This window comes from Pinus tabuliformis, chromosome 3_1 (genome assembly GCF_031772625.1).
Source record: "Pinus tabuliformis cultivar Carrire ecotype Pingquan chromosome 3_1, CPIR1, whole genome shotgun sequence".
Classification (NCBI taxonomy): Eukaryota; Viridiplantae; Streptophyta; class Pinopsida; order Pinales; family Pinaceae; genus Pinus; species Pinus tabuliformis.
Genome location: NC_142301.1, coordinates 645,098,954 through 645,243,132, shown reverse-complemented (window position 1 = coordinate 645,243,132; position 144,179 = coordinate 645,098,954). Strand labels below are relative to the sequence as shown.

The 144,179-nt window shown below is 37.3% G+C and overlaps 1 protein-coding gene across 1 annotated transcript; it reads right to left on the bottom strand.

Moving 5' to 3' along the window:
* Positions 1–115,201: 115,201 nt before the first annotated feature.
* LOC149188724 (uncharacterized) lies at positions 115,202–117,953 on the bottom strand. Its single transcript, XM_089411693.1, has 5 exons — positions 117,357–117,953; positions 117,133–117,247; positions 116,547–116,993; positions 115,963–116,038; positions 115,202–115,690 (listed from the first exon to the last, which is right to left on the bottom strand). Exons 3-5 carry the CDS (start codon positions 116,982–116,984, stop codon positions 115,554–115,556), a joined length of 651 nt encoding a protein of 216 aa, XP_089267819.1. The 5' UTR covers positions 116,985–116,993; positions 117,133–117,247; positions 117,357–117,953; the 3' UTR covers positions 115,202–115,553.
* Between the last annotated feature and the right edge of the window lie 26,226 nt (positions 117,954–144,179).

Below are 144,179 nucleotides of genomic sequence, written 5' to 3'. Positions count from 1 at the left end.
GCAGATGCACTCTCAAGAAAGGATGAGGATGTGGAAGCATTGTTGTGTGCCATTTCTATTATCCAACCAGATTGGATAAACGAAGCAAAGGAGGAATGGAAGAATGACGAAGAAGTGTGGGCACTTATTCGAAAGCTACAACAAGATTCCAGTACTTCTGATACATTTAGCTGGAAAAATGATTCGTTATGGTACAAAGATCGCTTATACCTCTGTAAGAATTCCCAGCTAAAACAAAAGATTCTTATGGAATTGCACACTTCTCCCTTAGGAGGGCACTCAGGATTTTTAAAAACTTACCACAGGGTTAAGAAGGAATTTTTTTGGGATGGCCTTAAATCAGATATTCAAAAGTTTGTGGCGGAATGTTTGGTTTGCCAACAAAATAAAGTTGAAACAATTAAGACACCGGGTCTATTACAACCTTTATCCATTCCAAGCCAACGTTGGGAGGAGGTTTCAATGGATTTTATCACAGGTTTACCCAAGTCTGAGGGAAAGAGTGTCATCATGGTGGTAGTTGACAGACTTACCAAGTATGCACACTTTTGTGCATTATCACATCCATTTAAAGCCAGTACAGTTTCTACTGCATTTATGGAAACAATTCAAAAGCTACATGGAAACCCAAAGATTATTGTAAGTGACAGAGATCCCATTTTCACTGGAAATTTTTGGACAGAATTATTTTCTTGTCTTGGTACTCAGTTAGCTCATAGCTCATCTTATCATCCTCAATCTGATGGGCAAACTGAGATAGTAAACAAATGTTTGGAAGGATATCTTCGTTGCTTTGTATCTGATAAACAGACACAATGGGTCAAATGGTTGCCTCTGGCTGAATGGTGGTATAACACTTCCTTCCATACAGCAACAAAAATGACCCCATTTATGGCACTTTATGGGTATCAACCACCATCAATCACATCATATTTAAGAGAAAATTCTAAGGTTCAAGCAGTGGAACATCACATCGAACATCAACAACAAGTCCTCCAACTCTTAAAGGATAACCTCGTGTTGGCACAAAATAGAATGAAACAACAGGCAGATCAACATCGCAGTGAAAGAAGTTTTGATGTAGGTGATTGGGTATTCCTACGGCTACAACCATATAAGCAAATGTCCCTAAAGCAAGCTAAGAAGGATAATAAATTATCACCAAAGTATTATGGTCCGTACAAGGTGTTGGAAAAGATTGGTACTATGGCATACAAATTGGAGCTTCCTGCAGCTTCTCGATTGCACCCAGTTTTCCATGTTTCATGTTTAAAGAAGGTTATAGGCGACAAGCTCCCAGTTCAAACAATATTGCCAGAACTTGACGAGGAAGGAAAAATTATATTGGAACCGGAAGCAGTCACAGAAACAAGAACTCGACAGCTACGAAATCGATCAATTTCAGAGTATCTTATCAAGTGGAAGAACTTATCCGCTGAAGATTCCACATGGGAGGATGAGAATTTTATGCAGAAGTATCCAGAACTACTCAAGCGTTGAGGACAACACTTTTTTGAAGGAGAGGGGCATGTTGGGTCCCTATAATACTAGTGATTACCCCATTACTATTGTAGTTATACCCCTTATTTATATTGTTGTGCCCCTATTACCCCCATATTGTTATTTCTGTGCCCCATAGAATCCCTCTATTGTTATTTTTGTGGCTTTATATTATTATTGTTAGGTCGGCTGGATTATATTGTGACTCCTTAGACTCCTATATATAGAAAGGAGGTTTTGTCATTTGTATCATCCAAGAATTGTTCATTTATGTAATGTAAAGGAGGTTGCCCCCTCGAAGAGGCTGAATTCTAAGGTGTTGATCTATCTTTTCTATCTTTTCTTGAGCTGGTTTCATAACAAATTACTCCAATTTTCAAATCTAAAAGTAATGAGATATAAAAAAAAAAAATATAATTATCCAATCTGGATCATACCTCCCCTTTTAGGAAGACTTTTGGCCCCCAAATTCTTTACTAAACGAGGTGGGGAAAATTTTCCTCTACCTTCTCCTTCAGTACCATTTTTCTTTACATGGAAATTGTCCTTTCAACTCAATATCTCAAAGGTCATGTTTCCCCTGTCTTAAAGTTATGGACCTCTTCTACAAAATTTTGTTTACTACCAATTGTTCCTAAGAATCTGGTGTTAATTCCCCTATGGAATGTAGGGCCTACCCGTCCTCCTGATTCAACATGGAAGGTTCATAAAGTTTGAGAGTATCTACATTAACTACTAAGTAAATGCACATGTATGGGGGTATACTAAGTTTGTAGGCATTATCTCCCACCTTTCCTAATATCTTTAAAGGACCATCTTGTGGAGCCTTGATCTTCTTACCAAGAGCCTATAGTCATTCTTGTTCAAATTTAACCATAATTTGTCTCCTAATGTTAATAACTTCTTTGGTTTGTGTTGATCATGCATGGCCTTATATTTTTCTTGTGATTGTTGAGTCCCAAACCTGCATCTTCCCTATACACCTTTTTAGCCATTTTTTCCAGTTACTTGAATCACCAAGCTGTCAAATCATTGCATATTAGTTTAAAAAGAGCATATAAAATGGTTTCCTAACTATGTCTTGTGACTTCTGTTTGATCTAGATTTTTGCTCAGTCAGCTGCGGAATCTTGTCAGTTTCCGCAGCCAGCTCAACTTTCCGCAGCCTTTTTGTCGAATTCTATGTTACAGGTGTCTACTGGAGAATCCGGCCACATGGGTAAGCTACAAATGATGTGGACATGGAACGTCTCCCCTTGGTTCAGCCGAATCACTCACAAAAGGCCATGGTCAAGGACAGTCAAAGCGGTGGTCAACCTAAGAGTTTTTCGGTGGCAGGACTCTGTTCTTCACCACGTGAAGACTTGCGTGGAAAATTCCTCAATCTCAGGAGGTGTGCTAACACCTGTGGACTGTTTCGTGAACCAAATCTAACAGCCACCACTCCTTGGATTTAATTGTCATGGCTACCATATTGCTAGATTTCCGGACGTGGTTATTCACGTGTCTGTTTAGCAGCATAGAATTTAGGAAGTAGTTGTACCATCCATAGTTATAAATAACGCATTATCACACGCATATTAGTTAGCTTTTTATATGTAATTTTGACTATTTTACGAGCCCACTGTGCCGTGACTCTATCTTTATGTTATGACTGCATTTTAATACATGAGAAGACAATGTTTTTAAGTTCAATTTGTGACTGATTGCTGATTGGCCAAGGTTACAGAGGGCCCCTGTACACCAAGGTTCTGTAATTACTATATAATTTCATGCTTTCTTCCTTTATGTTATTGATGCCATAATCGTTTGCTTGTATATATTACACAGTTTTTGGTATTCATGATAGTTGCTGTCCATAGTTCCTTTTATGCTTTCTAATGACTGTTAACTGATCATTGTTTTTCTTTCAGGTTCTAGTAGACAGACCGGGCAATTGCACATAGCTTTTTAATGACTAATGACATGAAATCATCTTGTCCTTCTGCTGATTTATTTTCTTAGTTCTAATTCCAGCACTGTTATTTCTTTCAGTTTTGTTTTGCTCATTTACTTTTATGCAATTTAGATATCAGATTACTCAATTTGTTTATGATTACCTCCTATAGCCAGAGCGAGTTGAATGGTGAGGGGTCAGAATATGAGTTGATGTAATATGATTTAGTTTACTTTTCTGCAAGTTAGTGATTAGATTACTCATGTCATTTTCAGTTACCTCCTATAGCCAGAGTGAGTCGAATGGTGAGGGATTGAAGTATGGATGCGTAGTTTGATCTTAGTTTCATTTTATGCAATTCAGATATCAAATTACTCAATTTTTTTATGGTTACCTCCTATAGCCGGAGCGAGTTGAATGGTGAGGGGTTAGAATATGAGATGATGTAATATGATTTAGTTTACTTTGCTTACAGTTTTTGAATTGCTTTGAGTTCAGTTTTTTCCTTTTTTTTACAGTAGCAAGGATACTGGGCTTCATTTTCACTAGCTCACTGTTTGGTACATTTTTATTTTCTCTTAGGAATTGATTTCATCACTGCAAGTTTTGAAACCTTCTTGAGAATTTTGAAGTTTGGAAATTATTTTAGAGGTCACCATTGCCTTGAACACTTATATCCATATTTGACTTTTGCCATGTCACATTAGGAATTAACAAAAGACAAACCCAAAAACAAACCAAAAATCAAAAACGACAAAGAAGTAAGAAATCGGTTATCTTCCATATATAGTTCACTTCACTTCAAAAGTTTACGACTCCCAGATTGACAATTTATATAGAAATTTAGGACACACTAAATTGACCAAACATTTTGGTGCCGTTGCTGGGGAAGTGAAACTAGGTAGCCAATTTCAAAAAAAAAAAAAACAAGAAAATTTCAAGGAAGGTAAAAATTGATAACTTCTCAAAGTATGCTCTCCTCTTGCACCTAGTGTGATCTGGAGGATCAGAAAAGAGAGTTATTGGTTCAATAATTTCTTGATTATGGTCTCTTCTTGCACCTAGAGTGATCTGGAAGATCAGAAAGAGAATTATTAGCCTGACTTGAAGGAAAAAATAAAAAAAATGACATGCATAGTGCAAGAGATTCTAGGGGAAGGTTTATAGCTAGGGCCAAGAGTTCGATTTTTACAACTCCATCTACTTCAAGGTATAGACAAGATACACCTCCATCATCTCCAACTCACACTCCTAGCCTTAGGATTCCTGGAATTCAAGAGGCAGTAGCTGAATTAGGAGACTCTCCCACACTATCCACCAAATCTGAGATAGGAAAAGACCCTTTCTTTACTTCTACATGAATACACATTGTAATTGAGGAAGTAGAATCACCTGAAGAAGAAGAGGGAGGAATTCCTCCTCGTTCGCCATTAGTAGAAGAACCAAGGACTCTATAATCTCTTAGGAAACTATCATGACAGAGGAAGTAGTAAACAGATTTGAAGGAGGTAGAGGTAGAGGAGGAGGAAACAATGGAGGAGGTAGAGGTAACAATGGGGGAAATAGGGATGGAGATAACTCATTTGGATTTCCTATAGTTGATGAGGAATCTCGAACAACAATGAAAAACATCTCACCATCTATCCTCCCAAACTTTTATGGGTTTCGAAGTGAGGATCGTGAAACATTTCTATTTGAGTTTGAAGTTGTGTGCCAAACTTATGATTATATGGAAGACTCTCAAAAACCCAAATTCTTTCCTTCAACATTGAAGGGAGCTGTTTTAAAATGGTTCATGGGATTAGTCACTCAATCTATTAGGACTTGGAATGATATGAAACAAACATTTTTGGATAGATACCTAGACTATTGTATGCCCACCAATCACAAGGATGAGGTATTCAAAATGGTGCAAAAAGAAGATGAAAACTTGGAGGATTTACTTGAAAGATTTCAATACAACCTAAAAACAGAAAAAATTAATAACTTAGATGAGGAAACCTTGAAAGCCATTCTATTAAAAGCCATTAAAGATGAATGGATAGATATTTTGAACATGATGGGAAAAGGAGATATATCTCAACTTCCACTTCATGATATAGTAGAGCTATGTGTCCATCTCTCAAGGGGAAAATCTAAAACTGGAAAAGGACCTAGAGATCCTTCTCTCATTAGAGCAAACAAATCTACAACTGGATCAGTAAGTAGGGCTGAGATTGGCAACATGCTTGATGAGTTCAAAACTGATATTTTAGGGAGTCTTAGTGAGCAACTAGACACCCTTAAGATACAAAACAAGCATAAAGCAGAAGCTGAAGCTTTAGCCATCTTTTGTCCAAAATGTAGGAAGAAACATGCTCTAAGGGAATGCCCCTTGGATGCAAAAGTTGTAGAAACATGCGTGATTTGTTCAGAATGCTATGAGACCAAGGATTGTCCTTCAATTCCTGTGCTCAAAGCTGTCTTTCAAGAAGACCCAAATTCAATTGAGTCTCTCTGTTTTGTTTCAAGGATACCTTGGCAGGGGCAACAAAATCAAGGGTTTAACAACCCCATGAACTTTCAGCCCCCACCAAATTGGAATCCTTGGTCCCAACCTCAAAATCCATTTCAATCATGGGTACAAGGTATGCAAAATCCTTATGGGAGATTTGCTCAATTTTATCAATATCCTCCATCTTTTCAAAACCAACAAGCTCCACAACTTTCATTGCCATTTCCACAACAACAAAAACCTTCTCAACAGAATCCAAATTCCCAACTCTTTCTTCCATTCCAACAAAAGACAAATCAACTACCTTCCCAGCCATTGCCAAATCCCAATAATAAAAACCCTCAAAATTCTTACATGGTAGAAGGACAAAAATTTCCTACCTATATGATTGTTACTCTCAATGATGTACAACTCAGATCTGGTAGAGTTTTAGACAGGCCTTCTATAGATCCTCAAAAGCAAAGCATTTCTAAGGAAGATTCTCTTGAAGCCAATAAAGGTTCTGAAGCATCGCTTCAAAACCAAAGCACTAAAAAAGAAAAAGAAAAAGAGTCAACCCCCACAACTCCTATAGTTGAGCAACTTGCATCTTCATCCACACCTCCTTTTCCTGAAAGATTACAAATTGACAAAGGGGTGGAAAAACAAATCTTGTTGCCTAACTATGATTTCCTAGATGAATTAAAGAATGTTTGTATCAAGATTCCCTTGCTACTAGCCATTAGAGAGATTCCTATTCTAGCAAAGACAATAAAGGAGTTGAGTCTCAAAAGACCAGGAAGGAAACCAGGAGATAGAAGACATTTATTAGAAGGAGATAGATCAAAATTTGAAGTCATCTCCAAGTTGCCTATTCCAAATTGTCAAAAAGATGTTAGAAGTTTTCTGGGATTTACTGGGTACTATAGAAGATTTATAGAAAACTTCAACTTTTATGGTGTATTAGAAGACATTTTGGTCTCCTTAGATTCTTGGGAATATCCAGTAGATTTCATGATTTTAACTCCCAAGAGTAATCTAGGACGGCACCCACACATCTTAGGAAGACCTTGGCTAGCCACAGTTGATGCTTTTATCAGTTGTAGATCCGGGGATATGTATATTTCTGATGGTAATTCAAAAAAGAAATTCAATCTGTATCCTCCAGCAAAAGCAATTACAGAAGTAGGAGATAATGAATGGGTCGATGATGAGGACACTATACAACCTGTCTTTACCATTTCTGAAATCAGTGAAGATAGTCAAATTCTGAACACATTAGAAAACTTTGAAACATCTTCAGAATATTACCACACACAATTTCAGTTAGATTCTGACATTGAGTATCTATCATCTACAAAAATGTCTCTTTACTCTATGGAAGAGTTTGGTAGCTCTGCCATTGAGATCTTTCCGGGTAAAACATTGAATATAAACAAAAACTTGGAAAAATCACAACAGGGAGAGCTAACCAAAATCTTGAAAAAACATTCTACTTCATTTGCATGGGAGTATACTGATATGAAAGGTATTGACCCTAAGACTTGCATTCATCACATATAAATCGAGGAAAACAGTAGACCAATCAGACAACCTCAGAGAAGGATGAATCCAAACCTTAGGGAGATAGTGAAAGAAGAGCTCCAAAAACTACTCAATGTAAACTTCATTTATCCAATTTCAGATAGCCGATGGGTTTCTCCTTTGGTTATAGTACCTAAAAAGAATGGTAAATGGAGGATATGCATTGATTACAGGGAATTCAATAAAGCAACTTTGAAGGATCACTTTCCTTTACCCTTTATCGATCAAGTATTAGATACTCTAGCAAGCAAAAAGTACTTTTCATTTTTGGATGGTTTTAGTGGCTATAATCAAATTTAGGTAGCACCTGAAGATCAAGATAAGACCACATTTACCTGTACATGGGAAACTTTTTCTTACCGAGTGCTTCCTTTTGGATTATGTAATGCACCTGCAACATTTCAAAGGGCAGTACTAGGAATCTTTTCTAATCTAATCCATGGTTGTGTAGAGGTTTATATGGATGATTTTACAGTTTATGGTGATTCATTTGAAGAGGCATTAGAGAATTTGGAAAAAGCCCTTATAAGATGTAAATAAACAAACCTTTCATTGAGTCATGAAAAATGCTTTATGATGTTTACTGAAGGTATTGTTTTGGGACATCATATTTCAGGGGATGGGATTAAAGTTGATAGATCAAAAGTTGAAGTCATCTCCAAGTTGCTTATTCCAAATTGTCAAAAAGATGTTAGAAGTTTTCTGGGATTTACTGGGTACTATAGAAGATTTATAGAAAACTTCACCAAAATAGCATCTCCACTCTTCAAATTACTTACAAAAGATTGTGAATTCAAATGGGATCCTGATTGTCAATCAACATTTGAAACTTTGAAAACAAGAATATCTGAAGCACCCATTTTGAGAGGACCAAATTGGAAACTTCCTTTCCATATTTCTACAGATGCTTCGGATACAGCTCTAGGAGCTGCGTTGGGTCAAAAGGATTTAGTTCCTTATGCCATTTCCTATACCAGTAAAAATTTGACTCCCACTGAGTTGAACTATACTGTGACTGAGAAAGAGTTCTTAGCTGTTGTTCATGCAATCAATAAGTTTAGACATTATATAACAGGCTATGAAACTTTTGTCCATACTTATCATTATGCGATTAGATATTTAATGAACAAACCTATGACTAATGGCAGAGTTACAAGATGGCTCTTAATTTTATAGGAATTCAATATTATTGTGTTGGATAGACCAGGGAAACAAAATACAGTATTTGATTTCTTGTCTAGGATCCAAAATACTAACGAAGATTCTCCTATAGAGGATAAGTTTCCAGATGGATATTTATTTGCAGTAACTACTAAGACTCCTTGGTATGCAGATATTGCTAACTATTTGGTTACAGGGAAGCTACCTCCACATCTATTTCCTAGTGAAAAAAGAAGAATTATTCAGGAGAGTTCAAAATATTCATGGATTTCTAACGAATTGTTTAAAACAGGGCCAGATTGTGTGATCAGAAGATGTGTTCAGGAATATGAAATGCCTGACATCCTTAAGGCATGTCATGACGAACCATGCGGTGGACACTTTGCTGACAAAAGGACGGCCTATAAAATCCTTTATTTAGGGTATTATTGGCCTTCCCTCTTCAAAGATACAAAAGAATATGTCAGAAGGTGTGACAGCTGCCAAAGAGTAGGGAAACCGACTCTTTCAAATGAAATGCCATTACAACCACAGGTACTCATCGAACCCTATGAAAAATGGGCTTTATATTTCATTGGACCAATTAATCCACCATCTAAACAGAAGAAGTATATATTGGTATGCACTGATTATGTCACTAAATGGGTAGAAGCCAAAGCATTACTTTCTGCTACTGAAAATTCAGTTGTTAATTTTCTTTATGAGGATATTTTTACTCGCTTTGGTGTCCCAAGAGAAATTGTGACAGATCAGGGAAGTCAATTTACATCCAGCATGATGGAGAAGCTGATGGAAGAATACAAAATCAAGCACAGAAAATATACTCCTTACCATCCGCAAGCAAATGGCCAAGTGGAGTCTACAAACAAAGTTATTGAAAGCATCATCACCAAAATTGTTCATCTATATAGAAGAGATTGGGTAGAAAGGCTTCCTGAAGCCTTATGGGCCTATAGAACTACATGGAGGAATACAACAGGACATTCTCCCTATGAACTTGTTTATCGGAAAGAAGTCCTTCTCCCCATTGAGTTTCAAGTCAAAACTTTCAAGATGGCAGTTCAGTTGGGGATGGATCTATCAGAAGCCCAAAAGCACAGAATGGAGCAGCTGAATGAGCTAGATGAGATCAGACAAGAAGCAATCCTAAGAACTGATCTAGTTCAACATCAAAGAGCTAAGTGGCATGGCAGATACATCAAAGAGAAAAAGTTTCAAGAGGGAGATTGGGCATTACTATTTGATTCCAAGTTTAAAGACTTCAAAGGTAAATTTCAGACCCATTGGCTTGGGCCATATGAGATTGACAAAGTATTTGACAATGGAGCGGTAAGAATCAAGACCATTGATGAATTTCAAACTCCTCTTATTGTGAATGGCCACAGATTGAAAATTTATCATATTCCACTCTCAAAAGAGGAATTTGTCAAAATGTTTCAAGAGAATTCTGCAATAAGGCTGGTGAAGAAGAATCCTTCTTCCCCACCAGCCTAACCTTTGTTTCTTTTAGTTAAAAAAAAAAATTAAAATTGTATAAGCCTGAAAACCAATCACTGATTGGCAATCTTATACATAAAATGTAGAGTGAAAATCAGGGACACCTTACACACTATATTTTCCAAAAAAAAATCTCTCCTTCTTTCCCATTTTCACTTCACTTCATTTCCATCCCACTCCATCTCCATTTCATTTTCATTTCACTTCACTCCACTTCATCTCACTCCATCTCATCTATTTCATCAATAAATGTCTCTTTCATGACCATTTCCATTCAATTAGTTATTATCTAACTATCACTATTCAGCCAAGTGGGTGTTGTGTTAGTTTCCGCAGCTAGAATCAGTTTCCGTAGCCAGAAGCAGTTTCCGCAGCCACCACTCTATTTTTCAAATTTACAGTCAGAATGTTAGTGAAATAATCATGAAAATGCAGCTGTGACTGAGCATATGCTATGAAGACATGGAGCATCTACAGACATCAATAAGGAGCGGTTGATTAAAGGCTAATGGACAACAAATGACAAGGATTCCAAGGTATGAGAAATTTTTTTTTTCAAATAGCAATCAAAGGCACAATTTTGCATAGTTATTAAACCTTAAAGCTCCACTATGTGTAATGATTATCAAGATAGCTCCATTACCCATTACCATTCCATGAAATTATTCCATAAACCATGCATTTATTCCCTAAACGGTCTCATGATTAATCTTCGGGTTTAACTCATAGATGACTACACTTTCATACTCCACTTGTAATCATGAGATGTGACCTATTGCATTACGGCTCCTCTCCACCGCATTTTTCGCAGCCATTCTATAAACGTGTAACATCTCGTACGCAACCGTTCAATTCAAAATTCTGACTTCACTTCACCACCCTGCCATTTTAGTTAAAGCCACGGCTACATTACCACCTCGTTCACATACGTCTCCACTCCATTTTGTGAACTCACCTCAGCTGCTCATCCTCTGTTTCTGCTTACAGTTCCTAAACACTCTCGTTACCTGTATCCATCTTCCAATTGCAGCCACTATTTTTTTTCCATAAACCCTGCAACCTAACCATCTTACCTCTGCTAAACCCTCACACGCAGTTGAATTTCAGTTGAATTTCAAAATAGAGGAAAGGATGGGACGATTATTAAGGGCAAAACCGTAAGGACCTAAGTACTTAGAAGGTTACCCTCAAGTAAAAGATTTTCTAAAGAAATCAAAATGGCTACGCTTCATTCAAAAATTTAAGGGCCATAATAAGGAGGTAACAAAAGCCTTTTCACGGTCTTTCAATGGCCAGATGGTGGAAATTGGAGACCTAAAGTTCACGGTCACTGAAGCATCAAAAGCAGCTGCCACGTACCTACCCTAGGAAGGTGAGCATTGGTTAAAAAAAAAAAGTGTGGACGAGCAGGCATGGAGAATCATATTACGTAACTGTTGATGCCTCGAAAATCGTTGCAACAACATAGGGGAAACCACCCCGTCCGGACCTTGATACAGCTCCTTTTCCGTTTGGAATAGTGGCTCCGACTGGGGATAATGGGACCAGTTTCCCAAAAATTATAGGTAGACGGGATGGATGAATGGCTTATAGAATATGCTGGCGATAAACGAATAACTAAAACTATCAATAAAATATAATAACTATAATCTATCCCGGGAACTTATCGATTTTCTAAAGCGTAGCGTTTGATGGTCTGTGCTTTTAAGACAGGCATATATATGACTCCATCTCTAAAACGTAGATATTAAATCATTCAAGACTGTTGTGCATAAATAGTTACGCAAAGCGATAATAGCGAAATTACTACACTTCATGATTTATATCATTGTTACATGCATGATTAAAGAAAAAGGCATATCACAATACATCCAGTAGTGGAATGAGATAGAGATTTGCTGTTACAGCACATACATGTATTCAACAATAGCAAGAATAATTACACAACAATTCATACAAAAGGAATGAATACAGATACAGATAATAGTACCATATACGCTGATTAACACTCCCGTATATCAATCGCTATGTCACAGTTCTTCCTTCAACTCAGAAAACATCCCCAACAAAAGACAGTAGTGCACAATTTGCATAAAGAAACTTCCTTGTCAAATTGAGAACGATTGGTCGAGTTTCATAAAAGAATATAGGCTGAAGCACAATAGTGCAAACTTCAGTCTTTAAGTCTATTACAAAATTTTACGACCCTTTCCAAAACAATGAAAGGGCCTATAAATACTAAGCTAATCTAAATATCTAATAAACAGAAATCCTACATAGTTGGTATCAATGAATATTGATCCTATTTCTTGGAGCGATCTGGCAACCGGCGGCAATGATTCATCAGGTAGGCTCCTTGCCTTTAAACCTGAGCTGACTTATCGCCAGCATTGGCTCTACTTCAGGCGGTTTGTTGAGGCGCGAACTGAGCTGAGCAGCGTATGTGGCATCTTGAATATCGGGAATTATACACCCGAGTGCATCAGTTAAACACTTGAGGGCAGACCTTTGTGTGTGTGGCTTGATAAAAAAGAGCCAATATGCATCGAAAGTCAAAGTATTAACCCCAGTGATTAATCTTCCCTTCTCCTCTAAGTCAGGATAACTTGTTTGCTCAATCACATTTGTTGTTGTTATTCTTCCAAGTGTACATTGGGAGATCATATTTGCCAGGTAGAGGGTGTTGTTGACTAGATCAATCATATTGCTTGCAGTGGATTTACATCTTGAAGCCGCCCTTTCTGCTTTCATCATTTGAGTATGCCATTCTGTAAAGAGTATGTCCTTATACGTTTCTTGGATTCTAGGCAACTTCGCTGCTTTTCCCACATCCGAATCTTGCCAGTCAAGATATCCACTTATGAGCTCATCAGCCTGGTCCAACTCATTCCTAGCCTTATCTACTTGCTGATTAATGGATGTAGTTAGCTCGCACAATGGTTCTGCCTCAGTGAGTTGATTACACAGGAGTCTAATCTGTGATATTAAAGAATTGTTTATTTGTGATGCCTCTGTTTTGAACTCCTCCACCTTTTGGGTGCCTTTTATGACTTCGAGCCGTGACGATAATTGAGCTATTTGCTCGTCCTTCGTTTTTATCATCAGCTCATTTGCTGTCCTCAACTGTGCCAATGCCTCCGATAACTCCTTTTGTTTCTGGATCGTGCTTTGGTCGATCCTCTGCCTTCTTGCAATTGCTGGGTTAACTGATCATTCATTTGTTGTTGTACCAGCAACTGCTCCTCTGCTTGCGCTGCACTCTGTTTTGCCTCGGTCACCTCTGCCTGTAATGCAAAAATATCTTGGTCCTTAGTCTTCAATAGAAGACTTACCTCTGATGCCTTGTCAATAGTTGCTGCAGAATAGGCACCTGCATACTATGACAGCTTTTTTAGGTCATTGGAGGGGTCCAATTCCTCCTTCCATACTACATTACCCGTGACTGTTTGTTCTGGAAAGGTAGAAGGTTGATCAATCCTTTGTCTTTTCCTTGATCGCTTCACAACTGCTCTATGCCGTGGGCTGTAGAAAACGTCCAAGGGAGGAATATCTTCCACTTGGAGGACAATTTTATCGGAAGGGTCTTTAGGAATTACCTCAACATCCTGGGAAATGGGTGGGCCGCTGGTTCCACTTAGAACCTGAGGAGAAGTGATGTCCTACGTATCATTTGTCTTAGAAGTGTCCCCATCTTTTGAACATTCCAATCCACTGATGATGGAATGAAATTGCTGCCATTCTTGAAATAGTTTGGGGTCTATGGTAGTGTCTACATTGACATCGGTGGTTTGCTTCTGCTTCTCTTTTTCCTTCTCTTCCTTCTATTGTTCTTCTTGTTCCCTTTTCTGCCTATCTGCCAGTTCTTTTTTCTGTTTCTCTTCTTGTTCCCTCTTCTGTTGTTCCTCTACCTCTTTCTTTTGCCTTTCCACTTGTTCTTTTCTCTTCATTTCTGCCTGTTGCTTCTTCTGATTTTCCTCCTGTTGTTTCTTTTGATCTTTCGTTATAACAGGAGGCTGGCTTGACTGTTGCCGACCAGACTCGCTTGAAGATGTCGCTGGGGTTGTTGCCAGTAAATCTAGAGGCAGAGTTTGCAACCTCTGCTCCCTAAGTTTATTGAACTCAGTTACCCCTTGATCATTATATTTTAATCGAGCAAGTTCTCTAGCTTGACCTATTGTTTCGTTCGAAACAAATAGGTCGTCAAACCAATCTTCTTGATGGTCAAATTTGGTTAATTTGGCTTGTTCTAATGCAGCATAGGCGTGTTTGCTTGGATCATATAGCCTATTCGGGATAGTGGCCAGGGTTAAAGACTGCATCTTTGTGGCTTCTTTTTCTGCGTGTTTGAGACCATGCAGAGTATATACACCAATTCTCAAGGGAAAAGAGGGCCAGCCCCTCTTCTTTTCTTTCTTGAGAGTCTGTGTAGTACTCTCTGCCATAATTTGATAGGATACTTCTCTTGCTAGCAGTTTATCTGGAATATACAAAGGGAGAACATGTGGATTGGCTTGGCTACCAAAAACTCTAATGTAGGTAAATCTTTCTTCTCCAAACCAACTTGCTACCATCGGCAAATCAAAGGAAGCTAGGTAGGAGATCCTGGGAATGGGCTTATCAAAAATAGAATAATGAATGGGAACCATAAAGCCATTGCAGATTTGATACAAATGGTCCTTGTAAGAGGATTTCCACAATTTCTGGTGGTATATATGAATGGGTGAGGGGTCTTGGGCAGTCCACCTCCAACCAAGGACGGGAAACTCAGAATTAAAGCATAACGTATCTAAAATGTATGCACTGTAATAAAACGGGGGAATTTTCCTTTCAGTAACAACAGAACCTTTTCTAAAATCACGAACAGCTACGGCTAACTTATTAGAGAGAATAGTAGCCCAATCCATAATTATGTTGTTTACTGCTGCTTCCATCAGAGGAACCATCTCTATGGTAAAATTAGCAGAGTCATGTAATCCCCATAGCCTACACATCATTATCCCCGCATAACAATAGGGAGAAGCCAAAGAATCGACTGAGTACTTACTGGAAGACTCGTGCTTGTGTTTGGCTGGATTCTGCCTCCAATCTCGTATGGGTTCGGATTCTACTTCATTATCAGCTGCAAATTTCTCTAGGAACATCTTGTTATAGACTTTCTCTGGCTCAGGAAAATGATACATTTGCCTTAGATGTTCTGGCTTGAACGATCCAAAAATCCTCCCATCTCTGGTGCAAAGAGTTCTGTCGAGGATTGGAATTTCCTCAATTGCCCATCGCACGACGTCTGTGTAGGGGAGAATCTGTTCTCTGGCTGCTATCCTGTGAAGGAAAGAGTCGGCTAAGTCTTTGAGAGTGGACTCAGACTTGCAAGTAGGATCCGCAGTAGCTTCTGTCACTGCCTTCTCTGGTTGTTCGGCTTCAATCAAATTATATGTGCCTTGCCATGTAGCTCTAGTAAGGCCCATGCATGTAGTATCCGATATTAAGCCCTTCTTTTTATCTGTGGCATCTTGTCCTGCAACTGATGAAGCAGCGGAACCCGCGGTTTTCTTAGATTTCTTTCCCATCATGCTCAGGCTTCTGTTAGAAGATGAATCCTGCACAAAGGCAAGAAAAACCGTAACATAGAAATATAATGATGAGGACTCATGGTGGGAAAGATATATCAATTGAAGCGTGCTGAGAGATTAATTCTCAAAAATGGTTGCGGATCCAATCAATGGGCAGATATTGCAGATATATTAAATGGCCATTTAAGGCCTGCTACTCCTTAAATGCTTATTAAACCATTATCCAGTTGAATGAATCCCTTAAGCGTGCAATAGATATTTTGGCGGTTGAGCGTAGGTGATCATTAATCGAAGGGGCAAAACTTTAAATATGAATACATCACCTTATCCCTCCATTTAACAGCTTTTTCGAAATCCGCGCTTTATTGATCGGAAATCAATAACACTTTAGATCTTCAAGCTATACCTTTTGAAATTCCGATCGCCGATAGCGATATCGCATCGCATGTGGAGAATGGGCGTTATATAATCATAAGCATAGGATCCTCCGAACACCGATTGCAACGTCGCATCGGATTAGCGCGAAGAAATATGATAAGGTGCATTTAGAGTGAATTGCCGATTTCCCGATCGCCGATATCGCATCGCATCGGGGGTAAGACCTAAGCGCCTTATTAATATTTCTTATGTCATTGCGATATGCGATCTTGCAATCGCTTTATCGCAATGACAAAGATTTGCCTTATTTCTTTTTTAGGGTCTTTTCAAAAAGGGTTTTATGAAATGAATTCATTTGATTATCAGACCTCTTTTGAATAATAAAAGAATTGATACCAATTAAATTTTGAAGGGACCCATTTCATACGTTAATATTTATAAGTAAAGATGATATGAAATTGGGGGTTGTTGTAGAGCACAACATTTGGCAATTCGCTGGAAGAACCAGTTATCTCTTTCAAAAATAGAAACATTTAAACTTTTTCAACAATAGAGTTTCAATCAATTGGGAAATTTCTAATATAACTAGATTTCTATATATTCTGAGAAAAAGAAATTGTTTTGTTGACTTCCTCTTTTTTAAGAAAATAAAAACATTCTAAGCTTTAAAATAGGCCTTCATTGGTTTAAGATGATAAAAATAAAATACCTTTCCAAATCAGCTTTTATAGTAAACTCATCTTTCATAGGTAGAGCCTCTGCTACCAGCAAACATCTATAGTTTCGACAGGGATACCTTTTAACCATGTGATTGTCCGTTGTCCCATCCAATTAAGAGTGTGATTAACAGAATGAATTCAAAATATTTTTTCATATTTTGTATTTCATTTCCTTTTTTCTTATTTGTCATTGAGAAGATAAAAAGCCATTGTCCTGGTTTGGTGGCCAGCTGTTGACAATGCCACTCACTGATAGTAGTCTAACTGAACAAGCTGGCTCGTGATGAGACCCCTTGTCTTGTAATTTCAAGCCATTACCCTGTTTTGGTTTGCAGTATTGGTAATGTCAGATAAACTATTTCTCTATGAACATGGTAAGCAGGCTTGTGATAAGACCTCTTATCTTTAATATCTTATATTTTAGAATTACACTCTGAGTAATCATAAACTTTAGTGAATGGGGTGAACAATCTTCTTCTTAAGGGTAATGGATGACAGAGTAAGAGTTGAAGATGTTGAGATTGGATTGATTCCTATCTTAGTATGGATAACCTTTAGAGACCAATTAAAAAACAGAAAATGGTTTACAATATTTCTATGCTTTGAGAGGAGTTGACAAAATTTGAATTGTGATTTCAGAATACAAAGATATCTAATTTCCTAGAAATTATCCTTTTTGGTTAGAAGTTCTATCATTTTAAAAGAAAATGTTGATTCTCGTTTTATTGGGACAACTTTTCAAACACAGCAAAAGGTCAATGGGAGACATCTCACAACCTTATTTCCTAAAATCCTACAAACTATAAAATCCTACTGAAATGAAAGGAGAAGGGGTTACCTCCTCAGTGAAAGAATTTCTTCAAGACAAGGCCATTAACAGGGAGAGAATCTCTCAAACCTGATAAATCTTGCAATATAAAGGTTGAATGGCCTATCTTCTCACAGATCTGAAATGGTCCAAGCCACAACTTCTGGAACTTGGAGTGTTTACCCTTGTCTTCATGGGCTTTGTCCCATTTCAGAACTAAATCACCGACTTGGAATTGTTTTGAACCGGATGAGGCTGAATCAAAAGCTGCTTTGATGACTTGTTGATGTTTGGCATGGATAACCTTGGCTTTTTCTCTTTCCTCTTCTAATTTTAGGATCTGGTCATGTCTAAACTGAATAGAAGAGGAAGGAGTTTCCTCAATAAACTGCACTAGGGCTAAAGAAGGAAGAACAAGATTTGTGGGTAAGATTGCTTCTTTTCCATAGACAAGATTAAATGGAGAAGTTCAAATAGAAGCTTTTTGTGTTATCCTATCAGCCCATAATGCAAACACTAAGGATTTGTGCCAATTCCTCTGATTTTGTTCGATAGTTCGCTTAATGATTTTAATCAGATTCTTATTAGTAGATTCTGCTAAACCATTTCCTTGGGGATAATAATTAGCGGAATATTTTAACTTAAATCCTCTTTTAATAGCGAAATCAAACATAGCATTTCCTGAAAAGTAAGATGCATTATCAAAAACAAGAACATTTGGGACACCAAACCTGGTAATAATGAACTGATCTATGAATTCAATGATTGCTTCAGAATTTGCTATCTTTAAAGGGATTGCCTCAACCCACTTTGTAAAGTAATCAGTAGTAGTAAGGATATGTTTATGCTGTTTGGAAGATGCTGGAGTAATCTCCCCAATGATATCCAATCCCCATTGCTCAAATGGCTGCTCAATGTTGATTGGTTGCAGAGGGAAGGCTGGTTTACGTTGTCTTCCGCTAGCAGTTTGACAATTTAGACATTTCCTTACGTACTCGTGAGCATCTTTAAACAAAGTAGGCCAATAGTAACCAGCATGAATAATTTTGTGAGCTGTTGTGTCAGCTCCGAAATGTCCTCCTGCTGGTCCGTCATGTAGCTCCTGCAAAACCTTTTGAGCTTCAGGTTTTTCAAGGAATCTTAAGAAGATAGAATCATAATTTTGTCTAAAAAGCACGTCATCAATGATTGTAAAATTCTTCGCTTTTAATCTAATGGCCCTTTTGTTTTTGTAAGACAAATTCGGAGGTGCATAACCATTCTTTAGATAAAAGATTAAATCAGCATATTGAGATCCAGAATCAGTAACACTTATCTGATTAATTTCTTGAGTTTGATCTGTATCGGTTGATTCTGGGATGTTGGATGCTCCTGCCAATATCCTGCAAAAACCTTGGCCCCTAACAATCTTTTCTGGCTTAATTTCTAAGTCATACTCTTGAAGCGCTATGACCCAATTTGCCCTTTTTTCACCCAGCTCTTTTTGGATTAATAGTTGCCTAACTGCCAGGAAAGGAACTATTATTTTCGTATGGGTTTTTAAAAGAAAGGGTCTATAATGTTTGACCACTTTAAATACAGCAAAGGCTTGTTTTTCTACATCAGAGTAACTTAATTCGGCACCCTGAAGATTTGAGCTGAAGAATGATATGGGTGCTTCTTCATTGTGAGCATTTGGCTGCGTGAGAACTGCAGCATAAGACACATCGGATGCAATGGTATACAATGTAAAATGATTAGAAAAATTTGGAGTATTCAAGGCTGGGGCATTGATTATTGATTGCTTGATAACATAAAAAGCTTGCTTTTCTTCTGATCCCCACTTGAAGACTGAATTCTTCTTGATCATTGTCTGAAGTGGTAATACAATTTGAGAAAAATCTGAAACAAATCGTTTAACAAAATTAATCTGGCCTAAAAATGACTGCATCGACTTTTTATTGTGTGGGAAAGGGATTTCAGAAATTTCCTTGATCCGATCAGGATCGATATAAATGCCATCTTTGGATACAATAAAGCCTAAGAGTTTTCCTTGATCAAGAGCAAAGAAAGACTTTTTTGGGTTCAGAGAAATACCATATCTTTTGCATTGCTGAAAGATTTGATTTAAGTCATGCAAATGATTATATCTCTTCTTAGAATATACAGTAATATCGTCTAAATAGACAACTACTGTTCGATTAATCAACCCTCTAAAGGCTATATCCATAGCTCTCTGGAATGTCGCTCCTGCATTTATAAGTCCAAAAGGCATTTTCTGATATGCATATGTTCCCCATTTTGTTCTGAATGTGGTTTTGAGTTGGTCATCAGGATGAACCAGAACTTGGTTATATCCTGAGAATCCATCAAGAAAGGACATGAATTCAGAGCCTGCTACTGATTGGAGGATTTGCTCCATAGTAGGTAATGGGAAGTTATCTTTCAAGCTTGCTTTATTCAGGTTCCTGAAATCAATACAAATTCGAATGTCGCCATTTTTCTTTCTGACTGGCACCATATTAGAGACCCAGTTTGAGTGTCGGACCAGAAAAATAATCTTGGCTTTCAAGAGCTTGTTAAGCTCCGACTTTATCTGGCTCTCCAAATTTGGATGTATTTTTCTTAACTTTTGCTGAATCGGTTTCTGATCAGGAAGCATAGGAATGGTATGCTGGATAATAGATGTATCATATGTCTTCAAATCATCATACTTCCAAGCAAAGACCTGTTTGTTTTTTCTGAACAGTTTAATAAATGCTTCCTTTTCTTCCAAGGAAAGTCCTAATCCTAAATTGATGTTTTGAGGAGCATGGTCAGTACCTAGATTTATCAATTCAAACCTAAGGGTAGAACTTTGAAGCTTTGCATTAATTACAGGTTTAAACCTGTCTTTGATATCATAAAGATCTTCGAGCTTTACCACTGGTTTAGGAATTGAATTTTCTTGAGGTGTTTCTTTCATCTGTAGATCATGGTCATTTTCCTCAATAATTTGATTGTCATAGGACTTTTCGGAAGTTAGAAATTGCAAGATGTCTTCATCATGGTTAAATACTCTCCAATTAGTGACATTGTCGGGAATTGAAGGCCTAAAAAGTAATTCTACGGAAAATCTATCAAGGCTGTAGTCTTCAGAAGGTAGAAGCTTAGAAGCTACATTGGCTAGTAGGTCGGCTGCCGAGTTTTGCGACCTAGGGATGGAAGAAATGTTAAATGCTGAAAAGTGTGAGGTAAGATCCTGTACTAGCGATTGATAATGCTTGAGGTGACTTGAAAGACAATGAATTGCATTCCTCACCTGTTTGACAATGATTTCCGAATCGCCGAATACTTTTAGATATTGCACTTTGAGGCCGATTGCTTTATATAATCCCTAGACTAAAGCTTCATATTCGGCTGTGTTGTTAGTGCAGTCAAATTCTAACCTACAAGACAGCATTGTCTTTTCTCCTTGTGGACTAACCAAAATGCAACCTACTCCTGAGCCCTCGCTGGACTTAGAGCCATCAAAATATAAAGACCAAAATGAAGGAGTATTAACAAAAATATTTACATTTTCCTCAGCATCATTAAAACATCTGGACTTATCAGTTTGTGAAAAAATTTCAATCTGAGATGTAAAATGATTAACTGAAAAAGGAGATGGTTGGGCAACAAAGTTGCCAAAGAATGACTCTGATGAATAGTTCCCCAAAATGTTGTTGTTGAACGCTACAGGTTGGTTTTCTTGCTCAAATTCAGTAACTGTGTGGGTCATATGCTTCTCTCGATCGATCCTTATTTGATTTGGCTTTCCCTTGTAGGGAAGCCACATATGTGACCAATCTGTGGAAATATACCCATGCAGTTTTTCAGACCAATCTCTGCTCAAAATTAAACCGTAGAATTCAGGTATGTCAGCAATTAAGATATCAATCCTCTGTACAATCCTGGGATCGGCAGACAACCTGATAGTTACGGAATTAATTTCTCCCACAACCTGTACTTTGGTCCTGTCCAACTGTACAATATGAATAGCAGACTTCTGGGGTTCAATGTTCAGTTTAGAGCAAACTGAAGCTGGCATTATGTTGGATGATGCCCCTGAATCAATTAGACAGTTGTGCAGGTTTCTGTTATAAATCTCATAGGTCAGCAGGAAGGGTGGAGTATGAGAATTCAATCTATCTCCAATTAGAACTGAATCGGTAGCTTCAACCATACCTGAAGGAGGTTGGCCTGAATCATTGGCAACTCTTGCACTGGGAAGGGGAGTAGAGGGAACAGCATTCAATTCTTTAAGAAGTAATTTTTGCTGATGCTTTAATTTACTAAGCTCAAACATAGTTATGTTTGCCTTAGTTTTCTTCATGTCATCAACAATGTTATATTCCATTGAATCGAATACTACTAATGTTTTGGATGTTGAAGGAGAATTAGAAGTTGAAGGCTGGTTTTGGGGAACTACTACAGGCGACTTATTTGGGGGAAGTTTTTCCTTCGTTGTGGTAGCACCTGCACTCCTTTTCTTTGAAGTTGCCTGGGCAGGTTCAGGAGTACTTTTACTTCTTGTAGTAACTGGAAAGGCTTCTTCTTCATTCTCAGTATCAGAGTTTGGTAGTATAAAATCCCACATTCCGTGGCATTCAGCTACTTCTTCTTCATCATCGGTTTGTGAGGTTGTTTCCTCTTCCTCTTCTTCTTGCTCTGAATCTGCGTTAGATATAACATTGGGTGGCTTTGTTTCATTTTTCTTAAAATTCCTAAATGGTCTTTTGTTTGAGGTTTCGACCACCTGCTTCTTTATTTCAACCATTTCGTTAGATAACGTTTTAAGGACTTTTTGTAAACCCTCCATGTCGTACGGGTCCTTTGGGGTTTTCTTCTTGGAATCCTCTTTAAATGAGACTTTTTTAGCTTTTCTATCTTCTAAAGCAGCTTTCTTCTCTAGAGCATTGATGCGCTTTTCCACAGCAAGTGCTTCTCTCATGTTTTCAGCTAAGGTAGGTTTCCCGGCCCTGTCTACAAAAATGGCTATGTTGGCAGGTAGAGCGTAATATACCATTCGCTTCGAATTTGTTCACTTGGTTTGGAAGCGGTAGGGATTTTATTCAGGAGTTTATTAAATCTGGCATTAAACTCTTTTATTGGTTCCCTATGCCCTATTCTCAGATTGGAGAGGTCGTTTATTAAAGTAGCTAAGGACCTATCATCTCCATATTTGGTAAGAAACTGCTCTTGGCATGTGTTCCAACTAGTAATTGAACCAGAGGGTAAGGAAAAATACCAGGATCCTGCTGATCCTTGTAAGGTGTAGGGGAAGAGTCTTACAACAACATCTTGTTCTGTCACTCCTTTTAAGTTAACTGCTAACATAAAATTATTAATGTGTTCTTCAGCCTGGGTCTCGTCATCTGGGTTAAATTTAGGCAGCCATTTTTCAGGAGCATCTGGTAGATCATGCAATGGTGCAGGCATGTTGACTGCACCTGGCCTAGTCCATGGGTCTGCCATTATAATAGCGACAGTGGTTGATACTACCGTTGGAATTCCAGATTTATGGGAAGGGATTAATGAGGAGGAGTGAACAGGTTGGGATGTTGAGGCTTCTAATCCCTGGTGAACGACATTTTGTAATGGGGGAGTGGATGGTTGACTTCGCAGAGGGGAAGATGCAATGGAGGTCGTGGATGAAAGCTCTTCACTATCAGATCCTTCAGTAATTTTCTTCGCCTTTTTCCTTTTGGGTAAAGGGAACTCAGTGGGTTCAATACCGAGTTTCTCGCTCTGAAGTCTGGTGAGAGGATGAGTTAGATTGAACTATGAAGTCGCACTGCTTTCTGATACCTCAGATTTCTGTGGTGAAATCGAGAAGCTCTGAAGTTTATGGATTAGAGACTGGACTTCAGGTGATTCAAGACTTAATTGTTCTGGGGTATGATGGGTTTGAGCAGTGGTAGTTGATCCCCCTTCTCACTGTTTGGATACCGGCGAACCAGTATGCAAATGGGAAGATCGAGGGGATTCGGAGCGAGAATTACTCTTGGAATGGCTTATAGGTTTTGGCTTATATGCCATTCACAGTTGATGGCCCACCTTCTAGCGCCAATTATGTTGATGCCTCGAAAATCGCTGCAACAACATAGGGGAAACCACCCGGTCCGGACCTTGATACAACTCCTTTTCCGTTTGGAATAGTGGCTCCGAATGGGGATAATGGGACCAGTTTCCCAAAAATTATAGGTAGACGGGATGGATGAATGGCTTATAGAATATGCTGGCGATAAACGAATAACTAAAACGATCAATAAAATATAATAACTATAATCTATCCCGGGAACTTATCGATTTTCTAAAGCGTAGCGTTTGATGGTTTGTGCTTTTAAGACAGGCATATAGATGACTCCATCTCTAAAACGTAGATATTAAATAATTCAAGACTGTTGTGCATAAATAGTTACGCAAAGCGATAATAGCGAAATTACTACACTTCATTATTTATATCATTGTTACATGCATGATTAAAGAAAAAGGCATATCGCAATACATCCAATAGTGGAATGAGATAGAGATTTGTTGTTACAGCACATACATGTATTCAACAATAGCAAGAATAATTACACAACAATTCATACAAAAGGAATGAATACAGATACAGATAATAGTACCATATATGCTGATTAACACTCCCGTATATCAATCGCTATGTCACAGTTCTTCCTTCAACTCAGAAAACATCCCCAACAAAAGACAGTAGTGCGCAATTTGCATAAAGAAACTTCCTTGTCAAATTGAGAACGATTGGTCGAGTTTCATAAAAGAATATAGGCTGAAGCACAATAGTCCAAACTTCAGTCTTTAAGTCTATTACAAAATTTTACGACCCTTTCCAAAACAATGAAAGGGTCTACAAATACTAAGCTAAACTAAATATCTAATAAATAGAAATCCTACATAATTGGTATCAATGAATATTGATCCTATTTCTTGGAGCGATCTAGCAATCGGCGGCAATGATTCATCAGGTAGGCTCCTTGCCTTTAAACCTGAGCTGACTTATCACCAGCATTGGCTCTACTTCAGGCGGTTTGTTGAGGCGCGAACTGAGCTGAGCAGCGTATGTGGCATCTTGAATATCGAGAATTATACACCCGAGTGCATCAGTTAAACACTTGAGGGCAGACCTTTGTGTGTGTGGCTTGATCAGAAAGAGCCAATATGCATCGAAAGTCAGAGTATTAACCCCAGCGATTAATCTTCCCTTCTCCTCTAAGTCAGGATAACTTGTTTGCTCAATCACATTTGCTGTTGTTATTCTTCCAGGTGTACATTGGGAGATCATATTTGCCAGGTAGAGGGTGTTGTTGACTAGATCAATCATATTGCTTGCAGTGGATTTACATCTTGAAGCCGCCCTTTCTGCTTTCATCATTTGAGTATGCCATTCTGTAAAGAGTATGTCCTTATATGTTTCTTGGATTCTAGGCAACTTCGCTGCTTTTCCCACATCCGAATCTTGCCAGTCAAGATATCCACTTATGAGCTCATCGGCCTGGTCCAACTCATTCCTGGCCTTATCTACTTGCTGATTAATGGATGTAGTTAGCTCGCACAATGGTTCTGCCTCAGTGAGTTGATTACACAGGAGTCTAATCTGTGATATTAAAGCATTGTTTATTTGCGATGCCTCTGCTCTGAACTCCTCCACCTTTTGGGTGCCTTTTATGACTTCGAGCCGTGACGATAATTGAGCTATTTGCTCGTCCTTCGTTTTTATCATCAGCTCATTTGTTGTCCTCAACTGTGCAAATGCCTCCGATAACTCCTTTTGTTTCTGGATCGTGCTTTGGTCGATCCTCTGCCTTTCTTCTTGCAATTGCTGGGTTAACTGATCATTCATTTGTTGTTGTACCAGCAACTGCTCCTCTGCTTGCGCTGCCCTCTGTTTTGCCTCGGTCACCCCTGCCTGTAATGCAAAAATATCTTGGTCCTTAGTCTTCAATAGAAGACTTACCTCCGATGCCTTGTCGATAGTTGCTGCAGAATAGGCACCTGCATACTGTGACAGCTTTGTTAGGTCATCGGAGGGGTCGAATTCCTCCTTCCATACTACATTACCCGTGACTGTTTGTTCTGGAAAGGTAGAAGGTTGATCAATCCTTTGTCTTTTCCTTGATCGCTTCACAACTGCTCTATGCCGTGGGCTGTAGAAAACGTCCAAAGGGAGGAATATCTTCCACTTGGAGGACAATTTTATCGGAAGGGTCTTTAGGAATTACCTCAACATCCTGGGAAATGGGTGGGCCGCTGGTTCCACTTAGAACCTGAGGAGAAGTGATGTCCTGCGTATCATTTGTCTTAGAAGTGTCCCCATCTTTTGAACATTCCAATCCACTGATGATGGAATGAAATTGTTGCCATTCTTGAAATAGTTTTGGGTCTATGGTAGTGTCTACATTGACATCGGTGGTTTGCTTCTGCTGCTCTTTTTCCTGCTCTTTCTTCTGTTGTTCTTCTTGTTCCCTTTTCCGCCTATCTGCCAGTTCTTTTTTCTGTTTCTCTTCTTGTTCCCTCTTCTGCTGTTCCTCTACCTCTTTCTTTTTCCTTTCCACTTTTTCTTTTCTCTGCATTTCTGCCTGTTGCTTCTTCTGATTTTCCTCCTGTTGTTTCTTTTGATCTTTTGTTATAACAGGAGGCTGGCTTGACTGTTGCCGACCAGACTCGCTTGAAGACGTCGCTGGGGTTGTTGCCAGTAAATCTAGAGGCAGAGTTTGCAACCTCTGCTCCCTAAGTTTATTGAACTCAGTTACCCCTTGATCATTATATTTTAATCGAGCAAGTTCTCTAGCTTGACCTATTGTTTCGTTCGAAACAAATAGGTCGTCAAACCAATCTTCTTGATGGTCAAATTTGGTTAATTTGGCCTGTTCTAATGCAGCATAGGCGTGTTTGCTTGGATCATATAGCCTATTTGGGATAGTGGCCAGGGTTAAAGACTGCATCTTTGTGGCTTCTTTTTCTGCGTGTTTGAGATCATGCAGAGTATATACACCAATTCTTAAGGGAAAAGAGGGCCAGCTCCTCTTCTTTTCTTTCTTGAGAGTCTGTGTAGTACTCTCCGCCATAATTTGATAGGAGACTTCTCTTGCTAGCAGTTTATCTGGAATATACAAAGGGAGAACATGTGGATTGGCTTGGCTACCAAAAACTCTAATGTAGGTAAATCTTTCTTCTCCAAACCAACTTGCTACCGTCGGCAAATCAAAGGAAGCTAGGTAGGAGATCCTGGGAATGGGCTTATCAAAAATAGAATAATGAATGGGAACCATAAAGCCATTGCAGATTTGATACAAATGGTCCTTGTAAGAGGATTTCCACAATTTCTGGTGGTATATATGAATGGGTGAGGGGTCTTGGGCAGTCCACCTCCGACCAAGGACGGGAAACTTAGAATTAAAGCATAACGTATCTAAAATGTATGCACTGTAATAAAACGGGGGAATTTTCCTTTCAGTAACAACGGAACCTTTTCTAAAATCATGAACAGCTACGGCTAACTTATCAGAGAGAATAGTAGCCCAATCCATAATTATGTTGTTTACTGCTGCTTCCATCAGAGGAACCATCTCTATGGTAAAATTAGCAGAGTCATGTAATCCCCATAGCCTACACATCATTATCCCCGCATAACAATAGGGAGAAGCCAAAGAATCGACTGAGTACTTACCGGAAGACTCCTACTTGTGTTTGGCTGGATTCCGCCTCCAATCCCGGATGGGTTCGGATTCTACTTCATTATCAGCTGCAAATTTCTCCAGGAACGTCTTGTTATAAAATTTCTCTGGCTCAGGAAAATGATACATTTGCCTTAGATGTTCTGGCTTGAACGATCCAAAAATCCTCCCATCTCTGGTGCAAAGAGTTCTGTCGAGGATTGGAATTCCCTCAATTGCCCATCGCACGACGTCTGTGTAGGGGAGAATCTGTTCTCTGGCTGCTATCCTGTTCAGGAAAGAGTCGGCTAAGTCTTTGAGAGTGGACTCAGACTTGCGAGTAGGATCCGCAGTAGCTTTTGTCACTGCCTTCTCTGGTTGTTCGGCTTCAATCAAATTATATGTGCCTTGCCATGTAGCTCTAGTAAGGCCCGTGCATGTAGTATCCGATATTAAGCCCTTCTTTTTATCTGTGGTAGCTTGTCCTGCAACTGATGAAGCAGCGGAACCCGCGGTCTTCTTAGATTTCTTTCCCATCATGCTCAGGCTTCTGTTAGAAGATGAATCCTGCACAAAGGCAAGAAAAACCGTAACATAGAAATATAATGATGAGGACTCATGGTGGGAAAGATATATCAATTGAAGCGTGCTGAGAGATTAATTCTCAAAAATGGCTGCGGATCCAATCAATGGGCAGATATTGCAGATATATTAAATGGCCGTTTAAGGCCTGCTACTCCTTAAATGCTTATTACACCATTATCCGGTTGAATGACTCCCTTAAGCGTGCAATAGATATTTTGGCGGTTGAGCGCAGGTGATCGTTAATCGAAGGGGCAAAACTTTAAATATGAATACATCACCTTATCCCTCCATTTAACGGCTTTTTCGAAATCCGCGCTTTATTGATCGGAAATCAATAACACTTTAGATCTTCAAGCTATACCTTTTGAAATTCCGATCGCCGATAGCGATATCGCATCGCATGGGGAGAATGGGCGTTATATAATCATAAGCATAGGATCCTCCGAACGCCGATTGCGACGTCGCATCGGATTAGCGCGAATAAATATGATAAGGTGCATTTAGAGTGAATTGCCGATTTCCCGATCGTCGATATCGCATCGCATCGGGGGTAAGACCTAAGCGCCTTATTAATATTTCTTATGTCATTGCGATATGCGATCTTGCGATTGCTTTATCGCAATGACAAAGATTTGCCTTATTTCTTTTTTAGGGTATTTTCAAAAAGGGTTTTATGAAATGAATTCATTTGATTATCGGACCTCTTTTGAATAATAAAAGAATTGATACCAATTAAATTTTGAAGGGACCCATTTCATACGTTAATATTTATAAGTAAAGATGATATGAAATGGGTGGTTGCTGTAGAGCACAACAGTAACCCAGGTATGGACATTACTGTATTTACAAAAGGAATTCCTATTCATGCATTAAAAGAAGAATGGGTCAGCTTACTGTTAATCATTCAAAAGTTTATCACTTGCGAAGGATGCTTTGGAGCAATGTACATGTATCATGCTAGTTTATTAATGAACTTCTTAGAGAATCAAACCCTTAATCTGCCTTATTTCTTATTGCTGAGCTTGAAAAAGATGAGAAACACAGTCCAAAAGAACATAGGAGACATAGAACCTCATTTATATCATCATGGACTTGTAAGGATTCTCATTGAAGGCCAACTGAAGAAAAACAAAGATACCTGGGAACGGTTCTTAATAAGAAATTACTTTCAAGAGCCATCTGAGGCACCTGAAAGCAGCACACCAAAGACACCAAGAAGGAGTAGGAGAAAAGAAAAGAGTGTCGCAATCCAAGACTCTCCCATTAGCAAAACTAAAGAAGTTGGTCAAAAAGAAAAGGAGGAAAGAATTAACGACAGAAAACAGAGGAAACTGAAAGGAAAAAGGAACATAGAAGGTGTCTACTAATCACCAGAGCCATCTATAGAGGAAGACTATCAAACATTGTCTGAGAGACTAGTGCATCTTCAAAAACAAGCTGCTACAGCCAAGAAGAAAGAAAAAGGAAAACAGAGCATGGAAGAAGGGAGTACTAGCCCACAGTATTTAAGAAGAAGCAGCAGGCTTAGAGGAAAGTGGAGGAAAACACAAGTAAAAGGACCCCACTTCATCGACTTGGGTGGGGAAACACCCGAGAAACCTCCAGCTGGCCATAGTCCACCTCATGCTCAGCCAAATATTGAAACCAGTCCTCCAGATGTTGATGTAAGTCCTTCTCAGCCAAAATTAGAAAGTAGTCCTCCTCCTCAACAAGACTTTGAAGTCAGTCCAAGGAAAACACCCGAAATATATCCAAGTCAGTGGGAGGTGTATGATTACCTCGAATCCTTAGAAAAGATAGCTGCAGGCCCGAGCACATCGTCCACTCTACCCCACATAACACAAGATGCACAAGTCCAATCATTAAAACAAGAAGTGTTTGAACTAGAGGTTCTAAACAGGCACATTAAACAAGAAAATGAAGCATTAAAGGAGCAGAGCAAAGTGGACAAAATCATTCATGATAATACTATGCTACATTTGGGACTATGGCAGAAGAAGAACAAGAAACTAAAGAAAAAGTGCAGAAAGTTGAGCAGGGAATTAATCAATCTCAAATTCATATGTTTGATAAGGAAACTCGGGATGGTGGTAGCACCAAGAAAGAAGAGAAGAGGAATGGATGTACTAGCAGAGGCTTCAAAACATATGGACTAAAGGGGAATGACTAAAATTTTGGTTGCATGAGGACATGCAACACCTTCACAGTGGGGGTATGTTGAGTCCCAAACCTGCATCTTCCCTATACACCTTTTTAGCCTTTTTTTTTCCAGTTACCTAAACCACCAAGCTATCAAATCATTGCATATTAGTTTAAAAAGAGCATATTAAATGGTTTCCTAAATATGTCTTGTGACTGTTGTTTGATCTAGATTTTTGCTTAGTCAGCTGCGGAATCTTGTTAGTTTCCGCAGCCAGCTCAACTTTTCGCAGCCTTTTTGTTGAATTCTATGTTACAGGTGTCTACTGGAGAATCCAGCCACATGGGCAAGCTGCAAATGATGTGGACATGGAACGTGTCCCCTTGGTTCAGCTGAATCACTCACGAAAGACCATGGTCAAGGACAGTCAAAGTGGTGGTCAACCTAAGAGTTTTTCGGCGGCAGGACTCCGTTTTTCACCACGTGAGGACTTGCGTGGCAAATTCCTCAATCTCAGCAGGTGTACTAACACCTGTGGACTGTTCCGTGAACCAAATTTAATAGCCACCACTCCTTGGATTTAATTGTCATGGCTACCATATTGCTAGATTTCTAGACGTGGTTATTCACATGTCTGTTTAGCAGCGCAAAATTTAGGAAGTAGTCGTATCATCGGTTATAAATAACGCGTTATGACACGCATATTAGTTAGCTTTTTATATGTAATTTTGACTGTTTTACGAGCCCACTGTGCCGTGACTCTATCTTCATGTTATGACTGCATTTTAATACATGAGAAGACAGTGTTTTTAAGTTCAATTTGTGACTAATTGTTGATTGGCCGAGGTTGCAGAGGGCCCCTGTACACCAAGGTTCTATAATTACTGTATAATTTCATGCTTTCTTCCTTTATGTTATTGATGCCATAATTGTTTGCTTGTATATATTACACAGTTTTTGGTATTCATGATAGTTGTTGTCCAAAGTTTCTTTTATGCTTTCTAATGGCTGTTAACTGATCAGTGTTTTTCTTTCAGGTTCTAGTAGATAGCCTGGGCAATTGCACATAGCTTTTTAATGACTAATGACATGAAATCATCTTGTCCTTCTGCTGATTTATTTTCTTAGTTCTAATTCTAGCACTATTATTTCTTTCAGTTTTGTTTTGCTCATTTACTTTTATGCAATTTAGATATCAGATTACTCAATTTGTTTACGATTACCTCCTATAGCCAGAGCAAGTCAAATGGTGAGGGGTCAGAATATGAGTTGATGTAATATGATTTAGTTTACTTTTCTGCAAGTTAGTGATTAGATTACTCATGTCATTTTCAGTTACCTCCTATAGCCAGAGCGAGTCGAATGGTGAGGGATTGAAGTATGAATGCGTAGTTTGATCTTAGTTTCATTTTATGCAATTTAGATATCAGATTACTCAATTTGTTTATGATTACCTCCTATAGCCAGAGCGAGTCGAATGGTGAGGGGTCAGAATATGAGTTGATGTAATATGATTTAGTTTACTTTGCTTACAGTTTTTGAATTGCTTTGAGTTCAGTTTTTTTCTTTTTTTTACAGCAGCAAGGATACTGGGCTTCATTGTCACTAGCTCACTGTTTGGTACATTTTTATTTTCTCTTAGGAATTGATTTCATCACTGCAAGTTTTAAAACCTTTTTGAGAATTTTGAAGTTTGTAAATTATTCTAGAGGTCACCATTGCCTTGAACACTTATATCCATACTTGACTTTTTCCATCTCACATTAGGAATTAACATAAGACAAACCCAAAAACAAACCAAAAATCAAAAACAACAAAGAAGTAAGAAATCGGTTATCTTGCATATATAGTGCACTTCACTTCAGCAGTTTACGACTCCCGGATGGACAATTTATATAGCAATTTAGGACACACTAAATTGACCAAACAGTGACCTCTTCAACATTATTTATACTTACATATGGATCTACCTACTCTTCTTAACAATATTTTCTTCTCTTAATGAATCTCATGTGAGGTCCTCACTCACTCCTCCTTATTGCCTATATACAACATCCAAGGGTGAAGGTGGCAAATTTTCAAAGAAAGTTTCAAAATTGGTCTTACTAGTATAAATTTGGACTATTCTCTTATAAGAGTGTTTTATATACATATTAGATTTTCATCCTAGGTATTACGATGCATCTGATTATGTGCTACACCAAATTCTTGTTGACTACATCTATATGCCCATCTATTTGTAGATGGAAGTATGTTGACTTCTTCAACTTCATGACCATCCTCTCCCACATTTTATTCCAAAATGCATTTATAAATATGGTGTCCCTATCTGAAATGATTCTCCTTGGTATCCCGAAAGCATCCCAAAGTGGACTTAAACTCGTTCAAAGAAAATATTTTTCTACTTCTTTCCCTTTTTTGGTATTTTTATAGAACATGAGATTGCACATCTTTCTGAACCTATCAACTACCCAAAACAGGTAGTCATATCCCTTCTTAGCTGTTGGTAAACCTTTCAAAAAATCCATGGAATTGTTTTTCCATGGATGAGTGGGTACAAGAAAGGAATGCTATAGACAATACTTCCTATTATTATGATTTTCGGTACAACAAAGTATACATTCTTTAATGCATTAAACTACATCTTATTTCATTCTCAGATAGTATGCATACCTCTATAATTTGGAAGTTGTATTCCTATTACCAAAATTCCTTACAACCTTGGAGGTGTGAGCTTCTGTGATAAGATACAGTTGCTCACCTTTAGGAACACAAAAATTTTCCAACATATAGAGTAACTTATTTTGTAAATGATATTCATATTTTTGTTACTATATTCTACATGAATCTATCCTTATTATTCCAAAAAAAACCTCCTAGAAGTCTTCTCCTTCTATGTAGGCCTGTCTAGATGCATCATGGGTGAAAGGCTCTATGGGCATCATAGTTCCGAAAGATATAATTTTTAATGTGGGTGGTCTTGAAGGCATGTTTTAGAACCTATTTGTGTTTCCCTTCTTCTACTTTATAACCAAATGAAAATTTTGTAAGAACCCTATCCACTTGTAGTGCTTAGTATATTATAGATTACCTTCGGTCTATAGATATTGTAGGGATTAGTTATTTTTATGGATAATGGTCTCCTTTCCCATCAGACAATGTTTCCACTTTTTGATAACTTGTATTAGCGCATAATATCCTCACAATGGGTAGTATAGTTGAGAATTTCCTCATGAATTACTTCAAAATAATAGCATACATGCCTTTCTCATTACATCAAGATCACATACCCACTTGTATATGTCTCCACTACGAAGGGGTATTGCAAGTTTGGTAATGTGAGAGATGTTGGTTAACTATTTTTTCTTTTTAGCACATCAAAATCATTCTATTGATTCTTCCCCCACTAGAAACTCCTTTTGCTCACTATTATGGAATGAGTGGTGAATATACTGCTAAAATGAAGTTATGAACTTCCACAACTATCGTGCTACCCCATATATGAAATTGGTGCTTCCATCTCTAGTGGGTGTCTAAGAAGGCTTGGGGGTTAGTTCCTTCTCTAAGTTGGTGCTTGCATAAACCCAAGGAGTTGCAAGTTGGTGCTTGTAAAAAATCCATGAATTTGGTGCTTCATATGGTGCTTCTGGTAGGCTTATCAAGTGTGTGCAAAAGGAGGGAGTTGGTGCTTCCTACTAGTGGGTGCTAGAAAACAATCAAAGGGAGTTGGTGCTTCCTGTGAGTGGTGGCTCACAAACAAATTGATGTAATATATTAGGTGCTCTTATTTTTACATCAATAACAACAACAAGCTTTGGTGGTTTTTTTCCGAAAGGATTTCCATGTAAAACCTTTGTGTCTCATGTGTTTGCTGCTCATGATGTGTATGCTTGTGTTGGTTGATATGACTGTTGTTGTGGTTTGTTAATGGTTTCTCTCATATAATGGATGTCAAATTTTAATGAGTAAACATAAATTGGAATAAAATTTAAAATTAGCCTTAGTATTGATTCACCCCCCCCCTCTTAGTATTAACAGTGTTTCTAACATTTCTAAATACAGAGGCTCCAAATGAAAGAGTATAACCTTCCCTATTGCTTCTAATCCTCCCGACCCAACCTTGGGGAATTGTGAGATAAAAAAAAAATTGTTCACTACCAAACACAAGTATGACCACATCACTAAAGTGAAATCATACCATCATGTCAACAAATTAGTTAAACAAGCCCAAATAATCCACATAATACTCCAAAACAAAAGATCAAATAATACTATAGGGAGTGGGTTCCATATTCCTCTGTAGCTAAAACAAATCGCATTAAATTGTTTTGAACTATATAATTATACTAGATGGAAAGAACCATAGTAGCAGTATCCATGGGGTAGCCCTCAAAAAGTAAAGATAACTCATTATATAGCTTAAAAAAGTTGGAATCCAAATTTACTATAATGTGTAGGTTGGTCTCAGGATTGATATTTTAGGTTACTAATAGGGATGAAAAAATGGTTGAGATGAATTCTAACTTGAGCTTTTCAAGTACCAACTCTAATCTAGTATTGGTCAATGATGAACTCAAGAAAAATCCTCCAAGCAAGGGAAAATAAAAGATGACATAGGAGCCCACTAGCCCGTCCTCCCAGTCTAGCTCTAAAGGAAAGGTTCTTTGATTTCCTTTGAATTTTTTACATTCTTTATTTTCTATTTAGTCTCCATGTTATTTTTCTAGAGATATGGACATAATATGGTTTTCTGACAACTAAAAAGTTATGCCATTTCATATGCTCAAACATTTTCCCTATCCTAGATAATGATAAATTTTTTACAATATTAATACATAAGTACTCTAGCTTATTAAAAAAACAGAATACCTTCACCACCCCATGGGGTAACTTCGCATGTACAGTTGTGTCATTTGGGTTAAATAATGCTAGTGCCACCTTCCAGCATGCCATGCCATATTGTTTTCATGTCTTGGTTTAACTTATCATGACCTATCCTTATTACCTCATCACTCATTCAATGAAATAATTGCAACACTTAAAAAAATTGCATAACATCTTCTTTAGGTGTCACAAACACAACACACATGATCTGTAAACAAACACGGAAATTCAATTAGAAAATGTTGTCACAACAATGAGGATAAAATTACTTAGCTCTTTTCTATGAATGTTAAATCTTTTTATAACTTAGATTCTCAAATCAATGTTTTATGATTTAATAACTAAATTAGATGAAATGAAAAAAATATAGAACAAAAATAAATACACACACCATCCAAAATAGATACATTTTTTTCCTTGGGAAACCCTTATAGGAGAAAACCCATCTAGAAGGTGAGGCCACTTTAATCTCATTTTCTTTGTTATGCAATTATTCAAGTACAAAGGAAGAGGAACTCTCTATGGAGTTGCTTGAGACCCATACATATAAGTTTTCTACAAAAATTTAACCCCCTTTATTTTTCTCTATAACTTCCCATTCCTAGTTTCCCTACTCAACTATGGAACACAACAAGATAATAATGGAACCTCTACTCCTAATATTTAACATAGCATGATAGTAAACTAAGGGTAAGTTTTTACTCCCTGAACCTCCAACTAGAGTTATAGGTCTGAAACTTCTAGATTATTCGTTAAATTTCACAAATGGTTAGCCCATATGCATCATTAATTAGGGCTAATGCTGCATACACTTCTACCATGGTGGTCAACACGGTAGGTCAACTTGCAGGATGCATATATTTTGGATATGAACTACGTTTGATGTGATTATTGCACTATTGGAACGGTATATAAATTTATAATAGCCTCTTTGGGTCCTACGTCATATCATTAAAGTTTCGATGTCAAAAAATTCCATATGTTCTTAAAATGGATCTAGAAGGTTTAAGATTCCAACTCTCTAAACTAGGACCCATTGTTAAAAATTACTTTATAAGCTAATTCCTCCAATTTTCAACTCTAAAAGCAATGAGATATATTAAAAATAATATAATTGTCCAATCTGGATCATACCTCCCCTTTTAATAAGACTTTTGGTCCCCAAATTCTTTACTAAACAAGGTGGGTAAAATTTTCCTCTACCTTCTCCTTGAGTACCGTTTTTCTTTACATGGAACTTGTCTGTTCAATTCAATATCTCAAAGGTCATGTTTCCCCTGTCATAAAGTTATGGACCTCTTCTACAAAATTGTGTTTACTGTTGATTTTTCCTAAGCTTCTAGTGTTAATTCCCCTATGGAAGGTAGGACCTACCCCTCCTCCTGATTCAACATGGAAGGTTCATAAAGTTTGAGATTATCTACATTCACTACTAAGTAAACACACATGTATGGGGGTATATTAAGTTTGTAGGAATTACCTCCCAGCTTTCCTAATATCTTGAAAGGACCATCTTGTAGAACCTTGATCTTCTTTTGAAGAGCCTATAGTCTTTCTTCTTCAACTTTAACCATAATTTGTCTCCCAATTTTAATAACTTTTTTGCTTTGTGTTGATCATGCATGGCCTTATATTTTTCTTGTGACATCTTCAACATTATTTATGCTTACATATGGATCTACCTACTCTTCTTAACAATATTTTCTTCTCTTAATGAATCTCATGTGAGGTCCTCCCTCACTCCTCCTTATTGCCTATATACAACATCCAAGGGTGAAGGTGAAAACTTTCCAAACAAAGTTTCAAAATGGGTCTTACTAGTAGAAATTTGGACTATTCTCTTATAAGAGTGTTTTTTATATAGATTATATTTTCATCCCAGGTACTACGATGCTTCTGATTATGACCCCTAAAAAGCTACACCAAATTCTTGTTGACTACATCTATATGCCCATCTATTTGTAGATGGAATTATGTTGACTTCTTCAACTTCATGACTATCCTATCCCACATTTTCTTCCAAAATGCATTTAGAAATATGGTGTCCCTATCTGAAATGATTCTCCTTGGTATCCCAAAAGCATCCCAAAGTGCACCTAGACTCATTCAAAGAAAATATTTTGCTACTTCTTTCCCTTTGTTGGTATTTTTATAGAGCATGAGATTGCACATCTTTCTGAACCTATCAAATACCCAAAACAAGTAGTCATGTCCCTTAATAGATGTTGGTAAACCTTCCAAAAAATCCATGGAATTTTTTTTCCATGGATGAGTGGGTACAAGTAAGGAATGGTATAAACAATACTTCCTATTACTATGATTTTCAGTACAAAAAAGTATACATTCTCTAATGCATCAAACTACATCTTATTTCATTCTAGGATAGTACACATACCTCTATAATTTGGAAATTGTATGCCTATTACCAAAATTCTTTACAACCTTGGAGATGTGAACTTCTGTGATAAGCTATAGTTTCTCACCTTTAGGAACACAAAAATTGCCCAACCTATAGAGTAACTCATTTTGGAAACGATAGTCATATTTTTGTCACCATATTCTACATGAATCTATCCCTATTATTGCTAAAACACCTCCTAGAAGTCTTTTCCTTCTATGTAGGTTTGTCTAGATGCATGATGGGTGAAAGGCTCTATGTGCATCATAGTTCCCAAAGCTATAATTTTTAATGTGGGTGGTCTTGAAAGCATGTTTTATAACCTATTTGTGTTTCCCTTATTCTACTTGATGACCAAATGAAACTTTTCTAAGAACCCTATCCACTTGTAGTGCTTAGTCTATTATAGATTACCTTCGGTCTATAGATATTGTAGGGATTAGTTATTTTTATGGATAATGGTCTCCTTTCCCATCAGACAATGTTTCCACTTTTTGATAGCCTTTATTATGGCATAATATCCTCATAATGGGTAGGATAGTTGAGAATTTCCCCATGAGTTACTTCAAAATAATAGCATACAGGCCTTTCTCATTACATCAAGATCACATACCCACTTGTATATGTCTCCACTATTAGGGGTTATTGCAAGTTTGGTAATGTGAGAGATGTTGGTTAACTATTTTTTATTTTTAGCACATCAAAATCGTTCTATTGATTCTTCCCCCACTAGAAACTCTTTTTGCTCACTATTATGGAATGAGTGGTGCATATACTGCTAAAATGAAGTTATGAACTTCCACAAGTATCGTGCTACCCCAACAAAAATCATAACTTCAAAGACATTTGTAGGAATTGGCCACATCACGATGACCTCCATTTTCATAGTATCTATCTTAAGCTCCCCTGCACCAATCAAATACCCAAAATACACCAAATATTGTCGAGAAAATTAACATTTCGAAGGGTTTTCTAGCATTTGATGCTTCCTCAATGTCTCTAACACCTGCATCAACAGTGAGATGTGCTCTTCCCAAATAGCATTGCAAACCAATATATCATCCAAATAAAATATGACAAATGAATCTAGATAGTGTCACAATACAACATTTATTAGTATCATAAATGTAGTTAGCACATCCCATAATCCAAATCCCATGACAAACCATTCATACAAACCTTTCATTGTTTTACAGTTGATATTCAAGGTGTCTTCTTCTTTGACTAGAACATGGTGATACCTTTAATTTAAATCTAGTATGGTGAAGTATTTTGTGTGTGACAACTAATCTAACAAACCATCCATCCTTGGCAGAGGCTATCCATCCTTGAGCATAATAATGTTTAATGATCCATAATTAGTAGACATTCTTCAATACCCATCCTTCTTTAGCACAATTATGATGGTTGACCCATAAGGTGAGGTACTTGGTTGAATCATACTTTGCTCCCTTAGCTATTGAAACTACTTCTTCACTTCATTTTCTTCTAGGATGGGTTGTCTATATTCAATATTTGGAAATGAAGAGTATATTTCTCTCTTGGGTGGTACCCTTTAGGCTCCTAGAGCACTACCTTATATGTCTGTAGAAACCCTTACAATTTATTTTTATTTTATTTTTTAGTAAACCTCTCCATGGATTCCTTTTTCCTTACTAACCCATAGTTATGTTAATTTTATCTTGAGAAAAGTAAAACATATTTCCTACTGGAACTAATCAACTTCTTTGATTAGTTAGCACTTAGCAGCGAAATCTTGGACTTTCCTTTCTATGTATTGGTGATGAAGGATTTCCCACCCTTGATGAGGTGGTACCAGTTAGATCTCTACATGAAGATTGCATACTTTGTATGGCATGTAGATGCTCCCAAACATGAATCCACATAAATCAAGTGGTACTAAATCCAATTCCACTTGATTTAAATAATAAATACTTATAGAAAATTTATATTGCACTATTTAGTTACCTTGATCTATGAATCCTTGCTTTCCCATCCAAATGGATATGGGATTAGATGATTCTAAAGCTCCAATCCAAGTTTTTTGACTATATCTACTGCTATAAGATTATCCCATGAACTTGATTTGAACAAATCATCTATCTTGGTCTTCTTGACCTAGATATTAATGTGGAAGAGCTTGGTTATCTCTTTTTCTTCCTAGTGATGAAGGTAACTTAGATTCACCTTCTTTTGCACTAATTTTTGAAAAAAATATTACCATAAATATTAGACCTTATTTTCAAATAATTTTTCAAACATGTCACTAAAAGATTCATTTTCTTTGCATCATTCTTGTGGTTTTGTTGTCCCTGCTACAACACCCTCCAAAATTTTGATATATTCAAATTTTGGAGCCTACTTTATAACATGTGAAGTGTTGCTTTTGGTTTGCAAATGTTGTTTCATGTTTATACACATGTTATAAGTGTACATGTTCCTTCCTAAGTGTCATTGGATCATTAGAAATGGAAATCACAAACTTTGGAATCATAATACACTTTCTACTAACAAAACAACACGTTTTGGTCGCAACTACATATTCTTGGTTGGTTATACTTAGTAAGTTTCTGTGAGCTAGTATATTGATGTATAATTCCTAATATAGGGTCATTTCTAAGTTTTACTAATGTGTTGAGTCATTCCATGCTTGGTTTTACTCCTAACACAATTTGTTTTTCAAGGTTTCACACTTCCAGACTTGGATAATTTTATGACTTTGCAAACCTGCCCTCTAAGTTGGGAGAGCACACTATGCACTCTCAAGGCCTAGTGCTGACACTCCTTATTAGTTGAAACCATGCCCTACACCAAACCTAACTATTGCTACCTCTCCATCACACAACACACTCCCAGTCATCAGGACCCCCTCATGTTGATTGTTTTTGCGCCCTACATGATCCAAGGGATTAAAAATATGCTAAAAAATAAAAGTGCTCAAAATCACTTGAAACCAGTGCCAAATCATATATATTTGTGTTTTGATTCGAGAAACACCTGAATCGCCTCAATTCGACACCGTATGTTAATTTTATCACGTTCTAAAGTTTTTGGTAAATAACTAAAAGGTAAACTTGCAAGGTTAACTCGGTTGTTGACTGTGAAAGCCGTATAGTGATGTGGAGATGACATCAACAACTGACTGGCTTGTATGATTTGCAATATGGTCCAATCCTATGTTGAAAAGTGGCATGGTCGTACAAGGCTATTAGATGAGTTGTGATTGGTTGGTGAGTTGTTGTGGTGGACCAATCAAGAGGTGCCACATGGCCTAATGAGAAGGTGCCATGTGGCCTTCTACATTCATGCAAAAATTTGAATGGGTCAATTGACAAGCCTCCACCAGAACCAAACCCAAGACCTCACATTCAACAACCAACCACTCTACCATTGAACCACACATATGTCTTGTTAAATGTTGGTGGCGACATTTGATTTGAATTCAAATATTCCTACAGTTGTGGGAGGGTGTGGGGCATGTGGAACCAACCCCTTGTTACATGGCAGACCATACATCTGAGAACTGAAGTGGAGGGTTGGGGGGAGGGGGGAGGGGGGGATTTAGCCCAACTCCCGGTCCCATTTATGACATGTAATTGATGGCATATGGTGGAGTGCTAAGAGTTGCAGGAGGCTGGCGCATGGCCTAGCCCATGGCCACATGGTTCGACACATGACCAAGGGTTCGGAGCCAGTGGGCTTGTGGCCTTTGCCTCGCTCCCGTCATTCCTATGAAGCCTCCACGTGACCGAGACATCAAGGTGGAATTTCTTTCATGGGTGCCCAACTAACTATCCTACAGATTACACCAATCACGACATAATCAGTGCTAAAAACATGTTGATTTATCACCTACCAGATAAGCTAAATGAGGAATCAATTGTTTGGTTAGCTATTTTTATCAATTTGTAGGACATATAGTAGAGAAATGGAGAAAGATGCCTAACTTGGCCATTTTTCAGCCTTTTTAAGCCCAAGAAGAGCATACACGGGGTTTTTTCGGTGTTCTTGACATAATGGCAACATTATTTTTGTTATTTGAGCATTTTATGTTGATGTAATTTACATTTTGAGCATACAATATAAAGGGCCAACATTGGAAGCTAGGCGTGGAGACATAGCCCAAGAGGGGTGAACTCCAGCATCAAATTGTTGTTTGTGTAATGCTACATTTGGTCTATTTTTCTTTTGTTATATTTGCAAAATTTAACTAAAATCAATAATTTTATGTGGTTTTTCAAATTGATCCATTTCCCACAAGAAATAAACTATCTTGCAAAAATTTTCAAGAAACCTTCAAGTTTTTAATTTCATATTAGTTTCGTATCAGAGCATGGTTTTTTTCAAGCTTTGACTAGTTTTGCAAGTGTTTTTCAATGTTAACAAGGTATAATTTGAGGACAGGAGAAGTAGTGCTTGAAGAACTAAATCCTCAAATTGGTTCAATGAGGTCACAAACTCCAAGAACTCCACTAGTCATGGCACATGAAGAAGGACAAGAGTTGATGTTTGAGGATGAGAGAGATTTCAAAAAGGATTTCTATGATATGTCTGAGATGGTGAAAGTGTTTTACAATGAAAGGGTAGCAAGGTTGCAAGGAGATAGTTCAAACCATCCAAAAGGTAATGGTAGTGATGGGAGAAAACATATGTTCCCTCCACCACCTTCTTCTTCACATCTGTCTTCACGTCCATCCTCACATCCTTCTTCACCTCCTTCAACACCTAGACATACTCCTCCTAGATCTCCAAAAGGACATGCTAACACTCCTTTATTGAAGCTTGATTGCAATTTTTAATTTCCTATGCACAATGGGGAAGTAAATGATGAAAAGTTGGATAATTGGGTTCATCAAATTGAAGTCTATTACAAGATTCAAAGGATGTTACAAATATCCAACTTGTTTCTCTTCATTTGGAAAGTGCAACCTTCATCTTTTGGGAGGCCATAACTCAAGAAGATTTGAATAAAAGTGGTAAAGTTATCTCTTGTTGGAATGATTTTGTAGCTGCATTAAGAAGGAAATTTTATCCATTAGCTTATGTGCAAAAAGAAATGATGGATTGGCAAAATTTTAGACAAGTTAAAGGTCAATGTGTTCAAAGTGACACATAAGAATTTATAAGAAGAGCTTTAGTGTAGGGTGTAGATTTGTCTTCACAAGAAACTCTCCTTAAATAAATAGGTGGATTACATAGTTATTTGACACATATTATACTTATGCTTAATCCCACCAATCTAGATCAAGTATGTGTTCAGGAAACTCATTTAGAAGAAAGAGGCAAGAATGTTACTGAAGAGATTAGTAAGACACCATCCAAATCTGGAGACAAAGGAAAGGGGAAGTTTAAAGGAAAATGAAAGAATAACACTATAGTAAAGAAAGAGGGAGAAAAATTTACCTATAAACATTGTTCAAAAGAAGGCCATGATGAAGACCATTCTTGGAAACTACATCCAGAAATGAACTAAATAAGTTCAATAACAAGGGGAAACAAAATACTACTGCAACAACTCAACAAGATCTAAGATATGATTCATGTGATGAAACCAAAATCACAACCATGGGAATGAAGGGTAAATCTTCTATTGCAAGTACTATTTCTTCTAGTAAGCCTATTCAATCTCAAAATGATAAAGAAAGAATTGATATTTTCCATATCAAGATCATTACAAAACATACAAAAGTTGATACCTTGTTTGATAGTGGATCCTAATTCAATCTTATTTCTGAATTTATTGTCAAGAAACTGAACTTAGAAATTATGCCTTATCCTAAACTTTATCCTTTGGGTTGGGTATGTGAAAATGCCAAATTTCAAGTGACAAGAAAATGTAAACTTAAATTCGCCATCACTGCAAACTGTATAGATGAGGTAGAGCTTGATGTTGTACCACTTGACATATGTGAAATTGTTTTAGGGATTCCATACTTTTATGACCAAAAATCCATATTCTACCATCATGAGAAAAAATATCATCTTTCTAAACATGAAGTTGAGTATATTGTCAGATCACATCGCAAGAATATAAACTTATCTCTTGCAATTGTTGGTCAGATGAAAAGGCTTCTAAATGCTAGTAAGAATTTTCTGTTTTTTATGATTAAAGCTAAATATACTACTAAATATGAAGCATTTAAAGGATGTGATTCTAAACTCAAACATGATTTGGTTGAAGTTGTTAACACTTATGCGAAATGTTTCGTGATCCTGAAGGGTTTCCTCCTAAAAGAGGAATCCCGCATGAGATTCATTTTCAGTAGGATGAACAGCTTTCATACATTGGCATGTTAGAATGTTAGTTTTGGAGAATGTAGATATCAAGAAGAAAATTCAAGAGTTGCTTTACAAAGGGGCCATAAAGCCTAGCACATCTCCTTGTGGGTCTCATATTGTCTTGGTTCGAAAGAAGGATGGTACATGGCATATGTGTGTGGATTTTAAAGATTTGAACAAGATCATGGTAAATAATCGCTATCCTCTTCTTCACATTGATGATTCACTAGATCATTTAAAGGATGTCGTTTACTTCACTAACTTATATTTGAGAATCATTTATCATCATGTAAGGATTTCTAAAGGTGATATTTGGAAAACTACTTTTAAGACAAAACAAGGTTTGTTTGAATGGTTATTTATGTCGTTTGGTCTTTGCAATTCATTTGAAACATTTATGAGAGTTATGAATAATGTGTTGAGACCATTCCTTGATGATTTTTTCATAGTCTACTTAGATGATATTCGGATTTTCAGTAAGACTTGTGAAGAGAATCTCAAGCATGTGAAACAAGCTTTAGATGTTTTAAGAAAGAGAAATTCTATTTGAAGATGTCTAAGTGTGAATTTGGGTAAACCTCTTTAGTTTATTTGGGTCATATTGTAGGAGCGGGTGAATTAAAGATTGATCCCTACAAAGTTGAACTCATTGTGAATTGGCCTAAACCCAACAATGTAACAGAAGTTAGGATATTTTTGGGAGAATACCAATATTGGAGAAAATTTATAGCCAACTTCTCACTCATTGCAACACCATTGCATGCTTTGACAAGTGTGAAACATTTATTTTAGTGGGGAGTCAAGGAACAAAAATCCTTCGATACATTGGAAGATAAAATTAGTAAAACACCAGTTCTAGCACTTCCATATCTTAAGAAACTATTTGAGATACAAATCAATCCAAGTGATTGTAACATCCATGGTTAAAATCCATGTAAAAATATATAAGACCATGGTGATGGGACACATATTCCAAGTTGAATGGTGGGAAAAAAATCCTAGTGGGTGTTCATTCGATTTATTATGGCTAAAGGAAATTGGTAAAGGCAATGGCAAAGGATTTGGAAAGGAAAAATGGATTTTTTGGCCCATTTATTTATGAAAATAATGGAAATTAGGAGACAAGGAAGGTGAAAGGTCACAAGCTGCATGTGAGGATGGAAATTAAGGAAAATAATGGAAAATGAAGAAAATAGAGGCCTCATTGATAAAAAAGGCTTCTGAGGATTAGTTGGCAAGCTTTTGCTTAGACTTTTGTCAATTCACCTATGGCTCTCATTCTATTCTCTCTCTCTCATACTCTTGGACACGTAGAGTTTTCTTGGGGCACTCTTGGAAGAGTGTGGCATACTTGGGATTTGGAGCAAGAAGGTAAAGGGAAGAAAAGATCAAGCAAGGAAGAGAAGGATCAAGAAACTACAATAGGATTCTTTACAGGCATCTATTTGCATGTGTGATTTCCTTGCTAGATTTGGCATGCATGGTGTTGCATGTGGTTCTTTGATGTCATGGCATGGGTTTTTCCAGGTGTTATAATGTTTTTCAGCCTAGCCTTGCCATTTTTGGATAGCCATGGTGTGATGGGGTTCTCATGTTTTGGTTGACTTGGATTCAATAGATTTGAGGCTAAGTGAGGTGGATCTATGAATAAAATAACACATGGCCTAGTAACCCCTAAACCAGCCTATGGGTTGCGATAAAGCCAAATTTTGTGTTGCCTTGGTCAACCTAGGAATCCTCAACTGGTGAATGGTGGGATATACAATAAATCCTAAAGGTGGGTGCTCTCCAACAGGCCTATTAATCTCTGGATGGGATATATGGTAAAACCTAGAGAGTGGAGTCTCGGTTAGGGCCTAGTGATCTAACATGGATTCCAGTAAATACCATAGACTAGTGTCTCGGTTATGGCCTAGCGATATGAGATGGATTGCAGTAAAGCCTAGAGACTAGGAGACAGGAAAATTCCTCATGGTGTAGGTGGAGAAATCCGGTGGCATCCATGCTTGTTTTGGCCTAGTGATGGGGTAGAGATCATGGTAAAGACTGTTATTACATGTTTATTGTTTTGGCCTAGTGATCCGATGTGGATTTCGGTAAATCCTAGTTTCTATTGATGAGGGTGAGGTTGTTTGGCCTTGGGATACCCTGATTGGTTGTTTTGTTTTGAGCCCCACATTCATGCTTGGAATATGGAATGGGGGTGATCATTTGAAGAAAGAATTGGCTTAGCCAATCTATGGTCAGGTGGAACGTGGTAGTGGCATAACGGGTTGGATTTTTTATTCATTAATAAGAGGTTCTCTCCTTCGTATCTTATATGTAAATGTACTAGTTTATATGTGGATTTTATGGCTGATGTATCTTTGATATTTTTTTGTTATTATGTTGGTTATAAGCATGTATTATGATAGTGATGATGAATGACTCTCCTCATGTTTTGAATTGTAAATGAATGAATAATGTATCTATGACGTAATAGTTGATAATGAAGCTAATGATATAAGGGAGAAATGCTTCTTAGTGATTCTCAGATAAGTATGAGACCCATATGCTCATATATGTTATTTAAACCTGTAGATTACATATTTGTGACATGTTTGATGAAATGTCTGTCATGGCTAGTAGGGGTCTAATCTAGGCCTTGTCAATGTTTTCACAAATGTATCATTGTTCTGTTGTGTAAATTCATTTCTAAATATGTCATTGAATTCTGGGAGGCGACCTAGGCTCTAGGCATGAAAAAGTGGCACAAATCCTAAAGACACAGATAAAACACTGGGAAAAAAGTCCCTAGGAGCTCCCTTGCCCTTCCTTTGGGAGTGTCCAGAGCCTCCCAGGTGCATCCTTGTCCATATCAAAGGGGCATCCAGGGGTTTGATGCACTAAAACTTTAGTTGGTCTCAAGGGCTAGTTACCTGAGTGGTTGGGATGGCTCCTAGTAGTTTTGTTGCTAATGTGGAAGGTTTGTGTGATGTGTTTCGTCGGTTCCACTTCCTTAACTAACACATAGGGAGTTGAATCATATCATAGTAACTTCTCATCATATGTTTACCCCGATTGGAAAGTTGGGTACATGTGGGAGGAGGGTGTTACAGTGATTATGCCATGGGAGCAGTTTTGATGCAGCATGGTAAGCCTATTTGTTATCATTCTGAAACCTTTACCAATGTAGTAATTAACTATCCAACTTATGATAAAGAGTTGTATGATTTGGTACAAAGCGTGAAGAAATGAAAGAATTATTTTACGGGTAAAGAAACGATTATTCATACTGACCATCAACCTTTGCAATATTTAGAATCGCAAACCAAGCTAGACATTTCACATGGATGGGATTTCTAGAGAAATTTCATTTGGTAATCAAATAAAAGAAAGCTATATACAAGAAAATTGTTGATATGTTGTCAAGGCCTATTGTTAATGCATTTGTCATTCTTAAGCCTAACTCAATTATACATGGAAGTTATATTGAATAGTATGTTGAAGATGATGATTTTAAATATTTTTATGCAACTTTGATTTAAGGAAATCATCTTGAAGAGTTGGATTATCATGTTCAAAACAAGTTTTTGTATCATCTTGGAAAGTTGTGTGTTCCATAGGGTGAAATATTCAATGTCATAAGGGAATCCCACACTTATCTTGTTGTTGGTCACTTTGGTGGAACCAAAACAATTGCACAAATTCAGAGGTATTGTTATTGGCCTTGCATGAATGAAAATGTTTCAAGATATCTAAATGGATGTTACATGTGTGCTACTAGCAATCCTAGCAATTAGAAATTCGGTTTGTACACTCCACTTCATAGCCCTTCTCGTCCTTGGGAAGGTATTTCTATGGATTTTGTAGGGGGGAATACCAATGTATAAGAAAGGTCATGATTATCCATATGTTGTTGTCGATCATTTTAGCAAAATGTGTGTGTTGATGCCATGTAAGAAACATGTTATAGCTGAAAAAACTAAAAGTATTTTCTTCCAAAATGTATGGGTTCACTTTGGGTTACCCACTTCTATTATTTATGATCAAGATTCTTGATTTGTCGGGAAGTTTTGGTCAAGTTTATGGGAACTCATGGACACCAATTTGAAGAAGACCACAACATTTCATCCAAAAACTAATGGCCATATAGAATTGGTACACATAATAGTAGTGCATCTCCTTTGTAGCTATTGTGGTAAGAATCCTAAACTTTAGGATGAGCATTTGCATTACGTCCAACTTGCCTACAATCATGCCAAGCATTCATCTATGCATGTATCTTCATTTGAATCTTGTTTGGGCTATTTTCCAAAGTCTCCTTTGGATTTCATCTGTGGTAAAGATATTGCAATAAATGGACATAGTGATGTGGAAAAATCCAAGCATTTAATTGAACAAATTAAGCTAGTGAATCAAAGAGTATAAGAGAAGCTTGAGAAAAGTAAAGAAAAGTACAAAGAAAGGAATGACAAGCATCGAATTAATCATGATTTCCAAGTGGGAGATTAAGTTTGGTTGTATATCAACAAGGAAAGACTTCAAGGTGAAGGTAAAAATCTCAAGCCAATAAGATATGGTCCTTTCAAAATTTTGGAGAAGATTGGTAATAATGCTTTTTTATTAGATTTAGCACCTTATATGCAAATTTATTCCATTGTGAATGTGGAAAACTTGAGATTGTATGAGCCTTCAATTATTGATGATCATGAATAGAATCTTTATATTCCATTTATTGAATATTTTTCTCCTAAATATTTAGATGAGTTGCAGGAAGACTCAATTCTCGATAGGAGAATCAGGGCTTCACACGTAGGCCATGTGGAGTATCTATGAGTGGGGCTCAAAGGTACCGATCCAAGTAAGGCATGGTGGATTGAGATTAGGAAAGTGAGGGAGTTGTACCCTCACTTACTTGTTGAATAAAAGCAGACTTTTGGTGGTCTAAAATCTTCCAGTGGGGAGGAATGATCTAAGGGATCAAAAGCATGCTCAAAAATCAAAGTGCTCAAAATCACTCGAAACTAGTTCCAAATTGTATATCTCATCATTTTCATTCTGATGGCGCTTGAATTACCTTAATTGATCCGAATTGGATCCTAAAGAACTTTCTAAGTTTTCATAACTCTGTAAAATTCATGCCAAAGTTTCAAAGTCTTACAAAGGTCGAGCTTATCAGAAATATCCTCGAACAGTTGTAATTTGTGAGCAGTGCCGAGCAATGAGGACCCTCGGTCAAGCGCACTAACTTTTGGCCCATGGTAATGCGCGCTATCATGAAACAAAAAAATGAGAAGCCTTTTTTAGAAACAGGGGAGGTTTCTGATATGCAATTAGCGACAAGTCGCTAATTGCATATCACCGGGAAAATCCCTCAAAGATGGAAAAGCCTCGAGTGACCTAGACCCAAAAAGTCAAAAACCATACGGAATTCGCCGATTCCATTAGAGGTGAGTCCCACGTGAAAACTGGCAGGATATTGGAAGGGCTTCAAGCGATAAGCGGTTTCAACCGAGTCTTGCCCGATGCCACACACTGGGTGCCATGCGTCTAGTGGAAGAGAGAGAAAACCGCTCACATCAGACGGGTAAACGTCATGCAACTTACCCGCCCAATATGGATGAAGACCGTAGGATCTAGAGGCTCCAGGTCGACGGCAGACATACGATCCGATGGATGACTAGATTCAACAAGGTAAATAAGCCGAGTTGTATAAAGGTTTGAAGTTTGACATGAACGATGAGTTGGCAGAGGAATCATGTTCACGGGCAACCTGGGAGTTAAACGGAAATAATAGTAGTTCAAACATTTCCAAGAGAACTGACACTTAGTTCATTATGAAACATGTGGCCACCTCCCTATGAAGCGTTACATAGTAATGATGATGCAGAATAGGGGAATTCAAATGGACAGAAGCAGAAGAACTAGAATGCAAGGAAGTGGAAATGAATAGTCAGGAAGCATATTGGCTTTAAAGCCATGAACTGATAGAGACAAAGAAAGCAGTAAGAAAAGAAATTTAAGAAATCTAAGAGCGGAGAATAGAGAGAGGAAGATGAGATGACCTGAAGGCAGCATCGAGCCAGACAGAGCTAGAGAGAGTCAGAGAGTCTGTATACTCTAGAGAAGGCTTGAGAGGTTCAAGCAAACTCCTTTGTACATGCCTATCATGTATGAGTCTCAGATTGGGCTCATACTACTGTGACCAATAAGGTCGAGTTTTAGTAAGGAGATTTTGTGTACTCCAGAGACTTGGGGGATCCATGTCCAGTCCTACTGATTTATATCCGTTGAGTGAGACTCAAATTGAGCTCACTATTGTAAAACTCTGCTTTGAAAACATAATAGAGAGGCTACCACTGAAGGTTGGACCAAGAGACGTAGCCCACGAGCATTGGGTGAACTCCTTATTAAACTTTTTGTGTTTGCATGTTTGTCTGTTATGTTTTATCTAACTACTTCAGTGTCTATGTATTTTGCAATCTTATCGATCCGCTGCATAAAGTTACATAGGCACATCCATGCACATGAGTCTGTAATACCTTTAATTCTTAGTCCTAGATAAATTCCAGATCAAGTGGTATCAGATCTCAAGGTTACTAAGGTTAGACAAGATTGTGCTGGATTTTGTTGTTGAATGCTAACTAGATCAAAGCTTAAACTAGGAGAAGGAGTGTTGGTTGAAACTAACCTTGAAATTGGAAGAGCCTATCCTAAGAGGAAAATGTTAGAAGAAAGTCCCTTGGAATCAGACACTCAGTTCATGGATAGTTTCATGACCATGAGAGCCATGGTAGAGGAAATGTATAGAGAATTTAAGAAAGGTAGATAGGAAGATTCATCAAACTCCAAACGAGATAAAGGAGCAAAAGAATCTCTCCTCCTTGACCACTCTAAAAGTAAAGGGAAAGAAGAAAAACTTCCCACACCTCCTAGTAGCCCTAAAAACAAAAACAAGACATCTCTGATTAAATTAGATGTTAAATTTGATTTACCAATATATGATGGAGATTTGAATGCAAAGAAGCTGGATAATTGCATTAGACAGATTCATGTTTATTGCAGAGTGCAGAGCATTGATTTAGACAGTAGTAAGATTCAGTTGGCCAGCCTACGCCTTGGAGGCACTACCTTGGTGTGGTGGGAAGGAAAGACACAAGCTGACATGAAGAAGAATGGTAAAATTCTTTCTGTCTGGAGTGAATTTGTTTCTGCAATTAGAAAGAAATTCTATCCACTAGCCTATATGCAGCAAGCCATGATGAGTTGGCAAACTCTTCGCTAGTTAAAAGGGAAAAGTGTACAAGGCTACACTCAAGAATTTAGGAAAATAGCTTTGATTCTAGGAATTTCTTTAGACTCACTTGAAACTCTGCCGAAGTATATAGGTGGTCTACACAGCTAATTAAGGCACACAATTCTCATGTTTAATCCCACTAGCATAGATGAGGCATTTGTTCAAGCTACACATCTAGAGGCTAGAGGTAAGAATGTGAACCCATAATTTGGGGAATCTTCAAAACCCACTGCAAGCAAGAATAAGGAGAAAAGAAAGAAGAAATGGAAAGAGAGGAAGACAAATACTGTACAAAAGACCAAATCTTCATGCACTCACTATAAGAAGGATGGGCATGATGATCAACACTATTGGATTTTGCATCTGGAGCTGAAACCCAAGAAGTACGATGGCAAGAAGAAGAATACTGTTGCAGCTATTCAAAAAGATTTGGGGTCAGATTCAGGAGATGAAACAACAATTGTAGCCACAGGTATAAAAGGTAAAAATTCTGAAGCATCTACTAGTAATTCTGCACAATCTACTAACAATGAAGAAAATGAGGGGAAAAGACATGAGTTTTTTCATATTTGAGTTGTTTCCAAGCATCAAAAGATTGATACTTTGTTTGATAGTGGCTCACAAGTAAATTTAATTTCTGAAGCAATTGTAAAGAAGTTGGGATTACTAACCACACCTCACAAAAAGCCATATCCATTAGGTTGGTTATGTGATAAATCACAGCTACAAGTGACTAGACAATGTAAACTTAGGTTTTCTTTTGGGTTAGCATTTGTAGATGACGTTGAGTTAGATATTGTTCCCTTAGATATATGTGCAATTGTTTTAGGAAGTCCTTACTTGTATGATAGAAAAACCTTTTTCTATAGAGCTGAAAACAAGTATCAACTCGTTAAAGATGGAGTCGAATATATTGTAAGAGCTCATAAACTCAAGAATAATTATACTCTCATAAACTCATGGCAGATGAAGAGAATTGTAAATTCATGTAAAAAAAAAATTCTGATGGTTGTAAAGGAAAAGAAACCTGATAAAACCAATGTATTTGAGGGCTGTAATGCTAAACAGCGAGTTGATTTAAAAAAAGTTGTTTTAGAATATGATATACTATTTCAAGAACCTAAAGGTCTGCCACCCAAAAAGGAAATAGTACATGATATTAATTTGCAACAAGATGCTCCATTGCCTAACATCGGAATGTATAGGTTGTCCGCTTTAGAGAATGTAGAAATCAAGAAGCAGGTACAGGAGTTGCTCGAGAAAGGATTCATAAGACCTAGCACATCGCCTTGTGGGTCTCCAAATGTCTTGGAGAGAAAGAAAGATGGCTCATGGAGAATGTGCATTGATTACCGAGCAATGAATAAGATAACAATAAAAAATCGTTATCCCCTTCCTCACGTAGATGATCTACTAGATCAGTTGAAAGAAGTTGTTTACTTTTCCAAGTTGGACCTGCATAGTGACTATCATTAGGTCAGAGTTATAGAGAAAGATGCATGGAAGACTGCTTTCAAAACAAAGCAGGGATTGTATGAGTGGTTGGTTATGCCTTTTGGCTTAACTAATGCTCCTTCTATTTTCATGAGAATAATATATGATGTACTCAGACCTTTTATTGATGATTTTGTCATTGTATATTTAGATGACATTCTTATATTTAGTAAAACATGGGAAGAACACTTACAACATGTAAAGCAGACTCTAGATGTTTTGAAAAGAGAAAATATTTATGTTAAGCTCTCAAAATGTGAATTTGGCAAAACATCCTTGAATTATTTGGGTAATATTGTAGGGGGTGGTGAATTGAAGATAGTTCCCTCTAAGGTTGTAGTCATTGTGAACTGGCCTAAACCCAAATCTGCTACAGAGGTTAGAAGCTTCTTAGGAGCAACATAGTATTGGAGAAATTTTATTTCTAACTTTTCCCTTATAGCAAATCCCTTACATGCTTTAACAGGATTGAACAAGGTGTTTCAGTGGGGAGGCAAACAGCAGAAAGCCTTCGACACCTTAAAAGAAAAGATTAGTACAACACCAATACTAGCATTGCCTGATCTTCAAAGACCATTTGAGATTGAAACGGATTCCAGTGACTATGCCATGGGAGCCATGTTGATGCAACACGGTAAACCCATATCTTATCACTCTAAGACATTTAATTCTGCAGTAGTTAATTATGCCACATACGATAAAGAATTGTATGCATTAGTACAGAGTTTGAAAAAGTGTAAACATTATTTAATGGGCAAAGAGACAGTTATACATACTAATCATCAACCACTTCAATATTTGCACTCACAAACTAAGTTGGAGCAATCAAGACACTATAGGTGGATGGGTTTTCTACAACAGTTTCATCTTGTCATCAGATATAAAAAGGGCATACACAACAAAGTTGCAGATATTTTGTCCAGACCAATCACAAATGCATCCACTATACTTAAGCATAATTTAGTATTGCATGAAATCTACATTGAACAGCGTGCTCAAGATATAGATTTTAAAGATGTATATGCAACTTTAAGTCAAGTAGAAGAATCGGATTATCATGTTAAGGACCAACTCTTGTATCATTTGGGAAAGTTATGCATTCCTCAAACAGAAAGACTAAAGATAATTCGAGAAGCACACACTTCTCTAATATCAAGTCACTTTGGTGTAAGTAAAACAGTTGCATAGCTGCAAGATTTTGTTACTGGCCAAAAATGAATGAGACAATTTCTAGATATGCAAGAGGGTGTACCATGTGTGCTAAAAGCAAGCCCAGCAATAGAAAACTAGGCTTGTACACTCCACTACCAGTTCCTTCTCATCCTTGGGAAAGTGTTTTTATGGACTTCGTTGGGGCACTGCCTAAATCTAGAAAAGGTCATGACTATTTATATGTTGTTGTGGATAGGTTCAGCAAAATGTGTATTTTAATACCTTGTAACAAATAGATTACAGCTGAAGAAACTGCAAAGTTGTTCTCTCAGCATGTGTGGCTTCATTTTGGATTACCCACTTCCATTATATCTAATCGAGATACCCGATTTCTTGGGAAATTTTGGTCAAGTTTGTGGGAATTGATGGACACCAGACTGAAGAAGAGCACAACTTTTCATCTGCAAATAGATGGCCAAATAGAAGTAGTCAACAGGACAGTGATCCAGTTGCTCAGAGGCTATTGCAGCAAGCATCCCAAGCTTTGGGATGAACATTTATGTTATGTGCATCATGCTTACAACCGAGCTAAACATTCTTCTACACAAAGATCTCCTTTTGAGACCTGTTTTGGTTTCACACCAAGGTATCCCTTGGATTTTCTCTTTGGTAAAGACACAGCAGTTGATGGACACAGTGATGTGGACAAGGCAACCAAGTTCATCAAAAAAATCCAAGAGATTCACCATGCAGTACAGGAACAACTAGAAAAGAGCCAAGCCAAGTACAAGGTAAGGCATGATAAGCATCAGATTGAGCATAGTTTCCAAGTTGGTGATCAAGTCTAGTTGTATATCAGCAAAGATAGAATGCAAGGTGAAGGTAAGAAGCTAAAGCCAATAAGGTATGGACCTTTCAAGATACTTGAGAAAATTGGTGAGAATGCTTTTCGCCTTGATTTACCAGCTTACATGCACATCTACTCAGTTGTTAATGCAGAGATCTTGAGACTATTTGAACCTTCATTGATTGAAGATCCCGAAGAGCAGAGTCAATTGCCTTCTATTGATGATCTATTACCTAGATATCTCAATGAGTTGTAGGAAGATACAGTTCTGGACAGGAAGGTGAGAACTATGCACAGGGGGGATGTTGAGTACCTGAGGATTGGACTCAAAGGTTCAAAACCAAGCAATGCGAAATGGATAGAAATTAGGCAAGTGAGGAATCTGTACCCTCACTTGATTGATGCTTAAAAACCAACTTTTGGTGGTCCAAAAGATTTTTCAGTGGGAAGGCCATGATCTGAATTGGATCCTAAAGAACTCTCTAAGTTTTCATAACTCTGTAAAATTCATGCCAAAGTTTCAAAGTCTTACAAAGGTCGAGCTTATCATAAATATCCTCAAACAGTTATAATTTGTGAGCAACGCCGAGCAATGAGGACCCTCGGTCAAGCGCACTAACCGTTGGCCCATGGTAACGTGTGCTGTCATGAAACAGCAAAATGGGAAGCCTTTTTTAGAAATGGGGGAGGTTGCTAATCGCATATCACCAGGAAAATCCCTCAAAGATGGAAAAGCCCCGAGCGGCCCAAACCCGGAAAGTCAAAAACCATACGGAATTCGTTGATTTCGTTAGAGGCGGGTCCCACACAAAAACCAGCAGGATATCGGAAGGGCTTCAAGCGGTAAGCAGTTTCAACCGAGTCTCGCCCAATGCCACACACTGGGTGCCATGCATCTTGCGGAAGAGAGAGAAAACCGCTCACATTGGATGGGTAAACGTCATGCAACTTACCCGCCCGATATGGATGGAGACCATAGCATTCGGAGGCTCCAGATCAATGGCAAACATACAATCTAATAGATGACTGGATTCAACGGGGTGAATAGGCTGAGTTGTATAAAGGTTTGAAGTCCGGCATGAATGATGAGTTGGCAGAGGAATCATGTTCGCGGGAAATCTGGGAGTTAAATGGAAATAACGATAGTTCAAATATTTCCAAGAGAACTAACACTCAGTTTGTTATGAAACAAGTGGCCACCTCCTTTTGAAGCATTACACAGTGATGATGATGCAGAACAGGGGAGTTCAAATGAGCAGAGGCAGAAGAACCAGAACGTTGGGAAGCAGAAATGAAAATTTAGGAATCAGATTGGCTTTAAAGCCACCAACTAAGAGAGACAAAGCAAGCAGTAAGAAAAGCGAGTTAAGAAAGCTAAGAGAAGATAACTGAGAGAGGAAGCTGAGCTGACTTGAAGGCAACATCGAGCCAGACAGAGCCAGAGAGAGTCAGAGAGTCTGCGTACTCTAGAGAAGGCTTGAGAGGTTCAAGTGAACTCCTCCGTACATTCCTTTCATGTATGAGTCTCAAATTGGGCTCATACTACTATGACCAATAGAGATCGAGTTTCAGTAAGGAGAGTCTGTGTACTCCAGAGACTTGGGGGATCCAAGTCCAGTCCTATTGATTTATATCCGTTGAGTGAGACTCAAATTGAGATCATTGTTGTAAAACTCTGCTTTGAAAACATAATAGAGAGGCCACCACTGAAGGCTAGACCAGGAGACGTAGCCCAGGAGCATTGGGTGAACTCCTTATTAAACTTGTTGTGTTTACATGTTTGCCTATTATATTTTCTCTAACTACTTCAGTGTCTGTGTATTTCACAATATTATCGATCGATTGCATAAAGTAACATAGGCACATCCATGCACATGAGTCTGTAATACCTTTAATTCTTAGTCCTAGATAAATTCCAGATCATCAATCTGACATTGTATGTGAAAGTTATCATGTTCCAAAGTTTTTGGTAAATAATTAAAAGGTCAAATTGTTGGGTTGATTAGGCTACTGAATGAGAAAGCCATATAGTGATGTGTTGATGATATTAATAACTGACTAGGTGGTATATGATGAAGTATAAGCCAATTCCATGTTGACATGTGGCATGTCCATATAGGGTGATTTGGCGAGTTGTGATTGGTTGGTGAGTTGTTTTGGTGGACCAATCAAGAGGTGCCATGTGGACCTCGGGGTTTGTGCCAAAATTTGAATGGTTTAATCGACATGGCTCCATAATAATTGATCCCATGACCACACATTTAAAAATTAATTGCTCTACCATTGAACCACGCATATGTCTTGTTAAATGTTGGTGGAAACATTTGATTTGAATTCAAATATTTTGGTGGTTAGGAAGGGGGCGGGGCACGTGGTTGTATCCCTTGGTTACATGGCATGCCATATGTCTGACCACAAAAGCGAAGGGGGTGGGTGGTTAGCCCAACCCTTGATCCCATTTATGACATCTAATTGATGACGTATGGTAGAGGGCTCAGAGCCACAAGGGGCTAGCGTGTGGCCTAGCCCATGACCACATGGCCAGACACATGACCAAGGGCATGGAGCCGACAGGTGTGTGGCCTTTAGCCTACACCACTCGGTCCTATGAAGCCTCCATGTGACCGAGACCTAAGGGCGGAATTTGGGTAGTAGGTGCCCAACTAGTTGTCCTACAAATTACACCAATCACGACAGAATCAACACCACAAACATGTTGATTTGTCTCTTGGTAGACAAGACAAAGGAGGAATTCATTGCCTAGTTATCTATTTTTGTCATTTTGTAGGACAAATAGTAGAGAAATGGAGAAAGAGGCCTAACTTAGCCATTTTCAACCTTTTTGAGCCCAACAAGAGCCTACACAAGAGTTTTTGGGTGTTCTGGACACAATGACAACATTATTTTTCTGATTTGAGCATTGTATGTTGATGTAATTTACATTTTGAGCATATGATATAAAGGGCCAACATTAGTATTTGGACCCAAAGATGTAGCCTAGGAGGGGTGGGCTTCATCATCAAATTTTTGTTTGTGTGTTGTTGAATATGGTCTATTTTTATCTAGTTATATTTGCAAAATTTAACTAAAATCAATAAGTTTATGTGCTTTTACGAATTGTTCCATTTCCCACAGGACATAAACTAGCTTGCAAACATTTTCAAGAAACCTTCAAGTTTTTAATTTTAGATCACCATGCCAGTCAAGCCGCTAGTACTCATAAAGGAGCACACAACGCACTCTTAGTGGGTAGTCAGGCCTTCCCTTGTGCCTTGCTTCTACAGCTTTTTCCCTCCTTGTGACCTTGGCTCTCCTTCCAAGTTCACAACACATCCTCAGTGAACAATCATGTAGGCTTGTCCCTTGAAGTTGTACCCTATGCCCATCATTCCTTCTGCTCCTCGAGTTTAGCACACAACACAATATAAATGATCGGTGAAGCCCCTAATCGTCTCTTGCCAATGCATCTTGAATCCAGAAATATTCTTTTTATCCCCTTGGCACATTGTTGATCCACAAATAGAAAATTTGCATGAAGCATGATAAAATAGGAGATTTTGGGCTAATGTTTGGTTGCCATGAGTGATCTACATCTGCAGGTGTTCAATGAAGCATGCAAAATATATGTTAGGATATATGATAAGAATTTTTGCCCAAGGAACATCCTAAAGACAAAGGCACCATGTTGTGACAATTGAAAGAAAAATGGATCCCAATGACTAAAGTGACTGATGAAGGCTCCAAGATCTCTCAAGACCCTTTGGAGGGTAGATTGCAACAACAATACAATATTTGTTATGAGTATTGAAAACAAAGTGGCATTGTCGTCACTTATCAAAGAACTTTTTGTACAAATCACCATGAGTCCAAGTCATCAATATTTCTAACTTGTCATGTTGTCATCACATGATTATGTGTAAATTATGATGTAATTTGGCAAAATATTGTAAATGTAAATATGTCGAAGTCCACAAGTCATATATGGATAAAAGAGCCACATGGGGAAGTCCAAAAGTCACATATAATTCCAAAAGTCATATAGAAGTCCAAAGGTCACATTAGAAGTCTAAGAGTCAAGAGGAAGCTCAAAATTCATGGGGATATGAAACGTCATTCCTTTTGTTATAAAAGAGGCCTCATTACTCAAATAGATTACTTTTAACCTTGGCTTCTCCATCCAAGCATTAGAGAGGAAGATAGTTCTTTTGGAAAGTGATAATTTTCCTAATGCTCCACTATTGGAGCAAGTGGTGTTCATTGTATTAATGTATCCTATAACTTTCACCTAAAATTAGAAGCTCATTGAGCCAATACATTTTCATGCATATATCGTGAATGTTTTGAGGCTACTCTTTGGATGTTTGTAGTATATGTTGGCATTCATATGTATTAAAGAAATGTAATTATTTATGCAACTTTGGTGCTCATTTCATTGAATATGTGTTGTATTTTTTTTCATGATCATTGCATCTATGTGAACTATTTCGCTTGATGACTAATGATTCTTTCATATGTATGTGTGTGTGTCTTTATTAGATTAGTACTAATACTTCTCTTCTAAAGGCTCACTTTTTTTCCCTTCCAGTGAAAGAACCTTGATACAAATTATAATTGAACATTTCAGAAGGCATACTTACTTGCTCATTCAAAAGTACATGTGCATTCCTCTCTTATGCCAACAACTTCAGCCAAGGAAAATCTTTAAGAAAATGGAATTCAGTCCACATTTTTGGATGAGGCTCCTATACCAAATGGTGTGAGGTCTAATTGGGACTTCATACTAGGGAGATCCCCTGTATGTTGACGGTATCCAACATCGTCAACATTCCTGCACTAGAAGGAGGGAAACCTTTATAGGGTTGATGGTTCACCTCATCCAAATAAACCAACTTCCATGCAAGGTAGTAATGCTCTGAGTTCCACATCGATTTATGATCTTGAGATAGGAGATTCCTCTCATCGAAGTTTGAAACAATATTTTGAAGTTAATTACAATGAAATTTAGACAATCTAGCCTATTCCTCGTCATTTTGAAAAATCTCTTGGTTACTTCATGTTGTTGTTATTCTACCTCATAAGCCTATTAAGAAAGAAACAACCCACAATGGTGTATTGGTTTCTTTAGTGGAAGATTTGATTATTGCAACCCTTGAAGAGATAGATGATTCTTCTAAAATAACAAATCAATAAGGGGAACTTCCACCTATTGAGAAAGACTTAGACGATGAAGGGGAAGACTTTTAGTTTTCTTATGAAGAACAACCAAGAAAAGGAGAAAAATTGGATTATAATGAAGATTTGAATAATGAAGGAGAAGATTCTTCATATTTAGAATGAGAAGAGGAGGAGTAAGAAGAGGTAGCTGATGAATAGTTGGATTGGATGGCCAAAGGGTTGATTTCTCTTCTAGGAAATATTCATCATATACCCAAAGACCCAAAAAAACTTGTTTCAAAGTTTTATCCTTATAAAAAGATGAAATTTGAGGACTATATTGATGAATTTTGCATGAATTTGAGAATGCTTGAGGTACACTTTGATAATGTTTCTTGTATAATTTTTTCATACACTCTAGAAGGTATAGCATCACTTTAGTATCATAGTCTTCTACCTAATTCAATCCAAAGTTGGAGGGAGTTCAAGAAGTTGTTTCTAGATAAATTTTTTGATAACTCCTACCATGTTGCTCAAAGAGATTGGGAAACTTACGATGGGGGAACAAGGAAAAAGTAAAGGATTTCAATCAAAGGTTTACTTGTTTATTGAACAACTTCCCCACACATGTTCAACTACACGATTCAATAACACAATATTATTATATAGTTTTCTTGCCTTCAAATATTTCCATATTCAATAAAACGGCTGCAAATGATACATTGTCTTTGAAATTTACAAAAGTGATTGTTGTTGAAAAGGACATGAATTCTATTGGATCCATTGAATATCATGAAGATTCTAAAGACTCCAAAGATACTAGGAAAAAAAATCAAGCCTCTTCCAATAAATCCAAAGAGAAATATTCCTTCGATATGGAAAACGTGTCCAAGTATTTGAAGTTACTCACCAACGAAGTATCTGAATTAAACAAAAGTTAAATTGAGGAATATATCAACAACAAGTATTTTAAGCTTCCTCTATTTAAGAAGAACAAAACTAATCAACCATCTAAATCCACTAAAAGCTCTAATTCGATGTTAAAAGGTTAAATTTGGGGTATGGGTAACTATTGCACTTTCTCTCAGGAGAAGCATTCAAAGAATACATGTCCCCAATGGAATCATAAAATGAATGCTATGATGAATATCTTCGTAGACAATTTATTAGAAAATTAGATGCATAAGTAGACTAAAGAATCAAATGAATCTACCGTGAATGAGGAAAATTCAAGTGTTGGACATACAGTCAATATAGTTGATGTCATATTTAACGCTGATAAACAAAGTGTTAATGAACCACCAGTGAGTGAGGGTCCTCCGAAACAAAAAACTAATCGATATAATATGAGGAGAAAATGAACTATATCTAAGAAAGAGTTAAAAAACAACTATTGAGAAGGATTCTACCATCTCCTAACCCTACTCAGAGTTTGCAAAACAATTATAGAAGTGCTCTTCCTTCTAAGAACACTTCCACAAATAATAAGAATATGTCCACCACTCCTGTCGCTTCTAAGAAAGTTACACCAATTGATACTTTAGCACATTATATTAAGATTGAAAGTATTGATTACAACATTATTGAGGATATGGAGAAAGATCATTCCAACATTTCAATCTTTGAGCTCACTAAGATAGCATAACAACGTAAATTGTTAATCCAAGCACTTCCATCACGACCTTTGTCAGGTAGTGAAGATCGTATTGCTCAAGTTATGTCTAGTAAGTCTTGTGATGTTCTTGAATCTGTAGTTAATGTTGTTAATTTAAATTCGAATACTCTCTGCCCCCATTCCTTTTAACGTTTGAAATATTTAATTATAGTGTTCACAATTGTCTCGTTGATTTGGGTGCATCTGCAAATGTAATTCCTTTATCTGTTGCTAAGAAAATTAACGCTAAATGAGAAAAGAATCATGCACGAATCATACAGTTGGAAATATCATTGATTCAGGCAATTTTTGAACTCCATAATGTTATCATCCATTTCTCATTAGACCATAGAGTTCACCAGTGCATTAATATTGTAATTGTGGACATTCCTAAAGCCTATGGTTTTCTTTTGAGTAGAGATTGGTCTAACAAACTACAAGGTTATTTCTCAACAAATTGGAAACGTTTATGGATTCCTTATAAGAAAAAAACAATCATATTTGAGTGGAAAGTGAGCCTTATATGAAGTACACCATGACACCACTTGAGGGACATAATAAGCTAATTGGCTTTGCAGACAACATTTTTGGAAATTGTTTCTTAGAAGCTTATCACGAGTGTTATCAAATGCAACCATCACCCATACCATCAGATACACAGTTGGAGAACCTTCCTTGTAGTCCAAATGGTGCAAATGAACTCTGTAATATAGTTGTACATAATACTAGTGTAGGAACTAGCTCAGTAGCTACTCATATTTGGACCTTATACTTTGATGGTTCTAAGACACAGGATGGTTCTAGAGTTGGTTATGTTCTTATTGACCTTCATAACAAAAGGTATACCTTGTCATGTTGCTTGGATTTTGAGTGCACAAATAACATTGTTGAATATGAAGCACTCAATTTGGGGTTAAAGAAAGCCATAGACCTCAAGGTAGAGGTACTTAAGGTAATTGGTTATTCAAATATCATTACATGACAAGTACGGAATACCATTCACTATGTTTCACCTACTTTGAAAAACTACCAACAATAGGTATGATGACTCATTTCATTTTTCAAAGAATTTAATATTATTTTTGTTCCTAGGATACATAATGTTGTCGTAGATATATTAACCAATGCAACTGCTTGAATGTGACCATTAAAAGATGGTTTTTCTATAGAAATTATTTATAAGAAATCTATCCCAAACAATGTGACTATTTTTTGCATATTTAATGATGACCAACAGATATTGCACTTCATGGCCAATGAAAATGTGTTTAAATATGTGGCTATTGAAGAAGATGAGAACGATAAGGCTTTGTAGGATGCAGTTCAAGCATCAAAGGGGAATACTATACCGAAAGGAGTGGTGTCCCTTGAGAAAATTTATGACCTACAAAACCATTTCATAGGACCAGTGAAAACAAAGACTCAGAGCTCAAAGTTCTCAGATGAAAAAGTCAACTTGGGAACCAAAGAAGATACAAATTATGTAAAATCAGTACATGTTGTTCTCCCCAAGAATGATAGTATTTTATTTGTCTCTTCAAATAGTATCAATATTTTCTTGCATGGGCGTACGATGATATAAAGACTTATGATCCACATATAATTCAACATTTTATTCCTATCAAGGAAGGGGAAAAACCGTTTCAATAGAAACTAAGAAAAGTTCATTCAACTCTTGAACCAATGCTCCAAAAGGAGTTACGGAAATTGCTGGATGCTTGGATCATTTTTAAAGTTCGACATTATACATAGGTTTCCAACCTGGTTCATGTTAGAAATCAGTTTGGCGATATACACCTATGTGTTGACTTTCACAACCTTAATCAGGCTTCAGATATGGACAATTACATCGTGCCATCAATGGAACAAATACTCCAAATAGTATTTGGGTAAGAAATGCTCTTGTTACTAGATGGATTCTCTTGTTAAAATTAGCTTCTAGTAGCAGAACCAGATCGCTTGAAGACCAAGTTCAGGATAAAGTGGGGAAATTTTGTGCTTAACTGCATGCCTTTTAGACTTATCAACATTGGCTCTGATTTTAAAAGGGCCATGGTCATCGAATTCCATGAACTGATTAGACAAACTGTAGTCATCTACTTGTATGACATAATTGTATTTTTGAATAAAAGATTAGATCATATTTGTCACCTTAAGCAGATTTTCAAGGGATGTCTCAAGTATGAGATCTCATTAAATCCAAAGAATAGTATCTTTGGTGTGTTGGAAGGAAATCTCTAAGGAAACATCATTGTTAAGAGCGGAATCAAAGTTGACTCAGAAAGGGTCAAAGCTATTGCTTAAATCCCTTTTCCTATGAACAAGAAGACAATGCAATCTTTCTTGGGGAAGATCAATTTTCCTACGTAATTTCATATCTGACTATGCATAAATTGTTAAACCATTACAAGAGATGATAAATAAAGATGCTACATATAAATGGGATAAAATGGAAAAATATGCCTGTGCTTAGATTAAGCAAGCCATAGTTGATGCTCCAACCTTATATAGTCCTGATTTTGGCAAATATTTATTCTTGTACACTTCCACTTATGACTCGTATATTGTGCCCATATTAACACAGAAAGAAAATCAAGGAAATGAACTTCCTATATCTTTGATGAGTAATGACTTATAGGGATTTGAATTGAATTACCTTGCTACTGATAAGAAAGCATACATAGTTTATAAGGTGGTTAAATAATTTAGGCCATACCTGTTGAAATCTCATATGATTATAAACGTGCCTCATCCAGTTGTTAGAAAATTGTTTGTACAACAAGAACTGGGTGAAAGGAGACCAAACTAGATGACATGCTTACAATAATATGATCTTGAGTTCAAACCAATTCACATTGTCAAAGGCCATGGTCTCCATTGACTAGCAGCTGAAGTGATGGATTCGCTAGAAGAAGATACGTCGAGATGGGAACCAGAAATAGAGATGTATAATGTTTAACAGGTTCTTCCCAAAAGTACAACCATGTATTTTTATTCAAACATATGATAGTACCTAGGGCATGACACTTTTCCTTCTCATTTATCAAACAATAAGAAAAGGGAGATCTGTCTTAAATATTTATCTTACCAACTTATGCATATTGTGCTTTTCCGAAAGCACCATAATGGTGTCTTGCTTAGATTTCTAGAACCTACAGATTCAAAAAGGGTATTAAAGGATCTGCACAATGGACCAGCAAGTGGAAACTTTGTGAGCGATACCACAACTCATAAGGTTATGAGGGCCAATTACTATTGACCCACATTATTCAAAGATGCCCATGCATATGCCCAAAATTTCCCTATATGTAAAATGTGTGTTGGTCGTGATCAAAATTTAGCTACCCCATTGCTACCCATAGTAGTTAAGGAACCATTCCAACAATGGGGATTAGATGTTATCAATGAAATATTTCTTCACTCCTCGAAGCAACACCGATACATTTTAATTGCAACAAATTAGTTCACTCAGTGGACCGAATCAGTTCCATTAAGGAAAGTCAATGATCATGAAGTCATCTAATTTATTTAAAAAGATCATAACCAAGTTCGAAATTCCTACATCACTTGTTTTTGATAATGTAACTTATTGTAACAAGCCTGGGTAAAAATCCATGTAAAATATATAAGACCATGGTCATGGGACACGTATTCCAATATGAATGGTGGGAAAAACATCCTAGTGGGTGTTCATTGTTGGCTCAAGTGGGCTAGACCTAGGTTCAAAGTGTATTACACACCAACAAAACCCTTAACCAATGGCCCTCTCAAAAACGACCTGCAAGCAAATCGCAGTCTCACCCGAAGTGATTATGGGAGGTTACAGAACCATGTTTCTACAACTTGAGGGATACTGCGCTATGGAAGCCATGTATTTTCTGTATTCTTTAATTCTTAGAGGCAACTTCACATTAACAAATTATTTCACACTTATAGATTTCTTCACATAATTACATTCATCACTTAAGCATAACATAAACATTCATAAATTGTGCAGTACTGAAATAAAGTGCAGATAATAAGCAAATGAGCACTGAGACACAAAGTTTACCATGGTTCATCCCAATTTGGGAATACATTCACAAGAATTGTTTCTTATAATATGGAATTTGGTACAAGAAACATTTCTTCCCAGCGCACACAATTGTAAGGTGTCTGCGCACTAAGCTGCAGATGCAGGCCTTCGTGCACACTGTTGCGGAGCTTCACCCTTCCTCCAAAGTACAAACAAAAAGATATCACATAAAAATAGATGTGTTCCAGTACATCATGCCTTCTTATTTATTATCCATTCGTATATATACTATTACATGAGGGATTTACATCATTATGTTACCATGGACCCAATACGATGGTTTCCGAAATACAAGGTACTATGGCCGAAAACCATAAATTTATAATATTTTAATACTTTTACTAAAATGAAGGGGCTTCGCCCTGAAGCCCTAATGTTGTGCGGATACTTTGTTGCATGGTATTCATCATGCACTGCTACTCTGCTGCATGGTTCACTTTGTACTCCGCGACATCCTTTCGGTTGCGCGCTTCCACAAAACTTGGATTTCTTCCAAAAATTTGGCCAAGTTGGGTTGTTCCCAACAAGACACCAACAATCACATGTGACTCGTCCTAATTCACTCAGTTGATATGCCCCGAATCTTTGTTTTGATGCTCATGTAGGCTTCATTATACTGTTCAAGTATTTCTGCTACGTGCTTCTCCTCTCAGTGCACTTCTTCCAGTAGTGCCTCTGTTGTTGGTCCAAAAATATTCTGTAGCACTTCTTTCTCCCTTTTTCATAGCTCATTGAGCCTTTCTTCTGCTCCTTGCAAAAGCTAGAGGGTCTCATCCTACCATGGCTGAGTCCTCTCTGTCAAAATTGAATCTTTTCTCTAAAGGTCTTAAGTCTTCTATTGAAGATTTTGTCCTTCGGTGATTCTGGGGATCCTCTTTGAGACTGGTAAGGTCTTCGCAGTTGCCCAGAGTTATTCCAATTTTTTTTTCTTCATTTGTAGCTCCTCTTCAATCCTATGAATGTTTGGATCCTCCTATAGTGAGTTCCAAATCTGCATAGTTTAATCTAGTAGTTTTCCACATTCTACCACTGTGTCAGAGATTCCTTGCAGTGCATATTTTAGATTTATTTCCCTCTTCTTACATACTTCAGTGGCATGACTATCTGCAATGTCATTTGTAGCTCAGTAATATTTACTTCATACTCGAACTTCATTTCTGCAAAATTATTCTTTGAATCCCTTATTGCCAGGTCGAGCTTCACGACCTTCTCTGCTCGTGACTCTTCTTCACAAACCTTTACCTCTGGAACTTCACTACAATTTTTTGCGATGACTTCCTCTAACTACTGTTGTTTTTTTCATGCTCCCTCCTTTTCCTTAATTAGCTAATTGAGCTTCTTCTTCATCAAGCTCTTTCCTTCTCCACCTAAATATTTAACAATGAAGTGTGTTGTTCTCGCTCCTGAAGTTCAGTTGTTATACCTTGGTGGAAATCGTGGAATATCTGAGTTGGCAGTGTGGCGATGTCCATATTGACACAGTCCCACCCTTTTCTCTCTCTTTGTCTTCAGTTGATTCAAACTGTAATGCTCTAGTTGGTATCTCCATAATCCTTAATCCAAATGTTGTTTTTATATGTCGCTCTCGCTGAAGTGGTTGGCCTATCTGTTCAAGTTTTCTGGTTGTCTACAGTAGTTCCTTTAAATTTACAATACCTTGATAAACATCTACCAAGAGTGATATTTAGTGATTACGAATCCTGTCCCATGTTTCTGTTGTTACTTCCTGGACTTTATCTCTAATTTCATCGATTTCCCCATCGGTAACGACAAGTGGTATTGCACCCTTAGATTTGTCTACCTCTTGCTTCTTCCTTGCACTCACTATAGGCACTGTAGGTATCCTCTTCTTAATGATGAATGATGATTCCTCTGTTGCCTCTTCATTGCTGAGAGGATCCTGGGTAGCCTGTTCTTGCTTTGGCTTTGTCTCTTTTTTGTCTTTTCCTTTATCCTTTCCACTTGACCCGCATGTTGCGAGGTATCCTTCTCTGCTTCAATGTATTCTATGGTTGGATTCACCCACTCTGTTGATCAATGTTTCATTATCCAAAAAAGGTCATATTCAGTTACCAAATATGGGAGATGATTCCATGTCTCCATCAAATCATTTTGAGACTTTACATATTTCTTGTGAAAATATCCCTTAAACTCTGTTATATTGAGATACTACTAATACAAACATGGTGACAACCTGGGATGCTAGTTCACCACCATGTGCAAGTCCATGTCCAACAGTACAAAGAAGATCTTGTTTTCTTATGTGTGCGATGGTTCCTAGGTATGCCAAAGTGAGGCACACCGTGCGGCTTCGTATATATCTACTTCGACTGGAGGAAATTGTGAGTCCTCCGACTCCTTCCATGCTAATAGCACGATGATCAAGATTAACCACACATAGTGAAATATCTTACCCTCTTCCTGTGCTTCACAATAGTCCTCTCGAAAATTCCCTGCATAAACATCTGGCCCAGTTGAACTGAACCCCAATGTTGCACTGCGTAGCTAAGGAAACCACAACCATGGGGACTTCATTTGCAATACACTTCATCATTATTTTTCCAGCTAATATGTGTGTGATGAAGCACACCCCTTAGTCACTGATTGAGTTAATATCACAACCTCATGACTTTTTGATTAGCCCATACTTGTCCTTCATGGTTTGTACTTTTTCCTTGTCTTGGTTTTTGCCAATGAACCCTTCTGTGTGGTCATTTCCTTGGTAGGGAAATCCAATAATCCTTCGTATCAACATTTCATCAATTAGGATCCTCTTCCCTAGCTAGAGGCATCTGTCATGCACTAATACCAGTAAATGTTGAACATAGGCTATGTTAGACATGCTTCTACCAAAGTGTGGCACGTTTAACATGTTCAGCAAGCCTGATCTCTCCAATCCCTGAGCCCAATGGTGTGGCTCCAACCTTGTAACTCTTCTCTCTAGATAGTATACCTATTGTAGGTACCTTCCTGGCTTGAACTGTGGATACTTACTCCGGTCATTGAAGTCGCAATCCTCTATCTTCAACTGCGTCATTTTCCCCAGTAATTCTCCTTCAAATGGCACTTTTTCTAGTAGCAGTGGTGTGAAAGTGTCAAATTTCACATCTTTGGGATCTTTAATTAGCTTGGAACCTAGTTTCCTTGGTGGAAAATATGGTGGAAACACAAAGGGAATTTATGCGTCCTCTATCTCCATATGATGCATCTCAAATTCCTCCTCACTGTCATGGATTTGTTCTGGTTCTTTCTGCTACACTAGTTTCTTCGCCTTTTGCACAGGTTTCTTATCTTGCTTATTCTTTCTCCACTGCTCTTTTTCTACCTTCTTTCTTAGGGATGCCCTTAGCTCTAGTCCAGATGCTTAAGCTGGTCTCTTTTCTTGTCTTCTTTGTGGTTTTTCTTCCATTACTACTTGTTTTTGCGGTGACCTCGCGCGAGTTGGGGCCACATGTACACTTGATGCTGTGGATTTACCAGTGTGGGCTTCCATGATGTCCGTTATCCCTTTTTCTCAAAACTCTCTAGCAATCTCTTCGAACCTTCTCTCAGACATACAACATCACACTTGTCTCACAGTTGGTCACAAATTTTGAAACTGAATTCTCTAGATAACAAAGTGTAAAATGTGGAGTGGGACATGGATTTTATATCAAATTTGAATTTTGAACCCCATGATTAAATTAGATCTTTCTCATTCAATGCAGATATGGCGCTAGATATGGCTAGTTCTGCTTCATAAAAGCATTTATATCGTGCCTTTTAAGGACAAGTTTCCTTTAATGAGAACTTTTTCCTTCCAACAACCATATTTCCGGAAAACTTCGATGAACCTTCCCTTCTGGCACATCAATGCTTCCTTCGTCGTGGTTCTTTCGGAATTTTACATACTCCTGAATAGCATGCAGTAATCTTCCTTTGGCGAAGTTTTCTTCTGGAGAGTATTTTATAGTCCAGTGCCCACTTTCAACTACAGGTGGCACTAAGAATCTTCTCCTTCATCCTTTAGTGTGAAGTTCCAGGGATAGATTCGTCCATGTATACCTTCAATCTGCTACCACTCAGTCATCCTAGAATCAACTGACCATTTAACTTTGTGAGTTGAACTACATCACCATCATAGATGTGCTTGATGATATGCGGTCCTAACCAATGTGTTTAAAATTTTCCTTAGAACTTCCCAAATTTTCTATTATATAAAAGTACAGGATCTCCTTCCCAGAATGTCTTCTGCTTGATGTGTCTATCATGCCAAGCTTTCTCCCTTGCTTTTAATGCTTGTTGATGAAAACCTGCCATAAACCTGTCGTCTTCCAGAGCAAGTAATTGTGTCATCCTTTCTTCCATTATATCAGAGTCTCCCAGGTTTGTAAGGCTACAATTCTTAATATTGGCACAATCTACTCCATAGGCATGATTTCTTCTTGTCCATATACCAACTTAAAAGGTGTCTTTCCTATCAGTTTCTTGCATGTTGTCCTATATGCCCACAACACCATTGGAATCCTTAGATCCCATTCACTTTTTTTCACACTGCACACTTTTGTGAGTGCATTCTCCAGAATCTTATTGAATGCTTTGACAGTTCCATTTTCCCAAGCATGAGAAGGAGTGCTCTTCTAGTGGTAAACTTGAAATTCCTCAGTTAATGCTTCAATGATTTGATTCAATAAATGTGACCCTTGATCACTCATCAATATATTTGGACATCCAAATATGGACAAAACATACTCAAATATGAACTTTGCAACAGTTTCTATGCTGCAATCCTTCACAAGTTGTGCTTTGGCCCACCTAGTTAGATAATCAGTCGCAGTGATTATATACCTCGTACCAGTCTTTTTCCCAAGTGGATTGATCAGTCCCTCAAAATCAATAACCCATTTTTCAAAAGCATGCAATGTTACTTGAGGTACTAGTGGCATTTCATCTCTTCTTGAAGGTTTTCCTATCCTTTTCTAGATATCACAAGCTTGACAGTATTCCTTTGCATATCTGTGTAAGGTAGGCCACCATAGTCCTACTCTTAAAATTTTCTATGCTGTGGCTTTCCCTGCATAATTTCCACCAGCTACACCACTATGAGCTTCTATCAAAATTATCTGTCTTTCATGCTCAGGAACATACCTACGTAGTATTTCATATGGTCCCAATTTATACAAATGCCCTACTATCAGTGAAAATTTGTTGCCTTAACCACTAGCTCTTTCTTCTACTACGTAGTGTATTCTGAAGGGGCCATTCCTGTGGTTAAGAACTGAATAATATCAGTGAAGTGCTCATCTGCTACTCTGATCGAAAACAACTTCTCATCAAGAAGATTATCCTTTATATTTTTTGGTTCTTCTCCTGTCTCCAACCTTGATAGACGATTAGGTCTATAATTTAGCCTTCCTACCTTAACAATAACTTCAAAGTCATACTCCTGAAATAGTAATAGCCACCTACAAATTTTTCCTCCTAAAATAGGCTTGTTTACCAAATATTTTAGTGCAGAGTGATCTGTGAACATCTTGAAATGTGATCCCAACAAATAATGTCTGAACTTCTGTAATGCATATACCATAGCTAGACCTTCCCTTTCTGTAGTTGTATAGTTATTCTCTGCTTTAGATAGTTTCCTACTTGCAAAAGCTATGGGGTGATCTATTTCTCCTACACCAAGTTGTTCTAATACAACTCCTAAAGTTATGCATGAAGAATCCACATGAACATGAAATTCCTTATTCCATTTTGGAAAAACCAAAATAGGTGCAATTACCATCTTTTATTTTAGTGTGTTGAGGCTCTTTTGACACTCTTCATTCCATAGAAATTTTACATCTTTCTTCAGAAGTTTTTCCATAAGTGCAATGATCTACGCATATCCTTTGATAAATTTTCTGTAATATCATGTATGTCCCAATGTGGTGCGAAGCTGCCTAACTGTCTTCGATGGAGGTAAAATCACAATAATAGAAATCTTTGCATGATCCACCATTAATCCCTCCTTGGAAACAATATGTCCTAACAGTATACCAAAAGGTACAAAAAATATACACTTTTTGATATACAGAGAAATCTGATACTACTTGCATGTTTCGATCATCAACCTTAAGCTCACAACATGTTTCTTCAATAACCCAAACACTATCTAATCATCGAAGTATACTTCTAAGAACTTGTGAATATACTCTTTGAAAGCTATAACCACTACTCTTGAAAATATTTCAGGGGTATTTTTCAACCCAAAATGCATCACTATATAATGATATAAACCCCATTCTATAGCGAAGGTGGTCTTATGTCGATCCTCTGGTGCAATTCTAATCTGATGGTATCCTGAAAATCCATCTGTAAATGAATAGGCTTCCTGACCTCCTACATTGTCCAATACTTCATCAGTGAAAGGAGTAGGGAATGGATCATGTAGACATGCATCATTTAACTTCCTTAAATCAACACAAATCTTGATTTCACCCTGTGTTTTCTTTTCCTAGACCACCATAGGAATTACCCACTTTGATTCTTCCATAGGTTCAATGATTCCAGCTGCTATCATTTTCTCAAGTTCTTTCTTCACTTTTTCTTTGTATTTTGGATTCAGTCTATAAGGCCTTTGCTTAACTGGCTTCACATCAGGCTTTAGAGGAATCCTCATAACCCCTAAATCTCCTACAATGCCCTTCATATCTGAAAACTTAGTGGGAAATAACTCCTAATATTCATGCAGAATATATGTTACCTTGCTGACTGTGTCTTCATCCCAATAATCTCCTATGGTTGCAAACTTCGGCTCCTCTTCTGACCCTATATTTATTTTCTTTGTCTTTAATGGCTTCGTTATATCAGGCATTTCTAACTTAGGTTCATTCACTTCACGGTAACCTTCAGATTCTACTATGTCAATATTGTGAGGGTCTTCATATTCTTCTACAACGATGTTGTATAATTATAGTACATTCTGTAGCTGTGTAGCCCAATTACGCTACCAAGTGAGTGGAATTTCATTCTCAAAAATTATCTTTTGACTATCTGAAGGGCTTAAACTATATATGAATAGTCATCTTCAAAGCTAAATGTCAATATAAACCCATAAACCATCTCTGCCTAGCTCTGAGTACCATGTCGAAGTTCTGTTTCCAAATACCAGTTTTGAGGAATTGTCTCCAATGTATGGATGCACCCATGCACCCATTATTCTCGTGTAATCTTCTTCTATGTTGTCATGAAAAGCTAGAAGTTCTCTCTAGGATTAGTTTGACCATCATATTATCTGTCAATTCCATGTCTACCTGACCAAACCTTACCCTTATCAACCTTCAACATTCTTGCCAACTGCCCATGTTCTTCTTATGTGCACCACCATTCAGCAGGAGTAGCTCTTAGGGCTATATCTGAGGATAATAATCTTTGACATTTTGGTACCTCTTCTTCATATTCTTCAAGAAAATTATTTATATCACCAAAACCATCATAGTAGGGTAAATTACGTACCTCAGAGGTTATACAACGAAGTTATTTAGTCATTCTTGCACATCACCTTGTGGACACTTCATGTAACCTGTTTTTCCAATTTTCTAATTCTTCTTCTAAATCTGAAGCACAGGGGTTTTCATGCTCCCATCTCAAATTTCCATCTGTAGTCGGGTTAGTCCATTCTTCTTATTTGGATGTCACTTGATAAATGTTATCTATATCAACTGCATTATACTCCTCTTTAACAGGTTCGATATACCTTGCTCCTTCTCATGGATTGAAGGGAACAGTCACTCTCATATTGTTGCTTTCAAATATCATTTGCCTCTTCTTCAAGTTGATTATAGCCATGTTATAAAATGCCCAATCCAATCCAATTAATTCAAGATAGGGGTTACTGTCATCCACAATTTTTATTACATTGAAATCAGTAGTAGTGCATACCCCTTCAATGCCCACTATAATGCCCAATAACCTTCCTAAAGGAACAATTTTTTGTTTATTTTCCATTCTCAGAGGAATAAGTGACCATTTTAACTTTGTTTTACCCATTAGTTCCTATGTTTGCTTCTTTAAGACATTAGCTTCAAATCCCAGATCTAAAATAACTTAGTCCATATCATATTCCCCTATTTATGCACTAAGTCTCATTTCCTTTCCAGTTCTCTTTTGTATATATAAATTATTTATTTAACGCATTTCACTTTGTGGTACTTCCTTAGATAAGAAATATTCTATCAATTCCTATATTCCTTCTACAACTTTCTGGTTCTGTAATAACTTCATGCAAGTTTGTAGGAAATATTTTAAAATCCCTGGATCCATATCTTGTGTCGCAGCTGTTATTATGTCATTGTTATTTTTCTACTTCGGTTGCACAGTAGATGTCAAAGCTATTGCGTCCATAAAGTTGCGCTTCACTTCCATGAAAAACTATTTTTCCTTTTGAATGTTGAACATCGATGCTTTCTCAAAAGTCTGTCTAACCCATGTATCTTCAACTACCTTCTTCCCATCTGCTTTGTCATTTCCTGTCGCAGCTCCACTCCTTGTTACAATATTGATGTGAGGTTCATCTGTCCTTGGTTTTGCAGTCATCATCTAAATGTTCTGGGTCGGCTTGGATTCTTCTTCTCTTTCATTTTAGATATAAGTACCAGACACTCTTCAATGACATCAAAAAGTTCTTTACGATACTTACAGGTCGTAGTCAAATTCTAAGAATCTCTTGTGAAGTGTCCTACCTGGTTGTAGTTATAGAAAATAATCTAACCTCGACCTCAACTAGCTCTGCCACCTCAACGTCGTCCTACATAGCCACCTTGACCACTGCGATGTACACTTCCATTGTGTCCTTGTTCTTCATCTTGCATTCTATATGTATCAACATCGTGATCCATGATCAATTCATAGGCTCGACAATTATTCTCATCATGCCCCACTGACTTACAGAATTTGCAAAATAAATTCTTCGCAGTTTCCACATATTTTTGTAACAAATAGAAATCTTCATAGAAATTTTCACCTCTAGCTCTGTATATCTCACACCATAAACTAGATCCAGCATTCAAAGGATTAGGTGCTCCACTAGCTATGTAATTTCTAAAAATAAGACATTCCTCTTTAGAGTGAACTTCTGCTTTATATTTTATACAACACAGTTCATCATGAACTTCTTTAATCTTCTTCATATCCTGTAATTGCAGAGACAAATTTTCCAACTGACTCTGGATCTGTTGCATACACGTATTTGTATCACCTACCAGAGAAGCTTCTAACTTCATTTCTAGCTCCAAAGCTTTGAATTGAGTCTTTATTTTTTTCTTTGTCAAAGGTAATATGACGTGTGGTAGCAGCGCAACTATAAACCATTCCTTATGCTACTACAGAGATATATAGCAGCTCATCTGATCCAACAATACCTTGAACCTTAGATCAAATTCCCATACTGACTCAGTCGACCTTCGTTTGATCTCCAGTTGGATTTTGGTTTCTTGAATCCCTTTACCAATACTAATTTAATGTCTGCTTAAGACCTGATCTCATTGCTCGAATATTTCATATACCAATTTTATGCTCGATCTCTGAATGTTATGGCGAGCTGCGCCTTTTTCACATTCTCATCATGGACTTGCTTCACAGTGCATACTGCTTCGCATAAGAACCATAACTACTATGGATCCTCTAATCCAGTACCTTTAAAGATTGACAACTTAATATCATCGACCATCGTTCTTCTCGAGGGGGGGGGGCCGCAGGGGGATTCATAAGGGGAGGTGGATAGGGGGTAGGGGGGTGGGGAAATTTTTTTTTTTTTTTACTTTGGCTTTATTCAGGCTTCGACATACTTTGAGGCTGAAGGGGTGAATACTGTGGAGTTCCTTCAGGATTCTCAATGGGGTTTCCTTCACCTTCGAATTCACTTAGCAAAGGGCTATAGTCAGTCTCTATGAAAATATTTAGATATTGGCCACAAGATTTATTCCTACTGTCTACTCTATACCTTTTTCCACTTCCTGTTGTTCTAGTCTCTTCTTCAGATATTTTTCCAAACATAATCTACTAATTTGACTGCATTCGAAGAATTCCATTTTCATACAAAAGAATTTTAAATGAGAATTTCAGACCTCGAGTACTTGCCTCACGGACCATTGAAAAAATTTCATTCAGCTTCATTGTAGGACATCGTTGAGTCTACTATGAATTTAGTAATAATCCTCCTAGAATTTTGTCAACCCAGAAATCAAAAGCACTTGAAATTCGGTTATCATTGTTCTTTAGTTGTTGTATCAATTCTAGAGTCTAATGCTTAGGTTCACCTCCTTTAAAACAATTATTTCTCTTTGTCAATCTTGAAATCCACTCATACAGCTCGATGTGAAATGAACCAAAGAAGATTTCATACTGATATTCAAAGATATACTTCTCCAACCACCTTTTAGATGACAATTTATGGTTTCTATTCTCCTGATCTGCAAATTCTCATTCCTTCTTTTCTACCCACTATTGAATTTCTTTCTTCGACAGATCTCAAAACATATCACTTGAACAAATCTCATTCCTAGCAACAGAACCATTTTTTGGCTTATGTGGGTTGGACCCAAGTTCAAAGTATACTATTGTTGACGGGAAAAGTGTCTACTCAGAACGCCCCTATCCCACTAAGGTGTGACAGTACCTTAGCAACAAACAAGGAAAACTACTTTCATATTCTTCTTTATGAACTGTAAACGAAGAGGAATAGGATGAACTAACCTGTGTCTTGCGCTAGTCCTTTGATCCAATCTATCTCCTCTTTGACAGCTTCCAGCTACCTGCTCCCTTACTTGCCCAGCTTCACCAAGTTCCAGCAAGATCACAGAAGAGGAAAACTACACAAAGACATGGATTTACATTCATAAACAGCTTAGGATCAGATCTAAGCTAAACATGCAAATATAACACAACATCATCGATACACAAGCATGTAGGAGAAACTCAAATAGTTTTATTGATATAACAAGAAGGTCCAGGAGGAGTTACAACTGATGATTCCTGATCCAGCATCAACCCCCCAGCAAAGGAATCCCCTCTTCACCTCCAACAAAGCATAAATCACCCAATGCACTGATCTCTATCTCAAAACCAATAGCAATTCTATGCAAAGTACAAAATTCCAGCCTCTGGATCTCTGGGATGAGGGATCCATATATAGATGTATGCAAAGAGGATGAGTCAGCTTATGATTTGACTTGTGGCTTCTCTCTGTCAGTTCTTGCTTCCACTTGGAGACTGAGAGCCTCTTACTCATCCTTGGTCGAACTCAGTGAGGCAAGTGTCATTGGGGAAGATTCTGGAAGCTTCCATTGTCTGTCCACCTCGCGGAATGACACTGCCATTTGTCATTTCCCACTCAGCGCACCCTGGTAATGCATTTAGGTGCGTTGCAACGCACCTAGCTAGTGTACTTGGGTGCTATGCAACGTAGCTAGCTAGTGGAGCAGCTGAAATGATCCTGATTTGACTGATTCTGAGCAGTTTCTAGTGGAGAACTTCTGGGAGAAGCTGTAATTGGTTGACCTTGTTCCTCTAGGGGTAGGAACAACACTTTTAGGGACTTAGGATCCCTTGGTTTATGGAAATTTCATGCTTAGATTTGTAAGGCACAAAAATGTCTATAACAGTTGCCCCATAAAGTATGAGGCCGTTTATCGGGTGAAATGATTTATTAGGAGGATCCGAAGTTCTTTCAATGCTGGGAGGAGACCTGTAATAAGATACAATACAATACATTGTCTTCATACTGTTTTCATGATCTAGCTGAGGCGGGAATTCCCATGCTCAGTTTTATAAATTCATTTTTATGTAAACAGGACAAACAATCGTCTGATGGTAGACTGATGATTTTGATGAAGTCATCATCCTTTTGGTAGGATGATTATCTGTGCTGCAATGCTGTACATGTCAATGTCTTTATTTTTCCTGAATATATATCGCAGCCCAGATGGATGAAACTAGATCCGGGGTCTTCAATCTCCTCCGATCTTCACTCGAAGTACAAGTCGATTCATGTGAGAAATGTTTTGAAGTCGAACATGGAAAGACATCGCTTGATTACCAGTCAATGATGTAAATTGTTAACAAGCGCGAGAGGAATCACCGATAATGATGATGACCCTCAAGGTACTGCAGTACAATTCACGTGGTGTGAATAAATGACTTGGCGTCGAACACCACGCAAAATATTTCGGTCGAAGGTCATTGATGTATACCTGTCACCAGAAGTGAGAAACTTTCCATTGAGGCATGCAAGCTTCAAAGTACTGAATGGGATGTTCCTAGATCAATTTCTTAGATAATGAGCTGGTGTCGACAAGAAGCGACCCGTCAAAGGAGGGCCTTAATGAATCCCACATCAATGACACGGAACGGAGCAAATGATTTTGATGGAGGTGAAAACGATCTGATGATATATGGTTCAGGATGGTGGTCATGAAGGAATGAAGTATAATGTATGGTAGTGGATGGGACACGGGTGACTTCTCTGGATGACTTCTCTTGAACATGTCGGCGACACTTATGTGATGGATTGGTAGCATTTACCCCAAATGTGGATGGTATGGCGTGACCATGGTGATGTGACCAGTGAATGAAACAACCCAACCCGACTCAGGCACGAAGTGGAAGTGTCATGTTCAAGAGCGACTTGCTACCAATAAAGATTCTTTGAGTTTCTTCCCAATTTTTCCCCAGTCATTGCTGACCAGTACCTCTTTATTTTTGTCAAGCTTGAGGAGGATAACATATGCTTGTTCTATAATTTTCCCTTCGAGCAAACCCATCGCTATGTTTTAACGAGCCTAGCGATAGTGAAACTCGTTCTCGTCTAAAGACAAGTTTGTCGCTATTAATCTTTTTAACGAGTTTAACGACAAAGATAACTCGGTCCTTTTCATTTTTAGAGAGTCTGAAAAGGTACATAAAGGTAACTCCAGAATTCCTTTTTCGTCATCTAATCCCTTAAGTCCGAAAAAGTATAAAACAATACAAAAGGGATGAATTTTTGATAGTTTTAACGAGCCGAACAAAATAAGCGCTCGATCTTTTTGTGTAATAATCCCTCAGGTCCAAAAAGATTAAAATCTAGAGGAGGGATAGCACTTCCGGTCGCTTTAACGAGCTGGAAGGCCAAAACTCGGCAATCTTTTCATATTTTACGAGTCAGTTGAAAAGAGCTTAAAGAAGACTCGTCTTTTGAGGAACGAGTGATAAAATGGGTAGCAGCTAATTCCAGGTAAGGGTTGGAATTTTCCAATCATGGCAGTGTCACAAGGATGGCTAGTGAAATCACTCTTCGCAGCTGTTCCTCAAAATGGGTAAACAATCAAATGGAGGTGAATAATCGGCCAATGGGAAAGTGGAGGTGACGGTGCAAACACGACCAAGGCTTTAATGGCTGAAATGCTTCATTCATAGTGGTTATTTACCCGGGAATAGTTCATTTTTTAACGAGCTTAAACGCGGGTGGAAACACTTGCTCATGTCTTATGTTTATTTTTTAATGAGCTTGAACTATGCGCTAAACCTGCTCGATTAATCCAGTCATATGATAAGAATGTCTCATATAAAACGGCAATTTTTAGATTTTTGCCCCACATCCTTTCTTTATGCAAGTTAGGTGACGACTAATCCTACGAGTTTAAAGGGTTAGAGGTCCTAAAAATTTAAAAAATAAATAGCCGCCCCTCACTTGCACTCCAAAAGTTTTGCATGCCCCCAGGTATAAAATATGGTTTCAAGGTTACCCCTCAATTTGCAGACAAAACATTTGTTCTATCAGGAAAGGCCTACCTCTTACAGGTTACCCAAAGATTGTTCTATTCGCGTTGCAAACAAAACACTTCTTTGGCGATGTCTATCAAGATAAACAAAGGCGAGTGACTCAGTTCTGTCAACTCACATAACTTTGACAAAAGAATCTTGTTCTAGAATAACCCCTTTTCCACCGACGGACGGGGTACAGACTAGTCATATTCTCCCGCGGAAACCTACCCTATACCCGAAGTTTTCCTGCCAAAGCAGACCAGGATGCATGCCCCCTGGGTTTCAGTCATATCCCTCTGAATTACTCGCGCTCATCGGGAGGACGGACTGGAGATTGAGACATTTCTTGCGTGAAGAGACCATTTAGGGATGGTATATGACTATTTGCTATGCGTGATCCAGGAAATGAAAGCTGGTCCACGAGCTTGACCACTCTTCCTTCGTGTGGAAAACACATTACTCTAAAGAGTGAGGAGACGATGGCTCCCATGCAATAAATATAGTCTCGTCGAAGGAGTAGGTTATAATCCAAGGGTCCTTGAACTACCATTACGTTCATTTGAACTGTCTTCCCTCTCAATGTTATGGGCACATTGGGAAGGATCCCTAAAGGTCGACTGATTCCTTTGTCAAAGCCTGTCATATTTCTCATCTCAGGCAACAGCGATGGCGAACCAAGTGCTTTCCAAGCAATAGAGGAAAGGATACTCATAGAAGCCCCCTCATCTATGATGTTACCAGCCATGACCATTCTATATATTTGAACGATAATTCGGAATGGTATGCTTGCTGGTAAACGGGGTCTGCCTAGTTGATTCCAATCGAAGGAGACAACTAGGTTGCTTTGAGGTGGGACCGAGTAGACGGCCGGGTATGGCTCTGATGAACTTCCCTCCTGTGGTAAGGGAATGGGTAGATTGCCCCCATGTTCATCGGAGTCTGTGTTGATGAAGAGAATTTGGACGGTGTCATCCTTGTTCTCTTAAGTGACTGTATCATCCGAAGATAAAACATCTGAAGGCAAGACCGGGTCAACTGTCGCCTCGACCCTTTGACTTTCGTCTGGTATGGATTCAGATGGTTTATCTTCGATGATAGGCGCTTCAACCGACCACTTGAGCGGGCCAGCTGGATTCTCAACTAGCGACAGACTCGACAAGAGTTTTTTATATCCAGGAGGAAGTCGTAACGGTGAAACCGGACGATCATCCAAAACTCTTTTCGCTTCATCTAAGAAGGGACAACGGTGGACGGCATGATTGCCTTCGCACAGTTTACAGGGAAATCTAGCTTTCCCTTTTTGCCCTGGGGCTTCACTTTCGCTAGTTGACGGTGTGCTTTCAACATGATCATCAGAGGTTGATGACACCAGATTGTGCAAACGAGGAGACCAGTCGCTTAGTATCCGAGGGATGCAAGGACAATCTCTGTGAAAGTGGTCTCCTCTGCAAATGACACATGGCGATTTAGGCCTGGTCGGTGCAGTGTGTGGATTTACGTTAGACGACACTCGTTTTCCCCCATTCGTCTTTGGCTCCTTCTTCTTCTTCTCTTTCTTCTTCTTCTCCTTCTTCTCCTTAGGAACTTGACTTTTGGCTTTGCCAGCCCCATCAAGCGAAGAGGAAGGGGGAGAGGAAGAATTAGAGGAAGTAGAAGGTTGGTGGGCAACTCTGGACTCGTTTGGTTGCTGATTCGATTGTTCAGGAATAGTGGTGTTCTGAACGACATTGGTTGAGAAGAGCCAGACCGACAAGCCAATTGTCAGTCCTGGAAGCGACAATGTGGCCATATCGGGTGCACCAACATCTCCCCAAGAGGAGAAGGGACTAGGATTTCCACCAAGGGGAATTCCTTGGTTGGTAGACCCCATTTTCTCAACCTAAGATCAACGTAGGAAAAGGGTATGAATATTCCGTTTAAAATAAATTTTAAGACGCTTGGACACAACTTGTTTTTTCAATTTTAAAGAGTCAAGAAAAAACAAAAGATGACTCTAGTCTCCTTCGATTTTTAATGAGCCTGAAGTGACAAGTGCTCAGATGGACCTTTTCCATTAAGGAGTCTGAAAAGGAACGAAAGGGATTGCTCTGGAGATCTAGGTAGAGGGAGTACCAAACCAATCGCAAAACTGCAGAATACTTTTTACGGTACGGCAGTCAATCTTCCCGAATGCTGTGTTCGGTGCATTGCAATCAGTAGGGCGGCCGACATGGCTTCCTATGGATAAAAGGTTTTAAGCCTATAGGGGTCTCCCAATATATACTCGACGGTACGTGGGAGCACAAGTCCGTACTGGCACTTATCGTCTCAAAGTGGAGGAATCACCCAACCATCAGTTAGGACAACAGTTACCAGGCTTTACGACGCCGGAATACGTCTCTAGCCTAGACCTCTAAATGTTGTGCGTTAAGTTCCAAAGCGTTGTTAGATTCATTCAGTTTATTTTAAGTTGATCTTTCTTATAAGTTTTCCTTTTGGGATCACCACGAGATGTAGATGGAATTTCCTAAAAATGCAATCTAAAGATGATAAGCAAGCTTTTATCTCTTTTCAGCAATGAAAATCCTAGCTACAAGGGGAAAAGAAAGACACAATCTTTTCTCAAAGAGCAAAGAGCACACTGTAGATGCACTTTTCCTAAATCAAGCCAAATAGAATATCAATATGCAATGCACATATGCATGTATTTGTTTTCACTTTCTTAATATTGATGCCTAAAAAGAAAGTTGGTGTACAAATCTGAATTTGCTTTCAAGTGAAAAACACAAACAAGCTTCTTTTCCAAATCAAAAGGTAGAGAAGATTACGACACTTTATGATTTTGAAATAAACACTCGTTTCGACACTAGAAAGTGACAAATTCAAACCAAAGGCAAAAGTAAAAGCATAATCAACTGTCAACAGCAAACAAACTTTCTCCTAAGATCAAAATCGACACTTACGACAGATCTAAATCCAAGGACGCCAGTATGACTATTCTACTTTTTCAATGGAAAACTGTAAATGATGTAACAAACACACAAAGAACATCTACAGCCTTTTTGTACAAAGGATGTGGAATTAAGGCAAAGGAAAGGGGTTTTAAAACAGACACACACTGATCACAGGCTGCAAAATTAGAGATAAAACTGAAAAAATGAAGCAAAGAACCTCAGTTGCACAGGGCTAGGCTGATCAGCGCACCTGTTACACAGAGAAACTGAATTGCAGCGCAGGTAGCCCTCTCGGGAACTGCGTTGAAATACAGAGTCTCTTCACAGTGCCTGCGTTGGGGCAGAAACGAGACTTCTATCCGGGTTCTGGGTCACGGTTTGCAGTTTAATCTATGGATTTTGGCCGAGTAAAAGCAATGAGTAATGCACAATCAGAGGGTGGATTTAAAGGAGGTATAAGAGCTATCACAAAGGGTAATCAGATCATTTGTGAATCAACTGTTCAAATCATAAACAAATCCAGCGAAAGGATTGAAGTAGCAGGTGTCTACTTTGCATTTGATAATGGCAAATGCAGTTCGATTGCTACTTCTGTGTTTATGAAACAAACAACAAGAGAAACACAAAAAAACTAACTAGACACGATCCCCAGCGGAGTCGCCATTTTGTTGACGGGAAAATTGTCTACTCAGAACGCCCCTATCCCACTAAGGTGTGACAGTACCTTAGCAACAAACAAGGAAAACTACTTTCGTATTCTTCTTTATGAACTGTAAACGAAGAGGAATAGGATGAACTAACCTGTGTCTTGCGCTAGTCCTTTGATCCAATCTCTCTCCTCTTTGACAGCTTCCAGCTACCTGCTCCCTTACTTGCCCAGCTTCACCAAGTTCCTGCAAGATCACAGAAGAGGAAAACTACACAAAGACATGGATTTACATTCATAAACAGCTTAGGATCAGATCTAAGCTAAACATGCAAATATAACACAACATCATCGATACACAAGCATGTAGGAGAAACTCAAATAGTTTTATTGATATAACACGAAGGTCTAGGAGGAGTTACAACCGATGATTCCTGATCCAGCATCAACCCCCCAGCAAAGGAATCCCCTCTTCACCTCCAACAAAGCATAAATCACCCAATGCACTGATCTCTATCTCAAAACCAACAGCAATTCTCTGCAAAGTACAAAATTCCAGCCTCTGGATCTCTGGGATGAGGGATCCATATATAGATGTATGCAAAGAGGATGAGTCAGCTTATGATTTGACTTGTGGCTTCTCTCTGTCAGTTCTTGCTTCCACTTGGAGACTGAGAGCCTCTTACTCATCCTTGGTCGAACTCAGTGAGGCAAGTGTCATTGGGGCAAATTCTGGAAGCTTCCATTGTCTGTCCACCTTGCGGAATGACACTGCCATTTGTCATTTCCCGCTCAGCGCACCTTGGTAGTGCATTTAGGTGCGTTGCAATGCACCTAGCTAGTGTACTGGGGTGCTATGCAATGGAGCTAGCTAGTGGAGCAGCTGAAATGATCCTGATTTGACTGATTCTGAGCAGTTTCTGGTGGAGAACTTCTGGGAGAAGCTGTGATTGGTTGACCTTGTTCCTCTAGGGGTAGGAACAACACTTTTAGGGACTTAGGATCCCTTGGTTTATGGACATTTCATGCTTAGAGTTGTAAGGCACAAAAATGTCTATAACAACTATGCACCAAAAAAACCCTCAACCACTGGCCCTCTCGGCAACGACCTGCAAGTATATTGTAGTCTCACTCAAAGAAATTATGGGAGGTTGCAAAACCATGTCTTTGTAGCCTGAGGGATACTGTGTTGTGGCACCCGTCTATTTTTTGTATGATTTAATTCTTAGAGACAACTTCACATTAACAAATTACTTCACACTTATAGATTAATTTGCATAATTACATTCATCACTTAAGCATAACATTAACATTCATGAACTGTGTAGTACTGAAATAAAGTGTAGATAATAAGAAAATGATCACTAAGACACAGATTCTACTGTGGTTCATCCTAATGTGGGACTACATCCACAAGAATTGTTGCTTATAATATGGAATTTGTTACAACAAACAGTGCTTCCATGCACACACAACTACAGGGTGTCTGTGCACTAAGCTGTAGACCTAGGACTCCACGCACAGAGCTACGGAGCCTCGCCCTTTCCCCAATGTACAGACCACAAAAATATCACATAAACATAGATTTGTTCCAATACATCATGCCTTCTTGTTTATTATTTGTCCCTATATATATTATTACATGAGGGATTTACTTTGTTACATTACCATGGACCCAATAGCACAGTTTCCAAAATAAAAGGGACTATGGTCCAAAACCCATAACTTTGCAATATTTTAATGCTTTTACAAAAAGGAAGGGGCTTCACCATGAATTCTCGATGCTTCCTTTAGCTTGGTTTGAGTTACTAATTCCTGGAGGCATGGTTGGAAAAATGCTCTGGATCCCTGTAACAACTTGGGTTGAGTTACTAGTCCTTAAGCCTTGGTTGGAAAAACACTCTAGAGCCCTTGGTGGGTTGAGTTACTAGTCCTGGAGCCTTGGTTAGATAAACACTCTAGAGCTTGACAACACCTATGGGTTGAGTTACTAGTTCTAGAGCCTTGGTTGGAACAAATGATATGGAGCCCTGGAAGGCTTGGGTAGACACCAATCTAGTGATGATTTTGTGATGTCTGACTGTGAGGTGGAATTACTATTTGATGGGTTGAGGTGGTTTGGCATCTGAAAGCCCTAGATGGTTTTGATTGATGTGTTCTATGAGATCCCACATTCATTCTTGCAATATGGCACGAGGGTGATTGGTTGAAGCGAGGCTTGGCTCAGCTAATCTATGGTCATGTGGAACATGGTATTCCCATACCAGGTCGAATTTTGCATCATTAATATGAGGTTATTTCTCCTTGTTAATTCAAGAGAATTATACTAGTTGATATGTGGATTATATGGTTGTTGTTTCCTTGGTATTTATGTTGTTATTATGTTGAAATATGGCAATAAGAATATTCCGATTTAATTTGTCCTTGAATTAAATTGTGAATTAAAATCGAATTTAGTCTTAAAAGCTACGTGGAAATAATTAATTAATTAATTTTAAATTAATTAGTTGGAGACATTCAAGTTAGAAGTATTTCTGAAGTCATGCAAGAGTTATCCCTTAAATTAAGAAGATAAGATTGAGTTATATTTGATTTGTAATTAGTTAACTCAGTTTACTGAGTTAATTCCAGTTAAATTAGTTCCAAACTGTTTGAGGAACTTATAGTGAGTTAACAATTAGTTGATGCATTAATGCTCTCAACTAGTGCTACTCCAATTAACTGAAGATTCCCTCATCAGAAACTCATGCATGTCTATTCTAAGAAAGACCCAGTTGAGAATAACGTTCAAGGACAGTGTACTATTAGTTGCATGTGTTTTCTCATGGAGAAAACTCATGCATGCAATCTAGGATTCATCCTTGAGGACTACACATTTTTGAAGGTTGTTTTTTTCTTCTTGGTAATAGGCTAATCATCCACAAGGAACAGTGCAAGTAAATAGGAGCTTGGAGGGCAGAGAGGAAGGCTGGAGAGAAGCCAAGATTGCCTGTGAGCTTTTGTGAGGATTGTACTGAGAGCTAGCTAGCTGTGAGAGCTAAGGATTTGTATAATTCGAATGTATTTCCACCATATATGATAATACAATAGTGTGGGCTTTTTATCTGAGGCTTTCCCCAAAAGTATTTTCATGTGTATTGTGCCATTGGTTCTTCTTCTTCTGGTTATATTGTTCAGCTCGATCTTTAAGCTTCTACAAATTGATAGTAGAAGTAGGTTATAGTATTCTTCTTTGATTTATATTACATTATCGGTTAACCTATCACAGATTTTCTACATGGTATCAGAGATGTGAATAGTATACTGAGAAGAGAATTCGAAGTTTGAAGTTCGGGGTTGTAGTTGCGAATTGAATTCATACCATAATTCAAGGTTTGCCAATGGTGTTCTTTGGCTTGAGACTTGAGTATGCCTTGGAAGGTAGCTCGAATTACATAGCATGGAAAGAGAGAATGGATGTTGTATTAGAGGACAATGGCTTAAAGGAATTCATTGATCAAGAAATCCCAAAGCCGGCGTCAAATAATGCACAAGAGTTAGCTGAGTGGAAGAAGTGTGTGGTGAAGGCAAGATGGATCATCCTTGAGGGAGTTTGAGACCATATTTTCTCGAGTCTCCATGGGAAGGATACTCCATTTTCAATGTGGAAGACATTGAAGGACCTCTACCAAAATAGTAGCAACCAAAGGAAATTGGCGCGGAAGGATATGCTTCGAAGAATCAATATGGAGAAGGGCGATACTATTTCCACATATCTGAACAAGCTCACCACCTGCAGAGATGAGCTTGGCAGTGTGGGAATAAATACTACCGGTGATGATATGGTGAGCCTCACTCTCCTTGGCCTTCTAAAGAGTTGGAATAGCTACCAGGAATCTGTGAATGGAAGGGAGAAAATTTCGAATCGGGAATGACTGTGGTCGGATCTTACGCAAGAGGAGATTAGGACGAGCACACGAGATGGTTCTTCATCCAAGAATGATGATGAAGGAAATCTGGCCTTAACAAGTAAGGCAAGGAAAGGGAAGGGGAAGGCTTCCCATTTCAAATTGAATTCTTTTCATGGAGGGAAGAAGGGTGACATGTCTAAAGTAAGATGCTTTAATTGTCACAAGATGGGACATTATGCAACTAATTGCCCATCAAAGAAGTCCAAGAAGGGATCCTCGAAAGGATCAAAAGGTGAGGCATTAGCCTCTCAATTTGAAATGGAATTTACCCTCATCGCATGCATGGTGTCATCAATGATGGGTTGTGTCTGGTATCTTGACAGTGGAGCCTCATTCCACATGACCAGTGATAAAAATTTATTAAGTGCCTTGGAGAAGAAGGACCTCAAGATGCGCATAGAGATGGGTGACGACAGAAGGTATAGTGTTTTAGGAGTGGGCACGGTTGCTTTTCAGAGGGAGAATGGAGCTCCTCTCATAGATGTGATGTATGCTCCTGGACTGAAGAAGAACTTGGTATCGGTCACAATGTTGGAGGACAAAGGCTACAATGTTGTCTTCAGTAAAGGAAAGGCATTCCTAAGACACATAGCCACGAGTCAGACCAAGAGGATAGGGATTCGAGTGAATAATCTCTATAAAATAGAGGTAGATGAGTGTGCAGGATTGAGTATGAAAGCAAAATTGGTGCAAAGCCAAGACATTGGCGAGTTGTGGCACACGTGGTTGAGCCATTTGCATCATGGGGCTTTGAAGATAATGCAGCAGATATCTACAGGACTTCCAAAAGGTAAACTTGAGCAAGTTGACACATGCAAAGGTTGTACCTTCAAAAAGTACACCAAGTCTTCCTTTCATGATCGAGACAGTCGAGCGGAGGCTATCTTAGAGTGAGTTCATACTAATTTGTGTGGACCATTCTCGATGGCATCCACAGTGAAGCAAAGGTATTATGTGATTTTCATTGATGACTATTCTCGTAAATGCTGGATTTATTTCATGCAGACGAAGGACCAAACCTTCACAAAGTTTTGTGATTTCAAAGCTTTGGTTGAGAAAGAGTCAGGGAAGAAGACCAAGGCCTTGAGAAGCGACAACGGTGGAGAATATGTCTCTCAAGAGTTTAAGGGCTTTTGTGCAGCGGAAGGAATTAAATGAGAGTTGATGGCACCCCATAACCCACAACAGAATGGGGTGGCCGAGAGGAAGAACTGAACTATTTTAGGGTCAGCACAAGCAGTGCTGCATGACCAAGGCCTACCACTTCACTTGTGGGCTGAGGCATGCAACACAATGGTCTATTTGTAGAATAGAAGCCCGCATCGCATAATTGGAACGAAGACACCAGAGGAAGATTCTCCCGTAAGAGACCAGATGTGGGTCACTTAAGGATCTTTGGTTCATCGGTATATTTCTATGTGACAAAGGATGCATGGAAGAAGCTTGAGCCGACAGCAGAGTTGGGGATATTTGTGGCGTACACTGATACACCTCACAACTATTGGGTGTACTTGCCTAACTGTCAGAGGACAGTGGTTCACAGATATCTCAAGTTTGATGAGTAGAAGGCCACACAAGTTTCCCTTGAGAAGGTGTTCCAACTACAGGCTATGGAGGAACTATTGGTTCCTAAGGAGGAGGAGCCTCAGACTGATGCGGGGCATCCGCATGCAGAGGTTCCAAGAGTGGAGACATCAACTCAAGCAAAGTCTTCCAGAGATCGACAGAAGTGCACAAGAGAAGTTGACAGATTGTTGGAGGATGCGAGAGAGAATGTGGGAGAATCATATTCTCAGCGCAGACAGAGGAGGTCACCTGAGAGGTACACTGGATACATGGACCTTACTACGGAATGTGTTGAGACCGAGCCATCTTCCTTTGAGGAAGCAGTGCAACAGCCAATTTGGGTTGATGCTATGGTGGAGGAGTATGACTCCATAGTTCGTAACAGTGTTTGGGACGTGGTTCTGAGACTAGAGAACAAGTCAGTTGTGAGTTCCCGTTGGCTTTACAAGGTAAAGCAAGCTGCTAATGGTAGTGTGGAGAAGCATAAGGCAAGATTTGTTGCCCATGGATTTTCACAGGTCGAGGGGATTGACTATGATGAGACTTTTTCTCCTGTCACAAGGTACTCATCTATGAGATCTATGTTGGCACTATCAGCACATATGGGTTGGAAGATCCATCAGATGGATGTGAAGACTACATTCCTCAATGGCCAAATTGAAGAAGAGGTGTACATAGAGCATCTGGAAGGTTTTGAGACCTTCAATCATGAGCCGCATGTGTGCTGACTCAACAGAGTGTTGTACAGGCTGAAGCAAGCACCTCATGCTTGGTACACCAGGATAGACAACTACTTCACTGGGTTGGGATTCACAAAGAGTGAAGCGGATGTGAACCTGTACCACATCGTGGTGAAAGGTAAGCTATTGATCATCGTACTTTATGTTGATGATCTCATATTGACTGGTGATGATCAATTGATCGTGTCTTACAAGGAGGAAGTGTGGCATAACAATGGGGAGTTGTTTGTGTCTCAGGGAAAGTATGCCAACAAGATACTCAGGAGATTCCACATGAAGAAGTGCAAGCCCATGCAAACTCCTCTAGCAAGTAACTGGAGGAAGGAGGTTGCTACTTCAAGAGAAGTGGTAGAGGCTACTATGTATAGGCAACTTGTGGGTTCACTGATGTACTTAGTGAACACACAACCAGATTTGTGCTATGCGGTGAACCAGCTGAGTCAAGCGATGGTTGAGCCTACCAATATGTTTTGGAAGGCAGAAAAGCATGTATTGAGATACCTCAAAGTCACATCTCAGTATGGATTATGGTACAAACGGACAGAGGGAGTGAAGCTAAAGGGCTCCACTAATGCAGATTGGGCAGGGAGTCCATCAGATCGGAAGAGAACATTAGGAGGGATTTTCAACCTTGGGTCAGCGGCAGTTTCTTAGTACAACAGGAAATAGAGGTCGGTTGCACTTAGCTCGGCAGAGGCAGAATACATGGCTGCAAGTCAAGCAGCATGTGAGGCCATCTAGATGCGGAAAATCCTAGTTGGTTTGTTTGATCAGAGGATGGATCCAACTGTGATCTATTGTGATAATCAGAGTTGTATCAAACTCTCTGAGAATCTAGTATTTCATGATAGGTCCAAGCACATCAACATCTAGTATCATCATCTCAGAGACTGTGTAGCGAGGAGGATCATGTTGTTGCAGTATATTTCGATAGAGGAGCAAGATGCTGACATTTTGACAAAGGCATTGTCAAAGTGTAAATTTGAGTTCCATAGAGACGGGATTGGGGTGGCAGATAATCCCTTTCTTGTTGAGAAGGAGTGTTGAAATATGGAAACAAGAATATTCCAATTTAATTTGTCCTTGAATTAAATTATAAACTAAAATCAAATTTTGTCTTAACAGTTACTTGGAAATAATTAATTAGTTAGTTAGATAAATTCAAGTTAGAAGTCTTTTTTAAGTCATGCAAGAGTTATCCCTTAAATTAAGGAGATAATATTCAGTTATATTTGGGGTGTAATTATTTAACTCAATTTACTAAGTTAAGTCCAGTCAAATTAGTTCCAAACTGTTTAAGGAACTAATAGTGAGTTAATAGTCAGTTGATGCATTAATGCACTCAACTAGTGCTACTCCAATTAACTAAAGATTCCCTCATCAGAAAATGATGCATGTCTATTCTAAGAAAGACCCAGTTGAGATTAATGTTCAAGGACAGTGTACTATCAGTTGCATGTGTTTTCTCATGGAGAAAACTCATGCATGTAGTCAACGATTCATCCTTAACAATTACACAGTTTTGAAGGCTGTTTCTTCTTCTTGGTAATAGGCTAATCATCCACAAGGAACAACACAAGGAAATAGGAGCTTGGAAGGCAGAGAGGAGGGCTGGAGAGAGGCCAATATTTCCTGTGAGAATTTGTGAGGATTGTACTGAGAGTTGGCTAGTTGTGAGAGCTAAGGCTTTGTATAATTCCTATGTATTTCCACCATGTATGATAATACAATAGTGTGGGGCTTTTATCTGAGGATTTCCCCAAAACTATTTTCATGTGTATTGTGTCATTGATTCTTCTTCTTCTAGTTATATTGTTCAGCTCGATCTTTAAGCTTCTGTAAATTGATAGTAGAAGTAGGTTATATTATTATGCTTTGATTTATATTGCATTATCGGTTAACCTATCGTAGATTTTCTACATATTATGTTGGTTATGAACATGTATTACGACAATGACTATGTACTACTCTCATCATTTTTTTACTTGTAAATGAATGAACAATGTATCTATGGCCTAATGGATGAAACTGCAACTAATGTGTTGAGGCATCAATGTTTCATAACGAATCTCAGATAAGTATGAGACCCCTATGCTCATATCTGTTGTTTAAACTTATAGATTACATATTTGTGACATTCTTGACGAAAAGCCTGTCATGGCTAGTAGGGATCCATTCGAGTCCTTATTCAATTAATTCCATTTGTATCATTATTCGATTGTTATCTTTTAGTTCGAAAAGTTTCATTAAGTTCTAGGTAGTGACCTGGGTTCCAGGTCTGAAAATGTGGCACAAATCCTGGAGATGCAGACACAACATTGGGCAGAAACGTTGCTGGGAATAGGTCCCCTAGGGTCAATTTTGGGGTTAAATCCCAAGTTTGGGGCTAAAGGCCCAAATTTTGTAGGAAATAATGTAAAGTCTCTGCATTTTGTGACCGCGAAGTGCAAAAATGTAACCAGTCAAAAAGGGTTTTCCCCCCTTAGTTTAGATAGTTGTGTTGGCTTGATGAGACCCACCCTTGGTCCACGGACCATGAGATTGTATAAAAAGGGAATCTTAGAAGAGTCTAAGGCAGCTAAGTAATAAGTTTTGGTAGAGTTATGAGTAAGTTTATGGGTTTGTTAGAGCTAAGAGCGAAGAGTCTAAGTGTGCAGAGGCCTAGGGTAGAAGTCCGCAGCTGAGTGCATAGACCCCTATAGTTGTGTGCGTAGGGTATTCAGAGTCTGTACTGGAAATCTAGATTATCAATAAAGAGAAGTATTCTAGAATTATCTGTGTATGTGTTATTTTACTTCTGTTATGAATGTGCGATTATGATATGTTGAATATTGGGGTTATGAATTAATGCTATATTGATCCGTGAATCCATGTATTTTACTTTGTTATATGAACACAAGTAAGAATATCTATTTACGTGAAGATAATTGTAATGCATGTTAAAGTTAACAATACTTAAGTGAATTTGAGTAGATACAGAAGTAAGAGTAATTACAGAGGCACGTAAGTGCCTGATCTATCTATTTAGGGTCCGCGAAGGTCAATCCAAGAATTTCACAGAGACTTTAGAGATGAATAAGAGACATACTTAGATAAGCCCTAAAGGGCTTATCGGTCAATGTGAAGGAAGGTTAGGGCATATAACTAACATCACAACCATCTTAGGGTGCGAAAACTTGGTTCCTGCATCCCTCCATATTGCTTCGGGTGAGACTTCAGTTCGCACTCCACGGATTGACGCTAAAAGGGCTAGTAGTGTAGGGATTTTCTTGTTTACTTAACATTGAACCTGGGTTAGGGCCCATCAAGCCAAAAAATGGTTCTATTGTTGTGACTGATAATCCAACTAAGAAGGAGATTGAAGACTGGTTGGATAGAAATATCCACAAATTCATGGCACAAGAAAATAGGAATCCGCGATTGACGAAAGAATAGTAGTTGGATAGATATCTGTACACAGAGATACACGAAATCTTCTTATTTTCCTTCCCAGTTGAATTATACAAGTGGATTGCAAAGTTGGCAAATAGCCAAGGGAGGTGGAGGCTTGACAGTCCGATTGTCTGGACCCTGGAGTTAGTGCGAAAATTGGAATCCTCTAAAGATAATATCATGTGTGTTGTCGATCATTGGCTCGACTATATCATAGGAGGGTTTGTGACAGATTTCAAGGTCGACACTACAGTCAGTTACAGCGAAATAGAGAGCTGCCTCTTCAAAGGGGTGCGAGGTAAGTATTTAAAATTGTTAAATACTTAGATTAAGATGATATTGTGTGAAAATCGGGTTATGCAGTTACCTCGATGTTTGGGGCTTCCTGAAGTGGAAGGAATTTCAAGGACAGAAGAAGAAAAGTCCCTGAATATAGCTCGCTGATTGAGCCTCCTCTGAGTGATGATGAGGGAGAAGCATAGGCTTCTCCGAAAAGCACTATTCAGTTGATAAAGCAAGGGTTCCCATGAATACCTCATCCACCCACACCACCTCCATCTTCACCCCCACCACTTACACTCTCACCCACACCACTGCCACCTCCACTACCATTCAACATGGTGAACTCTGTAAAGCTACATGTGTTCAAGGGCACGAGAAATGAATACCCGGACCAGTTTTCGTTCGTCGTGAAGGCTAAATGGGAAACTGAGGGTGTTACAAATGATCAAATGAAGAAATAAACAATGGATAGTGCTTTGCAGGACCACGCACTAACTTGGTACATTAAGTACAGCACTAATAACTCGACGTTTGCATTGGCTAATATCTAGACTACGTTGAATAAGGAATTTAGTAGACCTAAGTCTCAGGCGAATCAATTGTGGGATTCAAATAGATCATGATGAAGCCTGGTGAGACACCCTGGGATTTGGATAAGAGATTGAACTGTATGATCCGCAAGGCTAACATGAATCTGACTGATGGGCACCACCATGAATGGTTTATGGCATCGCTCCTGCTTCATCTAAGGGTTGCACTATCACAATAGAAGATTGGGACCCAAGCAGAAGCTCTGGAAATAGTGATGAGATTACATGAGACACCGATGCAAGATGCTAATTTGGGGGTTCAGCAGATTCATGTGCAGTTGCAGAACCTTTTCCTCGAAATGCAAAGTTTGAAAAAAGACAGAACAGCTCAGCAAGAGGCATGTGAAGAAGTGTGGTGCCTAAAGTGCAAAAGCAAGGAGCATGAAAAATATTACTATCCAGTTTTCATAAATTATGTTGTAGTTGGGCCAAGTACAAGGCATGTGCTATGGTGTGTTATCTGTCAAGTAGCTGGGAAACATGTGACAGACAATTTCCATTTGCTGCAGAAATTCGTACAGACACCACAACAGCTCTTCTGCAACTTTTGTTAATTTATGGGTCATGATGAGCACATTTTCCAGAGTTACGAATTAATGATGGATAGGATGCCTGCATGCAAGGTGCAGGCCAAAATGTGGCCTCTGGACCGAGGCGCTGGAGGAGCGCGAGGTGAGTATCAGGGGCATAGATGAGGCCGAGGTGGAGGAGGACCTGGTAGAGGTTGAGGGCAGGTTATTTGTTACAATTTTGGAGGACAAAGACACTACCCGTGAGACTTCCCGAACCCGACGTGGCTATCATGACACTATTTTACTCTGTTTGACCATGCAATGGAGGATTTTCCTATATTGTTAGCTAAGATACACGAGAAGGGGGCGCAGCCTCAACAACCGACTCAGAACTTGCAGATGATGAGACTGAGCATCGCGAGGAAGATCCTAAGGTAAATATTGTGTTGTGGAATGGAGCAATGATTGGTGAGGATAAGGGGAAGCAGCCTAAAGAAGGTGAGTGGGTCCGCAAAGCACCAGAAAAGGAGACTAGGTTTGATCTAGAATGCATAAAAGAAACATTTATGGAATTGAAGAAAATTTTCGCTGAGGCCTCTACCTTAGGGATTCAAGAGAAGCCGACTGAAGAGATGGACCCGTCCATGATTACCACGTTCTTGGAGACCTGCATGAAACTACTACGCAACAGTAAGGTTGTGAAGGGACTGCAGGAGCTGATGAATTGGTGCGCTGACAAGGAAACCGTTACTAATTGACACCACATAGTTATAAATCTTGGTAAGCATAAGCCAAGAACTGGACATGAGATGAGACTCACTGTGCAGATAGGAGAATACGAAATGGACCAAGTTATCTTGGACCTAGGGTCTGATGTGAACGTTTTGCCAAAATAGACATGGGAAAGAATGGGGAGACCTATGCTACATTGGTCTTTGATTCAGTTAAGGATGGCGAATCAGCAAAAAATCATCCCAATGGGGAGATTGCAGTGGGTAACAGTTCATATCGAAGGCACGAGTGCACTAGCTGATTTTGAAGTGATAGAGATTTTGGATGACAACAATCCCTACCCCGCACTCCTTAGGATCGATTGGGCCACTGACATGAATGGGGTAATCAATATGAAGAAGCAAAAGATGATATTTGAGAAGAAATCACTCCGCGTAGTGGTGCCACTAGACCCTACAGAAGGATCGCGCTATACTGAACCAGTCCACAATTATGAAAGTGATGATGATTTGGACCAGATTTACAAAATAATGGCGTGATATTAGGATTGGGCGAATCTGATAGAAGACGAATGTATTGCATGGGACCGCAAGAGCTCCTGCACATCAAACTCAAATGAAAAATTGGAGCACTGGAAGAATCAACTGCATGAAGTATCTACGCTGCGTTGTAATATGATGACCAAGTCAGTGTGCTGTGTATCATCATATGTAAGAAATTTTCCTTACTATGATGGGTTAACTGGTGTTGATCACTTTTTGGATGCATTTGAAAGTCAAGTACCAGAGAAGCATCACTTCTAGGCATTGGATTCGGCGCTTCGCACTACGCCCACAAGGTGGTGGGGTACACACAAAGATAGATTTGATGATTGGCGCGAATATGGGAGGATGATGAGGGCCCGCTTTGGTCATCTGAAGGTGTGATTAACGGAAAAGTATGATGGAAGAAATGATCCCTATGACCATTTGGCCAAATGGACTGAAGTATACGGAGTGAAGCCTCAGCCAGAGTGGGTCCATCTGTTTTGTCATACCTTGGATGTTATACCAATGAATTGGACAGAACTCCACCATGGCACTGAAGAATGGGATGTTTTGCGCCAAGCATTTTTATGACGTTCAGTTTTTAGGATGGATTTGAGTCTATTGATAAAGTGTTGTAGGAGGTTAAGACAAAAAAAATTAGGATACCGCAGGACCCTCTAGATTTGATTCAACCTGATTGGACTACCCAGCTGAGCCACGCGCTGGAGTGCTACAATGTAACAACGGAAGAAGAAGATGAAGACGTGAGGAAGGTTAATATCCCGGAGACTGAAGGTCACTACAAAGTGGAAGGAATGTAGCTAGAGAACCCAGACATAACCAAGCCACTCAAAACTAGATAGGTGAACATTGGCCTGGAGGCAGAGTTGAAGTTTGCAAAGATTGGGGACTACTGGGATGATGAGACAGTAGATAAGGTCGCTGAAATACTCCGCGAATATCAGGATTTGTTTCCCACAAAGTTTTCAGATCTGAAAGGGTTAATAGGGGACTTGGGTGTCATGAATATCACCCTAAAATCGGATGTGAAGCCTGTGAAGCAAAGACCTTACCGCCTCAATCTGAAGTACAAAGAAAGGGTCTGCTTAGAGTTAGACAAGATGCCCGCGGTAGGTATTATTGAACTAGTGGAAGAATCTAATTGGGTGAGCCCAATAGTGGTTCAGGAAAAGAAGCAGAAGGAAGAAATAAGGATATGCGTAGATCTTAGGAAATTGAATGATGCCTGCCTGCATGATCTCTTCCCAACTTCGTTCATTGATGAGGTCCTGGATAATGTTGGCAGCCAAGAATCATATTCATTCATTGATGGTTCTCTCGGTACCATCAGATCATGGTTGCACCGGAGGATAGAAGTAAGATGACCTTCGCAACTAAATGGGGATGCTTCTAGTATATGGTGATGTGTTTTGGGCTGAAGAACGCGTCGGCGATCTTTTCACATGTATTCATCACGAAATTCAAGGATTTTATTCACAAATTTCTAGAGGTATACTTTGACGATAGGACAGTGTTTGGATTGCTAAAGCACCATGTGGCAAGTCTACACTTGATGCTAGATACATGCCATAGGTACTAGATCACACTCAATTTGAAGAAATGTTTATTTTGTGTCCCTTTTGGGATCTTGTTGGGTCATGTCGTATGCAGACAAGGCTTGATGGTAGAACCTGTGAAGATTGTGGTCATAATCAATTTGGAGGTGCCAACGAGTGTGAAACAACTATGTGCAACATTGGGGCACACGAGATACTATAGGAAATTCATCAAGAGCTATGCCCAGATCACCATGTTGATGGAAAAATTGTTAAATAAGGATGTTACATTCTGTTGGAATGAAGAATGCCAGAAAAGCTTGGATGTGCTAAAGGAGAAAATGGTCACCTCGTCGATCCTAGTCTTCCTGAATTGGAAAAAGGAGTTTCATGTGCATGTGGACGCGTCATGTATTGCACTCGGAGAAGTATTGACACAAGCCAGTGAGGGGGACTTTGATCATCCTATAGAGTTCAAAAGTAGGAAGTTTTCTAAAGCAAAGAAAAGTTATTCCACAACAGAGCATGAAGGACTATCTATGGTGTACGCGCTCCAAAAGTTCAGGCATTATTTGTTGGGTGGACATTTTAAGGTGTATACAAACCATTATGCATTGAAATACCTGGTCAACAAGCCTATGTTGGGGGGGAAGATATGCAGGTGGATGTTGTTGTTCCAAGAGTATGAATTTGAAGTTTTTGTGAAACCAGGATGATTGAATGTAGGACCTGATCACCTATCACGCATTGAAACTAGTGAAGAGCCTACTAATTTGGAGGAAAGACTACCCTACGTGAATATCTTTACAGTACGTGTCAAAAATAGCCACTTTTAAGATATTATACACTTCTTGACGATGGGTACGACTCTGGAAGGATATACAGGCCAACAAAAGAAGGAACTGGTGGTGCGCGTGACAGACTAATCTGTCATTGCAGGGCATTTGTACAAAATAGGATCAGATGAAATATTGTGACGTTATGTGCCAGAGTTTGAATGAAATAGCATCCTCGCTGAGGCTCAAGGCGGAGCCGTGGGAGGTCATTATGTAGGAAAAGCAACACTGCAGAAGATTCTATGCATTGGGTGTGGTGGTCGACCTTGCATAAGGATTCGAAAGCGTATTGTAGGGCATGCGACACATGCCAAAGGACTGGCAGACCCTCACGCAGTGATGAGCTACCTTTGAATCTGCAAATATCGTTACATCCCTTTGATAAGTGGACGATTGACTTTGTGGGACCAATTCAGCCTCCAAGTAAGAAGACAGGTGCGTGGTACATCATTACTGCGACTGAGTACTTAACCAGATGGGCAGAGGCACAACCTATGAAGGACTGTACAAGTGCGACAACAACCAAATTCATCTTTGAGTATGTGTTGACGAGGTTTGGCTGTCCAAAAATTTTAATGAGCGATCGCGGTACAAATCTTCTTAATGAGACGATTAGCGTGATGGTGGGAGAATTGCAGGTTTACCATCAAAATAGCATGCTATATCATTTGTCGGCCAATGGGACATGGAAGCATTTAATAAAATATTGGGGAGCACGCTAACAAATGTTTGCAATGCTCAAAGAAACAACTAGGATGTGCACGTACCTGCGGTACTATGGGCTTACAGATCGACTTGCAAGAAGTTGACTGGACAAACGTCGTTTAGGCTAGTTTATGGCACAACTAACAGAGCTTGAGGAGGATATATTTCTAGCTGGATTCCATAAACAAGTTCAAAAAGAGAGCGAAAATTCATGGCATGATTGGCACATCAAGGTGTGCACCTTCAAGATAAATTATTTAGTTCTATTATATGATAACAAGTTTGATAAATTTCAAGGAAAATCTCGGACGCATTGGTGGGGGCCATATGTCATCAAGGAGATTACCAATGGTGGAGCAGTTCATTTGGTAAAGTTGAATGGAGAACCATTCCCAAGGCGAGTGAACGGCAACCGATTGAGGCCATACAACGACAATCTGGCTAGATGATTACATGATGGAAGCATAGTCTTAGCGCTCCAGGCAGCTGAAAGGAGGTGTGGGACTATAAACTACACTGCCCGAGTTGTGGAGCTGCGTGATTGAGGAACTACGTGGAATGAAGGAATGTCACAATGTCAGCAGAAACACATAGGGCATTGCACTATCCAAGAAGGGACCACACAAGGCAACCGGAAAGTGACCGTTATGGTCACTATTCATGACTTGACAGTGGGAAAACGGCTAAATGGAGTAGGGGGCGACATTTAAGTCAAAATTTAAGGGAAAGATTTGTGAAAATCTACCACCAATCTGGCATTTATGAATGAATTTTGGGGGGAACGGTCATATTTGAATTTGAAAATGCCAATAAAATACAGGTGGCTGCCCAGTGAAAAACACTTGGCATTTTGAGAATTGAGGTGTTGAGCTCTCAGGCACATATGAACCGTGAGTACTTTGAAGCTTCGATAGTGAGTTCAATGTTTGAGATGTTGCCACAGGAAATGCATGAGTTGTTGTCTAGTATCATGTCAGTGGCCGCAGAAACTGCGATCGCTGGAGTAGCAATGGTAGCTGAGGGAACATCCCCAGAAGTAGCAATGGCAACTAAGGGAGCTACCCCGGAGGTTGCGAGCATCGAAGTACTAAAAAAAGTGCCTAAATCACCGAGGTCGCCTAGGTCGTTGCCTACGCCGACCAAAGAGGGTCCAAAAACAATGAAAGGTAAGCAGAAAGTATCATAACTAGTGCACGCATCACCCAGAAAGTACCCACAAAAGGAAAAGCCCACAATGTAGGAAAAGGGCAAGCTAGTTGACCTAGAGCCTAAAGAGGATGTTGAAGAAATCGATATGGATGAGGAAGACATTAACATGGGGGAAAAGGACATTAACATTGAGGGGTCTGACCCTATCTCTAAACTGGCCAAGTGTATTCCTTCACACAGGGGCAAGACAAAGGTTCTAAAGGACATTGATGAAAGCATGGTCACACTGCATACACCCTTGCTACCAGACAAAATCCTCTTTGAAGGACCGCGCCTGGGTGCATCCCCCATTTAAAATGGGAGGATTGGTATTTGGCTGATACAAAGCACTTTCCCCACTTAGCGACAAATCAACTCATGCACCACGTCTTCTATAAAGACTCTGGTGTGACCATGCTGGAGCTAAGAAAGTGGGTAAAAGGGGTGGATAAGGTTGGTATGTTAAACATGTTGTGGGTACCACATTATAACCACATGCCCATAACCATGATAGTGATCAAGTAGCTGCTGTGCTTGGTGCACGATGCATTCATGTGGCTAGAGGAATCAATACCGATCACTGACATGCTGATCCATAGGATCACTTGGTTGCCGCACACAGGAGAAAATCCAACCACGGCCTTTGTCGGAAATACATGTGAGCACAACCTCACCAAAGCAATGAAGGATAAATTTATGCTCTCTAAGAAGCCGCATGGCTACTCCATCACTAGCATAACCAACCCTGCGGTCAAGGTAGCTGCTCAGATCCTGATAGGAAATATTATGAGGAAGTGTCGTACAGATGAAGTGTCGACACCAGTAGTGTCATTAGTGGCCCAGTGCACAGAGGGTGTATAGTTCAACTGGGTGTGGTACCTCTGCAGCGAGTTGCTCGTGAACTGCAGAGAGGTGCGGGATCAAAGCAAAATGTTTCACTATGCATGGTTGCTGCTATCCATAGTGCTGGTCGCATGGGAGTTACCAAGGATAGTCAGTTTCCTCCGGTCACGCAAGACCTACTGGAGGTGGTGAAGTTCACTTCACTCTAGGCTACGAAGGACCCCCAAAGGGTCAAGGACAACAAGGTCTTTTGGATCTTGATGGAGATGAATATCCACATGGCCATCAATCGCAAGCCGAGGTTGTTGCCGATAGTTTTTGACCAACCCACAGAGTATGTGCAGTTCAAGGCGGACTTCCACCATGTCTCCATGTGCGTGTGGAAGGATCTTGAACAAAAGTGGTATGACCTTCCATACCTGGCCACAAACGAGGCAATTGCAGCGGTCCTCGACCGCTGGCCAGCAGATTGGCACACTGCTGCGAACTTGACAGCTGGGTCTAGCAAGTTTGTAGCAAAGCGAAAAAAGGAAGAGGCTAGGCTGAAGATGGAACAATTGGCGAAGAAAAGGAAGAAGGAGGCTAAGGATAAAACCAAGGTGGAGTGCGCTTCTATGAAGCAAACAGGAGGACAAGAAGAAGAGGAGGAGCGCGACTCTGACAGGAGTCAGAAGTTACCTTCCTTGGAGAGAGAGGAGGAAGAACAACTATCAGAGCAGGGAGGAGTGGACCCAGAGACTATTCCATTTTGGATTAAGCGCACCAGGAAAAAGGAGAAAGTAGGGTCACAGAAGAATAACCGTAATGCATGTTAAAGTTAACAATACTTAAGTGAATTTGAGTAGATACAGAAGTAAGAGTAATTACAGAGGTGTGTAAGTGCCTGATCTATCTATTTAGGGTCCGTAAAGGATGATCTGAGACTTTCGCTGAGGCTCTAGGGACGAATAAGAGACGTACTTTGATAAGCCTTAAAGGGCTTATCGATCTGTGTGATGGAAGGTTAGGGCATATAACTGACATCACAACCATCTCAGGGTGCAAAAACTTTGTTCCTACATCCCCCCATACTGCTTCGGATGAGACTTTAGTTCGCACTCCGCGGATTGATGCCGAAAGGGCCAGTAGTGTAGGGATTTTCTTTGTTGCTTAATGCTAAACCTGGGTCAAGGCCCATCAAGCCAACAAAAGTCCCTGGATGCATGCATACCCATGTTGTGGGAGCATCCAAATCCTCTTGGACGCATGCATTCCCATATCAAGGGAGCGTCCAGGAGTTTAATGGTCTAAAAACTCAGTTGGTTTCAGGGGCTGGTTACGTAGTCGTTGGGATGGCTCCTAGGAGTTCTGTTGCTGATGTGGAAGGCATGTATGGTGTGTTTCTGTCAGTTCCAATTCCTTAGCTAACACATAGGGATTCAAATCATATCATAGTAACTTCTCATCACATTTTTACCTTGGTTGGTCGGTTACTTGGGTAGATGTGGGAGGAGGGTGTTACAGATTGGTATCAGAGCCAAGTTCACTCTTCATACTGGATGGGTGATGTGTTGGTAATGAATTCATGTCGGTTTCATATGTGTTGCTTATGCTTGTAGTCCATGTTCTTGTTGCATTTTCATGGTGTTGATCATGGTTGTAGTGATGTCACCATGTGAAGGTTGATGGTGTTATTGTGGAATGTGTTGTCATGAGTGTATGGTTGTATATGAATTTGTTATGCTTGTTGATGTCTATATGATGTTATGCATGCATTGTCATTGTTATAGTTATGCATGTATGGTAGGTCATACATGAATTTTGAGGTCGTTTTATGAAATTATGTCATCATGACGATATTGGTATGTTATGATGCTAATGTGTTGACTGAGTTAGAGCAGGATATGCAGATCATTAAAGTGAAGTTGCAGCATGGAACCTTGAGGTAAGATCATGTCGTCATACAGGTTTGTATGTTGGGCATGTAGGTATGAAGGTTAAGGATTGATATATGCATTATGGTTATGTGTATGCCTTTTATTCTATTGATGTTATGGTTACATACATGAAAAATGCTAGTTGATTAGTGTAGTCATATGCACATGTGTTGGATAGTCATGAATGGTAGTAACGTGTGGTTGTATGGATTGAAATTGTTGTTTTTTGTTAGATAACTTGATGATTATGTTATATGTTGTTTATGAGTATGTTATAGGTTAACTTGTTGTTGTTATATGATAGTTAGATTGATGATTAGGTTGTATGTTGTTGATGAGCATGATATATAATTTATTGTTGTTATATGCTAGTAACTTGATGATTAGGATTATTACATTCAGGGCTTGATGCTACATGTATCATGCTAACCTGGATTGGTTTATGCACATGATTAAGGTTATGGTATTCAGGTATGAGTCAACTTATTTATGATAGTGTGTTGTACTAATCTAGACTAATTGTGCATATGTGATTGCTATGCATGAATGACAATCGTTTATGAGATTATGATGTGAACATGTTAGTTAGTGACTATTATGGATATCATTATCTAATTTGTGTTTGATTTGATGTGTTGTGAAGTTATATCGTGCTAACTAGATTGATTGTGCAGACAAGGTAGCGTCCCCTGAGATACATCAAGGTATGAGTTTTCTTATGTCGTCTATTTGGTGTTTGAATGTTTAACTATGTCATTTATTTGGTGTTTGAGTGTTTGGTGTCTATAATGTCATCTATATGTTGTCTGGTTGTTTGATTACTTTAATGATATGAGTATGTGTCTATAAGATTTCTTGATGAAATGATCTTGTTTTAAGATGATTGTACTAATACATATGTGTTGAGATAGTTGATATGTACTTGAGTGTAAGTAGGTGATAGTTGTAGCATTTTGTATAAGATTGATGAATGTGAGTTGATTTTTTAGTATGACATGGTTGTTAGACTTGGTAAAGGTTGATTTCAAATTAATATACATGATGTCTTGATCTTTGGAGTGTGAGACTGAAATGTGTGATCAGTTGCAGGGAAACATGCTTGGTATTAGCTTGACAAGGTAATAGTTGATGTGTTTATATAACTAACAGTTGGGTGATGTGACATTGCATAGTAAGAATCAATTGTAGTAAGGAAAAGGTAAAAGAAAGGAATTGGGTGAAAATTACTTTGGCTATGTTTGGAAACCACAATCCCAAATGAATGAGTGCTTTGCATACAGGAAGTCTTCTTAACCTTAACTTTTTCTGACATTATGTGGATATTTGACAGGTATAACGACTGGTTTCTAGCTATGGCTAGGCTCATCAAGGAATTGGAATGCCTTGAGAGGTGTACATGTTTAGTTACAAGGCAACGTGGTTGGCACAATAAGGAAAGGTAACTAGTATGTTGTTATGTGTATTTATGCACTGACAGTTATGTGTTTATGGAAGTATGATGCTAGGGGTTGCATGGAAAAGAGGCTGCCATGAAATCTTAAAGAAGGCTCAGATTGAGATGTCCTTTAGGAGTACTGGGAACCATAGGGATTGAGTAATGTTGTCTGTTGAGAATATTGTAATTTTGATTCTTTGTGCATTGTTTGCGCTTGATTTGTATCTGTGTTTATGTCTAGTGTATGGACATACCACTTTGTTTGCGGTGTTGTATTTTTATTGGTCTTCATGATTTTCTTCTTGTTCTTGCCTATTATGTTTTGATTCTTGGGAATTGGTTAGGAAAAGAGGAAAGTTAATGGAGCTCGGGAAGAGCTGAATGAAACCCAACATGTAATGAAGCTCTATGCATGTATAAGGGAAATTGAAAGCAAGAGTTTGACAATCAGTTGGATTGATTGGGTCCATTGGGGTAAATGGACAATGGAGGGACAATCATGAGAAAGTTAATAGGAAAGGTGAAGTAAATGGATCTGAGGTGTCATATGCCTTGGCTATGATGGGAATGATTGTTCTAAATTTTGTGCATGGTGTGCATAGATAAAGGGAGTTCTCTTAACCTTGACCTTATGCTATCTGGTAGTTATATTATGATCATGATTATGTTGATGTTTATACATGTATAAATGTATGTATGTCATGTCTGACAAGGTCGTCATGGATCATGGTTGTTTAATGCTAATGTTTATATGTATATATGTGTGTATGTATATCGTTGTCTGACAGGATTATGATTTTTTTATGCTAATGTTTATGTATATGTATCTATGTATCTATGTATATCTATGTCATTGTCTGACAGGGTTGTTAGGGATTATCTATGTACACTGACCAAACAAAGAGATAGGAACGAGACATGACAAAACAAGAAATAAATACAAGGAAAGAAACTGTAAAAAAGGAATGTAACCAGTGTTGCTATTGGAAGTATTTTTGAGGTATCATCCATTGATGGGAAGAGGTTTAGTACTCCCATCTAAGTATTTCAGCTTGTAAGAATTATGGCCAAGCTCTTTGGTGATGGTATATGGTCCAATCCACCCTGGTTGCAACTTGATGTGCTTCCATTTCTCTTCATGGGCTTCGTCCCACTTCAATACTAAGTCACCCACACTGAAATTTTTATTCCCTGCAACAACCTTATCAAAAACCAATGCTTGATTCAGTTCTGGTGGATGGAAAAAATTTCTCTCTTTGAGCCTTTCTTCCTCAAGCTTAAGGAGAGTGTTTATCTGACTTTAAACAAGGAGACATGGGTTTCCTTTCTTACGAGCTTGGGTGAAGGTGGCTCAACCTGGTTTTGAAAAGAGTGAGTGTTGGATGACCAATTTCCCATGTCTTTGCATTAGCTGCGGGGTCTACCATAGGGAATGTAACTCAGTATCGATCTAGACATTTTAAGGGTGCTAGAACAGGATTTCTATTGAATTCTTCAATTGAGAGATTCTTTCTAAAGCTACAAGGTAGGAAGGTAAATGTTTGGCGGAAAGATAACCTCTTTTTCATATATAAGGAAGTATGGAGAGGTTTTCAGAGAGGGCTTAAGAGTGACACAGTTAGCCCATAATGCATTTACCAAAGCATTGTTCCAATTATTTTGTTCAGAGAAGATGGTTTTCTTGATAATACGGATTAGGTTATTGTTTGTAGACTCAGCTAAACTATTTTCCTATCGGTAATAATTAGATGCATGCTTCAAAACATTACCATATTTTAATGCAAACTCATAAATCTTTAATGAAGAAAAATAAGTCTAACACCCTCCTCCCACATCTACCCAAGTAACCGGCCAACCAGGGTAAACATGTGACAAGAAGTTACTATGATATCGTTCGACTCCCTATTTGTCAGTTAAGGAAGTGGAACTTATGGAAACACAACATATAAACCTTCCACGTCAGCAATAGAACTCTCAGGAGCCATCCCAACCACTTAGGTAACTAGCCCCTGAGACCAACTAAGTTTTTAGACCATTAAACTCTTGGACGCTCCCCTGGTATGGGAATGCATGCCTCCAGGAGGCTCTAGACACTCCCACAACATGCATATGCATGTGCCCAAGGGCTTTTATTCCTAGTGTTGTACCTGCGTCTCCAGGATTTGTGCCCTTTTTTAGACCTAAAGCCCAGGTCACTGCCCATAACTCAATGACACTTTTAGGACTAAGAAATAACAACTGAATAATGATACAAATGCAATTACTTGAACAAGGACTTAACTACACCCCTACTAGCTATGACAGGCATTTCGTCAAACATGTAAGAAATATGTGATATATAGGTTTAAACAACGGATTCAAGCATATGGGTCTAATACTTGTTTGAGATTTGCTATGAATCATTGATGCCTCAACACATTAGCTGCATTTTCATCCATTAGGCCATAGATACATTGTTCATTGATTTACAAGTAAAAACATGATGAGATTCATACATAGTCACTATCAAAATACATGTTCATAAACAACATAAATACCAAGGAAACAACAACCATATAATCCACATATCAACCATTATAATTCTCCTAAATTAACAAGGAGAAATAACCTCATATTAGTGATACAATGCCATCCCGGTATGGGACTACCATGTTCCACCCGACCGTAGATTGGCTGAGCCAAGTCTCTCTTCATTCAATCACCCCCGTGCCATATTCCAAGAATGAATGTGGGATCTCATAGAACACATCAATCAAAACCATAAAGGTATTCCAGAAGCCAAACCACCTCAACCCATCAAACAATAGTTCCACCTCAACCCATCAAATAGTGATTCCACCTCATGGTCGGAAATCACAAAACCATCACCAAATTGGTCTCTACCGAAGCCTTCTAAGACTCTAAAGCATTTGTTCCATTAAAGGCTCTCTGATTGAGGTGAGTGTCATTTCATCGTCCCTCTTGGGACTCTCGTTAAAGGTGACAAGATGGGCGGTAATGCGGAAGGGAAGCCCTGACCAGTACATGGTATGTGTGAATAGGTTGGCGAGATGGTAGGTCGCATGGGAGATTTTAAGGCAGGATTTAATCGCCGAACATTTAACCTCCAAGTGGTGAACGCATTCATCCATTTCCATGCATTAGCGTTGTGGTATAGTGTGGTTTCAAGTGTTGAGCGAAGATATCTAGGTTTCTTTCTGGTGGCAAGCTCGACAGGGAGGCTCCGTCTGAGGGAAAACAATAGCTTCGGGCTCATGGTGTTGGTAATCGGGCATGTTTTTTTTCTTCTCACCCCTCCCAGCCCGCAAAAAACTATAATTTTGAATGTTGCATGCAAGATAATTGACCCCTCCTGCAATTGGGTGACTGTGTGACCTGGAATTTCCTATTCATCAGGCGATCATGTCTGTGTGGCTAAATTTTATCTTGAATCTATTGTTTCTATGTCGGTGTATGTTTTATATGGTATTTTATTGCTCATAATGGGAATGTATGGAACAATTTGGGTTACTTATCTTTTCTGGAAGGGTTGTTCACTCAATGGGAATGGTTGTTTCCGTGATTGACTCAAGTGGCTTTTGAAAATCTTCTTTATGTTGTCTTTATGGTTCTATATTGTCTTGGTGTGTTTCTATATGGGAATTGGCTTGAGGCACTAGCTGATAGCTCTTCGCTTTGGTGGAGACAGACCCTCCATGGTTTATTTATGTTTCGTGTGATGTCTTAGCACAAGGTGTTGGTAATTGGAGAAAAACGCCACTAGTGGTTGGCCATCCCGACCTGTTATGCTCTTACATGGCCCAGGACTAATGTCCTTTTCTTCCTGCTCTTGTCATATGTATATGTACTAGGTCTAATTAATTTGGGAGACTGCTCATCCTACACACCATTGGTCTCTATTCGACCGAGAGTTTGGTTGGTTTGGGTGGACGAGTATATTTTGGGGAAGTGGAGGTTGACAGAAATTGATCGGCCATCTTCAGGTGCAGGTCCGTCGGGAACCAGAGGTAAAGAGCACAATAGAAAGGTTGGGCCCCGAGGTGGACGTGGAGCCTCCTCATTGCAACCACTGAGGCGACGCGGTCAAAAATCGAACACCCAACATATCAGTGCAACAACTCAAGTGTATACCACAAGCACTCCTGAGCAGGTGAGACAGATGATCACGACCTCGGAAGTCGACCTCAACCAGCGAGCTGAGCAGGAAGTGCAAATGGAGGATTGGTGTTTACTTGTCCCTGACCTAGGTCATACTCGCAGTAGGCTCACTTAGTATAAGAAGACATTGCATCTTTATTAGTTGATGAAGAGCATAGTAGCTCGAGCTATTATGAACTCTATAGGTTCCATTAAATCTAATATCGGGTTCCAGGAAATTTAGAAAGAATTCCAATTTGTCCAATTTCAAATTCAACAACAGAATGTTCATCTTGGTCACATTGAGAATCACATTTAGTGCCTTCCTCTATCAGAATTACCAGGTTCTAGTGCTAAGGACCCAGCTCCGGTGGAGTCCTCTGATGAATAGTAGCAAGCAGTTTCTTTTTTGTTAATTTTCATGATGTATATGTCAATTAGTAGTACTTATGTTAGCATGTTAAGGATGAACTCGTTTATAGACATTCAGGCCTATAAGGCCGAGTATGACAGACTTAAGAACCTTAGATTTTGGATGACTTGTATGACAGACTTAAGAACCTTAGATTTTGGATGACTTATAATGTGTTCTGATGGCCAATAACCCTGATTTCTCACTGGGCAAGTTGAGGCCACAAAATATCTTTCATAGATGTAACCTACTTTTGCAAATGAATAAATTAAAATCTACTAAACTTACCCAAAAAAAAAAAGGACATTTCAATATATTAACCAAGTGAAAATTAAAACTATAAAATTTAAAAATATTTAATATATATTTTTCATTTTTGATAAAAACCAAATTTTTGTGTAACTTAAAAATAAAAATCAGTATGGATTCAAGTTATGTTCAACTTGTACCAAATATTATAGTGTGGAAATGATAATATGATTAATTGCTAATGTGTATAATGACATCATGTTTGAAAATCTTTGTTGAAATTTTTAGTCTAGGATAATAATAAAGGTTACCCTAAAAGTATATTAAAACATAATTATATTTTGGAGTTTTATTTAATTTTTAATTTATTTTGTTAGAATTTTTAATATAAGATAATAATAAAGCTGAATTCAATTTCACAAAATTTTAAAAAAGAAGTGCAAAAGAAACAACTCAAAAATTGTTTCTTTAATAACAAATTTATTTCTATCATATTACTTATAATGTGGGATTTAGTCTCAAACTAAATTGGAAAAACTAAAAACAACTCATTAGTTATTTCCTTGATAATGACTTTCTTTGTATCGTTATAATTATTGGCAGGGAATCAAATTACAAAGAAACAAAAACCCTTCAACTCTGATAGTTAAAATAAATAAATTAATATCGTTAAAATTTTATTTATTTTTTAATAACCTTATATGATCCATACATAAATGTCTGTGCACGTGACTATGTGTCTGTGTCTGCAAAGGGTAGACAACAATGTAGAGATGCCCACTATATGTTCTGTGCAAATTCAAGTCAGTCCACAAAAGAAAGAAAATTGATACCCTTTATGGCCAAATAAGACAAACTCACATACGCCAGTGGGAGTTACACGCTTCCTTATACCCATAATTTTGTGAAGGTGGATAGAACTATAGTCATATATCATTATGTAACCACATGGCTCACAGCATAGTTTTAAATAAAAAGCAACTTGGGATAACTAATACAAGTAGAAATGTATTGAAAATTAATATGAGTATATAAATAAATATTTTTTTAATTTAAATTTAATTAAAATAAAAAGTAAAGTGATTCATTTCGTATTAATGGAAATACAAGCTTTCTATTCTAAGTGGTTATAGGTAAAGATTATCTATATATATATGGGTTTTAAATAAAGAAATTATTTAATTTTTTTAAATATAATTAATAAAAATTATATATATATATAGACAGGTGAGATATAGTGAGATATGTGAAGGTGGATTGAACTTTTGATTATTTAGATTTACAAAGATTTGTTATTATATTTTTTTTTGACAATTGTGTTACTACTCACAAATTATTTCACAAATTATTTTAAAATTAATATTAAAATTAAAAATATTTTTATATTAGTAGTTAATTTAAAAAAAAGTATTTCTAAAATATATTTTTTATTATATTTATAATAAATTTCGGTTTTAAATCAATTTTAAAGTTTTATATGATAAAAACTATTATTTTTATAGAACTCAATTATTTTTTTAAATATTTTTCTTAGAATCTCATTATGATGGTGGTGGTGGTGGTGGTTAATGTCCACTGAGACTAAATTGGTCTATTGGACCTACAATTTTCTTAGTTTTTAACTATCTAGATCTTCGTCTTTCTTGGCGAGATTGGTGTTGTAGCTTTCTTTTTCTTCTCTACGGTCTTCCAACTTCCTTTATCTTGCATCTCCTTCATCTCTTCTGGTTCTTGGGACAATGGTGTCTTAGCTTCGCGATCTATTGTGTTCGTCATTTTGAAGATAATCGGAGAAGAAGTTTGGTCTAGGAGATCTGTTGTGCTGTTAAATGAAGATTTATTTTGTGTGGTATTTGAATCCTCATAATTGTTGATTTGTTGGGCGAGGCTTTCTCCTTGCTTGTCTTGAGAGTTGTTTCTTTCTTGCCTGATTTCTTGTGATTCAGAGCTTTCTCTAGAGTATTCTTCTTTGATGACAGTGTAGTGTTCTTTTTGTGCTTCTTCCCACCATGTAGATCTATGGTGGTTTTTTCTAGCATAATTTTTTTGGGAAGCTTTTGGGCAATTTTTGGCTAGATGGCATGTCTCAAAGCAGGATCAACATCTGAAGAGGGCACTTTCATAATCGAGTTTCTAGTTCCACACATAGTCTTTACTTGTTAGGTTTATTTTAGCTGGGAATCTAGCGTTGAAGTCCATTTCCACACAGATGTGTGCATAGGTGGTTCTGGCATATTCCTCTGTTTCTGGGCACCTGCAGTAAAATTTCCCAATTGCATTTCCAATGGCTTTTAGTGAGGAGAAATTCCAGAAATGCAAGGGTAGGCTTGGCAATCTCACCCAAACTGGTGCTGAGGTTATGACTGTTGTAGAGGGATCGAATGATGGGTTCCATGGCTTCATGGATAGGCCTGATTTTTCCCAAAACCAAGGGCCAGAATCTAGAATACATTGTCTGCTTTCAGGATTTTCAAAATCTACTATAAAGAAACCCCTAGCACAGGGGTAGATATTAATTTCATCATAAATGACAGGCTTCCATACCTTCGAGATCCAATTGTGGAGAGTTGTCAGCCGCGGCCAAAAACCATTGAACTGGCAGATTAGGGCACTTTCGGAAAACTTCAAAGCCTCATCGAGTGAGGCTTGGACCACCTAGACAGTGGGAGCTGGGGCTTCACTGACGACATGGGGAGGAGCTTGCCCTCCAGAAGCGGATGAGCCAACAACTATTTTCGCGAAGCTGGGAGCCATATTTCCCAGCCGCAGATAAATAAGGCAAAAGATAAGATTAGATCTAGATCTAGCACTAGAAGATTTGTAATAACAACAACTTTTTTTAACTTATTAAAATTATAAAAATTTAATTTTTTATAAATAAACTATTTAATTTTTTATATTCTTTTAAATTTGATAAATCAAAATTATTTTTAATAAATTTTAAAATTAATAAATAAATAATAATAATTATCGTCATTTAATATAAAATTATATTATAAATCTATAAAAATATTAATTTGAATATATCATAACTCTTAATTTTCTTTGAATTGAAGTTGAAATTCCAAATGACTATTGCAAAATAATAATATTCTTTTATTTTATTTATAACATAAAATATTTTACTAAATAATAATAATATAATTTGAAAAATTGTGTGTTTGTGTTAATTGGGGTTATTTAGAGTGGTTGGGCAGAATGATTGTTATGGTTGTTATCTCCTACACTCATATCTAATTCTCTGTGAGTGACATGATGATTGGAAATATTATTGTAATGGCTACGTGCCTATGAAAAAATGAAGATAAAAGACACTTCATAAAATGAAGATAAAAGACACTTCATCGTAGAATTTCCTAAATACACTTACAGTGAATTCCAATTTCAAAGTACTAATTCCAATACTAATCTTCCCAAACTTTTAACTCATCAAAATTATGATGATTTAGGAACACTTCTCCTTGCCTTGTCCATTAGATCAAATTTCATCTTAGTGGACATTAACCATCACCATTAGTTTAGATTCCTTAGAAGCAATACGCTAAATTATATATACTCTCATATATGAAATTAAAGTTAAATGTTATTATAAAGCACATGATCCATTGGAGGTAGTCCTTGTGAATATTATCTGAAATAAAGCCACGTCTGAATATTGGATTATGACTTAGAATTACTTTTTATCCGCTAAAAGCTTATCTTCTTCAAAAATAAAGAAGATAACAAAACAAATTATTGATCAAAATAAATAAATAAATTAACATAGAAAAAATATGTTTCCTTAAAAACCACTAACAACTTTACTTATATTTATAATTTAACAAATAATAATTAACTTTATTATCGATTAATAATTAATTTATCATCAATATTATGACTTAAAATAACTAAAAATAATAATTTATTATATTTATTTTAACAAGAAAGAAGGGAAATGATTGAAGAACATTCTCAAATAGGTGTTAATTTAGATAATATAGTTAAAATGAATATTTTCCTTCAAGAATCGATTCGTATGGTTGGATATTCAAATAGTACTCATGAGAAGGCGATGTTTTTCTTGATGGATGTGAAGAAATGCTGGGATAACATGTAGAGGTTGATTTTGATAGTCCATGTCGTATCTGTGATATTTTTTAGAATTGATGTGATATAAATTGATTCATACTATTGCCTATTTAAATAGTACCCATGAGAAGGTAGTGTTTTTTTTTTTTTTTTCTTTTCCGCTTCGAGAGGTGTTGATTTTGATAGTCCATATTGTATGAGTGAATATCTTCTCGTGAGAATTGATGTCATATAAATAGTTGTTTTTAGAGAAGAAAACCAATACAATCTACTCGCTGATTTAGATCGTTTTTACCATTTAAATGAATGTATTTTATTAAAGTACCTTTAGTACATGAGCTTAAATTTAAATAACAAGAAGGTATTATGTTTTAGAATAGAGGAGAAAGGTTTTTATAGGTTAAGCCAATAGAGGAGAAAAGGTTGTTTTTATAGGTTAAGTAATAACTATTATATTAGAAGAATAAATGTCAAAAGAATTATGTTTTAAAATGGAGAAAGGGAAATTTATAGGGATTTGGATAATTGGTTTTTTGTTCAGATATTTTTTTATTTGAATGATCTTTTGTTAAGACATTTTTTGATGTGAATGATGACATTTTTTGATGTGAATGATCTTAGATAGACGGTGATCAGGTTTTGTGTTAAGAGACTCCTTCATGTGAAGCCACTTATAGAAAGGGAAGTTTATAGGGTTTTTTGTTAAGGCACTTCTTGATGTGAAAGATCTTGGATAGACGGTGATCGGGTTTTGTGTTAAGACACTCCTTGATGTGAAGCCACCCATAGAAAGGGAAGTCTACAGGTTTTTTGTTAAGACACTCCTTGATGTGAAGGATCTTGGATAGACGAGGATCTAGTGATCGGGTTTTGTGTTAAGACACTCCTTGATGTGAAGCCACCCATAGAAAGGGAAGTCTACAGTGATCTGGTGATCAGGTTTTTTGTTAAGACACTCCTTGATGTGAAGGATCTTGGATAGACGATGATCTAGTGATCGGGTTTTGTGTTAAGACACTCCTTGATGTGAAGCCACCCATAGAAAGGGAAGTCTACAGTGATCTGGTGATCAGGTTTTTTGTTAAGACACTCCTTGATGTGAAGGATCTTGGATAGACAATGATCTAGTGATCGGGTTTTCTGTTAAGACAGTCCTTGATGTGAAGTCACCCATTCAATTCTCCTTGATGTGAAGCCACCGGTTCAATTCTAGGACATGATGAAGATGTAGTTTTGTCAAACTTACAAAAAAAATGGAGAAAAAAATGATTTGTATAGCATAAATATTTTTAATTAAATTTAGTTTGAGTGTTTAAAAATATGATATTATTTTTTTTACTCAATTTATTTATAAAATAATTTTATATACATATGTCAAATAGTTAAGTAAAAATATATTTTTTTATTTCAAAACAATAAAATCTCACATGCCATAACATTAAAATCAAATATAAATATAAAATTAAATTAGTATTATTATTTATCTATTATAATTAATAATAATTAATATTTAATTGAATTGAAATAATTAAATTATATGATGAAAAGTATTTGTTTATATGTAAATTAGGTGTTATCTAAATATGTTTGAAATATTTTATATTAACAAATATTTGAATTAGGTAAATCTTGTTATTTTTATTTAAAAAGAAATGAATCACTTTCCTGTTACAAATAAAATTGAAAAAATAAAATAAACATTTCATTTATTAAAATGATTTCAACCATTTTATTAATTAAAAAATACTTAAAAATGCAACTTGAAATAGATAAATACATTTCCAAATAAAAATAGGAATTATCTTTTGAGTTAGGTGAACCATTTTATTAATACAAAAATAGTTAAAAAGTGGAAAAAGATAACCCATCTTCAAGAAACCAATAACACTTATTTTATTGTAGTATTAAATATAAAATTGAAATACCAATGTCATATTAAAGAAACCAATAACACTTATTTTATTTTATTGTAGTATTAAGTATAAAATTAAAATACCAATTTCATATTAAAGAAAGAAAGCAAGTTGATATAAAAACACTTAAGAAGTGCAACTAGAGGAAGATAACTACTTTAATTAAGAATGGTTTGTTTTAGTTAGGTGAACCATCTTATAAATAGAAAGATGTTTAAGAAGTGGATAAAGATACCCATCTTCAAAGCAAACAAAAAAAGTTTATTTTATTGTAATGTTATATATGAAATTGACAAAAGTTTATTTTATTGCAACGTTATATATAAAATTGAAATAAATATTTTAGCTCAGAGCAAAGCAAAATAAATGTTAAGTAAATATAATGATTATTTTATGGTAATGTTATATATAAAATTAAAATACATATATTAGAGCAATGCAAAGCAAGAAATCTGACTGACTTTTATGATGAAAAAAAAGTATATTTAAAAAAAAAAAACAAAATCAATAATCTTTTTTAAATTAAATATATTGTGATAAACTTTCACAACACTGGGACTGTACGACGGCCCAACCGACTAAACCAGCTATCATTTCAGTCGTATCCTGGTGGTGGACGATGGCGGCCTTTTCTGGCATATTCGAGGCAAACATCGCAGTATCATTTTATTTCTTCATGCGAGAAAATTTAAGAGAAAAATCAAATGCTAAAATCTCTGTTTTATCTAATAAAATGCTTGCCAGCTTCGAAGAGTCCAAAACTGCTTTTTGAAATTTGATGGGAAGATCAGGAGCAGGCAGCATCAGTGGACTGTTTGATGTGAAAAAACCAAGAACAAAAATGAAAATATTAGTGCAGACGAGGACTGAACAGAATCAAGCTTGAGGCGCGGGTCTATCTCAGACCTCTGGTCAAATATATGCTCAGACATTAATAATAGAGTATATTTTCTATAACAGATCGACAAGAATCTAATAATAATTACTACAAAAATTGCACTCTGAATTCAGCCATCCAAGAACAAGTCGAGATTAATAAATTTATTTAGATAATTGAATAAGTAATCTGAGATCCCAAGTGTCCAGACTGAAGTATTTGCAGAATACATCAAACGATATGCTCCTGCAGATTTTGTTTCTTCTTGTTCAATGAGCGTTCCATAATATAAACGGCCAGGGAACGAACCTCACTAGTTGTGCGTGGCCTTTGGATAGATACTTATACAAAGACAAAACAAAACACAAAGCCTGCATTATGTCTATCTTGCTGTCAATCTTGTGCTATCTGTATGCTAATGTACTGCTGAGCTGAAGTCTTTTTACAGTGTTTTCCTTTATTTGCTATGATGGGGTAACACGAACATACTACTGTAATGGTCTTTGATCAGTTGTTGCTCTTGGAGCTGGGCCAGAGCTCTGCGTTTTTAACCCTGGAAATGCTCTCCAGGACTTCTAATGCTGTCAGGTTTCCCTCCACGGTCACCTTTTGCTTGGGCAGATCTATGCTGAAGGATGTCACCCCTGGTGTAAATATACAACAAGAAGCCAATCAGCTGGTTGGGTGTTTCAATCTTAGGCCTCTTGATCTATACAATCCAAAACCAAGGTCACGACAAGCAGCAGTTGATGCAAAAAATAGATTCAAATTGGTTCTTGGGTCACTGCTGTCAAACTAGACCTTGGTGTTGACTGTTCAAACAGAATTTGGCATCAACAAGGCGTTATACTACAGTACTAGAAGACATTAAATTTTTGTTTTATGAGAAGAAAGATGCAATTCCGATTCTTATTACCTTCCATCTTTGAAATGTGTTTTTTCACTTTCCCTGCACAGCCCTGGCAATGGAGCGACACCCTCAGCACTACCACCTGTAAAAAAACAAACACAGTAATTTTAAGTAGTGTTTGAAATAATACACGCTTACAACCCTTGGTAAATCTGGGTTTAGATGGACTAGTATGCTAATGGATATTTTTGAAAGCTGCAAAGCTGCAATCCAATTAGGTTCCGAGTAATAAATATATTCCTAAATTTTGCAATCAAATTAAGTTCAGAGTAATAAATACATTCCTAAATTTTGCAATCAAATTAAATTCAGAGTAATAAATATATTCTTGAAATTTGCAATCAGTTAAAATTCAGAGTAATAAGTATAAATCTTTACATAAATCTGTAAAGAGATCGAAACTCCTGGGTCGTGGCTTTGGGAATAGTAAGAAAGGTTATGGGAATGTGCTGGGAATCGAATTTGCTGCAAAATATCCATTGGTCTACAGCTAGTCTAGAGCCCAGCGAAAAGATTCCATGCACAGTTACAGCCTGATTTAAAGATGAAAAAAGCTTTGAAATAGAATGCATCAGTGCTGGATGCTATACCTCAGTAGCATCCGTTGATGAAGAAGAAGACGCCGAACGATCTTTAATGACGACTGGAGATTTTTTCACAGGCTTCGGTGCCGGAGGTGGCTGGTACGGAACAATCGCCGATTGATCAATAGCGCTACAGCTAAAGCGGCTTAAAGAATTACTACTCCTGCGATGCGTGGACCTTCTGGGCTTCTGTTCGATTCCTTTCGGACTCGGTTCGATAGCCCTGGCGCTCTGATCCGCGTTACTTCGTCGACGCTCAGTGCTTTTTCTGGGGCGCTCTCTGCGACTCTGGTCGGGAAGAATATCGCTTGGCTCGAAAGCTCTGCTGCCCTGTCGCTCCAGCAATCTTGTCTGGCTGCCTTGTCTAACCAGGGACCGCTGTTCGAGACTCAGACATATTGCAGTCGATGCAGGGGACGCGCAGAAGATATCAATTGCCTTCATGTTGCCGATCTGAAACAGAGGAGGACAGTGATCAGGCAGCTGAAAAATCCGATGAATAAATATGGAGGCCAAGAAACAAGAACACAAAAGGCACCTGAAAATAAAAGCAAAAGAAGACCGTTATATAAAGAACAGTCTCTGTACTCACCTTCACAAGAAACCGGAAGATGCAAAGATTAGATGATGTCCAACATAAAGAAAGGGTGTATTGACAGCAGCAGGTTTCGATATGAAAACCAGCCGGGGGGGCAAACTCAGGCGTCCTGCATTATGGGCATATAAGTCTGATGGTATACACGTGATCGCTACAAGTATCAGAAAAAGAAAAAGCAATGGAGTAAGATGAACAAATTCGTTTCCATTATAATATACCGCAACTCTTTGAAGCGATCCTTGCCCACTGAAACCTCAAATGCCAAAGTACGGAGCCGGGGCCTTTCACACCATAGTAAAAGCAGAAAATAAATAAAGGGAGTATTCCGTGAGCTTTCATCCACGGCCCGGACCTTTAAAAAATTACTTGTTTGTCTACCATTGCAGGGGGGCCGAAGGAAGAATTAGGAATAAGTTGACAGCAGCGACGATCAAAGAGAAAAGGGCGCGGTAACAGGTAAAAAACAAGGAATTCGCTTTTACATTTAAAGCTGCTCACTCAGATTCTCAACGTGGCCGAGTAAGAAGAAACGATTTATCCGACAGGGCATCTGGGTTTCTTGATTTCGTGGCTTGTTCTTAGTCCGGGAAGGATAGGGATTCCAAATCGAAACCGGTCGGCGACTGCTCCTGAAAAATATTTGTATTCTCTACATCTTTCAACAAGATTTGATTTTATTTATTTGCACGGAGGCCAGTAGGGTTACGGCGCTGAGGAATTATTAAATGTTAAGGGAAGAGTATTTGGAATCGAATTTTTTGTTTTTCTATTGCAACCGGTCTCTGTCTGCGTCTCTGTACACCGCCCCGTGAAATGAAAAAGCAGAGTGGACACCTTCCATTCCTGGCCTTACACTTTGGGTTTCCGGATCCTTTGCTTGGGCCAGGGCATGGGCTCATTGACTTCCACCTTCGGTACTGTACCTGGTGTGGGCCATGAGCTCCTCAAAATACCACCTGGTATACTGATCTTTAGCCCCTCTCATTCATGTGACCTCTCCTCCGGTAGCAATGATGAGTGCTTAACCGCCAATGATTGACAGAGAGTGGTGTCGGGGGTTCGAATCCCCGTAGAGAAACGTGTGGAGAAGTGCGAAGTGGTGAGTGGCGTTGGGTGTGGAGTATAGTAGCTTTAGCTTTTGCTTTGCTTGGTCGGTCAGGTTGGACTGGCCAGGCTCCAGCCAAGTGGAATCTCTCGCATCTTTTTATCACTCAGTCCATCTTTTGTTTTCGTCTACTGGTCGTATTTGGGATGCCCTCCTGCTCTGTGCCGCCACGAGAGCAAGAGAGAGTACACCTCCATATGTTCCGTTCTTAGGTTTTGGGTTTCGTGCAAATTTAATAAACAAGTCTCAGAATTTTCCAGAAACAGTTGCGGCATTGAATTTCCAAGCAAAGTACCTTTTGGATCAAATGTCAAGGTGAAGGAGAAGTTGAAGCGATCCGCAATTCTGGCATGGTGGTCCCAATTTTTTCACCCGCTCCCATTCGGCGCAATCACCTCTGTGTACACGAAACAAAGATGGCAGTAACTAACAACAATTACACAATCAGATAGAGTTAGGAATATTGCAAAATTTCAAGGCAATTCATTTAACTTCGTTCAAAATAATGGGAATGATGTCGGGGTGGTTAGGAGTACAAATGCATGGGTGGTTAGGGTGGTTAGGAGTACAATTGCATAATTTTGATGTGGGGATTTGATTGTATAAATTTTATTACATTAGGGTTATTTTTAATTAAAAGATTTTAGTTTAAATGGTTTTGTAAATAATTATGTGAAGTTAGATATTAAAGATTTCTTGATTAATAAGAGATTTGTAAGCAGAATTTTGGCGAAAATTATATGAGGAAAGACCTTTGTCGACGCATTTCGAACTAACCAGTGTGGTTCATCGTCAGGACAAGTTGAAGAATCAGATCCAGCATTGGATCACAGAAGCCTCAATTCAATAATTATAAGAGATTTGTTTACCAATAATGAGAATGATGTTGGGGTGGTTAGGAATACAATTGCATAATCTTGATGTGGGATTTGATTATATAAAATTTATTATGTTCAGTTAATTTTAATTAAAAAAGAAATAATTTAAATGATTTGGTGAACAATTATATGAAGTTAAATATCAAAAGCTTTTTTATTTACAACATATTTGTTTATCAATACAGTTTTGATCATGTCTCGTTTACCAATGTAATTTTGACTATTAAACTTTATGAAAATGTATCTATTCTATCTCTCTAAATTTAAATTTATAACTTATTATAAAGAAAACATAAATTAATTTAAACTTATATTATTTTTTAAAATATTATTTCAAAATATATAAAATTAAAATTAAAATCAAACTTTATATTATGTTAGAGTCTTATATTCTAATTAAAAATATATATACTCAATACAGAATTTTCGTTTATTTAATTATTCTCCATTTATAATCTATTTACATGAAAATAAAAAACAATCAAATATATTAAAATCCCTTAACACCATAGTTATTTAACACAACAATCATACTATAATTCAACACAACAATCGTACTAATTTTAATAAATATAAAATCTCTACCTTATTTATTTACATATTAGTTAAAAAAATTATTTAATTAAATACCTAAACTCTTTAAAATAAGGCCTTTATTTTTTTTTCTTTTTTTTCTTTTTTATCATTTATTTATTTAACTTCTATGTTTCTTACTTATTTATAAATTATCCTCATATTCCCCTTCCACGCTATTATGTATTTGTATTATCTTTTATCCTCCTATTATGTTTCTTTATTTTATTAAAAAAAAAACTAATTAGTTAATTTTCTTTCTTTATTTTATTAAGAAAGAAAAACTAATTATTTAATTTTCTTTGTACCATTCTTCTTATATATACTCATCACATTATTGACTCTTTATTTTTTGATTTATCTTAAATTATATATTTTTTCATAGGTTATTTTATTTAATAATTAATTATTTATATATAATTTATTTCATATTTATAATAATATAATGATGATAATTAATTTTTATGTTAATTATGTTTAACTAAAATAAATAAGAGGAATGATTGTTATTCTTTTTATCTATATTCAAATCTAGCAAATAACATAATAAGCATAATGGCTTCAAGTCATATAAGATAATTAATTTCTGTTCACATCATAATTTATTTATAATAGTATTTCTATGTTCAAAAAATTTCAGTATACTTATAGCACTTTAGAAGAAAAAATGTGTTTTTCTTTCAGCGGTCTTAGTGTAATAAAGATTAACATATTCTCACATCACATTATGTTTTGGGAAATTGTCTAATGCTTAGTTTCATTGTGAGAGTTGGTTTATATTTTAACAATGTTGATTTTTTTCTTTTTCCTTTTTTCTAACTATTTATTTCAACACAAATTCTTTGTGGGTATCGTCCACAATGTCATCTTCCCATAGTCCCCAAGTATTTAGCCAAGACTTGGCATCTTGATACCATCCTAGAATGAGTTGGTGGTGATTATGGTTAGACGTGGAAGCAATTTTGATGAGCCTCTTGTCATCCATATTGTTTATCTTATTCTTGTACATAAGTACCTAACCATGGTGATGCATTCAATGGAGAAGAAACTCACTCTTAAGAAAAAGAATAAAATAAGTTATATTGCTTTTAATATTATGATAATAAGTTATAAAATTCATTTCGATTTTCTCTGTCCTTTTTCAAATTCTTTAAAAAAACTACATCTATAACTATATATTCTAATAAAAAATATTAAATAAAACATAAACTTCATACTCTAATCAAAATTAACATTTTTCAAGATCTACTAATTTACACTTATTTTTAAATCTACTATAAACTTTCCCCTTTCTATTTTTTTATTTCCCATTAGTTACAATTAAATTTACAGTAACACATTCTAACTTATTTATATTATTTTCCACATTTCACAATTTCCTTTATTTATTTTTTTTGGTGTGATTTTCTATTTATTTTAACTTTTTCACAAATAACCTTTATCAATTTTCTCTTATCTTAATTTAGGATATATTGTAAAATTTTTATTAATTTTTTCTTAGGTTTCATATATATATATATATATATATAATAATTTGATTTCATATATATAATAATTTAATTCCACTTAATATGTGTAACATATTTGTTCGCCTCTTGTAGCTCAAGTGGCAGTGCCCATGGAAATGAAGTCTCATTTAGCAATGGCCATGGAAAAGAAGTCTCATTGAACCCGAAGTATTGGGTTCAAATCTTGTGCTACCCTCCCCTGTAGCGGGGTGAATAATGGACATGTAAGAGTCCTACCAAGCTTACAAAAAAATATGTATAATGTATTTGTATTACCAAATAATTATTATGTTACTGTCAAAGTATGATAAAATTTGATATTTCAGTTTTAAAACGTAGTAAATATAAAAAGTGTGGTTTAATTATTAGACATTTTGGAGTTTTTTTTTGCTAAATTCAATATTATTATTTTTTTTAATTTTCATATATGTTAATTAAACTTGTCTTTTTTATTATATATATGAATTCACACTTTAAAAAACTCTAGTGCACTTATATTATGGAGAGTTCACAATCCAAAAGTTTGTTTCCAACAAATCCCTACCTTCCAAAACATCTAACATATAGATTATAACAATAAAAAAATATTTTCATTTTAATTTAATAATATTTATAAGTAAATGAGTAGAATTGTAAAAAGGAAATGTGTTCTAGCAATTATTATTTTTTTATTAAAATATATCATATGGTATTTAAAGTTTTAATTTTAATTGGAGCATAAAGATGTTATATTTGAATTTACAAATTTGTTATATTTGAATTTATAAATCTGTTATTTTCCTCTGATCTGATATTTATAGCTAAATTCAAAATTATTTTACATATTTAATATCTATTTTATTTATAAATTTTATAGTAGTGTTTTAGTAGTAAACAAAATTTACATTCCATACCAAGTAGATTTAGATTTTACAAACGTCTTCCTTGGGATGATGGTGGGAGGCATACATCATGTTCAAATTAGGAATGTATCCCAGCTAAAGCTACTAGATCCTTTCCATGCTAGATTTACTAGGAATGTAGTCAGGTTAAAGCTAATAGATCCCTTACATGCTATATTTTTTCCACTTGGTTCTGCAACTCACTAATTTTATCTTCAATTGGATGCACTTGAGTCTAGAGTTTAGTCATCATATATATTATGGATGTAACGCTGGAGATTATTTTATTATGTTTGAGTCGCAATTGTAAATGATCTCCTTACATTCAAAGTTTTATTATTGTTAAATTTTGAATGCATTAAATTGAAAAATAACATACATATATATATATATATATATATATATATATATATATATATATATATATATATACACACATATACATATACATATACATATATATATTTCCCAAGGAAAAATCATAATTTTCATTAATTAATAGTGAAAATTACATATAGCAGATGTTAAGCATATCCAAAAAATTGTTTGTTGATAACTCAACAGATCACGATTGTCCATCAAAATACTGAATATCCAGTGTGTCTAATGATATATATACATCAATATTATGCATTTAAATTATTTGAGCAAAAATTTCATAAGCTTGTGATTATAACATGAAAGATATATGTTGGTATCTCTTCAAAATTGCATATTTTTGTAACTTCTATTAAGCCATGTCTTTGACTTTGTCATCACAATTAATGAAAGGCCAATGATAATATTGAAAATGTAATTCTCTAATGTGTTCCATAATCATCCAAGTACCATGGTCCTGCTGTGAACCCTCTTTGGAAAATTGAATGTTCCTTTCCTTGTATATATGAATACAAGAAATATAATCAAATTGTGCTTTAATCATTAATGTATCATCCAACATATTTTTGAGAGTGTGTGTGTGACATTGTGATATCCAATTGAACCAGTCGATGATAACTTTAGAATCACCATATATCTACAACTGATGACAACCCTTTCCCAAGGCAAAGAGAAGGGTGAGCTTCAAATTGTATAATTCGACATAATTGTTTGTGTCGAAACCAAGACCAAATTTCATCTCAAAGTAATGTTCATTGTTTAGATAAAGAACAATACCTCCTCCACATCTTCCTTGTTGAGCAGAGCCATCAAAACAAGGCTATAACTTTGTACGGTCAACGTTTTCAATTTCTATATTACGTGTGGGTATAGGTTGGTCTTCCTCCGAGAAGATATCATATATAACAAGCGTTTGTGCCCAAAGTAATTCTGCCATAAAAACGGATTTTCAATTTTAATTTTTTTAGCCAGTCAAGATGGCCCAGCATATAAGAATCGGGATGTTCCTAAGTTTTTGTCACAAACATCATTATACCATCCATGTCATGCCTCACTCACAGTCATACCATGCCACCTGTATCATATATTTAATGATTGATATATCAAGTTCCAAATCATATTTGTAGTTGAACAATGTAGAAAAATATGATCAATTGTTTCCTTTGAACAGTTGCATAAAGCACACCACGAAAGACCTTGGAATGATATTTTTCTAAGGTTGTCTTCTATGGGTATTTTTTTTGATAGTATGGACCAAAGTAATAATTTTTCTTTTGGTGGACTCTTCAGCTTCTAGATGAGATTCCACCACCAAGTTAAATCCTTTGGTTTTCTATGATCAAAGGTGACTAAATATCCCTCCTTTGGATTATATTGACCTCTTTTAGAAACACCCAGACAAGTTCATCCTCTCGATCCATCTGCGTAATGTGAGATAGATACAAATCTCTAGTATATTACATCTAGACTTGATGCCAATGATTTGATAGATTTAAAGCGAGAACCGATAACCAACCTTGACCCCATAAGGAAGTATTTTCTAGATCAGATATTTGATTTATCAATATTTTACCATGGTCATTTAGGAATTTTACTAGATCAAGGGGTAGTATATACCTGTTCCTATTTCCAAACCAAGAATCTATCCCAATACGTACCTGCATGCATGTATCGATTTGCCAAGCCATTTCAGATTTCACAATATTGAAAATAGCTAATACAACTTTCCAAATTGTAGATATATTTTATTGGATAATATTTTGAGCCTTCGTCTATTCTTCTGTTTTTAATGGATAGATATATTTTTTGATAACCACCTCTATCTAGAGGCTCCTAGAAGTGATTAGTCTCTCGCCAACCTTAGCTGCAAGTGCCTTGGAGAGAAACAAATTAAATTATTGATACCCCATCCCCCCCATTTCTTGGGAAGGGAAATAATATCCCATTTGATCCATGTGAATATTTGACCCTCTTTGGACCCACGCCATAAATATTCACAATAACATTTATGGATAATATGAAAAATTCCCTTTGGTATGCATGCCAATGCCATCCAAAAGATCAGAATGGCTTCTAAGACAAATTTTATAAGGACTAATCTCCTAGCATGAGATAACCATCTGTGGCTCCAAATGTTAAGTCTCTTCTCAATTTTGGCAATCAACCACATCCAATCCACCTTCCTGTTACCATTTGGCTTTAGACGAAAGCCCGTGTACTTTATAGCTTCTTCAAATTCCACTGATTTAAATTGAAAATAATCGTGTGCAAAAGATAACTCCTCCCTAGAACACTTTGTAGCCGAAAATAATAATTTTTTTTGTGATTTACTACCACACCTATAGCTTTCCTGAATAATTTCATGATTAGATTTAAAGCTACAATATCTTGTTGAGAAACATCTAGAAAGATAAGCACATCATCTACAAAAATTAAATGAGTCAATCAAATATTCTCTACATGAGGTGCCCCAGACAAATTCTCCCTTCTCCTAGCATCCTCCATTAACTTACCAAGTCCTTCCATAATTAATAGAAATAATAATGGGGATAATGGAAATCAATGTCTAAGCCCTCTTTTAGCATGAAAGAAATCAAAAGTCAGACCATTAACTAAAACCGCAAATGATGTTGATGTTATACAACACATGATCCAGTTAATGAAACTAACATGGAAGCCAAGATGAGTGAGAAATATTATAATGTAGAGCCAATTGGTTCTATCATATGCCTTACATAAATCAATATTTAGTATCATACCTTTTATTTTATTTGTCTTGGGGTTGTGCAACTCTTCTTTTTCCACACCAATAGCCTCATGAATCTGAAGATCCTCCAAGAAAGAAAATTGTTCCTTAGAGATATGACAAGATAGTATTGGCTTCAATATATTTACAATCACTTTTTCTATGATCTTATAAATACAATTACACAATTATATAGGGAGATAATCATTAAATGTCATATGATCGTCAGATTTTGGGATAAGGATGATAAATGTGGTGTTGAAGGTTTCCTACATTCGACCCGAAGTTCTGCATTCTTCAATAACCTTAATCAAGTCATTCCCAATTAGATCATATAATTCCAAAAAAAATAACAAGCCATCCATCTGGCCCTAGACTCTTGTCCCTTTTAAACCATCCGAGAACAACATCTACCTCGCTTGTGGTTACTGGGGCCATCAGATCTAAATTTGTGTCTTCATCAACAAAACTGGGGAATAACCTAGTAATCTAAATAATCTCTGGAAGAGATACCTCTCGAGGGGCTTCAAATAGAGAGAAAAAGCGCCTAATGCCCAAATTTGACAAGTCTCTAAATTTTGATGCTTTAACACCCCTTTCATCTTGCAATCACCAAATGGTATTGATTTCTCTTCTACCCTTGGCATATTGCTAGAAATTTTTTGTGTTATCATCCCCTTCTTATAGCCAATTTTCTGGACTCCTCAGCCTCCATGTTTCCTCTCTTTCCTTAATAATCCTTTGCATTTTAGTTCCAACATGAATAATTCTTAACTTTGTATCATTGTTTTCATAGCCTCCCCCCCCAAACCAAGATTATCCAAAAGTCCTAATTCTTCCTCAATACTTTTCAAGGACTCCTCCTCTCTTTTATTTTTCTTCTTCACTCATTCAATAGTCTTCTACTTACGGGTTTTCAAATTTGCGTCAAATTCTCTGGCATAAAACCCCTATCCTGGCAACGAAACATTTCTCCATGATTCTCGAACAATCATTTTAAATTCCTAATCCTTCATCCAATAGGCATTAAACTTAAATGGAGCCTATGGCTTCTAGATAACCCCAGCCAATTTCAGATAAATAGGAAAATGGTCAGAAGCTCCCTCGATTCCAATCCGTTGTCTGAAAAGAGGGATTTTTTCCAGCAATGAATCCTTAAATAGGAATCGATCCAATCGATGAAACACCATTTGATCACTGACTCTATGATTTCTCCAAGTTTGCTTTAGCTTTGCCAAACCCACATTAACCAAATTATTTGATTCAAACATATGAGAAAAGAACTCAGATAGGGAGCCAAGTTGAGTATGAACCCCCAATATTCAGCCATGCCTATGGAAAAATTAAGGTCTCCTCCAATGATTAAATTATTCTCCAGCATGAAGGACAAGGCCATTAATATATCCAGAATCCTACCCTATCAGAATGGGGACCACACACATTTACCAACCTAATCTCAATACCAATCTCTTATGAAAATATGTCTCCCACAATCACTCCCTCACATCCCTAAATGTTCATAATTCTAACAAATCTACAATTTACACTAAGTGCCAAGCCTCTGGATATTCCATGAGCATCAATAACATAAAAATCCCACCCCTTAAACATACCTTCCAGGGCTTTTACAATGTGAGAGTTGGAATCTAAGGTCTCCTATAGGAATATGATGTCAATTCTTTCTGACACAATCAAGTTCTTTAATTCTAGTTTTTTGGTGGAGCTAGCAAAGCCTTTGCAATTATAGGATAACCACTTCATTTGGAAACAAATATTGAGGTTTGTCTTGCTTTAAGGACCGCTTCTAAAGAGAGTTGACACCCAACCACTATGTCATGGCTAGCCTGAATGATGGCTTTGGATATGTGATATTGGTGACCACGAGGGATTTTTGGATTTTGGATGATGAAAGATGACCCAACCCCCCACTAGAAACAAGGTTTGATAAACCTTGACCAGTAGGTCTAGATCTAGAGAAAGTATTATACCTAAATCTCCCAGAGGTATCAAAAGATGAGTCTTTTGAGATAGGCATAGAAGGGTTAGGGATCAGACAACATGTAGGAACAGGTTCAATCATACATGATATATCCCCAAGTGACAAATTATAAACACCCACCCTTAAATTTGAAACATACACAGACACAAAAAATCACGAATTAAATATTTTGTGATCAGGAGAAGGGTGAGAAAAGGAAGAAGTACCCGAAAATGAAGAAGATGATCTGAATGTCTTTCGCCTCTCATTGGGATCCCTTCTATCTTTCTATGCCCATTGATTGCAAGGAGGAATATTTATAAATCCCGTCTATCTCCAAGGAGATCCATGGTGCTATTGGTGGGAATCCATATCAGCACCCTGACTTCTACCACAAAATGGTAAGCACTCCTTTCCACTACCATCCCACCCCCCACATAGATTTTTCAGTAAAGTACATTCTCTGATGATGTGACCACTTTCATGACACTACTGACAACGAAAAGGAATACCTTCATAATAAAACTTTTGATTGTGAGTGTATCCTTTATAGTGAAGGATCAAATTTTCCACAAGACCCTCCATGGTATCTAGGAAAACCAGAACCCTCATGTAATACATTTTCCAGTCTCTAGATATGATTTGTCGAAATATAGATATTTTCCCAAGTCATGTCCAATTGATCAGAAAATATCTTATGTCCACAAATGCAATGGCAAGCCCGAAATCCTAATTCAAATCGGCCCTACCCCATCTATTCCATTTTCGGGTCAAAAGAGGCGACCATCTCTTTAGATGTACCAACTCCTGTTTGATGTTCTAATGACTGGCCAAAACCCAACGACCTATTTAACATTACTAAATTTGAGGGAAAACCATCTGTGAGATAGTGTGCATATTTTTGGAAGTGTATTCAAAATCTAACCCCATGACTCCTAATCCCATTTCCTTAATCGAGTTGATGTGTATTTTCTCCCTCGGACCCACAGTACCAAAACCCTTTTCGTCATATCCATAATTTCGTCAAACATAATCCCATCTCCAAGAATTACAATCCTATCCTCTCCCTGAATTTAGCGCTTTTAGACCTTTCCCTTTCCTTTTTATGCTTTCCTCTAAGCCTGTACCACCTTCTGGAGCAATAGATTGTTCATTCAAGGAGCCCGACAAGTGCCCACGCTTCCAAATGCCATGACCTTGTGAAAATGCCCCCTTTGAAGAAATCTCCCCTACAAATAGATTTGCATTGACAGGAACATACATATGACCACCATCCAGGGGAATGTAACAATCGACTGATCCAACCATGGTGTCAGGCTCTACGATATAGCTAGGGTTAATTACATAATTCCCACACAAACCTGAAACCACCAACCCTCCTAAGGGAAAAACCCTAACTTGGTCTGACTACAAGAAACCTCCATCTACAAAGCTCAAAAATTCCAGGGAAATGTCGGCCACATAGACAACTCCATCATAAGACAATGGCCATGCTTGGCCTTCCTGTTGCACCTGACCAGAAAAATATAGAAACCCTTGTTCCGACACTGCTAGTAAAGTGTCCTGATTAGGGCAATCATATGAAGCGTCTGGAAGATTTGAAAGCGATGTATGAAAACTTGATTTCGGGGATCCAATTGTTGAGGCGAGAGCAATTGCCTGATGCTGAGGTGGACAATCCATCCAAATGGAAATATCCCCAAAAGGGTTCATTGTATAATCAACATCTTCCTCCATAGTGGCAGATAACAATAGCGGTAACTTTATTAGCCCCTATAAAACTGCTACAAGAGACCTCTAGACCGCCAGAACTTTGAGAGATAATTGTTGCCACTAAATGTCGAGACAGATGAATAATCCCGTAGATAAATGAAGAACTCAATACCACCTCACAAAATGAATGAAAAAACCCTCAAAAACTCCTACTCTTCTCCAAGCTATAGAATACGAACCCTAACCAAACCCTAAAGCCAATGATGGCCAAATAATCATATATATACATTTTTAATAAAAATATTAATCTATTTTAATATTTAATTAATTATTTTACTATTAATATTTAATTAATTAAATTTAACATATAATTAAATAATTTTATAATTCTAAATTTTTTTTTTTATATATATATATATAACTTTTAAATTATAATTAACGTGAGGAAGCACTCAAATTTTAGCTTTCCTCCGTGTGATATTGGTTATTTATTCTAATCATCATAATCTCATATTATATTCACCATTTAAACGCAACTTTGAAAACTAAATATTATAATTTCTATGTGTCAAGTTTTATTATTTAATTATGTCAAATTTAGTTTCGATATGGGCAAACAATGTTCTTAGATTTATGGGAAATACTAAACCCTATTGTTTATAATAGTATAAATTTATATTGGTTAGCTGAAGATTTTGGACTTCGTGATGAAATCTGATTTATCAATATACACATTCAACGAATAGTGACTCCTGGATATACACATTCAAAACACGCTAAAGTACTTACTTGACCAAAACCTTACAAAAATGTTATTATTTGGATTTTTGTGTCTTTGTCCTTCTCTTTTCCTTCCCTTTTTCTATTTTCCAGTTTGGAAATTTCTATTTTCATCCTTCAATTATTAGTATTTTTTATTTTCAAAATAGATAAAATAATTATATAATTTTTAAGTTAGTTTTTTTTCCATTTTTAATAATGGTAATATACGTATCAACACTTATTTTAAGATATATTTTAAAATGAAAATTAATATTAATATAATAATATTATTTTCCATATTACTAAAAAATTCAATATTTTCTATATTATTAAAAATTCCATATTAAGTTTTAGTAAAGAAAATTTGTAATAATATATTTTTTTTATTAATCATTAAGTTTAATTTAATATGCATAATATCTATTTTGAAAATTTGCTTTCAATATTATTAAAAAAACTATTTTTAAATATTTGATTGGATCATAACTTGAAAGTCTTATTCCAACCTTTATGTAATATAGGTTATGTGGATAAGTGACTCAAATATTTCTATCATAATTTATGGATACAATTGCAATAATTATGTCATGATTTTTTAGGAAAACTAACAAAAATTTAAATCCTTGAAAATAGCTTATACTGTAAATAGCATATTACCATACATAATTGAAGCAAGTCTTTGCATAAAAATGGATATGAATAAGATGTAAATAAACATCAATTCTAGTAGTTACTACCCAACATTATTTATGTGTTTCTCATCACTTTAATAGGTAGAGTAAAAATGTAAATATGAATACCAAAAATTCCTATCAATTATAACTCAACTTCAAAAATTTGAACCCTTAAATGACACAATGTTCTTATATCCAATTTTTGTTTCTCATCACTTCAATAGGTAGAGTAAAAATGTAAATATGAATACCAAAAATTCCTATCAATTATAACTCAAGTTCAAAAATTTGAACCCTTAAATGACACAATGTTCTTATATCCAATTTTTGTTTCTCATCACTTCAATAGGTAGAGTAAAAATGTAAATAACCAAAAATTCCTATCAATTATAACTCAAGTTCAAAAATTTGAACCTTAAAATGACACAATGTTCTTATATCCAATTTTTCTAAAAGCATAATTTATAACTTGAATAGCAAGGTTTAAATTATTGTGCAACACATGTTCCTTCAATAGTTTTTATGGTGAATTTGGACACAAAGCTTTTTTATACAATTTTTCCAAAATCATAATTTCTAACTTAAATAGTAGGCATTAAGTTGTTTCACAACAATTTTTTTTTTTGTTGTTTTTAGTTTTCTTTTATAGTTGTTCCACTTTTCAAATTAATTATATTTGTTTTTGTGGTTGTTATACTACCATTATTTTTTCCTATGATTATATTTAAATTTTTTCCTTAAAGCATATGTGATCATTCTTCAAATACCACCTCAATTTCCTTATTTTACAAAATTTAATTGAAGATTTGGATTAATGTTATAATTAAACCAATTTCTACATGATTTTTACGAAAAAAATTAATAAAATTACGAATTTTATGAAATTTTAGTGAATTATATGAATTTATGTTGAAAATGGAATTCAATATTGTGAATCACTGGTTACGGGTAATGATAGGAATGGATTTCTTCCCTTAATTCTTGTAATTGAAAAAAAAAGGGGCAAATTTAGGAATGGATTCTTCCCTTAATTCTTGTAATTAAAAAAAAAAGAGATCAAATATAATTAAAGTTATCCAAAATTTGCATTAAGGGAGGGGATCTATGATGAGAATCCTCCCCCTTAAAGGTGATGCCTTAAATCACCCCTTCCCCTTCCCGCCACATGTAAATTTGATCAAATTGTGGGTCATTTCATCCATAGAGGGAGAGGAACAATGTAAAGAATTACCCCTCATAGTCTCATCATCTCCCTTACTCCATCCATGCATGAAATTTAGGCCTCCCCCTCCAAGGTGATGCCTTAAATCGCCCCTTCCCCCTCTCGCCACATGAAAATTTGATCAAACTGTGGGCCATTTCATCCATGGAGGGAGAACAACAATGTAAAGAATTACCCCTCATAGTCTCATCATCTGCCTTACTCCATCCATACATGAAATTTCACAAATGTTATCAGAAGTTGACCAATTTTCATGCATGGAGACAAGGAGAAGGAGACGTTGATGATCATTAGCCCCCTCCATGCATGTGTGAAATTTGAAAAACAATGGTAAATTTTAACCAAATATTTAATAATTCCATGCATGATGGGAGGAAGGCTAAAGTTAGTAATCATGCCAAGAAGGAGGGGGGTGTCTCCAGCATATGTAATCACATTCCCCTCTCTAAACCTCTCTCTCCATATTGAATTCTCAAAATAAATTGCTTAAATTTCTCTAAATTGAAGAGGATTATCGTGTTATTTTAAAATTTTAAATTTTTTATGAAAACTCTCTTTAAATGTCATAATTTTTTAATAGTAATGGTTAAGTTATATTGTGAAAAAATGTTGTTTCACTCATGTTCATCATTCATACAATTCAAAACTAGAAAAAATACCTTATTTTCATAGCTAACAATAATATTTCCTCTGGGATATGAAGGCAATCTAAAAATACTACCATGGGTGTAAACAGTAAAAGTATGCAACCAATAAGTAGAGAAACAAAAAAAATCATGACTCCTTGATGGCTTTCATAGAAAGTTCCACATGGGTACGTAGGTTGATAATTTTACCCGATAAGGGGCTAGTAGAGTTTTAAAAGGTGTTAAGCTCAATCAAGACTTTGGAGTCTCTACTAAAGGTAGGGGTAGGAGGGATCTATTGATATATGCTAGTTATACACTCCTCTAGATTAGAAAGATCAATTAGAATGATCGCTTGTTCAAGTTTCTTACCGAAATGATCATAGTCACCATGGACTTCTCCTAGTAATGAATAGTGGTACGTGCTTAGCTACCTTTAGAGTATGATTGTCCTGTGTTAAATTATTTGCACCTCGAAGCAAACAATGTAAAATAAATAACAACTTTAAAAGAACCAATAGGATTAAATATTATGATATAAACCATAAGGGTAAATAGTTTTGAAGGGAAAGAAAAAAAAACTTATTATTTATCATATATTTGACTTCTCTATTTGTATGTTTACATAGAATTCGAATGAGTAAAACCTGTTTCTTTTTCATGTATTTCTAGTAGTTCTCAACGGGTATTATAACAAACATGTAGAATATGTATTAGATGGATGCAAGATTTAATTGTAAATCCAATGAGTGTTTAAACTTGAAATTTGAGTAAACTTATAAGGAGATAAGTAAAAAATACAATAAAAAATGTGTTTTTCTTTCTTTCCCTTAAAAACCATATCTTATTTTATTCGTTTTTTATTACTTTATTATTTTCCATTGGATTTTCCTTTTATACCTCAAATTTCCCTTAATGAATATTTTCTATTCATTGACCTTCTTCCACTTCTGTTACTCAACCGTCTTCCTTTTCCTTTAGCCCCCAAACTTCTTTTCAGATTAGCAAAGGTCATGTATCAAAACTCTCATCTCCTTAAGGAGATAGTGGAAGCAATAACCATGTTCCAAGGCACCCCTACAATTCATTTTATTTGTTCCCATAAAAGTTCCAAGATGCTAGACAGGTGTTGGGAGGGTTGTGGACCAAAAATTCCCCAAAAAAAACCTTCTTCTTATTCCAAAAATTCAATCCATATAATGCTAAAATAAAGGAGAAATGCTCTTCCCTATTCCTATTTCATCCTTTAACTCAAGCACCTTCACTAATTTCCAAGCTATACTAAATAAAAATTAACTTCGTTAAGATTTTAAGGATATGGGGGTTGGTATATGCGTGTGCAAAGCTCTGTAATCCTTCCTATCCACTACATGCATAAGAAATGATGCATATAAGGAGGATTCACTCCTAAAATTTAATTCTTATTTTTTCATTTATTAGAGAGCTTTTTTTTTGTTAGTTTGCTCCACAAAGAATTTAAACCTTGATTGCATGATTTGCATATTACTTCTTAGCATGACAATCACCAATTGAGATGCTCCATAAGAACTTATTAAAGACTTTAAAACCATATAAATGAAAACCATTATCATAAATTGGTTGAAAGTGTGCTCATGTCCCCAAATATGCATTAGAACACATTCACCTTTGTTGAAGCAACCAAGTATGCTCATGTCCCCTAATATGGATTAAACCACATTCACCTCTGTTGAAGCAACTGCCTTTAATTTTTATCATATCCACCTTTGATTTGAGCTCCATTAGAACCTAGTAGTAGATGGAAGGTAGTTTTTAACGAGGGAGAGAATACTTTGAATAATAATGGATAGCATTGAATCTTTAAGGAAGGTTTCGTTCCATAGGGATCTTATAATAATGCATGAATCCACTATAATAATTTTCTTTTAAATTAGATGGGTCGTACATACCAAAATCACTAAAATAAAAACAAATGTAAATGAAAATATTGTGTCATTTTTAAACGAAAAATTTGGAAAAATAAACAAAATTTGTAATAGTGATGGTATTAATATTTGAAATAAGGAAGGAAGGAAGGAAGACCACTTAGTAAAGCACTAGCGCACCCATATAAAGAAAGAAAGAAATAAATAAAGCTCACGTACTAAAGCACTAGCTCACCCATATAAATTAAATGGTTGGTAAATGTCGATAGGAATCAATCCATAATAAAAACCAAAACACTTACCGTGTTATGAAGTATTATGTAATTCATGAGTTTCAAGGTTCAAATCCCCTTGGGTAAAGTGGACAAAAAAATTAATTTAATATACAAGGTACATTTAAAAAAACATTAAACAAGATTCTTAACCATGGAGATTTATCCCGACTTTACCATGGAGGAGATTCTTAATCTTCTAATAGGCTTTTTTATAATACCATGGGCCAATACCATGGCTTATCAATACCACATGCCCAAAAAACCGTAACTCACTTCCTATGACATGTTTTTAATTAATCATTTTAATTAAAAGGACAAAAAGGGCATAACTACCTGTAAATAGGCTTTGTTACAATACCATGGGCCAATATCATGGCTTATCAATACCACATTCCCAAAAAACCATAACTCACTTCATATGACACTTGGTTATATCACATTTTTTTAATTAATCAATTTAAATAAAATGACAAAAAGGGCATAACTACCTTGGAGATAAATCTCAACCTTTGATTTATATAACTACTATAAATATTCTAAAATATTCTATGGAGGTTAAACCCATAACATCTATCTAATAATATTTGATAATTAAATTAAACTTCTAAACCCTCTTCCAAAATAGACACACATGATTGCTACATCTTGAAAATTGACCCCAAAAAATCCCTTACAAAACACCATATATACCCTATATAGATAATATTTTTTCCAAAACTAGACCAAAAATTAATAATACAAAATATAATTTAATATTTTTCAAACCAAACTAAATAGTTTTGGGTTTAAAATTCTATTTCACATATAGCTAGGTGCGTTCATAGCCTAAGTAAATATGTTAATAAATTAAATAAAAAAATCCTTGTCTTTGCTAAAAGGATGTGAAATGAATTGAATCTTGAGCATAATACTTTGTAGCTAGGGTTTTTCCTAGGTGTCACCCTTCACCTTGAAAGTATGTTTGTCAGTGTGTTCATGCTGGAATAGTTTGAACTAGATTCATCGAGGCATCTAGCTTTAGAAACATTGATTGGTTATGGTCAGTTCTTCAATTTTCTAATCCTACATTCACTTTATTTAATGGATGAAATTTGTCCTTTAGTTAACCCATTACAAGGGAATTTTCATTGTGCTTTCATACAGATCATAGTTGGGTTTTTAGTTAATCCATTACAAGGGAATTTTCATTGTGCTTTCATACAGATCATAGTTGGGTTTTTTTGTGTCTTTTTTCTGGCTTCTTCTAAATGAGCGAGCCCTCCATGTTAGATGAGGAATCCCTTGCTTCTTTGGTCAAATGATGTAAATCATCTAGTGAGAAATGTATATTTTGGAAAGGGTGAAATTCATCGCCAATCTAAACTTGGGGCTCTTAGTGGTAAAAAGGAACAATATATTTCTAAAGAAGAGAGATTTAGTAGGTAGGTTCATAAGCTTTTGGTCCATTCCTAGAATTCTCCTAGAATGGGCTTTAAGAACACTTTAAGAATTGGCTCGATAAAATTGTGTTGCTAGATTTTATTGTCAAAAAAGGTTTTTCTGTATTTAATTTGAGAAGAAAGTAGATAGGGACTTGATCTTTAGATCTAGTCCCTAATTAATGGGCTCCAAGAGAATTTTATTTTCCATCCATACTCTTGACTTTAACCTAGACATGGCAATCTCTATTGCCCCTATATGGATCAGACTATCACACCTCCCAAATATTCTATGGGTCAGATGACTCTTTCAAATCTTGTAGACAAGTTGGGTCAATATATAAAGAATTCTAATCCTAAGGGTAATATTTTCACATGAACCAGAATATGGCGAAAATTGACTTTAACAAGGTACTGTCAAAGAAATTCAACTCAATTTGGAGAGTTAGTGTCATCTTTAGGCCCTTAATTATGACTAGGTTCCTTTCAAATATAATTCATTCCATGAATATAGGGACTTTTCTAAATTTTGTCCTAAATCCTAATAAATCTAGGCATTTTCTAAGCTATCTCTAACTCCTAAACTAATGTTGAGCAAGGTTCATTCAAACAAGTATCTGTTGAAAATAGCAACAAGAAATAATAAAAATAGAATCCAGAATATTGCAATTTTAATTTGTCCTTGAATTAAAATTGTGAATTAAAATTTGAATATAATCTCACCAGCTGCTTGGAAAATAGTTAATTAATTGACCTTGAGTTAATTAGTTGGAGAAATTCAAGCTAGAAGCCCTTGTGAAGTCATGCAATAGTTATCCCTTAAGTTAAGGAGATTATCCCTTAATTAAGGAGATAAGGATGAGTTGTAATTAGTTAGCTCAGTTAACTGATTTATGTCCAGTTAAATTAGTTCCAAACAGTTTGAGGAACTAATTCTGAGTTTAGTCAGTTAATGCATGCATGCATCAAACTAGTGTACTCTAGATAACTAAAAATTCTCTCATAAATAACTCATGCATGTCTATTTAGAGAAAGACCCAGTTGATATTAAAGACAGGGATAATGTACTACCAGTTGGAGATATTTTCCTATAAAGGGAACTCATCCATGCAGAAGGAAGAAGGTTCCTTGAGGATTGTGCAGTCTTACAGGGTGTGAGATCAGTGTTACACTTGGTAATAGTAGGATCACCCAGGAGAAACTGCACAAGGAAATAGGAGACTTGGAAGGTTGAGGAGAAGGTTTGTGAGATGCCTTGTTTTCCTGTCAGCATCTAGGAGGATTGTACTGAGAGCTGGTTAGCTGTGAGAGCTAAAGCTTTGTGTAATCTTGATGTTTTTCCACCTTGTATGATAATACAGATAGTGGGGTTTTTAGCTGAGGCTTTACCCTGAGTATTATTCTGTGTCTCACATGCATTGATTCTTCTTCTCTGTTATATGTGTTATGCTTGCTCTTGCTCAAATCGATTAAACTTCCACATGTTTGATAGTAGAAGTAGATTAAGTATTTTTCTTTAGTTATATTACATAATCAGGTTAATCTACAGTGAGAAATTTCTACATGGTATCGGAGCAAAGGTGATTGAAGTTGTGTGTTATACTCCTATAGCAATAGGTGTCATATTTTATGATTGACTTGTTGAGTTCTGTAATATGTTCATCTCTTTCCTTGTTGCAAAGGTTTTCCATATTATCAAAAAAATCAAAATATTAAAAAATGTAAAGAGGGTATGCCCTAAAAGAAAAATCAAAGGGTAAAAAGAATAAAATGGTCAACATGTGAAAGAAATGAACCCCAAACAAAAACAGACCAGGAAAGTATGAAAGTCCAAAATGCCACTACTATTTCATTTTCTGTAATAAGAATTGTGTGCAGCTTGTTGAACTTTATGCCACAATTGATGGATGGCCAAACAGCTTAATCTTGGCTAGTTCATGTTTGAATTTCATGTTTTAGAGATAGAGAATAAAATCTGACCAAACTGTTTAATCTTGGTAGATAAGTGGATAGGTAGAGAAGCAAAGGAGCTCAACAATTAAATCTGAGCCCTTGGAAGTAATAAGTGCAGACTTAGGTAGGCTTACCATGAAAAGAAAAGAAAAATTGATGAGGGTTTTCTAGTCCAAGTGCACCCAAAAGAAAGAAGGAAAAAATGCTAGGCAAAGTAGGTAGGGTAGGTAGATTGGTGTTGCAGAATGATACCTGTGATGGACTATGTTTCTTAAAAAGTCTTAACTTTCACCTCTGTCACAAGTGCAATGGCAGACACATACTTGAAGCAGCTCAAGCGAGGCAAGGATTGTGTTATCTCAAAATCAAGCCCTGGATAGGCTGCAGACCAGGAAGACTTCAAGTAACTATTTCAAACCAATCTTTTGACTAAGGCTTAGCCTCCTTAGCCTGAGAGGGCTCTCTCAAAGGGTTATTGATTTTGACTATTAATAAGATGGCTAACTCTTGTGGAATAACATTAACAAATATGAAGGCTGGACAAACATTAAACTAATTTCCATTGGGCCTATGGAGTCAATCATACTTCAGTAAATAATGAGACTGCCTTTACATAGAAGTCAAGGCATTTAGCATTTAGATGTTCAGAACACAAATCATATAAAACCACAGTTCATACATGCATACAGGAAGTCAGAGCATTATCAATGAATTCTGAGTGATTACACATATATGCAACTGTAAAGACATTAAGGAAAGAATAAAACACACATTCTAAACATGGAAATCCCTCATGAATCCTGAGAAGAAAAACAGCCAACTGATATTACTGAATTCTGTCTTTACATAAGCCAAAACAGTACTCTGTTTTATAAAATATCCAACCCCCATTACATAGATGTTTCAGCTATATATAGCATCCTTATTCTAACTAATCGATATTCCTCCTCCAGCATGAGGGGAATTCGATTCTGCCTATGATGACACCTACTAACATTTGAAACTAATTAATAAATACAACTGACTGTTAATTGACAGCTCTAGAATCCTAAATCAACTATGACTCTAACTCCATAACAGCCTTGGTCTTCAATCATTTTCGTTCACTGACATCTGGTTCCCTTTGGCGGTGGCTGTGATGGACTTTTAATGCTTCATGTTGCTCTTTAATGCCACATCCTTTCCAATACCCTGAAATATATGAAACTGTCCCTGTGTATCGGTCTTTAGTATGCCTTACCATGTCCAGATCCAACGAAGTATATCCTTTACCTTTTAGTTACCCCAAAATGGAGCAAACTGCCACGTCTTTGATGTGCTGTCCACCGTTTGCATACGTTCAGCTTCTGCTCTTTTTCTCATACGCAACTGTTGCACTTCCTTTGCCTGTTGCTGTATTTCCAGTTGTCGGCGTGTCCACTCTTCTTCATCGGCACGTTTGAACCCAGAAGTTTCCTTTAATTTTTCACGATCACCAATCAATTCTCTCAGACTCTCAGTCACACCTGATTCTGAACTAACTCCTTTAGAAGTGCCAACAAAATGCAGATTCTCCTCTTCTGGGCATTGATGACATGCAATATCTGGCCAAGGTTCCTTTGTTCTATCCTTCTTACCACTTCCATCAAGTTTGTTTGTGTCTCTACAATGATCTACCTCAACTGTACCTTCATGAAGTGGTACAGCCGCAACAAAAGTGCTCACCCCAGACGTAGATGGGTTCTCTTTATCAAGGCTGTAGGACATTCTATGCATTGTCACATTTATTGGATATGAAGTATCATTCATAGCAATTTCACTCTCAAAATCAGATGGATTTCTCGGCTTTTGCCCAACATTCACATATTCAAAACGATCATCTTGCCAAATGGTTGTAAATTCTGGCCCATCACCCTTATAAGGACTATTTGTTCCAAGATTTGAACCAGACACACTATGCTCCACTTCAACCTCATGCTGCCTGTGCTTTACGCCCTGGGCACTTCGTTTCTGCAAAGCTGCTTCTTCCCACTTTTGGCGTATTTCCCCATGAGTTGCTCTCATTGAAGTAAACGGTGGTTGGCTGCCATATTCAAACGCAACTTGACAATCATCATCGTCCTCAGAAAGATCTGTCGATTGGGAACTAGGTGGCCAAGCATTAGGATTCTGCTCTACAGTTTGCTTGGATAAGGAACTTGTACTTTCATTAGAACTAGAACCACTTTCTATGTTTTCATCATCACCATCTAGTTCTGTATCAGAAATTACATTCCCAGAATTAATTTCTATACATGAATTATGGTCATCTTGTTCATTATCTGAAATTACATCACAAGTACTTGTCCCAGTGCATTCTCGATTCGAAACTTTCCAACCACTAGGATCTACACCTTTGTTACTTTGTCTAACATCAGTTTCAGAGCCACCACTATTTTTCTTAGGAGATGGACTGCTCAACCGATACCCAGGATCAATCCCTTTCGTAACTTCAGATGCATATTCTAAATGCCGTTCCATGGATTTAACAGGTGCAAAATGTTTAGTTTTCAAACGATACTGCGGTGAGACTAGAGTCCGCCTTTTACTTTGGCATAATCTAGGTCCACTGATACCATCCTTCACACAATAGTCAGACAACACATCATCTGGAGATTCCAACAGTTCATTATACTTCTTAGCTAATGACCCAGGTGTTATAAAATTATCATGAGTTTTTGTTCTATTTGCTGCTTTTTTCACTCCGGTTTGCATCCACAGGAGTTGAAGCATCACGTAACCGTTTCCTTAATATAGAGGGAGTATTCATAAAGCTCTTGGCAGCACTCTTCAGTATAGATTCTGGGCTCTTGTCATTGAAAGCAGATCCCCATGGGTTGCCAGGAGGAGTAAAGCAATCCACTGATGACATTACCATTTGCCGCACACCAAGTGGACTACATGCCTGAAGAAGATAGCCACGTGAATTAATCAAATCACAATTAGCAAATGGAATATCCCAATTTGATAGACGAGGTGGCTCATAAAACAAGGACTCAGAATTTGGATTTTCTGATTGAACATCAGTATTACCACCAGCACCCATTTCACAAATCACCTTCCTATTAACATCAGCTGTCATTTACAGTGGAGCTGATTGAGGACTTTTATCCTGGTTAGAAAGCTTTAAACTCTCACTAGAAGGCAAGCAAACCTGTAGAAGCTCATCATAGTGCCATAACTCAGATGAATTACAAACTCCACCATCAATTGCAGAAACATGCTTTTCAGTTTTCACGGCAGTGGGTCCACAAAAGAAACGGAGGTGGATGGCCAACCGATCTGGATAAAATAATTTAATACACCATTGACATTTTTCTTTTGCAGGCATCAAATGCTTTCTATGTTCTATCTCAACAATGGAATAAGTAGTCAAAACAAAATCGTATTGAGAAAGCTCGGCCACATCTTCACATCTATTTGCGCCATGATAAACCAAAACTTTAGTGCTTCCTTCAGCAGTGAACCGAGCAATCTCGTTCCTCCATTGAATAACAGCTACCATGGGACAAACAACAAGGGTGCCTTTAACCTGAGGTAGTACCTTGCAATCACTAAAACTGTCACCTTCAGATATTGCAGTTGCACATTGAACTAACAACTGTTTGGAAGAGCTCCCTGTATGAGCATTGCCGGTGACCACTTGATGCATATTAGGTAACCTGATGTATGTTCCCCTATGAGACTCTCACTAGATGCATATTTCTGGAGGGAAGCAGAACTCTGTACAATAGGCATGCTAGGATTTCGACCTCCACTGGATACCAGAACTTCGGCCAATGTAGCGGGATTATAGGAAAAACCTTGAGAATGAAACACAGCGGTATTATTTGTATGTTGATGATAAGATCCAACACTGTGACATGTCAATTAAGATATTCCCACAGAATCCATAGGAGACAGAGGTGATATGGGTGAGCTATGGTTGTGTTGCTTCGCTATGAAATCACCAAAAACATGCTGCGCTGCGAAATTGCTAAAAGGATTTATGTGCTTTACCATCAAACAAATGTAAGACATTTGGCCTTGAAATTTTGTCAGTGATAACAGATTGAATAACTAAATCCCCTTCATATTTTTCCCTAATCATTTACTAATTTCCCCCCTAACATATTAAGAACCTATTCTTAATATCACTCCTAAAATCACTCATCTCATTTCATAAATGTTTCCTTAAGTAAATCCCTACTTTACTTAGGAAATTGCACAAATATCATATAAACCCCTTTTTCATCCTAAGCCTAAGTTCAAAACTTGGCGCTTTCAATTCATTTTTTCATATTAATTTTTTTAACATTTATTATATAAATCCCAAACATTTCAAACACTTCCCCGTATTATGTGTAAATACATAAAAAAACCCAAAAATATTAATATCCCCACCCCGGTTGATTACGACCATATCACTGTTTAAAAGGGATTAACAGATTTATCATGAATGTGTTAATAACCTTCCCACACACGATAATGGAATTAATTAACCATTTGGGTTAATTAATAACCAACCCTGACGAATAAAATTACGCCCGAAAACCACTAAAACCATTGGTTTATTGCATCGGCCCCGCGAGTTAACCTCCCGCCATGTTCCATGAGTGCTCGTCGTCCGATCAACCCATTCTCATCCGACAGTTGATAACCATTTCATGACCTCCCTAACCTCTGCATTTTAACGTGTGATTGCTCAGCAGTTTTCCGTCGTACCCTTGCCATGCATTGCGCTCTCAGCATGCTCGCTCGCCCTCTGCCCGAAACCGCCCAGCCCCAAAAGTAGTGTGGGAAAAACTGCTTACCACCATCCTTCTGCTGACGTCACCCACCCTCTGCTGACGTCACCGCCACGTCACCTTCCCCCATACTCCAACTTACGTCATCCATCCTTCAAATCAAAATTCTCACCAAACTTCATTTGGTCGAAAAAAAGGGTAAAATCGTCATTTTGGCTATATTTTTCTGCATATCGCGCTGCCGTGAAAAAACTGTTTGCTCCAGTTTCAACTGCCTCCTGGCCAGAAAATATCCAGCACCGAGCTCGCGGCCTTAACCAACCTACCATTTTATAGTTTTTCCCCCTTCAAACACAGTTTAAACCAAACAGAGGGACTTCCGGGCTTGCAGAAGAAAGAAGTAAAGATATACAGGGATATTTGCTACCCTAACGAGTGGACCTTCAGAGACATGAATTTCCAAAGAAAAGCTGTGAGAAGACACGTTTGCAGTTTGGTTTTACCAGAACACGGTGGACAGCGATGAGCAGGATTTAAAACATAAATAAAGAGTATCAATTCAAGCATTAAAGTGTATCAGATCAACGATAAAGATGTTAGAGTAGAATTAAAGAAGGAAGATCAGAATTAAAGAACACAGTTAAGACAGGCAATCAGCGCAGAGCTACTACAGAAGACATTTTCCAGCCGAATTAAGAGGTCTGCATCCAGCAAAACATCAGTTAGCTGTTTCTATTTTACTTGTAAACTCTTACTAGTTAAACCTAGATATTATCTCACAACTGTTATGAGATATTTGTTGTACATATTTTGTTGTATAAATACCCCCTCCATTAGAGTATTATGGGGGGTGTGGATTCCTAGACTTTGCTGTAATATTGAACTTTTGGAATAAAGAGCTATTGGAATCAACTGTTGTTTGGCCTACTGGATGAAGAATTGAAGCAGAGGACTTGTCACAGACTTCTTGAATCAACCACTGGATCAATAAGTCCTATATATCTTGTGTTTTACAGTTTTCCTTAGTTTATTATATCATTTGTGTTTCATAATCTGAATGATAAAGAAAATGGTTAATTTCAGAATATGCTTGATTGCACTCTGTTTTCAGTCTTTATTGTTCTCTGTGTTTTCTTCAGAATTAGAATAAGCAGTGAAATCTTAATTGCTCTTGTTTCCTGATTCTCTCATGTTGATTATTTGTTAAAGAATTCTTAACTGTTCTTTGTCAATAATCATCCATTTTCCCTCTTTAAATAGGTTGAAGGATTCTTAACTGCCCTTCACCCCATTTGACCCCATTCCATCTGTTTCCAGCCTCTATTTGTTCCCTGTTTGACTACCTTCCTCTGTGAATCCATCCTCTGTTAAGAAACTGAATCCAAAAAGCCTTTTTCTTTGACTCCATCATGCCCAATGGACTGAACTATTCTGTCTTACCTCTCTTTTCAATTGAATCTCACCACCCAAACTCAAACAAAACCCTTGAACCACATAACTAGCCTAATACCTTTAAAAACAAAGCTAAATCATAAAGAGAGAGCCCTCTCTAAATACAGATTGGATAGATTCTATATCTAAAAGATTGGTCTGTGGTTACCTCAGCATCCTTCCCTTTCTTACAACTTTGGGGAAAACTTGAGTGTTAACACTGTGAACAGTATACTGAGAAGGGAAATTCAAAGATTGAAGTTCAGTGTTA

What these genes read in the sequence shown, in the direction of transcription:
- LOC149188724 (XM_089411693.1), bottom strand. Translation starts at nt 116,984, where the DNA reads ATGAAGGCAATTGATATCTTCTGCGCGTCCCCTGCATCGACTGCAATA. An exon ending in CATCAACGGATGCTACTGAG is followed by an intron (nt 116,039 to 116,546) that starts GTATAGCATCCA and finishes GTTTTTTTACAG; the next exon opens with GTGGTAGTGCTGAGGGTGTC. An exon ending in ACACATTTCAAAGATGGAAG is followed by an intron (nt 115,691 to 115,962) that starts GTAATAAGAATC and finishes TATTTACACCAG; the next exon opens with GGGTGACATCCTTCAGCATA.